This window comes from Oreochromis aureus, linkage group 8 (genome assembly GCF_013358895.1).
Source record: "Oreochromis aureus strain Israel breed Guangdong linkage group 8, ZZ_aureus, whole genome shotgun sequence".
NCBI lineage: Eukaryota > Metazoa > Chordata > Actinopteri > Cichliformes > Cichlidae > Oreochromis > Oreochromis aureus.
The window spans coordinates 1,710,020-1,854,198 of NC_052949.1; the positions used below are offsets into that span (position 1 = coordinate 1,710,020).

Sequence of the window (144,179 nt, forward strand, 5' to 3'; positions counted from 1 at the left end):
ACTGAAAACTAGGGGTGATAGAGCTTTTGCTACTGTGGCCGCCAGACTCTGGAATTCCCTTCCTCAGGACTTACGATCCGCTGACTCATTGATTACTTTTAAAAAACAGCTGAAAACACATCTTTTTAAAATTGCTTTTTGCTAACTTTGTTTGTATTTTGTCTTTTTAATCTGTTATATCTTGTAAAGCACTTTGTGATTTCTATCTAGAAATGTGCTATATAAATAAAATTTTACTTACTTTACTTACTTTACTTACTTAAAGCTAACGGCTAGTTGTTACTCCTGCTGCACGAGTAACACACGCGAAACAAACATCTTATTTGTTATGTGTCTTTATTTATGAGTTCTTTCTAATGAAATATGCCAATGCAGCTTAAAACAGCAAAGAACGCCCTCTGATGGATAAACTGCATCATCAGTGCTAACATGAAGCGTGTCTCTTCTTCACTTTCTTGCAGTTTAAATGTTGACACGAGCTCGCCGACGAGCCCGCTGGGCTCTTGTTAGTAACTCTGAAATGACTTTTGCTCGCAGACATACATTTACACTTTGAATTGCTAACAGCTATAAATGTATATAAATATAAGTGTCACATGACTGCAGTAATAATGGAGGAGGGGACGGATGGAGGATCTGCTCCTACATCTTCGTCTCTGTGGTCGGGTTCTGTCTCTGCTCCGCTGCCTCTCCATCACGCTCTTCCTCCACCTCTAAGGTCTCCTGAGGCGGAGGCGGAGGCGTCAGCTCTGGGGCGCCGCTGCTCAACCCGGGAGGGCTCCACGAGGTCGTCTGGGTCACGTGACTGTCGAAACAGAGGAAAAGCAGCTTGTTCAGCGATATCGATCACCTGAAACTGACTCCTCCTACAGGAGCTGTTTTATGAAGTGAAAACTACGAAGTGTCTTCTGGGAGCAAAATGAGATTTAAAGTTTGACTAATGTGAACTTCCTGTTTCACTGCGAGCTCTGCAGGTACGCCATAACTCCTCTGAAACCTTACAGTGGATTCAACACTGTAACTCAAAAAATATCTACAGTGAAGTATTTGTAGGTAAATATAATTATATTGTAATTTCCATTTAATTCCATGATCCGTATTATAAATTGTAACCGTTCAGTGTCAGTATCATCTTTGTGCTCCGCTCTGATGTTCAGGTCATTACAGACTGTACTCTGTAATTATCCCATAAATCCAGATTTGGACAGCTGAATTTTCAGGGACCGTGGGGAATCTTTATCCACCGCCTCTTCTCGTTCTGTTAATCCCATCTGAAAGAGGCTTACAGCAGATCCATCATTATCATCCAGCGTTATAGCCCTGGATATAGTTTTGGACAAAATGTAATATTTGAATATTTTAACTTGTAATTAGGAGCCCAACAATAAAATCCCTGTATGAGGTTATTCAGCCCATGAAGGTGTGAAAACACTCTCACTTGATGTAGTATTTCACTCCGTCTGCAGTGTAAGCTTCCTCCGAGCCGTAGGGAAGACCTGCAGGAAAAATGAAATCTTATTTAGAGCTCGTCATGTTTAATGTGGTTTGTTCTTCCTGGATGTGGCTGGGATCGTGTGTAGTTCCACTTTATTCAGACGTAACGAGGCCAGCAGCTTACCAAGCACACAAATATCCAGTTTCTATTCAGCCTGAGAAGCTCCGCTGTTCCATAAACCCCGTCACCCTGAGACTCCACACTGATCTCTGCTCTCACCGTATGGACAAGGAGACAATAAGTCGCTTCACCTCGTTTCAGAGAACAAAACAGGGCAAAGTTTCAAATGCTGCCCAGAGGACAACAGAGCAGAAACTGACACCAAACATCTCGATCAGAGAGTGGAGGGTCTGTGGTGATTCAGGTGTCACTGATGTGTTTGAGCGGCTTTACAACATTCCCCTGTCCTCCTTCTGTCCATACCCAGCTATCTGTCCTCAATACTTTTTCAATTCAATTTTATTTATATAGCGCCAAATCACAACAAAAGTCGCCTCAAGGCGCTTTATATTGTACAGTAGATCGCACAATAATACATACAGAGAAAAACCCAACAATCATATGACCCCTATGAGCAAGCACTTTGGCGACAGTGGGAAGGAAAAACTCCCTTTAACAGGAAGAAACCTCCGGCAGAACCAGGCTCAGGGAGGGCGGGGCCATCTGCTGTGATTGGTTGGGGTGAGAGAAGGAAGACAGGATAAAGACATGCTGTGGAAGAGAGACAGAGATTAATAACAGATATGATTCGATGCAGAGAGGTCTATTAACACATAGTGAGTGAGAAAGGTGACTGGAAGGGAAAAACTCAATGCATCATGGGAATCCCCGGCAGCCTACGTCTATTGTAGCATAACTAAGGGAGGATTCAGGGTCACCTGGTCCAGCCCTAACTATATGCTTTAGCAAAAAGGAAAGTTTGAAGCCTAATCTTGAAAGTAGAGATAGTGTCTGTCTCCTGAATCCAAACTGGAAGCTGGTTCCACAGAAGAGGGGCCTGAAAACTGAAGGCTCTGCCTCCCATTCTACTTTTAAATACTCTAGGAACAACAAGTAAGCCTGCAGAGCGAGAGCGAAGTGCTCTAATAGGGTGATATGGTACTACAAGGTCATTAAGATAAGATGGGGCCTGATTATTTAAGCCCTTGTATGTGAGGAGCAGGATTTTGAATTCTGGATTTAACAGGAAGCCAATGAAGGGAAGCCAAAACAGGAGAAATCTGCTCTCTCTTTCTAGTCCCTGTCAGGACTCTTGCTGCAGCATTTTGGCGCCACGTCTCTCTTTTCCAATATTTGCTAAATTTACAATATTCTGTTGAGCCAGCTGGAGGATAAAGTGACTGTAATCGTACCTTTGCAGATATATTATTTCTCCATCTACCTTCTCATCCTCACTAATGTGCACAAGCGCTGGTTATTGATTCAGCAGTAACCTCTGAAGAAATCAATGACAGCAATGTAGAAATGCCAAAAGCTGCAGTTCCTCTAACGTCCACTGGAGGCTCCAAACATGAGTCAGTCCTCAGAGACGGACGTAACACCCGTGATGTCACCCGCTGGTTCCTGCAGTCTGTTCTGAGATGAACATCATCGTCACATTGGTTCCTAAAACTCTGACGTGGCCAGGAGGATCTTTCTCATTGGTTAATTACTTACCAATTACAACTTTTCACCGCTTCACTGCAGCTGGGCGGTGTTTAAGTTCATCACTTCCATTCAAACTACGACCGGAGCAGCATGCTAGCAATCAACGCAATCACATGGAAGTTGTTGCCAATCAGTTGAGGAATACTGGGGAATATCAGTGGTTCCCAGGGGCTCGCTGATCAATCTGTAGACCTGGAAGACTTTAGCAATAATTTTCCCACCAACTGCCATCAACCTCCAGCAACCACTCGCAATCAGCCAGGAAATACAGATTTTTCTCCCATGTCCGGAGGTCACCAGACGGTTGCAGACGGGTCTCTAGACCTGTGTGACTGAGGCTTTACTCACTCGATCTTACAGGATTGTCACACATCCAAAACTGCAGATATGTTAACATCACGTACGCCTCAAGAGGACCAGAAATCTTTTTGCAACCACAGCTATCGCCATCTGGTGGCCTTCAGATAGAAGACAATTTTCCTCCTTTCAGAACAACAGTAACTGCAGCTGGATAGTAAAAGATGCTTCACACACTGCAGCTAGCAGGCAGTGCTAGCCCCTGTCCACATCACCATGTGCAAACAGGCTACAGTTTTGTAAAAAGGCCCAAACTCTAACCCTACCCACCATCGATTAGTGCCATGTGTGCGATGTCTGTGTAAACGAGTGTGGCGTCTTGTCCGTATGACGCTGTTACCTCAGGCATGGACCAGTGCTACTACAACTACTACAGAACGCACTGAAAGACGACATTAGCAGGAAAATCCTCCCAACCCCAGAGGACGAGCTTGAAAACGCTGCTGGGGAAACATTTGTCTTACAGCCTGCGGTCACCACAAACGTCGGGCTGCAGCATCCCATAATAAACAGAATGTCCGTGTTATTGTTTCATATAAAACAAATGCACATTTTGGCACGTGGTCTCACAGACATGAATTAGACGACACAGGTGTCGTCACTGGATGTAATAAAACGTTCCCACAGAGCCGTGTCAGCCTGTTTCTGCCTCTGTGCTTCCTCTGCAGGCCGTCACATAATCACAGTAATCTGCATGCGTGTGCACGGAGACGACTCAGCGCTGGAACAGAGACACCTGACCTGTGGGTTTCACCCCGGCGGCCTGAGCGCTGCAGGGAGGCCCGGCGGCTCGAGCAGCTCCTGGAAACAAACGCTCTGCAGTCGCAGTTACATGTTTTTCTGCTCGACCTCCACGTGACCTCAGTAAAAACACGCAGACAGGAAGTGAGAGCGCATGACGGCTACAGGAGGAGATAATCATGTTTTTATCATGCAGCCGAGTGTGTGTGTCTGTGTGTGTGTGTGTGTGTGTGTGTGTGTGTGTGTGCAGCTGACTCAGAGTGTGTGCATCCATGTGGGTTGTGGTGGGAACTCAGTGCAATCATGAAGTTCATCAAACAGCTAAATCCTTACATTTAGAAATAAAAACTAAAAAGCTTTTAAAAAACTGGGAGCGTGCTCCTGACTCGTCCACTGAAAAAAGAATTCCCGTCTGAAGCATTTTGGGATGGATGGTGGATCTGCTCCCACATCTTCGTCTCTGCGCTCGGGTTCTGTCTCTGCTCCGCTGCTGCTCCATCATGCTCTTCCTCCGCCCATTTGAAGCATTGAGGGTTCCTGGAGCTGGTTCAAGAACCCGGTTTGGAAAGTCTCATGGAATCAAAGTCCCGCTGAACTCTGAGACAAAGTCAACATGCAAAGTCTGACCACAAGAAGGAGGAGACAGACATGTTCTGAGCGTGGCGGCCTTCTTGTTTCACACCAATCAGCTCCAGCCTGTATGCTAAAAAAAGAGGAGGAGCTACGGAAGCTACCCGACCCCATGACGACAACGTCTGATACAAAAGAACATTTTGGTCCCCATTTACACACTTACACATCCCGAGCTTTCACACACTTCCTGCAATAATAACAAAGTCTTGTCTTCAAACTCCCCGAACGCCTCAGGGCCTCACCTCAAACTGGAGCACGGAGCTAACAGCTCGGTTTCTGCTTCAAACCAAAGGCATGGGGAGCATCATTGCTTGGGGTCACCACGTCAGCTGGTGCTCCCTGCAGTCCTGAGTGACGTGCGCTGCAGCTCAAAGAGCCTCACGGCCCTGCTGATGAAGTCTCAACAGGAAATAAAGCAGTTACAGATGTTTCTCTATCAGTGCCGCCTGATCAGACACATTCATGAGACGCTGTGAGAGCGTGAGAGGGCCTCATGTACCAAGTTCTGGCTCCATTCGAGAGGCTCACGCTGCAGATTCTGACTTACAGGAAACATCTGAACTGTGGGGCCAGCCTCTCTGCTCAAGCATTGTGTTTTAGATCACCTGGAGGTCCAGGACCAATCACAGTGGAGCGAGCACAAGGTAACGTCACAGGGCAGGAGACCTCAAAGCTGCACTAACCAATCTCAGGAGCTCCAGCTGTGGTCCAGCTGCTGGTGCCTCTTTAAAACATGAAGGTGAGATGAACCGAGAACTTAAACGTTTGTGTGGAAGCTGTTTTGGCCTCGTGTTTCGTGAACTTTGGGAGACTTGAAGATCGAGGATACAATGGTTAAAAGACGTTAAACAGTTAAATTGTTGGTGTTTGTTAATTTCATTGTATTTAAAAGGCCTGAAAAGAGAATATAAACCACAGGAAGACCTGCAGAAACCCTGGACGAGAAAATGATCGGGTCGATGATGACTGCTGAGGTTTTTGCCATCACTCATTTCACACTCCGTGGGAACGGTTCCCTTTCATTTTATTCATTTTTAATGTCCACAGCAGAGTTCAGCAGGTTCATTCAGACCAAGCTGGGTCCATCCAGTCTTTAACGATAATCCTGAGGTTTAAAGCTCCAGAGCATCGCCTTCTGAGCGCACGATGGATCTCTAACGCTGCGAGTCTGAAGCTTCAGACAGATCCGTTTCAAACACGTCGATGTCTTCTGCAGCCCACCAATCACATGGGCCGGAGGTGAAGATGACCAGCTTCCCTGCAGATCTTTCCCGCTCCAGTTCAGGAATAACTTCTATAAAACGCTTCTTGTGCACCTTCATGGCCTATTGTGTCTTCAGAGCCACGATCTGGGATTTATTGAATATCCTGTATTCTCCTGATCCCACCTGTGTGAGCACCTGTGAGGATGACCTCACGCAGACAGGAAGCTGAGGCGGTGCAGGCCAAGACTTGGTCAGACACACAGAGGAACTTCACACAGATGCATTTTGGGAGGCGAGCTGAATGAGCACGAGTGTAAGCCATAGGAGGCATGTTGTCATGGTAACAGTGTCCGAGTCGTCACAAACGAGGAATGAATGAAGCGGACGAGCCTGCTGATTGTTTCTCAGGCAGGGAGCGTGGGTGTGTGTGTGTGTGTGTGTGTGTGTGTGTGTGTGTGTGTGTGTGTGTGTGTGTGTGTGTGTGTGCGTCTGTGTGCCAGGTTTAGACAGCTTTGTGAGGACAGAAATGTGGTACCCTACTACACTTATAGGGACCAAATCCAGGTTCCAACAAGTCTGAAGACATGTTTGAGACTCACAATGTGATTTTAGTGTCAGGGTTACAGTTGGGTTATGGTTAGGTTTAGGGGGAATGTTAGCGTAAGCGGCTAGGGAAAGCATTATGTCCCCACAAAGATATGAAAATGAGTGAGTGAGTGTGTGAGTGTGTGTGTGTGTGAGGTCTGATCCTGAAGGTCTGCGGTGGTCAGATTCTCTGGAGCGATAAAACTGAACGAGAGGCAGCGTTATGATTTTAAAGCCGAGCAGGTTTCCAGGCAACCAGCGGTGTGATGAACAAGAGCTACAGGTGAGCGTGATGAAGCTCCGGATCAGACTGACCTACTTTCTCTGCTTATTATCTCTAACAGGACGTCTGTGTCCCGAGCCGTGGCTGTTAATTATGTAACGGCGCCCACGCACTGATGGAGGGAAATTAGGTGACTGTGTCACAAACCTGCTGAATGCAAACCAAAGAGCTTTCTGCAGCAAATATACAGAGCCCAAAGAAGGACTCCATCAGATATATGAATCTCAGTGAAAGCTCCAGTTAACAGCTGCCACCGCCTCTGAGATGAGCGCAAAGTAAAAATAACATTTTTTCAGCAGCTTCACATTTAAAAAATATGATAATTTCTGTGAATTGACACAAAATGTTTATTTTTATTAATTTTGCTTGACTTTTTACTGGTGTTAAAGTAATTATAGATGCTTATCTATTGAACTTGCAGTTAAAGAGCCAAAATATTCTGATTTTCAAGGTTCTAAGGAAATAGGAGAGTATAAATGAAGATGAGTTTGTCTGTGCTGGTTTATGTGATGTCAGAGTTTAGGTTAATTTAGTGAGATGGTCGTTTTCCTTCTTCTTCCTGAAAGCAAAGAGGCTGCAGAGTTGTTGTAGCTGTTTGTGCTTCTCCTGCTGCGCCCACTTTCCACCAATCAGCTGTTGACCTGCACAGACAGCAGCACTGCCGCCGTCGTGCTCGTAGTTTGTTTCACAGATTCCTGCGCTCTGCGTAGCCAACGACCAACACAAACACAGAGCGGTAACTAAAAAACGCTCAAAGACCCCAAAACAAATGTTCAGTTGACTTCAAGGCTCCACAGCATGTCTTTATCCTGTCTTCCTTCTCTCAGCCCAACCAATCACAGCAGATGGCCCCGCCCCTCCCTGAGCCTGGTTCTGCCGGAGGTTTCTTCCTGTTAAAAGGGAGTTTTTCCTTCCCACTGTCGCCAAAGTGCTTGCTCATAGGGGGTCATATGATTGTTGGGTTTTTCTCTGTATGTATTATTGTAGGGTCTACCTTACAATGTAAAGCACCTTGAGGTGACTGTTGTTGTGCTTTGGTGTATAAATAAAACTGAATTGAACTAAAGGTCTGAACAAAAAAACTGAAACCTCCAAATGCAGAGCCACAGATCTCATAGCAAACTGAAGCCTCGTCCTGTTTCTGAAGTGCTTCTTAAATGGACTCAAAGACAGAACTGACTCTCACTGTGATGGGCTCATTAAGTATGGATGGTCCCCAGTGGCCCCGCCCCGGTCTGTTAGGGCCAGGAAACCAATCAGAGTCCGACCTGCTTTGTTGTGGCTGCTGGAGGAAATAAAGAGCTCGGGATAGGAGTTTAATTGTTCCATGGCTCTGTGTATTTGCTGGAAATGGTATGCTCACCTTGCTTTTGCCTGAATGACCAAAATTTAATCTTCCTACTGAGCTGCGTCCTGGCTCTGTGTATTTGCTGGGATTAAGAACTATACAACTAAATATCGGCTTGTGTATTTTCTGGAAATAGCTCAGCGCTTCTCCTGAACTGTTAGTGTTTGTTTGGACAGCTACAGCGCTGTGAAGGTTCTCAGTCATCCAGGTCATCGTAGTCTAAGGAGCTTGGAAAGAAAAGTGTCTGGACTCTGCTTCTTGGATGAGAGGTGAAACGTCTTCAAGCAACTTAAAGAAGTCCAGATGCTTTTCTTTCTAAGCTCCTGTGAATCTCACAGCTCTGTAGCCACACACTCCACCCACTTCAGTTTCTCACCTCGGTGTTTTTCCTGAATACCTTTCATTCTCCTCGGCACCACAGCATACCTGATGGCTTCTCCTTCCTTCTCCACGAGTATCACCTGTAAACACCTGTGGGAACTACATCCTTGTTCCAGTGACAAACACTTCCTGGTGGTGCATTCAAGGATGCTTGGAGAGTTGCCTGACAGACTGTTCTGGGTTTGTTTCCTCCAAATAGATTCAGTGAATCAAAGTCCTCGGGTCATTAGAGTCTCTTAGTCTTTGATTTTCATGTATTTGTGATCATTTTGAGTCTCCTGTGGTCTTTCTGTCCCTCTGTGGTTTACTGCATCAGCGTGGTGGCCGGCCTGAGTGAAGAGGATTTGCATCCACGATGAAGAAGAATTAAAATATTGTTGGAAATATTTGAGATAAATGAAGCACAAAATATTCAACAACAGTTCGGTCATTTTCACAAATTTTAATGTGGGATTTTTTTTTTTACATCTTTTACCTTTAAACTAAAACTTGTGACAGTCTTTACGTCTCAGACACTTTCACATCAAAAATAACCCTTTTTAAAAATCTCAGTCGCAGCCCAGCTGTTCAGAGAAAAGTCACGACCGTACGTTTGAGAGTGGCTGATCCTTTTTCCCAGAGAACGCCGCGGGATCTGCAGCTTGTTCCGAAAACACAAACAGCAAAACCTCCAAACACGTTTGAAGCCTGAAGGCCTCTTTAATCAAGAGTTCCCGTTTTAACGTGGCCTTCGTCCTTCCTGACGTGGCGTTCGCGTGCGGGGCGGTGTGCAGGTTTCTCCTCCTGTACTGTTCGATGATGCTTTGCTGGCTAATCTACTGCACAAACACGAGCGTTCAGCCACTCAGACACTAAACACTGAGCAATGAGACAGAAACTACAGTTATCTAAGCTGTATGAGCTCGCTCGTGGCGGAGCGGCAGCTACTGAACATGGCAACCTTATGATACTGTAATGTGTACGTTTATATTGTTTATACTGTTTGTTAAATGAAGATATTTATTGATACAGAGACAGAGGCAGGGCAGGAGTCAAAGGACTACATGAATGTTTTATCCACCTGCCAGGTTAATCGTGAGTTTTGGCGCCATTATAACAGGAAATGATGGAAAGATAAGACTCAGAGGATTTAAGCAAAAAGAAATAACGTCCAACTGACCAATAATAAAGCAGCTGTGTGTCTGTATGTCGCCTGGCTCCTCCTTAATGGATGGACCAATCTGAACTTTGCATCATCATCATCATCATCATCATCGTACAGTGATTATTAACACCTATATGTTTGAAAAACATTTATTCTAAATTTTAATTCTGTGGATTTTCGTATTCGTCCACCTGAAAATGTGATGTGATGTTGAACATGCGTCACCTGCACGATAATTATCGCTCACGGTTTGTTTATGCGTTAAAATACTGTGAAGAATCAGAAAAAGCGCCGCAGAGCCGACCTTTAAATGTTGGTTTTTGAAATTCTGGGCTTTTATTTCGATGTTCCTCAGCGCTAATTAGCTGCTAATGCTAACACTGAGGGCTGAAAATGGTTAAAAACATCAAGTTAATTAGCATTTTGACAAAGAAAAGTAATGATATTTAAATAAAGTTGATTCTATTAAGAATATGAACAATATGAAAACTTTCTCTTCAGCTAATTAACAACATTTGTTTGTGAATGTTGAGCTGTGGGTTTCGGTGCCGTTTCTGTCGTCGATGGGCCAAACTTGAAAACATTCATGTAGTCGCTCAGCTTCACAGACGCCTTCATCGAGTGAGTTAACCTGCAGCAAACTCTCTCCTGTCGTGTTTCCAGGTGAAACACCTGACCCGTCCTGCAGTGAACGCAGGTTAAAACGCTGGAATAAAGCCGCTGTTCTGTGTGCAGACGCTTTCATGCAGACTTCTGACATGGCGAGTCCTTCAGCAGGAGCTGAGGAGGTGTCGGGGAGAGAGCGGTGGGGATCACGGCTGGCTGCTGAAGTCCGGCCGACGTCTCGCTGACTTTGTTCTCCTACAGTCGGGCCGTCTAGAAGGTCAGCACTGAAACGGGGAGGACAGTCGCTCACAGCGGCGGGTGGACGGGATCGGTTTGTTTCGGCTTCATGCGGGGCGGCACACACAGACAGGAAGAGCGGGAGGAGGAGGACATGCAGACCGGCGTGCGTGGAGCTGAGATCACTTACAGTCAACCTCCAGGATAGCTCTGACAGTCCGAGTGAGCTCCTGCGCCTCCTGGGCGAGTGTGGCCGCCGTCCACGGGCTTTTCTTGTAGCGGGGAGCGAGGCCTTGAGTTGACGCCCCGACTTTGACGTCTCCGGAGCTGCAAACAGAGACAAAGACGAATCAGAGGTGAGGTAACACAGTGATAACTAACTCGGTCTGAGTGGACCTTCGTGGAGGTCGTAGAGCAGAGTCGCAGAAGTCCTTTAATAACAAAATCTCTTTTTCTGCCAAGACAGAAAAGCCCACAGAGTGTCCCAAAGCAGACAACGAACCATGATTCATTCTTTCACAGGTGAGGGTCGGCAGGTCCTCCTCGCTGAGAGGACTGTGTGTTGTTTCAGGCTTCGAATACTCGATTAGTTGAGTTGAGGGTGAAATGATTGGTTGTGTGATTGGCTGATCGGAGACCCGGCATGGACCAAAACACAAAGCAGCTGCTACCTTCTTCTTTTTCTCTGGCTAATTTCAGATTTTGCAGACTCTGATTTTCTAAACCAAACTCAGTTTTACTTCACTGCAAAACGTTTTGATTGTAAAAGAAAAGATTAAAGTTCACAAACTGCAGGTTGTTTTCTCCCTGAGATTGCTGATAATGAAGAGCTCTGCTGCTGGAAACAGGTAGAAATCATGAACTCGAGCGGCTGTACACACCTTTACCTGACAGATCTGACCAAACAAAAGAAGCTGCAACGGACTTTATATAAAACAAATTTCAGGTATTTTCATTATTTTCTGGCACATTTAGGATTTCAGCAGATAGCAGGACATCCATCCGTGTTTTCCCTCCCAACTGCTCATACCGAGGCTGCTAGCTTGTAGCTGGCTCTCAGCTCTACTTTAGCATTAGCGACTTTACCTTCGTTAGCTTCTTTTGAATGTCTATGTCAGCTGTGTGAGGGTGATTTAAGCGCCTCATCGAGTTTGTTGTTATGAATGTTTTCATGGCGTTTCCTCCCGTTTAGCGGACGTCAGTGAGGAGCTTCCACGCTAACAGCATGTTAGCGTGTGGTTGTTAGTGTGTGCATGTGACTTTTTACCTGCGCTGCTGTGTGTGTGCTTGTAATTAGACGTACGTGAGGCTGACTGAGCGGTGACCAATCAGGACTGATTCTAGTCCCAGTCGGTTGCTTCAAACCCTGCAGACGCCGCGTGGACCAAACCTTCAGGTCACTTCCTGCCATTTCACAGCACTCTACTGTCTTCCCCGCCAGTATGAACCTGCTCCGCCTTCCTCAGGGACATTTTTCTTTCTGTCTGTATTGCGGCGCTGATGACTAACGACCTTAATAAGACAGATGTTCATGATTCAGAAAGTCAGCATCAATGAGCCTTTATTTCTGACAAAGAGGACCAAAACTCACGCCTGCGTCTCTGAACGCAGTCACGGAGGCACCGGCTGACATTTCAGCTGCCGGGTGGCCCAGAAACAACCAGACAGGTGAATAAAAGGAAAGGAGGGACCCGGGGGGGGGGGGGAGCCCACGGTTATGAAAGACGAGTGGAGATGTCCCACTGACCTGGACTGAAATAAAAGGAAGCTGGCAGGAGGTGTCCGAGCCGATAACCTGACCGAGTGACCCGATTCATTGAATCACAGTTACACAAGCAGCCAGGAGGAGCAGAGGAAACTACGATGAGGAGGCGATAAGAGGAAAACAGAGAGAGGAGGCAGGAGAACCTCCCTGAAATCAAATAAACACTGAAGAAGAAGAAGATGAAGAAGAAGAAGAGCTGGGGGGGGAGTTAGTGCTGAGAGGAGAAGAAAAGGAAAGATGACAGGAATAGAAGGCACAAGGAAAGAAGGAAAGACAAATGGAACAAAGCAGAAAGACACAAAGGAAAGACAGATATTAAGGAAAAGACTTAAGGAAAGTCAGAAACAAGGAAAATGGAAAGAAAGGAAAGAAAAGATGGACAGGAAGGAAGGAAAGAGAAACGTAAGGATCAGAGGAAGTGAACAGGTAAATGTAAAGGAAGGAAGGATGGAGTGAGGGGGGAAAATCTACAGGAAGGAAAGGTGGCGAGGAAGGACAGTTAAAATAGAAAAGACACACACAATGAAAAAGGAAAGAACAAAAAAGATTTTATAAAAGGAATAATTAAAAAAAGGAAAGTAAATAAAATCATAGAGGAAAAGGAAGCATAAAAGGATGGAAAGGATGATGTGAAGAAGGAGAGAGGAAACAAGGATGAGAGTTAGAAAAAAAGAGAAAACAGGACAAGATGAGGAAAAACGAGGAAATGAGATCAGGAAGTGCTGTAACATGTGACCTACTCTTCTTTGTTGGTGTCTGTGTAGAAGTTGATCAGATGATTGTTGATAACGAGCACAGAGTGATCTCACACACGCTCCTCATTTCATAACGCCACCGCTGCCTCACCGCCACTCACTGCGGGCGACCATTAACAGGAAGTAACTGCTGTCCTACCTGCACTGAAGTGGGTCAAGCTGGACCGCTGAGTGTCTCTGTGTGTGTGTGTGCAACCTGGACTAATGGGCTCTGCTCTCAGCTGGATCATTACGTGACAGACTGAGGTGTCGGGGTCGCAGTCACAGTCTATTCACACACACACACACACACACACACACACACACACACACACACTGTAACCTGTAAACACAGATTATTACATATACTGTGCACCAGTGATGGGAATAACGGCGTTACAAGTAACGGCGTTACTAACGGCGTTACTTTTTTCAGTAACGAGTAATCTAACTAATTACTATTCCTATCGTTACAACGGCGTTACAGTTACTAACAAGGAAACGCGGTCCGTTACTATTTTTCAACAAACAGACGGTTGAAACTGTGTTCAGCTTACAGCATCTTATATCAGCTGCAGGAAGTAGCTGTAAGTAATCTGGACGCTACAGCTTTAAGCAGCTGCGCGGACAGTAATCACTTTCTGGCACAACACCTGGAGCTCAGGGGGCAAAACAATCGAGTGCTGCTGTTTGACTGAGGAAGAATAAAGTAGTCGTGGTAAGTCAATCACGTGACCACTTAAAGACAAAGCAACACGGTGCCAGTTTTTAAACTGTGTTGATAGGCCACGTAAAACCAGAGTCATGATAAACAAGATATACGCGGCGTTTTTTCCTCAATAGTTTCGTCACATTTACAGCCTAAGGACAGCGCCAGCAAGCACTCTCTGCTTATGACCAAAAAAACCCAAAACGGGAAGCTTTAGGAGTGACGGAGAGAGAGAGAGAGAGAGAGAGGGAGTAAGACAGCAGAAAAAGAGAGAGCGAGTTTTGAGATGTGAGATTTGTGACGTTTAGCGTGTTTGGAGTGTGTAGTTAATGTGTTGTCTTGTGTAGTTAGTGTGCAGTGTTGTGGATAGTTTTGTGTTGTGTGTTAGAACAATGAGGCGGCTGCTGTCTCCAGGTAGAAACAGCAGTGATACACCTGCTGCTGTCAGACCTGCAGGTATCAGGCTGTGATGTTCTCCTTCATAGTGGACACAAAATATGTTTTTGGAGTGGCACAAATAATTTGTGTGGCATCTTATTGAAGAACAGCTGATTGTTCTGTAAATAGTTTGAAATGGTTATTTTAAAAAAGGGTAAAAGCTAAATGGATGCAAATAAATTTGTTGTTTGCAAAACTTGTGCATCTCATGTAACGCAATAGTTACTTTTCAAGTAATTAATTACTTTTCGAATATTGTAACTCACTTACTTTTTTGAAGAAGTAACTAGTAACTATAATTAATTACTTTTTCAAAGTAACTTGCCCAACACTGCTGTGCACACACACGTGACCTCACACACGTGACCTCACACACGTGACCTCACACACATGAGCTGTCCTGATGGGTCAGACTGAGCCGTGTGTTTGATTCAGACGTAAACACTAAACTCACAGAGTTCACCAAGTTTCTCTTTCCACTGAACCACCCTGTTCAGGTAAGGACACACACACACACACACACACACACTGATGTCAATTCACACACACAGTAATGAAACATACAGATGAAGGCTGCTTGTTTCTATAGCGACCGCTTTACCAGCTCACACTGAGCAGATTGACTCGTTAGGATGGCCACAGTGTCGCTAACGAACAGCAGGCTCTCAATTATCATCAAACACACAGGTTTGTGCTTCATCTGTCTTTGTGGGGACCCTGAGGACCATAATAATAATAATAATAATAATGATAATAATAATAATGATAACAGTAGGAACGTGTTACCTTCACCCCAAAATCCCTCACCCTGGACCTAAACATGCACCTAAATCCTGAAATAAAACCTTCAGCCTGCATATTTGACATCCGAACACCTGAACATGTTTGTTTTTCCACTGTGGAACAGAAAACCTCACAGGTCGTCACAGCCTGTGGACCTCGCAGCTGGCACATCTGGAAAAGCTCCATCAGTGCTGAAAGGTATGAGCAGGTTTGATGCAACATGTGCTCCATGCACACGTGTTCTTCAGGAACACCTTCATGTTTCAGGAGACCACGCTGCATCTGTTCCAACAGCATGACTTTACAGTAGAATTCAAATTCAAAATGAGCTCATATTTTTTTAAAAATGCTTCATTTTCTTAGTTTAAACACTCAAAGTTGTACTGTGAAGAGAATATGAGTTTGTGACATTTGTAAATCAGTAAACAGTCCCATCGTCTTTGGAATCAGGTCCTTATCATCCTTATCAGGACACTGATGAACCACAATAATAATAGTAATAATCATGATGATGATGATGATGATGCACTCCCAGGCTCTGTATAAGCCCCATCTCAACCAGTGTTATTACTGGATTAAGAGGCGTCGGCACAAGAAGCAATGGGAAACAACAGAAAGTCAATAAGATTCAGCGACTTCAAGGTCAAAATAACCGATGAGAGAAACCAGGTGAGCAGAGGAAGTGATCAGCTGGTCCCTCATCGTTGCTGGACTTGCCAGGATGTGGTTGCCTAGGTAACCCTCTAACCTATTTAACACCTCCTCATATGTCTGTCAACAGCTTCTTAATCGCTCGCCACCCGTTAACTTCACATTGCCATCATTCACTCGTCACTGACTCTCTGTGCTCTGGTCAGCACGTCACTGTAAACCTGCTGCACATTTACAGCATTACATTTAGTACTGCACGTACTGCACTACATTAACCTACAGTACTCTTTTACACATAGAGTTTACTGCAGTACTTTTGCTGTAGTACATTTACTGAATACTAACAGTGAAGTCCTGTAACACAGTGAGGACCTCACAAGGTAAAACTTTTACAATGGTTCTCAAAAGGATATATTTACAAGAACACACACACACACACACAGACACGCACACACACACACATGCACACACACACACACACACACACACACACAGTCTACCTGTAGCTCTTTGGGGGTCCGTGACCTTCGAGCAGGAACTCCTGAACGTTCTGCAGAAACAAACAAACAAACAAGAAGAAGGTTGTTCGTTTTTCTTCTTCTTTGTCTTTTATTTTGGATTCCAGCTGCACCAAAATTTTATTTCATAAACTGAAATAATCCTGCTGAAAACATCTTTTCATGTAAAACGTCTCCTCGGTATGAGAGTTATCTGAAGGCCATGTTTTTCTCTGTCGTCCTCACAGCAGAGATTAAAACCTCGTCAACGATGATGAAAGGATCTGATTTCAAACCCACACCAGCAGCGAGCGCATCTCTTACTTCTTACTCTGTGATCTCCACTCAAAGCTCATTGGTTCCTGCTTTTAAAGATGAGCTTTGCCATTCGGGCCGATGTGATTCCTTCTCCTACAAACAATGACTGTGAATGAAACTATTTTCTAAAGTGTGGTTGTATCGTGACGTCTGAAAGCTGAAAAGTTTTACCTCCACAAAGCTCAGCAGTTTTCCCGTTGACATCTCGAAACCCTTTTTGGCCGCCTCGCTCTTCCGTAGCTGACACTCCAGGATGGCCGCTCTCTTCTTCAGCTCGTCCGACTCCTCCTGACATCAAAGCAAAAACATTCTTGTATTTATGATCTTCGCCTCCAGCGTCCAGCTATTTATTCCTCACGTTTGCATCTCCACATTTTTTATGCTAAACTCTAATGGAGTTTATTTATCTCGCGTTGGCCTGCGTTCATCCTCTGCATGTCTCTTTGCTCTGATTGGTCGATTTCTGGAAGTCGGTAGAGCACCATCTTTTCCGAAGTGACCCGTGTAGAGGACTGATTCCATTTGGGGACACGTCATGTCTCGCACACTTCCTGTTTCACATCTCGTCTTTTAAAGAAAGTCGTCCTCACTTCCTGCCCACAGTTTTTCCCACTGTGATTACCTGCTGAGTTATCCTCACCCCCCCTCAGGTGTCACTGCTTCCTCTCTGTCTGTTTAAATACTTTTGCATCAAGCTTTGCTTCAGTAAAAGAAAAAGCTCATTTTTGTTTCTGCTTTTCTGAGTAAAACCGGCAGTTACACGTCCAACCTTTTCAGTTTCCTTTCTCTGTGCTTTTAAAACAATCATTTAAATATGTTAAATTAAAAGCAGTGGAGCTGGCGACCCTGTAACAGGTCATTTAACTGTAAATTAGTGTTCGATGAACTGGTTCACGGAGACTAAAGCAGAGACCACAAACACTGACAGGAGCCAAAGAGGCCAAACATCTTACAAAAGGCTCGTTTCCTGTGCTTGTCTTTGGTGTGTGAGGAGTAAAAGCTGTTAATGAAAAGGAGGAGTGTTTGCATGCAGTCGAGCTCTGGGAGGCTTGGCGTTTGGACAAAAGCTCTTTGTTTCCAGCGTGAGCGCTTTTGTTTCTTTCTGCAGATTTTTGTTTTGTGGCTCAGAGAAACAATGCTGAGCGGATTTCAGCAAAACCTACGTCTGTCACCAAATACACCTGACCCACATTCAGGCCTGAAGACGAAACCAGGACCTGGAGGGGGAGCAGCAACAACCAGGCAACAAAAAGCCTGTATTTTTAATATTCCCCCTTCATTGTTCCCGTGTTGAGAGACAGAAGCTCAGGCTGCAAACATGCTGCACCAAAGTAATTTAAAAACCATTACATGACAGAACGGTTGCTGTTTTTTCACTATCACCATAGAAATGTTTGATTTTATGATGACTACGACGATCTTTGTAGTCTTGGGTCGATGGGTTTGATTGGTGGATGGTTGGACGGTGCAGTCAGCTGCCTTCCTGCTTCCTCATCCGTCCTGTTTTATAACTGTCACAAATAACTGAAGCTGAAAAAAGTTTCACACATATTCTAGAGAAATGAAAGCACCAAGCTGACCGGGACTCTGCAGTAATCGGACTGTCAGAGAGCGGCTCTGCTTGGTTCCTACCATGAACTGATCCATGTGGTGTGTCACCTTGTTGGCTGATGCCTGGTGCTCCATCCTCTGAGTCTTCAGCTCTGCGATCTCAGCCTCCAGCAGGTGGATCACCTCCTCGTAGTCCATCTCCATCCCTCTGGCCTGCTTCTGGGCCGCCTCGGCCAGCTGGATTCGAGTCCTCAGAGCTCGGCTCTCCTCCGCGCCGTGTTTCACTTCCTGTCAGAGAGGTGGCAGAGGGTGGAGGAAGAGGAGAGGGGCAGGATGGAGTACAAGAGACGGAGAAGATGAGGGATTACTCGGCAGAGTTTCAGTGATGCTTTCTGCTCAGTGCTTTGAGACCCTCACGAAGCTTCCCAGGTGCTCGTGTCATGATTTGGATGGTGTCAGGATGAGTTAGCGTGATGAGGCTCTTTGCTGTGGCCTCGGGGACGTTTCTCTGAATCAGCAGGCTGTGCAGTCGAGTCCCAGCAGGCCTGTCAGCGCTCAGCATACTTCTGTCTGTGATAAGGTTACCTACGGTTGGAGAGCAGCATTATCATCTAAAAAATAAAATAAACCTCCGTCTGGTGACAAAGATCGATCAAACTGTCGATGAACGCTCACAGGACTAAACCTTTATCTTGATTTTTACTAGCAGCTGACACCATGAACTGATCAGGAAAATGTGAAAGAGGTGAGCAGGGAGTTTCTCATAGACTTTAACCCCATCGTTAGAAATAATGCAGGTTTGAGGCACGTGATCATCAGCTTCACTTTGAGATCTGTAGGCTGCACCCAACATCCAAAACCCATGAAATCCAAGTAAACTAGCAGTGAACAGGAGAACGACGGAAACTCTGAAACAGGAAAGACGTCTCAGAAAGTCGGACTAAAGGACCAGATGAAGTCGAGACAGAATGAGGAGCAGAAAAATGGTTTTAATTGACTTTAATGTGCACTCATTTGTATAAAAGTGACTCATTTGTATAAAACCTCTAATCATTTAAAACAACACTGACACTTATAAATTTTCCATATATGCAGTTTATGAGATGCTAATGTTAGTTTTGCTTAATAAGAAACAGACGAGCAAAGGAACATGTTAAACACGAGTGGTTTAAAATAATGAACTGATCATAGAAAGTTCAATTCATTTTATTTATTTCACAACAACAGTCGGCTCAGGGCGCTCTTTAATGTAAAGACCCTACAGTAATACAGACAATCAGACAACCCCTGTGAACAAGCACTTGGCGATAGTGGGAAGGAAAAACTCCCTTTGAACAGGAAGAATCCTCCAGCAGAACCAGGCAAGAAAGCAGTCCTACATATTTGTTTAGTAAGTGCCCTGAAGGACATATCCTGGTCACGGTCCCTCTCAGTGTTACCGGAGGCCGAGGTCATACTCCCCAGAGTCAGCAAAGTCTGCCAGCCGTCAGCATCAGTAGACGTCATCCTCTGAGGACCTGAGGACCACCTCTGAGGAATACTATTATAAAATTTCATGACTGTGCGTTGATCAGGTGATATCTCAGTGAGCACTGCAGTCGCTGTTAAGACTCAGACGTCTCTGCAGTCACACCGTCAGCATGAGATGAGTAATGCTTGAGCTAAAAATAAAAAGTAAGTCAGGTCATCGTCGCTTTTTGGCAGGTTGTTTTTGTTGGTGGTGTTTTTCTTGGAATGAGCTCTTACTGTTTGGTTGTGTGCTTTAAGAGCGAGGTTGGGCTCGACTGACTGGCTGGCGCTCTCTTACATAACAACGCTGGAACAAAAACAAGACACAGGGCTTACTTCATGTCCTCGTGTCACTCCTGGCTGATTATTTTTCAGCTGAACTACAGAACGTAGGCACTGTGCCCGATCTGAACTCTGCAAAAACCACAAAGCCAGATTCAGTCAGGTGAAAGTGAAGAAGGCTGGGCTCTGTGGACCAGCGGCACTTTACACACAACACACACCTTTCACCAGCTCAGAGTGAGGCCGACATGCTGCGCTGCAAACAAACATTTTTACTTCTGTGTCAATCAGAGTGTGAACGACAGCCGTGCAACAATGAGTCACCGATGTTTCTAAACCTGTTTGTTTCTCCACAGAGGCGAAGCACAACGAATGCTGCCTCCATTTTAGTCATATTTCAGCTGCACCTGGCAGCTTTTCATTCACAGTGACGCCTTCTATGAAGTGCAGCAGCCTGAACTCTTCTTCCACTTATCCATCTGCAAGGGAGATCACCTCCTGCAGCTCTAAGAGGAAGATACGAGGAAGAGCTCCCAGACCAGCTAAAGGACATCATTTCCTGCCCCAAGGCCTCAGAACAGTTGGACATGTCCCAAACACCACACCAACGAGGCACCCGGGAGGAACCCTGGTCTTTACAAGAAGGGTGAGTCCCAGAAATCCAAGCTAATCTCCCTTTGTAGAGTCCGGACATCCTTCAGAGGAAGCTTGTATGTCACTGCTCTCAGCTCGTTGCTATAGGTGCAGAGTCAGCAGACGTCACCCCAACACTCTCCCAAGACCCCGAGACACTTAAACTCCTTTAGTTTAAGCAGGAACCGTTGCCAGAGTGAGCGCTCCACCTCTTCATTCTGACCACTGTGGCCTCAGACTTGGATGAAAACCATGAGAAATTTGGAGCTCCTTGTTCGATAAAGCCAACGAGAACACGTCACTACGTCACTACTCAAACTATGTAGATGCACAAAAGCACTACAGGTCAGAGGGAAATATGTGCTGGTATAAAGGCCCAGCTGGGCTTTGACCCCATGTGATCTTAATGCAGAGGGAGAGCCAGTCTGTACCGTGGAGGTTATGTAACTCTCAGGGCAGTGAAACAGACACCAGCAATAATTAGACACTCATAACTGGAAGCAACCACTCCCAGTACAGTTGGCACACTGGCAGCCAGTAACTGTAAACCCTATTTGTGATGAAATAAACATCACACGGTAAACTGATCTTTGGTGGCACTAACAGATCGGAGTGAACGCTGAGCTTTGTCACAACACTGCACGATTTCAACGGGGAGCATGCAGGACACCACGGGGGGCCCAAAACTCCCCCTGATGTAAAGATACTGATGCAGGCAAGAAAGAAATATATTCATCTGCTATAATGAGAACAAATTACCTGTAACTGAGGGTTTTTACTCAGCTCTGAGCCACTGACATTACACACACACACACACACACACACACACACACACTCGAGGCAAAGAGGAAGCAGACTGGGGAGAATTTGGCAGCTCTCATCCTCCTGCTGCGACATCATATGCAGTGGAAGCTAACAGAACACACATGGAGCAAACGCAAAATACGATGATTTATGAACAAGATTCGGAAATGCTGGAGACACACACACACACACACACACACACACACACACACACACACACACACACACACACACACACACACACACACACACACACACACACACACACACACACACACGCACATGCACACACAGAGTGAGTGTCATCCATCTGTTACCTCCATTTTTCCTCGAGGGCATGCATGCACTAACAATCTACAAACCACCGTTTTAAAAATGAGGTTTTATGTTCATGTCCAGCACCCCAGCTCTGTGGGGACCAATCTCAGGTTTTAACCTTTGGAGTGAGGACATTTATGGAAAGTAGGGACATTAAACAAATGTAATAATTTGGTTTTTTGAGTTGAATGGGGAAAGTTTTGGGAAAAAAACATTTTTTGGAAACTTTGAAAAAATGTCTTACTGGGAGACTTCAATGCTTATGTGGGCAACAACAGACCTGGAGGGGCGTGATTGGGAGGAATGGCCTCCCAGATCTGAAACCGAGTGGTGTTCTGTTACTGGACTTCTGTGCAAACCACAGTTTGTCCATACAAAACACCATGTTCAAACATAAAGGTGTCCAGAAGTGCACGTGGCACCAGGACACTCTAGGCAGCAGGTCAATTTTGTGATCATATCATCAGATCTGATTGCTATGCAAGGTGCCTAAACACATAAGCACCTTTCCCATAAGTACCGACTCGGATCGACTCACCATGACTCGACTCAGATCGAGTGATTTTCCATTGTGTGCAAAACGAATGCTACAACAAAGGTGGCCACTGAGGCAAGAATATACCTGCTGCTCAGCCTGTGGCTTTTCGCCAGACTTGGGGACCACAGCGTCGTTTCTTGGAGCCGTTTCCCTTGCCAGGTTTCAAAAATGGCAGTTTTGATTTTCATGAACGAGATGCTCTCATGACATATTGAGTGACCCCACTGGTACATGCAGGGCTGGGTTACCTTGTTGGACTTTGGAGGCAGCCAATAGGTGCCGGCATGGCTCTGGATGTTTTAGGGCTGTACTGGTTGACACGCCTCTACAATGTTGCGTGGAGATCAGGAGCAGTACCTCTGAATTGGCAGACTGGGATGGTCTTTAAGAAGTGGGACTGGATTGTGTGTTCCAGCTATAGGGGGATCATACTCCTCAGCTTCCCTGGGAGAGTCTATGCCAGGATGCTGGATAGTCTGACTCTCCGAGGTGCTTCGGGAGTACGGGGTGTCCTTATACAGCTGTTGTAAGAGCTGGATCTGCATAGCCGGCAATAACTCGAACTCGTTCCTGGTGGGTGTTGAACTCCACCAGGCCTTCCCTTTGTCACCGATTCTGTTCATAATTTGTATGGACAGAATTTTTAGCCGTAGCCATGTGGAGGAAGGCTTCCACTTGGTCGGTGTCAGAATCTCGTCTCTGCTTTTCGCAGATAATGTGGTTCTGTTGCCTTCATCAGGTGGTGGCCTCCAGCTTGCACTGGAGCGGATCGCAGCCGAGTGTAAAGCTGTGGGAATGAGAATCAGCACCTCCAAGTCTGAGGCCCCGGGCAGACCCAGGGCAGGAGAGATTAAATCTCGGCTGGCCTGGAAATGCCTTGGTGTTGGAGGAGGAGGTTGCCTGATGAGAGGGTTGTCTGGGCCTCGTGAACCGGCTCCGGACAAGAGGAAAAAATTGGATAGATGGATGGAATGATGGAAACAACTTGAGGAAAGATCTTTTTTTGCAAAATAGCAGTTTTTGGACACAGGACTTTCACTCAGTTTCACCAACGATTGTTATTATTTCTGCATTTAAACTGATTGAGGAGCTTTAGGAGGTTTTGAGGTTCAAGTCCACCTTTTTGCAATCTTAAGTACATTACAAGGGAGACTTCTTCCACCTGCCACTCCTTCTATGCAGTATATGAATAGTTGCCTAAAATGTTACGAGAGTGATGACTTTAAACTTTCTCACGACTGCAAAGGTCATGTACATCGACTTAATTTAGCACATTACCTTTACACAGGAGCTTCCAGGACTGAAATATAAACCCAACATGGAATTACCCAGAAAACTGCAGTTCCTTGGATGGCCAATTGAGTCTCCAACAACCCAGAGAGCAAGTGTCGGTCCACACTCACCTCTAAATATGGTCCAGATAACAACACTATGACAGCCAAAATGCTAACGAGACCAAAACCAGTGGGTGATGTCATGGTGAATAAATCCATCTTTTATATACAGGCCATGCTTCACTCGCTGCCCTCATCATAAAGAACATAATTACTGGGTTTTCTTTAACTAGGTTTTCTTTAAATGACACCAGGGTCCATCCGAAGTATAATAACGTCGCTGTGCATGAATTTACTTGTTTAATAATGGAGTCCAACATTAATGCAAGTCTTTACTTTGTGCCTCTGGAGGACATCATTTACTGTAATTTGTGCTGCACAGTAGCGCGACACGCTGTCCAACAACAGGACATTAAAGTCTGACCATCAGAGCAGAGTGGCTCAGAACTGGGACACACTCACGGGTAAAATTAGACTCCTGGATGATTTCCAGTGTAGAGTGTCCACTGAGTGTGGAGATGAGGTGTGTGTGTGTGTGTGTGTGTGTGTGTGTGTGTGTGTGTGTGTGTGTGTGTGTGGTTCTGTGTGTGTTTGCGTGTGTTTGTGTGTGTGTGTCTGTGTGTGTGTGTGTGGCTCTGTGTGTGTTTGCGTGTGTTTGCGTGTGTGTGCCTGTGTGTGTTTGCGTGTGTTTGTGTGTGTGTGGTGTATGGTTGGGTAACTAATGGATCCCAGCGTGAGCTCTCTTCCCTCCAGCTGTGGCTTCAGGGGGGCCCGAGGGGCTCTGAGAGGCCCCCTGTCTTAAAGGCTGACTTCCATCTCTAATGAAGGAGCATGTCAGCCCGCTCTCCTGCGCCCGCCTGCTCGCTCTCCAGAAAAGGCAGCATAATGGAAGAAAAATCCCTCGCTGTGCACAAGCTGTACAGCCTGGCAGTGCGAGGCGGAACAAAAGAGCAGCGGCCGGTCCCGCTTCTGCCCAGACGAAAGGTTTTTGTGCTCCCTGACAAACGACACTCACATTTGCACCGACGGCTGCTTCCTGCTTTGTTTGACGGTTATGTAATAATAACATAACGTCTCCATCTCGAAGCTGGAGGCTGCACTGAAAGCTGCGGCAGAGCCGGTAAAATGCCAAAGACAAAGGATATTAAAAGCACTTCAGCTTATTCAGGAGCACCAACGACTCACACCTCCAACGACTTTTACTGAAAAGCAAACACAGTGTCCGAAACAGGCTGAACCTGGATCAGATTATAATAATGCAAACACAGTGTGAGTGTGGAAGGCTAAGTGACTCCAGCCTGAAAACTTGATCAAATCCTCCGTCAGAGGATTAAAGGCTGTCAGCTTAACTCACCTGTGCAGGTTTGTTAAATATGCAGGCAGCGCTGAAGCTGACAGTCGGCCGGCTGTGATCTGCGCCCTGATGTGACTCAGGACATGTCTGAGCAGCTAATGTTGCTTAAACCCTGTTTTTATACCAGGACAGATGACAGAGACGTAAAGTAGACTTTAGAATATTTTAATGTGTTTTTAGAGTTTGTGAGTCGATACAGTGCCTCTGAACCTGAGTGCCTGGTTTTGAGGCTGAGGTGCACACTGAAGGGGCTCAAATGGATATTTTGAAAATATGTTGATAAAAGTTAATACTTTAGTCCTGCATTCCTTGTGATGGTCAGCAGGGGGCGTTTCCAATGGTGGATATTCATTAGCATGGCCAAAGTTTCTAATAATGAAGCCACTGGATGAACAGCCTGCTCTGACACTCAGTTCCACACAGTTTTTTCTACTCTTTAACTGTATGATGTCATAGATGGGAGATATACCGAGATCCGCCTTTTGGTTGCAATGGGCGGAACTAAAACAACCTGTTTCAGACACAGGATGAACTGAGGGACCAAGGCCCAGAATCACATAAAGAAGGATTATTCTGAACTGTGAGTCATGCAAAGCTGCTCTGGCAAAATCCAAGAAAAACAAGATTTCACTATGAAAAAGCAAAGAATAGAAAAAGTCCAATGTCTGCAAACCTGCACTCTGCAAGAAGCTAAAGGAGCGACTTCAGAGCAGGAAGTGAACACTTGGGTCTGCGTCCTCCTCATTTCTGCTCCTCGGGTCTGAGACTCAGGAAGGAAACGCCCCGTCGGCCTTTGTTGTTATGGTGAACTTGTCGGCTAAATGTAGATATTGATCGATTTATGCAACCGAGCGGGAGCGAGAGAGGCCGAGACCCTTCAGCTCTGAATCACAACAAACACAACGCAGGGAGGAGGAGGAGGAGGAGGAGGAGGCGGAGCTATTCTAGAGCCCAAAATAAAAAAAGGTTCAACACGGGGCTCATGGTCCTCCCACACACACACACACACACACACACACACACACACACACACACAGTTTGGTTTGAAGCTCTTTATAATCACACCTGCAGGTCTGTGTGTGTGTATGAAGGCCTCCACCTGCTGATCTCTTTTAAAAGAAGCACCTCATCTCACACACACTCCTGACTCCAGCATCCATCACAGTTTTCCTGTGGAGGCTAAGCCCCCCCCCCACAGCCACTGACCAACACATGACCTGTGTATCACTTCCTGTTTTCACACATGTGCACAGGTTGGATGAGTGCAGCAGGTGCGACTCACCTGTTTGACCTTGCTGAGCTCCTCCTCCATCTGATGGTGGACTCTCTGAGACTCGACCAGCTGCTCCTGCAGATCAGGATGAACACGTTACAATATTTAATGAAGCCGACTTTTCTTTGGACATGACTGAATTCTACAAAATGACTCAGGTGTGAGTTTACCTGCAGCCTCTTGATTTCCCTCAGAGCCTCGATGTGCTCCTTCCTCAGCCGCTCCATCTCCTCCAGGTCCTCCGAGTCCGACAGTGACGGCTGTACGAACACACAAACACATCAGAAACATCTGGGACAGAAAATGTCTCGTTAGCATCTCGTTAGCGTCTCGTTAGCGTCCCTCAGGTGAGTGTCAGGCTGAAAGTGCCATAAATGATGAAGAGTAAGTGAAAGCAGCACGTGGAGGCTCGTGTGATGATGACATGAACATGTATCACGCCTGTATCCTCTCAGAGACGCAGCTGCTGCTGCTCTCAAGTCCATCGACCCTGTGTGACCCCATGTGACCCTGTGTGACCAGCACAGCACACGCTCTGCTGATAGGACCCTCCTGTTCAATGACAGCGTCCACAGTGGAGCGGACGTGGAGTCATTACGTGCTCCTGTTCACTTAAACCTGGATGATCCTCAGTCTGATTCATTCACTTTACTAAGATTCCACCTGCTGATTCCAGGTGATCTCAGAAAACCACACGCAGCAGCCTCATCATCACAGACTGGGCTGAAGGTCCCAGCATGCTCGGGCTGGTAGTTCAGCTCCACATCTGTGTGCTGAGCATCAAAAACATCTGGAACAAGCAGCAGAGCGGGACACTGGGAGCTGTTCTTAACTTCACTGTGGCTGTTAAAACAAGCCTGTGGTTCCTCTGACGTCCACCAGAGGCAGCAGCGAGTCAGTCCCCATAGACTCCCATATTAAAACTTTACAGCAGTGTTTGTTCTGTTGGAGACTTTTGGAGGAGCATTTTTAATGACATCATCTGATGACATCATCAATCATACTGTACTAACAGACTTATAAATATAGTGACTGCTCACCATGTCTGCGTTTTTTATTAGGGCCCGAGCACAAAAGTGCGAAGGCCCTATTGTATCTGCTCTGTTTCTTATTATTAGGGCCCGAGCACAAAAGTGCGAAGGCCCTATTGTATCTGCTCTGTTTCTTATTATTATTATTATTATTATTATTATTATTATTATTATTAGGGCCCGAGCACCGAGAGTGCGAAGGCCCTATTGTATCTGCTCTGTTTCTTATTATTATTATTATTATTATTATTATTATTATTATTATTATTATTATTATTATTATTATTTCGGCAAATGAATCGCCTTTTGAGGGCCTAAACATGCTCAAAAACTCATGAAATTTTGCACACGCATCAGGTCTGGTGAAAATTTACGTATTTTAATGTCCGTGAGACATGTCCAGGGAAAATTGGCTCAGTAGCGCCACCTAGAAAAATGAGAAACGCGAGCCCCGAGATGGGTATGACCTACATGTATAAAACTCGGAACACATATCTAACGTTCGGAGACGCACAAAAAGTCTATTATGGCCATGTCCTAAACCCAACAGGAAGTCCGCCATTTGGAAGTGAAGGTGACATTTTGGCTCTAATTTTGCCATTTCCATGCCTCGAACTTTTTCGAACTCCTCATTGGAATTTCATTGTACAAGCTTCATATTTGGTCAGTGTCAACTACACACCTGGGCCATGTTAAATTGCGGAGCTTTTGAGTTTTCGGGATACGGTGAGGCCGTGGCGCCACGGCGAATTTCGATGACTCGCCATGAAAATCTTATTGCCTCTCGTTCTGTCATACATTGTCCGACCTTGACCAAAGTGGACACATATGATAAGGCTCCACCCCTGAACATATTTCAACTGCCATATTTGACATCAGGGACAGCGCCACCTAGTGGGAACAGGAAATGTCATGTTTTACACTTTGGGGTACAGTATTGTAATGGGTGACATCTGCAGCCTCAAATTTCTCCAGGAAAGCCTTAAGGAGTTGGTCTTGGGTTACAGAGAAAACTGTGAGTTTTTGCTGAAGGGTGTGACCCCAGCAGCATGGCGAACATTGAGGTCTCGCCATGAAGAAACAAATTAGTGTAACTCAATGAAATCCAATGTGATCAGTACCAGATTTTACAGGGATGATGTCAGACCCGCCCTGAACAGATTGATATGCCCATTGTCAGGAATACGTAGAGCGCCACCTAGTGGCAACAGGAAATGTCATGTCTTTCATTTTGTTGTACTGATTTTCACAGGTTCATCGTGGCCACCTCAAAAGCGGTGAATATCACCATCAGTCCCTCTTGATGCTTCAGTGAGAAAATTGTGACTATAAACTGAACGGCGCACCCTGGTGGCAACGCAGTTCACCATGAAAGATGAAGTGGCTTTTGAGGGGCTTGAAAAGTTTAAAAGTCTTGAAATTTGGCGCACACCTCTAATGTGATGAGGGTTTTCTTTTATATGTTCATTTTCCTTGAACAGCGTTTAATGGCTCCACAGCGCCCCTACAAAATTTCAAAACAACAGCCCCTGCTCTGTGTTTTATGTATGAGTTTGAAACCTGGCAAGCTTATTGGAGATATCAAGATGTACAAAAAGTCTCTTGGAGCAATATCCCAAATCCAACAGGAAGTCAGCCATTTTAAAATTAATGTGTAAATTTGGCGACATTTTCCCCTCTTTTCAGGCCTCATACTTTGACGAACTCCTCCAAGGGATTTCATTAGATTTACGCGATCTCCTGTGTGTGGAATCTAAAGACCTTTGTGATGTTAAATTGCGAAGCTTTTACGCTCAGGGAAACGGGTGGTCATGGCGGCACGTGGAGTTTCAATCACCGCCAAAAGCAGTAACCTGCTGTCGCTCAAAAACACAATGTCCAATCTCTCCCAAAGGTCGCAGGCGTGATGGGACTCGAGCTCGGAAATGTTTGTTATGCCATTTGTCAGTAATGGTTAGAGCGCCACCTAGTGGGACGACTATATAATGGTTGAATGAGATGAAATTTTAGCTGGTGGTTAAATGCATGAATTCCATCAATGTGACATCAGATCGGAAGCGCTGGTTTTAGGTGTTGGGCTTGGCTCGACGCCGCTGGGGTGTGAGGGCCCTCATATCGCTGCTTGCAGCTTTAAGGGGCCCGAGCACAAAAGTGCGAAGGCCCTATTGTATCTGCTCTGTTTCTTATTATTATTATTATTATTATTATTATTATTATTATTATTATTATTATTATTATTATTATTATTATTATTATTATTTCGGCAAATGAATCGGCCTTTTGAGGGCCTAAACATGCTCGAAAACTCATGAAATTTTTTGCAGACTCGTCAGGTCTGGTGAAAATTTACGTATTTTAATGTCCGTAGACATGTCCAGGGAAAATTGGCTCAGTAGCGCCACCTAGAAAAATGAGAAACGCGAGCCCCGAGATGGGTATGACCTACATGTATAAAACTCGAACACATATCTAACGTTCGGAGACGCACATAAAAGTCTATTATGGCCATGTCCTAAACCCAACAGGAAGTCCGCCATTTGGAAGTGAAGGTGACATTTTGGCTCTAATTTTGCCATTTCCATGCCTCGAACTTTTGCGAACTCCTCATTGGAATTTCATCGCACAAGCTTCATATTTGGTCAGTCTCAACTACACACCTGGGCCATGTTAAATTGCGGAGCTTTTGAGTTTTCGGGTTACTGTGAGGTCGTGGCGCCACGGCTAATTTCGATGACTCGCCATGAAAATCTTATTGCCTCTCGTTCTGTCATACATTGTCCGACCTTGACCAAAGTGGACACATATGATAAGGCTCCACCCCTGAACATATTTCAACTGCCATATTTGACACCAGGGACAGCGCCACCTAGTGGGAACAGGAAATGTCATGTTTTACACTTTGGGGTACAGTATTGTAATGGGTGACATCTGCAGCCTCAAATTTCTCCAGGAAAGCCTTAAGGAGTTGGTCTTGGGTTACAGAGAAAACTGTGAGTTTTCGCTGAAGGGTGTGACCCCAGCAGCATGGCGAACATTGAGGTCTCGCCATGAAGAAACAAATTAGTGTAACTCAATGAAATCCAATCTGATCAGTACCAGATTTTACAGGGATGATGTCAGACCCGCCCTGAACAGATTGATATGCCCATTGTCAGGAATACGTAGAGCGCCACCTAGTGGCACCAGGAAATGTCATGTCTTTCATTTTGTTGTACTGATTTTCACAGGTTCATCGTGGCCACCTCAAAAGCGGTGAATATCACCATCAGTCCCTCTTGATGCTTCAGTGAGAAAATTGTGACTATAAACTGAACGGCGCACCCTGGTGGCAACGCAGTTCACCATGAAAGATGAAGTGGCTTTTGAGGGGCTTGAAAAGTTTAAAAAGTCTTGAAATTTGGCGCACACCTCTAATGTGATGAGGATTTCTTTTATATGTTCATTTTCCTTGAACAGCGCAAAATGGCTCCACAGCGCCCCCTACAAAATTTCAAAACAACAGCCCCTGCTCTGTGTTTTATGTATGAGTTTGAAACCTGGCAAGCTTATTGGAGATATGAAGATGTACAAAAAGTCTCTTGGAGCAATATCCCAAATCCAACAGGAAGTCAGCCATTTTAAAATTAATGTGTAAATTTGGCGACATTTTCCCTCTTTTCAGGCCTCATACTTTGACGAACTCCTCCAAGGGATTTCATTAGATTTACACGATCTCCTGTGTGTGGAATCTAAAGACCTTTGTGATGTTAAATTGCGAAGCTTTTTACGTTCAGGGAAACGGGTGGTCATGGCGGCACGTGGAGTTTCAATCACCGCCAAAAGCAGTAACCTGCTGTCGCTCAAAAACACAATGTCCAATCTCTCCCAAAGGTCGCAGGCGTGATGAGACTCGAGCTCGGAAATGTTTGTTATGCCATTTGTCAGTAATGGTTAGAGCGCCACCTAGTGGGACGACTATAATAATGGTTGAATGAGATGAAATTTTAGCTGGTGGTTAAATGCATGAATTCCATCAATGTGACATCAGATCGGAAGCGCTGGTTTTAGGTGTTGGGCTTGGCTCGACGCCGGGGTGCGAGGGCCCTCATATCGCTGCTTGCAGCTTTATTATTATTATTATTATTATTATTATTTCGGCATTATTATGAATCGGCAAATGAATCGGCCTTTGAGGGCCTAAACATGCTCGAAAACTCATGAAATTTTGCAGACGCGTCAGGTCTGGTGAAAATTTACGTATTTTAATGTCCGTGAGACATGTCCAGGGAAAATTGGCTCAGTAGCGCCACCTAGAAAATGAGAAACGCGAGCCCCCGAGATGGGTATGACCTACATGTATAAAACTCGAACACATATCTAACGTTCGGAGACGCACAAAAAAGTCTATTATGGCCATGTCCTAAACCCAACAGGAAGTCCGCCATTTGGAAGTGAAGGTGACATTTGGCTCTAATTTTGCCATTTCCATGCCTCGAACTTTTGCGAACTCCTCATTGGAATTTCATCGTACAAGCTTCATATTTGGTCAGTCTCAACTACACACCTGGGCCATGTTAAATTGCGGAGCTTTTGAGTTTTCGGGTTACTGTGAGGCCGTGGCGCCACGGCGAATTTCGATGACTCGCCATGAAAATCTTATTGCCTCTCGTTCTGTCATACATTGTCCGACCTTGACCAAAGTGGACACATATGATAAGGCTCCACCCCTGAACATATTTCAACTGCCATATTTGACATCAGGGACAGCGCCACCTAGTGGGAACAGGAAATGTCATGTTTTACACTTTGGGGTACAGTATTGTAATGGGTGACATCTGCAGCCTCAAATTTCTCCAGGAAAGCCTTAAGGAGTTGGTCTTGGGTTACAGAGAAAACTGTGAGTTTTTCGCTGAAGGGTGTGACCCCAGCTGCATGGCTTAACATTGAGGTCTCGCCATGAAGAAACAAATTAGTGTAACTCAATGAAATCCAATCTGATCAGTACCAGATTTTACAGGGATGATGTCAGACCCGCCCTGAACAGATTGATATGCCCATTGTCAGGAATACGTAGAGCGCCACCTAGTGGCAACAGGAAATGTCATGTCTTTCATTTTGTTGTACTGATTTTCACAGGTTCATCATGGCCACCTCAAAAGCGGTGAATATTAACATCAGTCCCTCGTGATGCTTCAGTGAGAAAATTGTGACTTTAAACTGAACGGCGCACCCTGGTGGCATCGCGGTTCACCATGACCAATGAAGTGGCTTTTGAGGGGCTTGGAAAGTTTAAAAGTCTTGAAAATTGGCGCACACCTCTAATGTGATGAGGATTTCTTTTTATATGTTCATTTTCCTTGAACAGCGCAAAATGGCTCCACAGCGCCCCCTACAAAATTTCAAAACAACAGCCCCTGCTCTGTGTTTTATGTATGAGGTTGAAACCTGGCAAGCTTATTGGAGATATCAAGATGTACAAAAAGTCTCTTGGAGCAATATCCCAAATCCAACAGGAAGTCAGCCATTTTAAAATCAATGTGTAAATTTGGCGACATTTTCCCTCTTTTCAGGCCTCATACTTTGACGAACTCCTCCAAGGGATTTCATTAGATTTACGCGATCTCCTGTGTGTGGAATCTAAAGACCTTGGTGATGTTAAATTGCGAAGCTTTTACGTTCAGGGAAACGGGTGGTCATGGCGGCACGTGGAGTTTCAATCACCGCCAAAAGCAGTAACCTGCTGTCGCTCAAAAAACACAATGTCCAATCTCTCCCAAAGGTCGCAGGCGTGATGAGACTCGAGCTCGGAAATGTTTGTTATGCCATTTGTCAGTAATGGTTAGAGCGCCACCTAGTGGGACGACTATAATAATGGTTGAATGAGATGAAATTTTAGCTGGTGGTTAAATGCATGAATTCCATCAATGTGACATGAGATCGGAAGCGCTGGTTTTAGGTGTTGGGCTTGGCTCGACGCCAAAAAGCGAGGGCCCTCATATCGCTGCTTGCAGCTTTAATTAGGGCCCGAGCACAAAAGTGCGAAGGCCCTATTGTATCTGCTCTGTTTCTTATTATTATTATTATTATTATTATTATTATTATTATTATTATTATTATTATTATTATTTCGGCAAATGAATCGGCCTTTTGAGGGCCTAAACATGCTCGAAAACTCATGAAATTTTGCAGACGCGCCAGGTCTGGTGAAAATTTACGTATTTTAATGTCCGTAGACATGTCCAGGGAAAATTGGCTCAGTAGCGCCACCTAGAAAAATGAGAAACGCGAGCCCCGAGATGGGTATGACCTACATGTATAAAACTCGAACACATATCTAGCGTTCGAGACGCACATAAAAGTCTATTATGGCCATGTCCTAAACCCAACAGGAAGTCCGCCATTTGGAAGTGAAGTTGACATTTTGGCTCTAATTTTGCCATTTCCATGCCTCGAACTTTTGCGAACTCCTCATTGGAATTTCATCGTCCAAGCTTCATATTTGGTCAGTGTCAACTACACACCTGGGCCATGTTAAATTGCGGAGGTTTTGAGTTTTCGGGTTACTGTGAGGCCGTGGCGCCACGGCGAATTTCGATGACTCGCCATGAAAATCTTATTGCCTCTCGTTCTGTCATACATTGTCCGACCTTGACCAAAGTGGACACATATGATAAGGCTCCACCCCTGAACATATTTCAACTGCCATATTTGACACCAGGGACAGCGCCACCTAGTGGGAACAGGAAATGTCATGTTTTACACTTTGGGGTACAGTATTGTAATGGGTGACATCTGCAGCCTCAAATTTCTCCAGGAAAGCCTTAAGGAGTTGGTCTTGGGTTACAGAAAACTGTGAGTTTTCGCTGAAGGGTGTGACCCCAGCAGCATGGCGAACATTGAGGTCTCGCCATGAAGAAACAAATTAGTGTAACTCAATGAAATCCAATCTGATCAGTACCAGATTTTACAGGGATGATGTCAGACCCGCCCTGAACAGATTGATATGCCCATTGTCAGGAATACGTAGAGCGCCACCTAGTGGCACCAGGAAATGTCATGTCTTTCATTTTGTTGTACTGATTTTCACAGGTTCATCGTGGCCACCTCAAAAGCGGTGAATATCACCATCAGTCCCTCTTGATGCTTCAGTGAGAAAATTGTGACTATAAACTGAACGGCGCACCCTGGTGGCAGCGCAGTTCACCATGAAAGATGAAGTGGCTTTTGAGGGACTTGAAAAGTTTAAAAAGTCTTGAAATTTGGCGCACACCTCTAATGTGATGAGGATTTCTTTTATATGTTCATTTTCCTTGAACAGCGCAAAATGGCTCCACAGCGCCCCCTACAAAATTTCAAAACAACAGCCCCTGCTCTGTGTTTTATGTATGAGTTTGAAACCTGGCAAGCTTATTGGAGATATCAAGATGTACAAAAAGTCTCTTGGAGCAATATCCCAAATCCAACAGGAAGTCAGCCATTTTAAAATTAATGTGTAAATTTGGCGACATTTTCCCTCTTTTCAGGCCTCATACTTTGACGAACTCCTCCAAGGGATTTCATTAGATTTACGCGATCTCCTGTGTGTGGAATCTAAAGACCTTTGTGATGTTAAATTGCGAAGCTTTTACGTTCAGGGAAACGGGGTGGTCATGGCGGCACGTGGAGTTTCACTCACTCGCCAAAAAGCAGTAACCTGCTGTCGCTCAAAAACACAATGTCCAATCTCTCCCAAAGTTCGCAGGCGTGATGAGACTCGAGCTCGGAAATGTTTGTTATGCCATTTGTCAGCAATGGTTAGAGCGCCACCTAGTGGGACGACTATAATAATGGTTGAATGAGATGAAATTTTAGCTGGTGGTTAAATGCATGAATTCCATCAATGTGACATCAGATCGGAAGCGCTGGTTTTAGGTGTTGGGCTTGGCTCGACGCGGCCAAAAGCGAGAGGGCCCTCATATCGCTGCTTGCAGCTTTAATTAGGGCCCGAGCACAAAAGTGCGAAGGCCCTATTGTATCTGCTCCGTTTCTTATTATTATTATTATTATTATTATTATTCAGGCAAAACAAGGGCCTTTTGAGGGCCTAAACATGCTCAAAAACTCTTGAAATTTTGCACACATGCCAGGTCTGGTGAAAATTTTGTATTTTAATGGTTTTACATATGCCAATGGGCAATGGCTCTAGAGCGCCACCTATGCCTTGTTAAATGCAGCCCTACGAACACATCGTTTGAGCTACATGTATGAAATTTGGCACACATGTGTATCATGACAAGACGAACAAAAAGTCTGTTATGGCCATTGACGCTAAACCCAACAGGAAGTCCGCAATTTAGAAGTGAATGTGACATTTTGGCTCTAATTTTGCCATTTCCATGCCTCGAACTTTTTCGAACTCCTCATTGGAATTTCATTGTACAAGCTTCATATTTGGTCAGTGTCAACTACACACCTGGGCCATGTTAAATTGCGGAGCTTTTGAGTTTTCGGGATACGGTGTGCCTGGCCGTGGCGCCGTGGCGAATTTCGATGACTCGCCATGAAAATCTTGTTGCCTCTCGTTCTGTCATACATTGTCCGACCTTGACCAAAGTGGACACATATGATAAGGCTCCACCCCTGAACATATTTCAACTGCCATATTTGACATCAGGTACAGCGCCACCTAGTGGGAACAGGAAATGTCATGTTTTACACTTTGGGGTACAGTATTGTAATGGGTGACATCTGCAGCCTCAAATTTCTCCAGGAAAGCCTTAAGGAGTTGGTCTTGGGTTACAGTGAAAACTGTGAGTTTTCGCTGAAAGGGTGTGACCCCAGCAGCATGGCGAACATTGATGTCTCGCCATGAAGAAACAAATTAGTATAACTCAATGAACTCTAGTCTGATCAGTACCAGACTTTACAGGGATGATGTCAGATCCGCCCTGAACAGAATGATATGCCCATTGTCAGGAATAGGTAGAGCGCCTCCTAGTGGCACCAGGAAATGCCATGGCTTTCATTTTCTTCTACTGATTTTCACAGGTTCATCGTGGCCACCTCAAAAGCGGTGAATATCACCATCAGTCCCTCATGATGCTTCAGTGAGAAAATTGTGAGTTTAAACTGAACGGCGCACCCTGGTGGCAACGCAGTTCACCATGAACACTGAAGTGGCTTTTAACGGGCTTGGAAACTTTAAAAAGTCTTGAAATTTGGCGCACACCTCCAATGTGATGAAGGCTTTGTTGTTATGTGATCATTTTCCTTGAATAGCGCAAAATGGCTCCACAGCGCCCCCTACAAAATTTCAAAACAACAGCCCCTGCTCTGTGTTTTATGTATGAGTTTGAAACCTGGCAAGCTTATTGGAGATATCAAGATGTACAAAAAAGTCTCTTGGAGCAATATCCCAAATCCAACAGGAAGTCAGCCATTTTAAAATTAATGTGTAAATTTGGCGACATTTTCCCTGTTTTCAGGCCTCATACTTTGACGAACTCCTCCAAGGGATTTCATTAGATTTACACGATCTCCTGTGTGTGGAATCTAAAGACCTTTGTGATGTTAAATTATGAAGCTTTTTACGTTCAGGGAAAGCGGGGTGGTCATGGCGGCACACGTGATTTCAATCACCGCCAAAAGCAGTAATCTGCTGTCGCTCAAAAACACAATGTCCAATCTCTCCCAAAGGTCGCAGGCGTGATGAGACTCGAGCTCGGAAATGTTTGTTATGCCTTTTGTCAGTAATGGTTACAGCGCCACCTAGTGGGACGACTATAATAATGGTTGAATGAGATGAAATTTTAGCTGGTGGTTAAATGCATGAATTCCATCAATGTGACATCAGATCGGAAGCGCTGGTTTTAGGTGTTGGGCTTGGCTCGACGCGTACCAAAAGTGCGAGGGCCCTCATATCGCTGCTTGCAGCTTTAATTATTATTATTATTATTATTATTTCGGCAAATGAATCGGCCTTTTGAGGGCCTAAACATGCTCGAAAACTCATGAAATTTTGCAGACGCGTCAGGTCTGGTGAAAATTTACGTATTTTAATGTCCGTGAGACATGTCCAGGGAAAATTGGCTCAGTAGCGCCACCTAGAAAAATGAGAAACGCGAGCCCCGAGATGGGTATGACCTACATGTATAAAACTCGAACACATATCTAACGTTCGGAGACGCACGTAAAAGTCTATTATGGCCATGTCCTAAACCCAACAGGAAGTCCGCCATTTGGAAGTGAAGGTGACATTTTGGCTCTAATTTTGCCATTTCCATGCCTCGAACTTTTGCGAACTCCTCATTGGAATTTCATCGTACAAGCTTCATATTTGGTCAGTGTCAACTACACCCCTGGGCCATGTTAAATTGCGGAGCTTTTGAGTTTTCGGGTTACTGTGAGGCCGTGGCGCCACGGCGAATTTCGATGACTCGCCATGAAAATCTTATTGCCTCTCGTTCTGTCATACATTGTCCGACCTTGACCAAAGTGGACACATATGATAAGGCTCCACCCCTGAACATATTTCAACTGCCATATTTGACACCAGGGACAGCGCCACCTAGTGGGAACAGGAAATGTCATGTTTTACACTTTGGGGTACAGTATTGTAATGGGTGACATCTGCAGCCTCAAATTTCTCCAGGAAAGCCTTAAGGAGTTGGTCTTGGGTTACAGAGAAAACTGTGAGTTTTCGCTGAAGGTGTGACCCCAGCAGCATGGCGAACATTGAGGTCTCGCCATGAAGAAACAAATTAGTGTAACTCAATGAAATCCAATCTGATCAGTACCAGATTTTACAGGGATGATGTCAGACCCGCCCTGAACAGATTGATATGCCCATTGTCAGGAATACGTAGAGCGCCACCTAGTGGCACCAGGAAATGTCATGTCTTTCATTTTGTTGTACTGATTTTCACAGGTTCATCGTGGCCACCTCAAAAGCGGTGAATATCACCATCAGTCCCTCTTCATGCTTCAGTGAGAAAATTGTGACTATAAACTGAACGGCGCACCCTGGTGGCAGCGCAGTTCACCATGAAAGATGAAGTGGCTTTTGAGGGGCTTGAAAAGTTTAAAAGTCTTGAAATTTGGCGCACACCTCTAATGTGATGAGGATTTCTTTTTATATGTTCATTTTCCTTGAACAGCGCAAAATGGCTCCACAGCGCCCCTACAAAATTTCAAAACAACAGCCCCTGCTCTGTGTTTTATGTATGAGTTTGAAACCTGGCAAGCTTATTGGAGATATCAAGATGTACAAAAAGTCTCTTGGAGCAATATCCCAAATCCAACAGGAAGTCAGCCATTTTAAAATTAAGGTGTAAATTTGGCGACATTTTCCCTCTTTTCAGGCCTCATGCTTTGACGAACTCCTCCAAGGGATTTCATTAGATTTACGCGATCTCCTGTGTGTGGAATCTAAAGACCTTTGTGATGTTAAATTGCGAAGCTTTTTACGTTCAGGGAAACGGGGTGGTCATGGCGGCACGTGGAGTTTCAATCACTCGCCAAAAAGCAGTAACCTGCTGTCGCTCAAAAACACAATGTCCAATCTCTCCCAAAGGTCGCAGGCGTGATGAGACTCGAGCTCGGAAATGTTTGTTATGCCATTTGTCAGTAATGGTTAGAGCGCCACCTAGTGGGACGACTATAATAATGGTTGAATGAGATGAAATTTTAGCTGGTGGTTAAATGCATGAATTCCATCAATGTGACATCAGATCGAAGCGCTGGTTTTAGGTGTTGGGCTTGGCTCGACGCGCCGGGGGTGCGAGGGCCCTCATATCGCTGCTTGCAGCTTTAATTATTATTATTATTATTATTATTATTATTATTATTATTATTATTAGGGCCCGAGCACCGAGAGTGCGAAGGCCCTATTGTATCTGCTCTGTTTCTTATTATTGGGGCCCGAGCACAAAAGTGCGAAAGGCCTATTGTATCTGCTCTGTTTCTTATTATTATTATTATTATTATTATTATTATTATTATTATTATTATTATTATTATTATTATTTTCGGCAAATGAATCGGCCTTTTGAGGGCCTAAACATGCTCGAAAACTCATGAAATTTTGCAGACGCAGCGTCAGGTCTGGTGAAAATTTACGTATTTTAATGTCCGTAGACATGTCCAGGGAAAATTGGCTCAGTAGCGCCACCTAGAAAAATGAGAAACGCGAGCCCCGAGATGGGTATGACCTACATGTATAAAACTCGGAACACATATCTAACGTTCGGAGACGCACACAAAAAGTCTATTATGGCCATGTCCTAAACCCAACAGGAAGTCCGCCATTTGGAAGTGAAGGTGACATTTTGGCTCTAATTTTGCCATTTCCATGCCTCGAACTTTTGCGAACTCCTCATTGGAATTTCATCGTACAAGCTTCATATTTGGTCAGTGTCAACTACACACCTGGGCCATGTTAAATTGCGGAGCTTTTGAGTTTTCGGGTTACTGTGAGGCCGTGGCGCCACGGCGAATTTCGATGACTCGCCATGAAAATCTTATTGCCGCTCGTTCTGTCATACATTGTCCGACCTTGACCAAAGTGGACACATATGATAAGGCTCACACCCTGAACATATTTCAACTGCCATATTTGACATCAGGGACAGCGCCACCTAGTGGGAACAGGAAATGTCATGTTTTACACTTTGGGGTACAGTATTGTAATGGGTGACATCTGCAGCCTCAAATTTCTCCAGGAAAGCCTTAAGGAGTTGGTCTTGGGTTACAGAGAAAACTGTGAGTTTTCGCTGAAGGGTGTGACCCCAGCAGCATGGCGAACATTGAGGTCTCGCCATGAAGAAACAAATTAGTGTAACTCAATGAAATCCAATCTGATCAGTACCAGATTTTACAGGGATGATGTCAGACCCGCCCTGAACAGATTGATATGCCCATTGTCAGGAATACGTAGAGCGCCACCTAGTGGCACCAGGAAATGTCATGTCTTTCATTTTGTTGTACTGATTTTCACAGGTTCATCGTGGCCACCTCAAAAGCGGTGAATATCACCATCAGTCCCTCTTGATGCTTCAGTGAGAAAATTGTGACTTTAAACTGAACGGCGCACCCTGGTGGCAACGCAGTTCACCATGAAAGATGAAGTGGCTTTTGAGGGGCTTGAAAAGTTTAAAAGTCTTGAAATTTGGCGCACACCTCTAATGTGATGAGGGATTTCTTTTTATATGTTCAGTTTCCTTGAACAGCGCAAAATGGCTCCACAGCGCCCCTACAAAATTTCAAAACAACAGCCCCTGCTCTGTGTTTTATGTATGAGTTTGAAACCTGGCAAGCTTATTGGAGATATCAAGATGTACAAAAAAGTCTCTTGGAGCAATATCCCAAATCCAACAGGAAGTCAGCCATTTTAAAATTAATGTGTAAATTTGGCGACATTTTCCCTCTTTTCAGGCCTCATGCTTTGACGAACTCCTCCAAGGGATTTCATTAGATTTACGCGATCTCCTGTGTGTGGAATCTAAAGACCTTTGTGATGTTAAATTGCGAAGCTTTTACGTTCAGGGAAGCGGGGTGGTCATGGCGGCACGTGGAGTTTCAATCACCGCCAAAAGCAGTAACCTGCTGTCGCTCAAAAACACAATGTCCAATCTCTCCCAAAGGTTGCAGGCGTGATGAGACTCGAGCTCGGAAATGTTTGTTATGCCATTTGTCAGTAATGGTTAGAGCGCCACCTAGTGGGACGACTATAATAATGGTTGAATGAGATGAAATTTTAGCTGGTGGTTAAATGCATGAATTCCATCAATGTGACATCAGATCAGAAGCGCTGGTTTTAGGTGTTGGGCTTGGCTCGACGTGCGGGGTCGCGAGGGCCCTCATATCGCTGCTTGCAGCTTTAATTATTATTATTATTATTATTATTATTATTATTATTATTATTATTATTATTATTATTATTATTATTTCGGCAAATGAATCGGCCTTTTGAGGGCCTAAACATGCTCGAAAACTCATGAAATTTTGCAGACGCGTCAGGTCTGGTGAAAATTACGTATTTTAATGTCCGTAGACATGTCCAGGGAAAATTGGCTCAGTAGCGCCACCTAGAAAAATGAGAAACTTGAGCCCCGAGATGGGTATGAGCTACATGTATAAAACTCGGAACACATATCTAACGTTTGGAGACGCACAAAAAGTCTATTATGGCCATGTCCTAAACCCAACAGGAAGTCCGCCATTTGGAAGTGAAGGTGACATTTTGGCTCTAATTTTGCCATTTCCATGCCTCGAACTTTGCGAACTCCTCATTGGAATTTCATCGTACAAGCTTCATATTTGGTCAGTGTCAACTACACACCTGGGCCATGTTAAATTGCGGAGCTTTGAGTTTTCGGGATACGGTGAGGCCGTGGCGCCACGGCGAATTTCGATGACTCGCCATGAAAATCTTATTGCCTCTCGTTCTGTCATACATTGTCCGACCTTGACCAAAGTGGACACATATGATAAGGCTCCACCCCTGAACATATTTCAACTGCCATATTTTACATCAGGGACAGCGCCACCTAGTGGGAACAGGAAATGTCATGTTTTACACTTTGGGGTACAGTATTGTAATGGGTGACATCTGCAGCCTCAAATTTCTCCAGGAAAGCCTTAAGGAGTTGGTCTTGGGTTACAGAGAAAACTGTGAGTTTTCGCTGAAGGGTGTGACCCCAGCAGCATGGCGAACATTGAGGTCTCGCCATGAAGAAACAAATTAGTGTAACTCAATGAAATCCAATCTGATCAGTACCAGATTTTACAGGGATGATGTCAGACCCGCCCTGAACAGATTGATATGCCCATTGTCAGGAATACGTAGAGCGCCACCTAGTGGCACCAGGAAATGTCATGTCTTTCATTTTGTTGTACTGATTTTCACAGGTTCATCGTGGCCACCTCAAAAGCGGTGAATATCACCATCAGTCCCTCTTGATGCTTCAGTGAGAAAATTGTGACTATAAACTGAACGGCGCACCCTGGTGGCAACGCAGTTCACCATGAAAAATGAAGTAGCTTTTAAGGGGCTTGGAAATTTTAAAAAGTCTTGGAATTTGGCCCAAACCTCCAATGTGATGAGGGCTTTGTTTTTATGTGATTATTTTCCTTGAATAGTGCAAAATGGCTCCACAGCGCCCCCTACAAAATTTCAAAACATCAGCCCCTGCTCTGTGTTTTATTTATAAGTCTGAAACCTGGTAAGCTTATGGAGGATATCAAGATGTACAAAAAAGTCTCTTGGAGCAATATCCCAAATCCAACAGGAAGTCAGCCATTTTAAAATTAAGGTGTAATTTTAGCCACTTTTTCGACTCTTTTCAGGCCTCATACTTTGACGAACTCCTCCAAGGGATTTCATCAGATTAACCCGATCTCCTGTGTGTGGAATCTAAAGACCTTTGTGATGTTAAATTGCGAAGCTTTTTACGTTCAGGGAAACGGGGTGGCCATGGCGGCACGTGGAGTTTCAATCACTCGCCAAAAAGCTGTAATCTGCTGTCACTCAAAAACACAATGTCCAATCTCTCCCAAAGATCGCAGGCATGATGAGACTCAAGGTCGGAAATGTTTGTTATCCCATTTGTCAATAATGGTTAGAGCGCCACCTAGTGGGACGACTATAATAATGGTTGAATGAGATGAAATTTTAGGTGGTGGTTCTAGGCATGATTTCCATCAATGTGACATCAGATCGGACGTGCTGGTTTGTAGGTGTTGGGCGTGGCCCGACGTGCCGGGGTGCGAGGGCCCTCATAACGCTGCTTGCAGCTTTAATTATTATTATTATTATTATTATTATTATTTCGGCAAATGAATCGGCCTTTTGAGGGCCTAAACATGCTCGAAAACTCATGAAATTTTGCAGACGCGTCAGGTCTGGTGAAAATTACGTATTTTAATATCCGTGAGACATGTCCAGGGAAAATTGGCTCAGTAGCGCCACCTAGAAAAATGAGAAAGCACGCAAGCCCCGAGATGGGTATGACCTACATGTATAAAACTCGGAACACATATCTAACGTTCGGAGACGCACATAAAAGTCTATTATGGCCATGTCCTAAACCCAACAGGAAGTCCGCCATTTGGAAGTGAAGGTGACATTTTGGCTCTAATTTTGCCATTTCCATGCCTCGAACTTTTGCGAACTCCTCATTGGAATTTCATCGTACAAGCTTCATATTTGGTCAGTGTCAACTACACACCTGGGCCATGTTAAATTGCGGAGCTTTTGAGTTTTCGGGTTACTGTGAGGCCGTGGCACCACGGCGAATTTCAATGACTCGCCATGAAAATCTTATTGCCTCTCGTTCTGTCATACATTGTCCGACCTTGACCAAAGTGGACACATATGATAAGGCTCCACCCTGAACATATTTCAACTGCCATATTTGACACCAGGGACAGCGCCACCTAGTGGGAACAGGAAATGTCATGTTTTACACTTTGGGGTACAGTATTGTAATGGGTGACATCTGCAGCCTCAAATTTCTCCAGGAAAGCCTTAAGGAGTTGGTCTTGGGTTACAGACAAAACTGTGAGTTTTCGCTGAAGGGTGTGACCCCAGCAGCATGGCGAACATTGAGGTCTCGCCATGAAGAAACAAATTAGTGTAACTCAATGAAATCCAATCTGATCAGTACCAGATTTTACAGGGATGATGTCAGACCCGCCCTGAACAGATTGATATGCCCATTGTCAGGAATACGTAGAGCGCCACCTAGTGGCACCAGGAAATGTCATGTCTTTCATTTTGTTGTACTGATTTTCACAGGTTCATCGTGGCCACCTCAAAAGCGGTGAATATCACCATCAGTCCCTCTTGATGCTTCAGTGAGAAAATTGTGACTATAAACTGAACGGCGCACCCTGGTGGCAACGCAGTTCACCATGAAAGATGAAGTGGCTTTTGAGGGGCTTGAAAAGTTTAAAAAGTCTTGAAATTTGGCGCACACCTCTAATGTGATGAGCGATTACTTTTTATATGTTCATTTTCCTTGAAGAGCGCAAAATGGCTCCACAGCGCCCCCTACAAAATTTCAAAACAACAGCCCCTGCTCTGTGTTTTATGTATGAGTTTGAAACCTGGCAAGCTTATTGGAGATATCAAGATGTACAAAAAGTCTCTTGGAGCAATATCCCAAATCCAACAGGAAGTCAGCCATTTTAAAATTAATGTGTAAATTTGGCGACATTTTCCCTCTTTTCAGGCCTCATACTTTGACGAACTCCTCCAAGGGATTTCATTAGATTTACGCGATCTCCTGTGTGTGGAATCTAAAGACCTTTGCGATGTTAAATTGCGAAGCTTTTTACGTTCAGGGAAACGGGGTGGTCATGGCGGCACGTGGAGTTTCAATCACTCGCCAAAAAGCAGTAACCTGCTGTCGCTCAAAAACACAATGTCCAATCTCTCCCAAAGTTCGCAGGCGTGATGAGACTCGAGCTCGGAAATGTTTGTTATGCCATTTGTCAGTAATGGTTACAGCGCCACCTAGTGGGACGACTATAATAATGGTTGAATGAGATGAAATTTTAGCTGGTGGTTAAATGCATGAATTCCATCAATGTGACATCAGATCGGAAGCGCTGGTTTTAGGTGTTGGGCTTGGCTCGACGCGCCGGGGGTGCGAGGGCCCTCATATCGCTGCTTGCAGCTTTAATTTTGTTTATAATCAACAAAGTAAAACTGGACTTTTAAATGCGACAGCTTTAAGGTCACTTTTTTTATTCTAATAACGAATAAAATGCCATCCATCCATTCGCTTCCGCTTATCCTTTTCAGGGTCGCGGGGGGCGCTGGAGCCTATCCCAGCTGTCATAGGGCGAGAGGCGGGGTACACCCTGGACAGGCCGCCAGTCTGTCGCAGGGCCAACACACAGGGACAAACAACCATTCACTCGCACATTCACACCTAGTGGCAATTTGGATTTTCCAATTAACCTATCCCCACAAGTTGCATGTCTTTGGACGGTGGGAGGAAGCCGGAGTACCCGGAGAGAACCCACGCAAACACGGGGAGAACATGCAAACTCCACACAGAAAGACCCCGGCCTGATGTCGGAATTGAACTCAGGACCTTCTTGCTGTGCGGCAACAGTGCTAACCACCGTGCCACCGTGCTGCCCAACGAATAAAATGAAATTATAAAAATAAACAGAAGCTTAGAAACGAGACTATAACATACTGTAATATTCGACATATCACTGTTTGCACTGCTGCATATACCTGCAGACATCCAGGAGGAGTCACTCCTCCTCTTTTCTATGAGTTTAAAGTAATCTACAGTAAAAAGGTGTTTTATAAAGCTCAGTAACTGTGTGACATCAGACGTGTGCGTTGTGCTGCACGCTCCTACCCTCGGGTCGCTGGGCGACTCCAGCAAGCTGAACAGGTCGTCGGACGTGAAGCGAGACCCGGGCTGGGTGACGCCCAGCTCCTCCAGCTGAGGCTTGAACAGCTCCTGGATCAGGCTCTCGAAGTCTGGGAACAGAAAACAGACACGAGCGCTCAGCAGGAGGCAGAACGCCGACCCGAGCCTGAATCTGCAACCACACCTTCTGTTTTTTAACAGTGAGATTAATGGATCGCCTCTTTGTGTGATGGTGGCGACCTGGCGGCTGCACAGAAGAAAAACCTGCTCAGAAGAACTTCACAGTCACATCCAGGACTTTTAACTGGACTCGTTCAGCTCGAGCACCGTCTGCACGGATGACTCGATCTCAGGTCACATCGGGAAACGCTCTGATTCTGAATCATTTCATGGAGGCTGTTTAACCTCAGTTCAAACAGCTTTTCTACGTTTCTACTCTGTCAGGCAGCAGACGAAGACATTTTATTTACTCTACTGAAGCTCTCTGCTTTCCTTCACTTTTTCAAACAAAGCAGAATAAAAGCTCTAAGTTAACACAAGTGAGCAGATAGTCTGCAAAGCTCGAGTCAAGTGAAGGGAAACTGGGAACAACACAGGTGAAACCGCCAAGGGTACAAAGGAGGAAAGGAGGCGAGTAAAGCTGAACGCAGGAGAAACAGAACTCCAGATAAAAACCTCAGAGCTGCGTTTAAAACCTTCAACTATGAAAAGAAACACGAGCTAAATACAAATAAAAGAAGATCAAGTACTTCAGTAAGTACTGCAAGTACGTTTAACTTTCACTCCACATGATGTACTGCACAGGTGTGAGGATGAGGGACACCTGCAGGCGGACAGCCACAGGTGAGCTGAGCGATGATGTCTTACCTGTGAAGGCCACCGTCCCGGCCGGATCAGCTCGCAGTCTGGACCGGAGCGCCTGCCGCTGAGCGTCGGAGGGCTTCAGGCCAATCAGCTCCAGAGCCTGACACACACACACACACACACACACACACACACACACACACACACACACACACACACACACACACGCTCGGATCGATACACAGCTCACATGGGGCAAACACACACTGACAAACAGCCACTGACCAATGAGAAGAGAGTGTCGGCTCATGAATTTGATTGGTTCATGAAGGTCAGCTGATGTGACCTGGGCGATGTGATGTGATGAAGTGCAGAAACACATTTTGTGTTCTGGTTGGATTTGGAACAAAAAGTTTTTTCCTCTGATCCCATGAAGCTGAATGATGTTGGTGGCATTCCCGTCAGCGTGCAGGTAAATCATCACCTGATTCTGTCACACTGAATAAAACCTCAGAGGGTCTCGATGGTTTCTGTGCAGATTTACATGTTTGGCTGTTTTCTTGCCTCCTGGTTGGTTCATCCTGCTGACTCTGCTGGTTCAAAGGTACGAATCACAAACACTCACCTGCTCCAACCTTTCTATCTTGAGGCGGCAGCTGTCGCTGAGGGAGCTCTTCCTCTGAGGAGGCTGACTGCTCGGAGACTCTGGAAGCAGAGGAACACACACGGCTTTTTCTCTTTAGTCGATGACAATGAAGGTGTGCAATGATTGCAAAGAAACAGATGACAACTACACACTAAACAACTACAAGGACCCAACAAATGCTGATGAAACGGTAGCACACACAGAAAACAGGCAGAGAAGGACAGGAAAGACGTCAAAGTCCACAAAGGCACAAAAAAACCTCCAAAACAGAATAAAAATACACAAAATATCCACAAATCAACTACACAATGATGCGAAATGACCACAAACTGTGACAGAGAGACACAACAATCACAAAATGTTCAAAAATAATTACAAAAAATATTTAAATAAACAACACGAGTGAACATGAGGAGCCAACGAGTATAAGAATCACATGTTTGCTACCACATAACCACAAAAACAGGAAATCTGAATTTGAAACAATTGTGTAATATTATTTATCTACACATATTTAAGCACTTAAATGAGGAGGTAACAATCACAAAGAAATCATGAAGTCATGTTAAATATTGAAAGAAACAATTAGATTGCAAGAAAATGTAAGTTCTGCCTAAATTCTGTGTATTTTACAGGAAAGCAGACACGAATTATACTTTAAATAACTGTAATCTCTGTGCAGTGTCATGATAATTTTGCAGAAACCAATCTTGTGCTCTCTGCGACTGTTTTATGGAGGTTTTATTTTTCCTTTTATGTTCTGTTGTCCTTTTATTTTAGTCTTACTCACTACTTACATTTGTTACAGTTTCATTATTATTATCATGAATTATTTCTTGTATAAACCTGATTGTGCCAACCTTTAAACATTTGTAGGTAAATATAATTTGTAATTTTAAATAAAATACATTTAAATGCTGTTCATTACAGGGGAGTTATGCCTCAGTAATCGCAGATAAATAACAGAACACAACCTTCCTGTTTCTCTGCAGGTGGTGTTACAGGTGTGTTAGCTCTGTGACCCTAACAGCGTCTTCTTCAGCCTCAGACATCACCATGGAGACGCCACAGGTCAGACTGGTTTGCTGGGACAGCTGGAGCCTCAGGTCGTCCATCTGTCCTGCCTTCAGGCTTTAAAGGTGACGACGAACAGAATGATTTCCCACATGGACAAAGACCTCAGCCCTCCTTAAATACAGGAACCCAGCGATGCTCCGCACCTCTTCAGCCAGTCACAGGCCACACCTCCACTTACCTCACTTCCTCCTGTGACAGGAGAACATGAACGCGCCATCTGCCCCCCAACCCGCCTTCCAGACATTTATTAACAGCTCACGGCGGCTCGTCTGTGCACACACATTTGCCTGCATATGTTCACATTCTCCTGATGCTGCTGTACGATTTCCTGACATCGCAATTAGAAATGATGTCACAGATGTTTTGCACCACACAGCTGGATTTTTGAGGTTAAACTGTTACTGCATGAACTTCAGGTCTGAGCTACTTTATGCAATCGACACTGTCGAGTGTCTGGAAACTCCTCCAATGTTACCTTCAGTTCCTAAAACTACTGAAAACCTCTGATGGTCTCCATCCTGCGTGGTGTTAAACGCTGTCACAAGGCTGCAGCTGAACAAAGCAAATAAACCAGACGTCTGTCGTTTGAGGCTTTTGTGTTTCCTGAGCGGTGGATACGTACCGGGGTTCGTCTCAGGCAGGCTGTGACTCTCTGGCGGCGAGGACACACGTGTCTGCTCTGCTCTGCTCGGAGACACTCGCACCTGCATTCACACATTAACACAGCATGTTAATGACTGTGTGTGTGTGTGTGTGTGTGTGTGTGAGATATGCTGCTATATGATCAATGAAAAGTTTTCTGTGTTTTTAACGTGTTGTCTGTAAATCTGTGCTCTCAGCTGTAGAGACGACACGCTTCTCCAGGCCACGCTGAAACACCTGCACAGACAGGTGAGGGGTTATCATCAACTATGTAACAGACTCTTGTTAGTGTCTGACTTTACGCTCAGCGCCACCATGAGGCTGAACTGATACGGTTCTTTTGTTAAAGCGGTCTGAGACGTCCTGCTTCCTCTTTAATCTAACCTAACTTTAGAGAAGGGAGAGCTCAAATCCGAGTTCTGTGTTTGAAAGAACTTTTATTTGGCGCTCCGAGTCGAAGCTCTGACCTGTGTGACGTTGACCGACGGCAGGGTCTCGCTGGCGGGGTTTCGGCTGGAGGTGATCTTGGTAACCACGGCCGGCTGCTGAGGCACGGTGCCCAGTGCCGGGGCCCTCATCTGGGGTCCACCCCCACCACCGGACCCCTGCAGGGAGATGGGGCTGTGGGGCCCGCTGCTGGAGCTGGAGGATGACCTCCGCCTGATGAAGGCAATTTCCACGGTCGGGTCGGGTCTAGAACACAAGACTGGTTCTGAGTTAAACGTCTGGATTTCAGTGATCAGAGACGACCTCCAGTTTATGTTTCTATTCAGTTTTCATCTTATGGTTTCTGAATATTAAACAATGCTGCATCTTTGAAAAGCACCTGAAACAACAGCTGCGCTGTGTCTTTATGTCCTTGCTGTGTGCTATCCTGTCATTGGCATAATGTATGTTTGGTATCAGGTGTGCCGTACCTGAGTTTGGTACGTGTCAGGATGCCCCTGGCCTCCTCGTATGTCACTCCGATCAGCGACTCTTTGTTAATGGACACCAGCTGGTCCCCAACCTGCAGCCTGCCGTCCTGAAGCAGCACAGTCAGACAGGAGCAGTGAGGCCGCGTGCTCAGCAGCATCCTCACATAAGCATTATTAATATAAGTGGGTATGATTATTATTAGATGAGCATAAAACGAGTGACGTATTCTGGCCTTTTATTGGCATGAAGCTGAGTCTGCTGAGGACTGACATGTCACCTTATCTGTTATCAACCCATTGAATCACCAGAGGATCAGTTAATATCAGATACATTTAGTATCTGCTGTAGGCACAGCAGGCTGCCCAGTGGGGTTCTCACTGAATCCAGAATGATCGGAATCAAACCGCCGGACCACAAAGATGCTGACCTTCTGGCAGTCTCCTCCAGGCACGATTTCCTGAATGAACACCATTGGTCCTTCGGCACGGTTGGCTCCGCCCTTGATGATGAGCCCCAGGCCTGTTCCCTTGGCGACACATATCAACTGAATGACACTGTCACTGAGGACACAGAGAGAGAGGCGCTATGACACTGAGCGTGATTAAAAAGCACGCTGTCATAATCTCTAACCCTCCTCCAGCTTCGAACTGCTGAAGAGGCTTTTCACTATTTTTAGTGGCTGCTGGTGTTTCCATGCAGCTGAATCATAGTTTATTATGTAACCGCCGTCCAATAACAAACTGCCTGGAACCACTGAATGTACTCGTAGTTAAAGTACTGCAGTACAGCAGTATGGATGTCAGTACTGCGCTCTGCTAACATGTTATAACTACAGCAGGCTGCCTGTATACTCAGGCTGGAACATTAAACTGATATATACCATCATTAATCAATAATATGATCCAGTTCCATCGTGGACAGGCTCCATCATCGCGAGCACTTTTACTTTCAGGACTCTGCTGTCCTGTTATTTAGTTTGGATCAGTTTCACTTTTACATACTTTTTTATTTGTCTCTCCTTCTTTAAAAGATCCTGTTTTAAACATGGCTGATGTCTCCTTCAGAGAAAACAAAAGTCCTTCTAACTGGACGATGTTGTCACGGTCCTGCGACGGTGACCCTGGATTTCAGCGTTGTTTCTAGTTTCTAGTCTCTGTGTTCCTGCTGTCGTGTCTCTAGTGAAGGTTTAGTTCTGTGTTCTCGTTCTCCTTATTTGTCTCTGTGATCGTTCCTCTGTGCTCCATGTTCATGCATCTCCTCTCTCCTCCGTCAAGTCTGCGTCTTTATGAATGTCATGCTTCCTGTTTTATTTTGATAGTCCCTTTCCTGTGTGCAGTGTATCTAGTTTTGCTCCCCCTTGTCTCGTTAGGTCTCATTTGTCCCACCTGTTCACGTCCTCTCATTGTTCTGCTTGTCTTTCCTCGTTAACCCTCATGTTCCCTCTCCGCTGTGTACGTTTCCTCGTGGTCCCAGGTTTCCTGGCTCCACGTTCCTTGTCCCTAGTTTCTTAGTGTTGTCTAGTTTTGTTTTTGTATTCAACGTTTTTCTCCAGTGAATAAAGCGTTTTCAGTTTAACCTTTCGTCCTCGTCCTGCTGCCACACAGCACTACATGACAGATGTGACGCAGGGGCAGCATGTAAAGAAGGAGACGCTCTAAAACACCAACAAGTGGCAAAGAAAGGACTTCACAGATTAACAGTCGTGTTGGTTTCTTTAAAAACTCTGAATAAATCAGCTGGAAAGTAGAAATTACTCATGAAAACTCACTGCAGGATGGGTTTAGCTCTCTATGTGTTTTTATGTCTCTGAGACTTTTTGAAAATGCATTTTAATAATAAATATAAAACAGCCAATCAGAATCTGTGTTGAATGTTTTGTGGTTTACAGGAAAGTGAAGGCATCACTGTGAGAGGGAGTTATTTCTGTTCTTTAGATCCTACCTGAAGGCGTGCGCAGGTGTGTGCACGGCGTAGGCGGGGTTGGCGGGGTAAGGGGCGGTGTGGGTGTAGGCCGTGACCCCCTCTTTAGGACTGAGGAGCTGGGGGCTCTCGGACCGGGAGGAGGAGGAGGAGGAGGCCGTGTCCGTCAGCTTCCCTTTAAAGAAACAAGAGAAGAAGAATGAAGAGAGGTGAGCAGGAAGACGTGGGAGAGAGAGAAGAAAAGGAATGAGAGCGGGAGACGGGGGGAGGCGGCGGGCCGGAGAAAAACTGGAACACGGGATCAATTTAGTGACTCAGGACTGAAACTCGGATTTGCACTTTGTGAGGACGAGACTGACGTGAGGAGACTTTATTTTGGAAAGTGAGAAGATGTTTAGAGCGTGAAGATATTTTTGGAAAATTTGGACATTTTTGAGAAGTGTTGATGTTTTGGAAAGTCGGAACACCTTTGTGAAATTATGATTTTTACTTTGTTGGAACTTGGGCACATTTTTGGGTCAGAACATATTTAGTGAGGATGTTTGGAAAGTTGGGACATTTTGGGAGGTGGGAACATCTTTTAGAAACTGGAGACATCTTTGGATTTTTTAGGAACACAGTTCTGGGAAACGCAGACACGGAAGTGGAAAGGTAAACTTTAGTAATGGAGGACTTTTTTTGAAAAGTACTGTCAGTTTTGGAAAGTGACCATAAAGCGATTTTGTAACATGCTGTGAATTTTAAGGCATTTAAGCCGTTGGAGTAAAGTCGGGACGTCTCCTATCTGAGGGTTCGGTTTGTTCTGGGTCGAACGTTCATGTCCAACGTGATGGGGGGGGGGTGGGGGGTGGGGGGGGGTTACCTGTGGAGAGCTGCGTGGGAGAGACTCGTCCTGACGCTGTGATGTGGTTGGAGCTGTACTTCTCCATCAGCTCAGCGAACTCCCTCCTGAAGGACACATGAACACATCACAGCGCCCTGTTTCAGATTCACTTCTCAAAGATCCTCGTCCTAACCTCAAACCCAGTCCTTGTGGTGAAACTGAAGGAATTAAGGACATTTCTGTCTTCTCCAAGACTTTAATTCACATGTAATAAGCATAAAATAACTGCTAATAACTGTTAAACCAGCATGGATGTCTATGCAGTTTATTTCACAGGCCTGGATTTAAAATATCTGTTTGTCATTAGTTCATGAACACGAGCTTTTCTTAAGCTGCAGATTCCAGGAAAAAAAATGGGTTCCAAGAATGTCTTGATTGGACGATAAGTGAGAACTCGGACAGAGTCGGGCTTTCCTGGAGATATGAAGAAAAGCACTTAATGATGATTGTTGGAGGCTGTGAGCTGACATACATTAAAGATGTGCTTCATTTAAATGATGGTCCTGCTGCGTGCTGAATGAGCTGCAGTTCAAAGACATCGTTTTTTGTGTCTTTCACTTTGGAAACACGGCGGCCTGCGCTGGACGGCGTTCAGCACTGAGGCGTTTGAGGTTTGAGGCGAGCGAGCTGTGAGATCTGTGAGAGTTTGTCTCCCTCACATGGACGCCGAGGAAACCGGACGTCAGTCTCACTCAAACCATCAGCCATCACGGTCTGATCCGAGCCTCATCCGATCAGCTGTTAATGCCTTTTTAATGGGATCTGCACGATCATTGAGAAAAACCATTCAGAGATCAGACGTCTGTGGTTCCATCCAACCTCAGCTTTCATTCAAACAGCTGTTGGAAAAACTGGAATTCTTTAAGTATGTTAAAAACACACAGAAAATGTTAAAGCCAGAAGTCTAAACTGCAGCCAACCATTTCCTTTTACACCACTAACCAATCACATGAGAGATCACCTCGAGGCAAACCTGGAATAAAAAGACAGAAAGTATGTTCTGAATCAGCAGGTCATATGACTCTTCACCCCGACGGGACGACGGAGCACGTAACACTGTTTGTATCTGTGAGAGCTTCAGTGGAGACCAGGATAAAGTCCAAAATCAAATGTATTTGAAGGATGGGGTCAAACGTGGAGCGTCAGGCAAAGCAACCAGGAAGTATCGCGTAACGGTCAGAGACCAGGACGCCGTCCTGAAGACCTGAAGGTCATAACCTCAGAAAAACGATTCTTCACCCTCAATAAACACAAATCAATCATTCAGAGTGAAACTGTGCTTGGAATAAACTTAATGTATCAAATTTCATTTGACCAGATTCCATTAAATGTAACAGTTTACTCTGCAGTTATAAATATGTAGTTACTACAATATGGAAAATATTGAAATAATATAATAGTAAGTTAGTCACAGTCAGCGTTTTAGGGCAGTTTTATTTTGAGTGTAAAGGCGGAGACGAAACAGGAATACAGACGCTGGAATGAAACATGAAAAGAAACAGTGACAGGGAAATGTCACGTGTGTGGAGGAAAACTGGAGGGAAACTAAGAAAATGAGGCGGTCGAGGATCAACGGAAACGTGAAACCCAGAAGCTGAGAGTTCCCATCAGGATTGGAACCAGCTCCAGGATGAGCTCGTGAACAGCCAGCCTGCAGTGGGACAGCTTAAAGACCTCGAACAGGAAGCCAAGTGAACGACTCGGAGCTAACATTTAGCTTCTTCTGTGGGGGGGGGGTGGGTTGGTGATGGGGTGGTCATAGACTGCAAAAACCAGAGACCTAAATGAACTCAAAACATGAAAGAAAGAGAAAAACTCATCAGATCAGTGATCGATTTTTAAACGTGTCCTCGAACCACCCGAGGATCCGCCCCCCGACCGTCTGCACAACAGCTTAAAAATAATCTTCCACAATATTCCCTCCAATTCAAGCCTCCGTCAATGAGCTTAAACGCCACGCTTGTTTTTCTGGTTTTCTCCACTGAACCTGCGAGGACACCAAATCCACCCGCCCCTCCCTCCTCCCGCCTGATTGCATCACGGCGTCCTCAGCAGCGACCCGCCGTGCAGCTGCAGATAATCATCATCATTAGTTTTAGGTGTGAAACAAAAGGCGGCAACAATGGAGCTCGAGCTGTGAGGCGAGTATACACACACACACACACGCACACACACACACACACACACACACACACACACACACACACACACACACACACACACACACACACACACACACACACACACACACACACACACAGACACAGACACACACACAGGTTTCGTAACAATAGGGATGAAAATGAAAGGACTCTGTGCCAGAGGTGGGACGACCTTTCGTCTGCAGTCACAACAACGCGTCACTTCCTGTCAGCGGCTGTAAGCTGCTGATCTCTTTGTTGTCTTTAAATCAGCTTCTGTTCCTCCGCGGGCTCTGAGCCTCGCCGAGGACACCGTGATGACTCCTGACCCGTCCCCATGGCCTCTCTGCTCATTTAAAATGAACGTGTGGTGATCCGAGACTGAGGTCAGAGTTATGTTAAGGTTAGCAGTGTGTATTTATAGTTGTATAGATGTTGCTGTTAATTTGTGAAATACAAATAAAATCATTTATAGTTTTATTTTAACACCGATCTGTCCCCATAGATTAGCTGCACTCAGCCAATCGTACACAGCAGAGGTGTCCAACTGGCTGTGAGGAGGCGGAGCCTGCAACATCGTCGACCTCTGAGCTCAACCTCAACACTGATGATTTCAAAGTGACTGCACAGGTCGTCCAGAGTGACTGCAAACTCAAACAGATCAGCAAAGGTCTGCAAATACCTGCAATCAGTCTGAGTCAGTCTGCAACAGGAGACGCAGCTCACCTGTGTTCTGGTTGTGATGTGGAACACCTGTTAAAGTGTTCCAGTTAAATCCTGCAGCACTACGCCACTATTTCTGTTTGACCTTTGAACATTTGTTTCAAACCTGCGAGCTTCTGGCTGGACTCAGAACGTAAGGAGTTAATATGGTGCTTTTCAAATCAAACACACATTAATACAAGTGCTGTTTTAAACACAGTGATGCAGACACACACTCTGATGGATGCAACTCAGGGTTCAGTATCTCAGCTGAGGATCAACAACATGCAGGCTGGAGTTTTGTTAAAAAAAGTCGTCAGTACGTCAAAGAACCACCTTACCATCACCTACTGGATTTACAAGGCTCCTTTTTGGAGTCCTGATATTAACATTTTCCATTTTGGTTAATTTAATATAAAATGCTTATGCAGCTAACATTAGCAGGCTTGGCTGGAAAACTGTGTAATAAACTATACTACTGCTCCACAAAGCAACAGCACCTGTCAGTCAAATAGGCCACACCCCTAATGATGCAACTTTAAACCTATAAACAGGCGAGCTATTAAACATGTTATAACTATGTTTATTTCTTCTGTAGAGCTTTAACATGGGCGTCTATGAGGACTGACTCGCTGCTGGAGCCTCTGCTGGATGTCAGAGGAACTGCAGTGTTAATGACATTTTTCATGTTTGACCCTTGAAGTGAATCCAGTTCATGAAAACAAATAAAACCTGTATCTTGCTTTCACAGACTGACGGTACAGTTTCATGACGTAACTGTCTCCCCACAGAGAAAGGCGGCGGTCTGCTGAGCACCCGGCGAGCCAGCAGGATGTCACCGAGGCGGTCTGATTCCCGGTCATGTCTCTGTGCTGAGCAGCTGCAGCTCTTTCCCAGAGCAGAGACCCTGTGGACAGACAGCCCCGTGTCCCTATTGTGTCAGGCTGTGTTTGAGCTGACGTGGAAAAGCACAGGGGCCAGCAGAGTGCCAGGTCAGTTTACCTCACAGCTCGCTGCAAGGGCGAATCAAACCACTGACGAGCCTCGTTTCCAGGAGCACAGAAAGCTAAAAGCCCGTCCTCAGAGCTGCAGAACATCAGCGTCGTCTCAGTGGGAATAAAAGCAGATTCCATCTTTATGAAGAGCCACTTTAGAAAAAGCTTAAAACCCGACTTTTCCTCCACTCACACTGAACGAGGGAGCGTAAGAAGCTTAAATGCTCCATTCAGTCATTAAAAATGTGACTGGAGAAGTGTCTGCACACCTGAACTTGTGACCCTGAACACTTTAACGCTCCCTTGTCTGTCCACCCTCTGCAGGAATATAACCCTGACTGTCAGCATCTAACCCCCGCCCTGGCAGTCACCCCTGCAGCTCAGCTCAGATGTTCTGTTTTTAGATGACTTTCAATCAGCTGCTCTGCTGATCACAGATCATCACGGTCAGACAAACCAAGTTTGTCCTCAGATAACCTCAGAAAACTTTAAAACATGCTCAGCTGAGCCAAAGAGAGAAAAAGCAGAAAAATCAGAGGGATAATTTCAGAATAAAAGCACCTCCTTACCTGGATTCCTCATCTCTGGCGATCAGCAGGGACATGTGATTGGAGAGCGAGGCCGTCCTTAAGATCTCCACCGCCCTATCAGGAAGCAGAATTGAGCAGTAAACATTAACAGCGTGTGATGGAAGAGAAAGAGTACATGTGTGAAACTCAAGGACATCTCTGCCCGGTGGAAACGTCCTCTGTGGAGCTGTTGGACAAGTAGACTGCAGTACCACTGACAGCCACTAGATGCTGACAGCAACTGACTCCAGCCCAAAAGTTAACAGTAAGCTAGTCATCATGAACTAACCTCAGTCCTGCAATAAGTGTGCTGGTTGTTATTTTAGACATTTTTTGGGCCTGTTAACAGACCTCTCTGCATCGAATCATATCTGTTATTAATCTCTGTCTCTCTTCCACAGCATGTCTTTATCCTGTCTTCCTTCTCTCACCCCAACCGGTCGCAGCAGATGGCCCCGCCCCTCCCTGAGCCTGGTTCTGCCGGAGGTTTCTTCCTGTTAAAAGGGAGTTTTTCCTTCCCACTGTCGCCAAAGTGCTTGCTCATAGGGGGTCATATGACTGTTGAGTTTTTCTCTTTATGTATTATTGTAGGATCTACTGTACAATATAAAGCGCCTTGAGGCGACTGTTGTTGTGATTTGGCGCTATATAAATAAAGTTGAATTGAATTGAACTATTTAAAAGTTCGAAAGGACTTTAGTATCTGTCGTGTGGCCGATGATCGATAGCTGTAATTGTCGTTACATCTACGACTTTCTGAGCTTCTGTTTAAAGAATAAAACAGTTTAACCGGAACTGTGATACTTGGTTATCATCAGTGTTTATGACATTGGTGTCTTCAGCTAATAAAAACCATACTCCAGCAGGTAGGCCGACTACCATCCAGTGTCAGTTTTGACCAGTAAGTTTCATCAATGAGACTTTTTCTGATGAAAACAAGATGATAACAAAATAAAATCTAATCACAAGGACACAAACTGTGATGAAATGCATCAACCATTGTCAACGAATAAAAACGAGATGAAAATATTGTGGAGAAACGAGATCCAATCAAAACTAAATAAGCTGAGCAGAAAGGCGGGACGAGTTTGGAAGTTATCCAATGAGAAGTAATCTCCTGGTGCAACAAGGTTAGACGTGCCTTTGGACTTTAGTCAGCTGAAACAATTTTAGATTTAGTCTGCTATAAACAAAGTTTGCACTCTGAATGAACACTCGGGCTGCAGTTTAAATTACCTGCAGTGCTTTTAAAGTGAAGGTGAGATTATTGTCTGTCATAGACAAAAATCGGGATCAGGAAACTGCTGCGTTTAGCGGTCGATGCTAAACATGACATAAAAAACATAAAATAGAAAACTTTCTGTTTTCCTTGTTTCCTGCACATTAACTGCAGTTTCTCCCTTTATAAAAACACTACGGAGGAGAATGTTTCTACAGATCACCTGTTTAAATTGCACTAAGGCTTGTAGTTTGCATCATTAGGGGTGTGGCCTCTTTGAGTGGCAGGTGGATGGTGACACTGGCGGCCGTAGCTGCTAGCCATCTGCTAGCTTCACCTGAACTGGACCGTGTTTGTGCTGTTGGAGCCTTTTTAATGACATCATGTGACCAATAACGTGGCTGCTGTGAGGTCACTGTACTAACAGCTTTGGTGCAGTACGAGTTTATTTTGATGTTAGCAAGATTAGCAAGTATCTGTGTCTGTGCTCCCGTACACTAACTTAGGTTCAAAGGGGAGTTTTTCCTTCCCACTGTCTCCAAGCGCTTGCTAATAGGAATTCACGTGATTGTTGGTGTTGTTTTCTCTGTATTATAGTAGAGTCTTAGCTTTATAAACTAAAGAGCCTAGAAAAGACTGTTGTGATTTGTAGCTATATGAATAAAACTGAACTGAATTAGCTAAAGTAGCTGATAACACTCCACGCTCTTGTCCAAATATGGTCACTTTTACTCAAAAATGCCAACATGTTGAAGACCTTAAAGCAGATGTTGAGGCTGCAAAAGTTCACGTGCAGCATTCACATAAAGTGTGATGGAAACCAACACTCTACAGTCCGTGCAGCTTCACAATTCAAACAGTGCAAATAAACAAGTGATGTCAGACCGCCGTGCTGCATTTTCCAAAATACCTCAACTGTCAGACTCACCTCTCATTGGTCACCCCTATCAGGCTGATGTTATTGACATCCAAAATCAGGTCACCTGACTTAAGCCGACCTGGAACAGAGTGACAGACAGACGGACTGAGAGAAGGCAAAGTGAAGGAGGATAACAGCTTCTGTAATAACCGATCCACAAAAAATACCAGAAGAATAGCTACCATCCAGAGCGGCGAGCCCACCAGCGATCACTCGCTTTATGTAGATGCCAAACTCCTCTCCTGTCAGCTCTCTGTAGCCCCCAATTATTTTAACACCTGTGAACGGACACAGATGAGCTCCAGTTAAAAAAGAGCCTGGCTTTGGAGTCGATCGCAGCATTTTCAGACGCTGAGCTGCTGCTGAAGGAGGAGTGGTTAATAAGGATTCAGAGGTCAGTAAGGTCGAGGGAAAGATGCTCACCGAGTCCCTTCTTGCAGTCGCAGAACTCCAGCCTCTGTACGGCTCGGCTGATGCCGTGCGGGCCCATGATCGTCCTGGCAACAAGCAAAAACACAACAGATTTAAACACATATCAACATCCTCCCTCAGCCAAAGCCCCTCTCGCTCTGTTTCCTCAGAGCGCCGCTGCACAAAATAATCAAATCATCACAGGATTTTGGCATTGTCTCCCTCCCTCCCTCCCACCTCCACCCGGCTACATTCAACCAATAAAATCTGTCGCCTCCTAAACGACGAGGCGGTTGAACCATGTGGTGACCTGGATGTTTGGAGGCTCGGGCGAACACAAACAGTGATTAGAAATAATCAAAGGAACATTACGGAGCAGTTGTTTTGTGCTCCTGCCGAGAGATTTGTGTGTGAGAAGGTTTCAGATTAAAGCTGAAGAGAGTCCTCGGACGTGGTGAACATGATCCTGCTGTCTGCTGGTCGTTCTTGAGTCTCAGCTCAGAGGCAGCGCAGAGTCGGTCTGAGCGGCAGTTTGAGTCACATGCTGATGTCTGAGCGTTTCAAAGGTTCGTGTAGAGGCAGCAAAGCCTGTCACAGACAGACTGACATGAATACTTGAAGCTGGGCGCAGAGGCTTTTTTAAAAATCTTTGGGCTCTAAGCTCAGTTTGATGCCTCCCTCAAACGCCCACCAAAGACATCGAAACAGATGCTGTGTCAGTTTTATGGGAGTAGCAACAAGAAAGAGCTGATCCTTTAATTTTTGTTCACCTACACTCAAAATAATCATGCTGACCACTTCCAAAAATAGCGAATCAAAGGTCACACCGTGCATCTGCTGTTCTCTCTCTCTCTCTCTCTCTCTCTCTCTTTAGTGACACACATCTCTGCACAGATGACATGTTTTTTCATACAGCAGACATGAAAATGATCCAGTTAGTTCTTTGTGTATTATATTGCCCCCTTGAGGACTGACAATGATCACTTCCACCTAAAAGTCTCTGCAACTTTACCTATAAGCCCTTTCTTTAGGTTAGGAAAGGTTTAGGACACCGTGCTTCGACCAGCTGCGATAGAAAGCTTTTCATATATATGTTGATTTAACAGTCATGTTTGCAGTTCAGATGGTTAGGTTAGGATGGATGGTTGGTTCGATGGATAGTTGCATGGTTGGATGGTTAGGTGGATGGTTGAATGGATGAATGGATGGTTGGATGGATAGTTGGACAGTTGGATGGTTAGGTGGACGGTTGGATGGTTGGTTGGATAGTTGGATGGTTAGGTGGATGGTTGGATGGTTAGGTGGATGGTTGGTTGGATAGTTAGGTGGATGGTTAGGTGGACAGTTGGATGGTTGGTTGGATAGTTGGATGGTTAGGTGGATGGTTGGTTGGATAGTTAGGTGGATGGTTAGGTGGACGGTTGGATGGTTGGTTGGATAGTTGGATGGATAGTTGGATGGTTGGATGGAAAGTTGCATGGTTGGATGGTTAAGTGGATGGTTGGTTGGATAGTTGCATGGTTGGATGGTTAGGTGGATGGTTGGTTGGTTGGTTGGATGGTTGGTTGGATAGTTTCATGGTTGGATGGTTAGTTGGATGGTTGGTTGGATAGTTTCATGGTTGGATGGTTAGTTGGATGGTTGGTTGGATAGTTTCATGGTTGGATGGTTAGGTGGATGGTTGGATGGTTGGTTGGATAGTTGGATGGTTGGATGGTTAGTTGGATGGTTGGATGGAAAGTTGCATGGTTGGATGGTTGGTTGGATAGTTTCATGGTTGGATGGTTAGGTGGATGGTTGGATGGTTGGTTGGATAGTTGGATGGTTGGATGGATGGTTAGATAGTTAGTTGGATGGTTAGTTGGATGGTTGGATGGATGGTTGGATGGTTGGCTAGATGAATTGATGCTTGGAGATAAAACAAACAACAAAGATCCAAAGCAGCGTTTGCTTTTGGAAGCTGTTGCTGTGAACCTACAAGCTGCAGGTAAAGAAGCTCCCAGAGCAAGAGGAACAGGCAACACTGAAACTGTGCAACCAGAATGAGGTTCCTACAACTTGGAACTAAAGAACACATGGTTAATATCATTGATGGAAACAGGCCTCAGAAGCAAGACCCAACCAAGTGAAGCCTACTCTCCAGGAAGTAGACATATCATTATCCTAGTGTAAAGAGAAGACTTCCTGAAAGAAGAGTGTCCCACAGTTTGACAGATGAAAGTAAAACCATCCAGCAGAATAAATAGAATAAAGCAAAACAACTTTAAGGTTTTGAGTGGCTCATGATCAGAGTTACAGAAAATCAGTCCAATGACACTGAGTCACTGCTGTTTATAGATGAAAGGAGTGAGTGTAGTTAGAGTGCATTCAGATTACCTTTGAACGTAGCTGCTCTGATACAGCGCAGGGAATAATAATTTCATCTCCTGCTGAATCTGTTTTTTTCTCTAATTTTTACGGTAGTTTTATTTTAACGATGTGATACAGATACAATCAAAAATCCAGAAAAAACCCCCACATCACATAAAAGTTATAAATTGCTTTTAATGTCATTGAGTCAAAGATGTATTTGATCTCCAAGCAAAACATGAGTACTTGGTGGAGAAACAGCTGCTTCTGCACAGCGGTGTGATGTTTCTTGTAGTGGGTCTCCAGATTTGCTCACATCTCGGGGGGGGAGACAGGGTCAACTTGTCTTTATAGAAACTGTCTGAATCCTTTAGGTTTCTTGGCTGCTGCTTGGAAACTTGAAGCTTCAGCTCCAGATCTTCTTTAGGACTGAGCTCTGGGGACTGGGTTAGTGGTAATATTCTTCTTTAGCCACTCCTTTGTTCCCTTAGTCGTATGTTTGTGTCATTTTTATGCTGGTGAATAAAACCAACCTCTATCCATCTTCAGTGTTCTGGCTGATGGTACATGGCCTTGTCAATTGGCTCCTCAATGTGGTGAAGTCACCCTGCAACCTTACCATGTCTCTTCATCCAAACTCAGCGGGTAGAGTTGATGCCAAAGAGCTCGATTTTGGTTTCATCTGACCGCAGCACTTTCTCCGAAGCCTTCTCTGAATCGTTTAGATGGTCACTGATAGACGTAAGATAGGCCTGTACATGTGCCGTCTTAAGTGTGGGTACTGCAAGACTTTAGTCAATTATGGTGCAGTGTGTTATCAATGATGTTCTTGGCCTTCAGATCATTACCAGATCCTCCTGTGTAGTTTTGGGCAGATCCACCACCCATAAGATGAGATCTTGGATGGAGCTCCAGAGTATGATGCTCATTTTATATTTATTCCACATCTTCACATGTTGGCACCACTGCACATATAAATATAAATTTGCTGCACATGTTGTTATTGTCAGTACTGCATGTTGTCTATTCTGTAACATACGCTGAGAGCAAAGACATGCTCAGAGCCCAGTTCCTTGGTCAATAATAAACTCTCATTTCTACATTTCTCAATAATCCATCAACAGCTGTCACCTTCTCACTGGGTTTCGTCTGCAATCTTCTCCCTGATGTCCTTTAACAGCTCTTTGGTCTTCTCCGTGGCTCCGAGGTTAGAATGGATGAAACTGATTCTGTGGACAAGTGTGTGTTATACACACCAATAGTGATTTGGGATCAGGAGTATCTGTAAGTGACTGATTGATTGAAGTCTGTGTGCCACATGGGTTAACAGGCAGTCTGTAGGAACCTGAGTTCTGGTTGGTTTATTTCACTCACTGTTCATTTTTCTGCAAGTGAGCAAACGTACAAACTCAGCAGGGATTAAATACTTATTTCCTCCACTGTATGTGCTGAGAAGCATTTGAGGATGTCTACCAGGTGCTGAGACGTTGTGTGAGGGCGGTTTCAAAGCTGTGATATTATCTCAGTTCTTCAGAAGCTTTGAGCAGCGCGGCTTTCAGGGCGACCCCACATATACTGTGTTATGTAAGGGATAATGTACAGTGAAGTCAAGGTCACACTGTGAAGAGGATTAGTTTGAAATCATAATCCATCTTAAGGAACCAAATATATTGTAAGAAGACCCGATGCACGCACATCATACAGCCGGACAGTTTTCTAAGCAGCAAACGTCAGTCGAGCAACCAGTGACTAATAATCACTTCTACATACGCTAACCAGTCTCCACCTTTCTCACAGGTCATCATTTTCTTTTTCCAGACTTCACAAAAGTTAGAACAAAGCCACAGAAAACATGGAAACCTCTTCAATATGACAGCTAAACAGAAACAGAGGTCATTTCTCAGCAGCTGTTTCATAAACTGAAATAAACTTGGTGTGTGTGGCACTCTATCGAGAGGCTGTAAACGATGAAGCGTGAGTTGAGCACATTTTTCCAATCAGTGCTTAGATCAGGTGACCAGCAGGCTTCGTTAAAAAATTAAGCCAGCGTGAACGTGCCCAAGCCTGCAGCTCCTTTAAAGGCCACTCAGTCATGTTAAAATGTCCAATCATTTGGCTGCTGTATGGCTAACAGCTCCAGTTTTGGTGCACAGTGAAATTCTGTGTCCTAAAGATGGTGTGGAGTCTCCTTTTATTCAGGTTATAGGTTTCCATTATAGTTCATTTATAGTTTGATTTTTCTTTTGGCCAATGAGAATCTCTCCTGGCTAATACATCAGTGCACAAATGAACTCAGATCTAAATGCTCGGACTCACTCGGGTACTTGATGCATTCACTGTAAGCCTGGATCAGTACAGCGAGACGCTGCCAGAGCTGATCACTCTGTGTAACCTTTGGCTTCCGCCTGCCCCCGGCTCAGCGATGAAGAGTCATTATCGTGAGTTTATCTACTGCACGTAAAACAAACGTACCTTTCCACATCCGTAACCTGACAGCAGCAGCTCCCCCAGCCCCACAAACAGACAACAGCAGCTGACAATGTGCAGCAAGCCAACTGCTGGGACACAAGGGAGCAATTAAACTGATCACTTAATACCTGATAATCTGCACGACCTGTCGCAAATGATTAACATCGCACAGAGGCCGGGCGCCAGCGAGGACACGCTAACACTGCTGCAGAGCCTCCGGACCACCATCGCCTGCACCTACGCACCTCATCTGTAGCTTTAGCTGCAGAAGAAAAAACTTTCCACTTAAACCTGCAGTTTAGTTTAGTGGCTGCATCACTGAAACTGAAAGAGATGTCCCCGAGGATTTGTGCTGTTATGTAGATTATAACAGATCCATGTTTCACAGTTTCACACGACCTTTTTCTACTTTTAGTAACTGGTCATTAATGAAATAATGGAACTTTCACCAGTTTAATGTTGTTGGTTTAAAGGGATCCATTCAAAGCTGACAAAGTTTTACCTTAACTGAGCCCACCTCAGGGCCTTTGTCCACAGGCAGCTAGGTTAAAGTCTTCTAGCACTTCCTTCACAGTCTTCATCAGCTCTTTGTCCACTTGGGAAAAATGTGTGTTCCTGGAGTGGTTGTGGATGGTTTCAGGAGGCTGTTGGGTGAGATCGGTTGCACCAAAAACCTGGTTGCAACTGCTCTGATCAGAGGCAGACTGCTGCGAGCAGCTGAAGTTTTTAATGGACGATGCAGACCTTTCTGCAAAATATTACCATTTACACTCTGAGGAAAAGTGTAACTTGAAAACATGCAGTGGTGGAAAGGTGGAACTTTTACTTTGAAGGTGAAAGGTCTCCAGTTTGCGTCAGCATTTTCACAGTGTCACTAGCGCTTGGTGAATCATTCTTCCACGTGAGCAACAGGTGATGCTGATTCTGCTAGAGACCAAAGCAGCACCGTGCACCTCTTTGCAACCAGCTGGAGAGTTACACCAACTTGTATCTGACACCTTAAATCCAAAACCCAATGAGGACTGAGAACTGAAAGGTAAAAACAGCCGAATTCTTATTTGTCTTCTTCTTGATTAGCTGCATCCTTGGACTGCATGATTTCATCACACAGACTAATTCCACTTAGTGAAGTCTCCTCCAAAGTTTGGGGAAATGACCTCAGCTGGTTTAAGTTTAGATGTTATTGCTGCTGTGAAGTCGGACATTTAAACTGAACATCCTTTATGTGGACATTAACAGAATTGCAGTTTCTGGCTCACTTCATTTTTCAGCCCTTGAAGTTGCTGCTTGAGCGTAACCCCACCAACAGCTTTGAATGCCAGGATTTAATTTCATTCAAATGTTCCAGCAAAGAGAGGATAACATGAAAATGAAGGAAGGTAGCTCAGGTTTGAATATTTGCTTTCAGTGTTGTGTTAAATATCTGTGCAGCCAAATGAACTTCTTTTATTGAGTCCAAACTGATGAAAATGCACGCTGATCCGTGAGCTATGCAAATCTGCAGAGAGCTGCACAGCGTGAGGATTACTGTTTGGTGTTTGCATATTTAATCTGTTCCTGTCTGTTTGCCGTCTTTCTCTGTATGTTCAAGTATCAAATAAAAGCACGAGAGGGGGAACACAAAGAGGAGACTCCCTGCGGTGAAGCGCAGCACATGTGTTCACCGGCATGAGTGATGGGGATGGATCCATACGCTGACAGATTATTACCAGACACAGGAAGCTGTGCAGGAAACCGGAGCTGCTGGTTCACGTTTCACTTTCATGTCTCATTCACAGCCAGTACACAAAAGGAAGTAATGGATGTTTTTTCGTGGAGTTTGTTTGTTTGATTTCCAGGAGTCATGCTGTTTAATACAGTCAAGCTGAATACTTCATAACACTTGGAAAACTGCAGTTCCTGTTTTGTTTTGTCCAACATTCATATCGCTGAATCAGGATACGGGGAGACACCAAAACAGTGAACACGTCAATATGTTTCCAGCACCTTGTTGAATCTGTGCCATGGAGAGTTAATGCAGTTCTGTAGCCCTAAAACTGGACCTAACATGGTGTGTATAATAACGGTGAGTCTACATTAGAGCTGCTTAAAGGTGCTCAGATGACTGAAGCAGAAAGTTTACATTTGTAAAGCTGCGTCTGAACAAAGCAAGCATCTGCGTCTGCAGCAAACAAGACCAGAGTGGAGATGTTTGTCCTTAATGCACAGCAGCATGTTTGGATGAAACCAAACCTCATACCGACCGTGAGCACGGTGGTGGAGGGATGATGATCTGAGTGCACCGTAAACTTCTCTGTATACCAAAATATTCTAGAGCCAGTGTGAGGCCGTCTGTCCCACAGCTGAAACTTGGACCAAACTGGGTCATCAACAGCACAGCAGCAGATTTCCAACAGAACAACTGAAAAAGAAAAGAATGGAGCTGCTGCAGAGCTCAGAGAGCTGTGCATGAATGAATGCTGCAAACCTCAATGAAATGAAGCAACACTGCAAAGAAGAGTGGACCAAAACTCCTCCACAACCCCCTGATATACTGATGAGATCACACAGAAACTATCACTGCAACGTGTTGCTGTTGAATCATGGGATGGACTCAGTTTTTCACAGGACGGCAGACTGTGAAGAGTTTCTTTCTCTGAAGAATGTAGTTCCTCTCTGTGGAGACCTGGTGTTGTACTGTCATTGTTCTCTCAAATACTGTAATATACTATCAGTCGATCTGAGCTAACCAGGTGATATCCATGTGTTTACACCTAACCTGGCTAGTCTGTCCATCAGCAGCAGCTCCCTTTACAGCCGTGCATTTTTATTTCTTTCTAAACCCAGAACGTGTTTGTTGTTTACTTCAGTTCCAGCTAAAATAATGGAGGTTAACAACGTTCATCCAGAGGAGGCAAACCGAAGCTTTCTGTAGGTGAAAACGTGGAACGACTGTCACTGGATGTCTTTTCATCAGGGTCACTCAGGGTTTGGTGGTTTGATCCCTCGATGTTCCACTCTGCATGCCAAAGTGTCCTTGGGCCAGACACTGAACCCTGATGGACTCATCGCAGTGTGACTGTGAATGTGTGCCTGCATGTTTTAGACAAGACATCGATTCAAATGTGCGTGAGAGAAGTACTGAGGATCAGTTAGAGTAGAAAAACATTACATAAGGACCGATCCTGAGGCACGTGAGCGTGCTGATCCCTGGACCTCTCTTCACCCCACTGCGGAGGTAGACCGGCAGGAGGTCCGGACTAATTCCTGACCCTATGTCAACTTTTAATGCCTTTAATTTAAATTATCCTTCCACAACTACAGCTGATATGATTGTTTTCCTATAATCAAGCAGCTGTCGTGTTGGAGGGGTGATGACGCGTTAAGTTGTAGGTCTGCGACCTGAGGGATGGTCGTCAGAGATGGACCATTTTATGGTAGCAGCCCATAATCTCAGAGTCCGTGCAGGTATTCGTTTGTTCATTTTAGAATAAATTCTCTGGTTTGAGCTTCTCGGCTGTTATTAACACACGTTTTGTTAAACTGTGCAGTTCTAACTTGGCCTATCGAAAGCTTTCACGCATGCAAAGAGATGCAAAGACGAGTAACAACAACAGAGAAAATTCACAGGATTAAAACATCATCTGTACTTGCAGCCAAACTTAGGTTCTCATAAGCTAAGAGTTCATTCTGCTCGCTCTTTCACCCGATGACAGCAGCACTGTTTTATCTGAAATGTGTGACCTTCAGGTGCAACATGAGTAAATCAGAGCACTGGGTTAAAAAAGTATGTGCCACTAAAATCTGGTGGAAGGCAAAACATTAGAATAAGAATGGAAATCTGTGCGGAGCAGCGAGCGCTGCATTGTCCTTTAAAGCGTCTCTGACCCAGAACTGCGTACAAGCATGTGGACTTAAACTCCGCGGCATCTGGCGCCAAGCAGCCTGTAAACCTGCTTCACCTCTGAAGTCTGCGACCCACATGAGCAGAGAGCGAGAACGAGGCAGAAAAACAAAAGCACTGAAGCATGTACAGGAGACAAGTTTCTCTATTAAAACAAAAAAAAGAGAGAGGATGGAGGAGGAGGAGGAGGAGCAGAGGAAGAATTAGCTTACCAGTAGAGTAGAGACAGCCCATCGAATCGCTCAGCGTCCTGGGGGAGGAATGGCATCGCACGATGGCCTCAGACAAACAAATAAAGAGCTCTCACACAAACACACACACAAAGAAAAAAAACAGGAGTGAGACGGGCGGCTGAGAGGAGGAGACGATGAGATGAGAAGAGACGGCGGCGGCGGTTCAAACCGGGACGGTGTGTGTGTGACCGCACAGAGAGGAGAGGAATGGAAATCCGCCTAGACAGGGAGAGACACGCTTACCTTTACTCACTAATCCGCGCTGATACCCGTCCTCACACACACACACACACACACACACACACACACACACACACACACACACACACACTAACCAAACTTTAAAGTTTCCTTCAGCTGCAGGATGAGAGCATTAAACAGGAGATTAAATGTGTTGAAATGTAGCCTCTGTGGGTGAAGATCACCTGTAAGCAGAGACAGGAAGTTCAGTTCAGGCTCACATTTAACCTCCAGACAAATGCTGGAGACTAAGAGACCCGGTAGGATGCTCTCCTGGTTCATACGTCATCACAAAGTTTGATCTCTTTAAACCACTGCAGCTGAAATCTATGCAGCTGCTTACATCAAACTAAAGTGTCAGACGTGCTTACTGTCTCATTCTGCTGCTGAACAGCGACTCTGCTGAGCCTGATACTCAGATCATGACTTTAAAGCAAAGACTGGACTTGCTTTCTCCTTTTAAATGTACGTAGTTTGTTACCCAAGATGGACTTTTTTCATATTTGGGTATAATCTATGGCTCAACACATTTATCACTGACAAAGAACTTAGCATTGAAGCCAGGACACCCTGGAGAGATTATATCTCTCGGCTGGCCTGGGAACGGCTTGGTGTTCCCCCAGACAAGCTGGAGGAGGTGGCTGGGCAGAGGGAGGTCTGGGCTTCTCCGCTTAGGCTGCTGGCCCTGCGACCCGACCCCAGATAAGCGGAAGAAGATGGATGGATGGATGGATGGATGGATGGGTATAATGTATATAACACACTGTGTCATTGCTACAAATATAAAGATAAAAATTTAAAAACCAACCCCTGAATTATTATTACATTTTAATTGCTCATGATCTACATCTTTTTGAGGTTTGATCATTTTCTGATCTTTCTTCCTTGACGTGATTAAAGGTGTTCCCCAGGGTTCAGTCCTGGAGCCAATATTATCCATCGGATATGTTAATAATCTTGATCAAGGAGTATTGAACACTAATTTCCATTTTTATGCCGATGACACTGTGATGTATTCCACAGCTCAGCAGGCACTTCATCAGCTCCAACAATCCTTTAATACTGTTCAGCAAACTTTGTGCTAAAAAAAAAAAATCATGTTGTTTCCAACACTAAATTAAATTCTTTGAATTTTCCATCTATCACAGCTCTTCACACGTATCTCTCCTCTCTCCAAGTCTCATATTGAACAGTTGGTGTCATGAACGGCTGCTGCAGGCAGGACCCAAATGCAGACTCAGAGGAGGGGTGTGGACTCAAAACACAGCTTTATCTCCTGGGAAAAAGGCGATACAGAACTAAACTGGAAGACCATGAGGGAGATCGCGACATAAATACACAGCTGACATGAATAAACATAACGAGACAGGGGAACCAAAACTGAACAGAATGCACATGGAAACACGGGACCTTCACAATAAAACAGGAAACAGAAGAACATGACGCAGGAGTGGAGGAGAGGCAAACGAGAGGGAGCGAGGGAACACGAGGGACAGAGAGCAGACATGACTGGGAAACATGGATAAACATGTCGGAGTAAAACACAAGGAGGGGAAACAAGGCACAAGAACTCACATAAGCACAAACAGACAGTCCGAGGACAAAGACACGAGGAGGAGAAGCTAAACAGAACAACTTAGGTACTATAGAATAACACGGTGGACTTAAGCTGTCCGTGCCCCTCTCCCCTTATACTTACATTAAATCCAGAAAAGGCCGAGGGTTCGTCTGCGTGGAGTCAACTCCAGGACGAGCTTCCTGCATTTGAAGGATCTTGTTTCTCTGAGTGAGTTTAAACAAATGCTTAAAATTTTAAACACTCAAAGATCTGGATTCAAATGTTCTGTTTGTTGAATTATTTGATGACACTGTTGAACTTTTTATTTATATTTTTGTGATCATTGATGTTTCATAATTTGTAAATTTTATATGTGTTGTATTTTTTGTGCTGTTTTTTTCCAGGTCACCTTGTAAATGAGATTTTAAATCTCAGTTGGTCTTTCCTGGTTAAATAAAGTAGTAATGATATAATAAAACATTTATGACATGCTTACATTTCAGATTTGTTATGAACTCTTTAACATCCAGCATCTTTGTTTTCACTGAGACTGAAAGCTTGGAGTGATTTTTAATGCTGCTCTTTACAGACGACAGAAAAGGACACGAGTGTTTTACAGCTTCACCATCTTTCCTTTATGATTTTACAGCTTTATTATCAGTTTCTGTTTGAGCAGCAGCTGAGTCGTCTTTTATTTTCAGCTCTTATTCTGAATCTTATTTCCTCTGGTCTGGGTGAGTAACTGAACAGTTTTTAGTTCCTTCCTTAATGCAATATGAAATATTTCCAGTTCTGAGCTGTCAGGGTTCAAAGTTTAGCTGATATTTATACAATCAAACACTCATCTGTGCGAGTCACAGGAAATCTAAAGCAGGAGAAAACTCCACACCTCTGTGGAGCCGGCCAACCCACAGCTCAACAGAAACACCAGTAAACCCGAGATTTCGACACTTCCTCATTCTTCATCGTGTTTGTCCCCACAGAAGGAAACAAGTTTCCCCCTCAGGTCATCAGCAATGACGCATCAAAGACGACGGCTGGCGAGAATATCAGTAAATGTGACGACCTCTGACCCAGAAACACGCAAGCTAAAACCACAAAGGTCTGTTCGTTACCTGGTTCCATGGTAACCAAGCAAACTATTAACAAACCTGGACTGTTTATGAGCGCAGATTCACGGGTCAGGGAAGTGTTCGCTGTCTTAAACACTGATAAAGCTCACGTATAAACAAAGCTTTTTTTTTAATATATCTAACTTTATAACAACATCATGAGGTCAGAATTACGGAGAGCAGCTCTGATGGAGTCCCAGAGAATAATAAAGAGCAGTAAAGCAGTAAAAAGCAGAACAGGCTGTAAAGTTTTCAGTAACTTGGACGCCTGGAAAGGATTCACTGAAAAATCTAAATATTTGTATAACCAGTTAAATGCTGCTGTTAAAGTATGTCATGTTACTGGCAGCACTCTTGGCTGAGTAGGTTTCCTCGGCCCCCTCAGTTTGTGAAATGTGTTGTGAAATGTTTTTGACTCTGTTCACACTCTGTACCAGCCTCTGTGGGGCAACGGGCTGACGAGGAAGATCCTCCCGCGGGAGACATAAATACCCGACAAAGATCATTCCTCCTCGGACACTTTATGAATGAAGGTCTCGCGTCGGGACTGGTGAGTACTGGATTAATCTAATCTCCTCTGATTCTCTGGATCAGATGTGGAAACAAACACTGTCCTGTTTAATCTGCGTGCGCTGACATATATTCTCAGTGTAAACTCTTTAAATGTGCCACATGCAAACTAAAAATAAAAATCCTTCCATGCATGTTTTTAAAAGTGTTTTTAGCCAAAAACATTTTTAAAATGTTTATTTTTCCTGATACAGCTGTGATGATATGATTGAGCTGTCTGTGTTTATTGTAGTTTAATAACTGAATCCTGTAGCTGGGAACTTCAGGCCATTAAAACTTCATGTTGATTGAATATTATATGGCACGATAACACAGTAATGGCACACTCCTTCATTAAATCAGAATCAGAATACTTTATTAATCTCTGAGGAAACTGTGGGTTACAGTTGCTCCAAGACAGTAACAGTAACAGACTCAGCTGTTTAAATATGTTACAGAGTTTACAAATGTAAGAAATAGCACTAATATAAACAAATCACTCAATTATAAATATCAAGAATATTACAGATGTGAGAATGTATGTGACTGACATTTGACTCTAACTTGTGAACTTTGTCATTTGCTGTTTCACTGTAAATGGAAGTATTTTGATTTCATTAAACATTTTTTAGGTCTTTCTTCTGTTTGTTTAATATTTTGGATCCCAGCATGTCTAAGACTTGTGAAAGAGTGGAAGTGATTCATGTCATCTTTGATAAAAATCTAAATATCTGCTGTTTTAAAACAGACCTGTCTGCAGAAAAAAAGGAAGAACGTGAAAAGAGGAAGTTTCAAACTTCAAGAGTTTGGAAACTTTCCACGGTGTGGTCACACAGACTTCCCCCCTCACTCTGATTTAACCACCAAACCCACAGATATTTTTAACAGTCAAATTTAAGAATAATCCTCAATAAACTTCAAGGTTTTTCTGACCGAGTCACCAAAATGACCTCAGAGCCAAACTTCACCACCCCCACTGCCGGTGGTGGCTGCCCACCTGTCGGTATTGGGCTGGAAGGTAAGATCATGCCACCCGTCCTCATCATCGACGTCATTCTGGGGCTGCTGGGAAACCTGGTCGCTCTGTGGATCTTCTGCTTCAAACTGAAGGCATGGAACCCCAACAGCATCTTCCTCTTCAACCTGGTTATCGCAGACTTCCTCGCTCTAGTGAGTCTACCTCTGAGGATCGACGCCTTGCTCAGGAGTCACTGGGTGTTTGGAGACGGCATGTGCCGGATCAACCTCTTCCTGATGTTTTCCAACCGCTCGGCGAGCATCGCACTCATGACCGTGGTGGCAATTTATCGCTACTTTAAGGTGAGAGAGTCCTCGTGGTGATGGAGTTGTAAGAATGCTTAAAAGTTTTTTGTTACACCTCGTTGGGCCATATTCCTGGTAAACTGAACAACCCCTGACTGCATTTCTAATATTTTTGAAGCTGTGAGTCCCAAGTAGTAGTAAGAAAAGTAAAAATGGAACAAAAACAAAAGAAACCACGCCCTCCTCAAAGCAACCCTTCTCTTGGTGCATCAAGATACCGACACCAAAAGACACCTTGTGCAAAAAGAAATTGTTGTCTTAGTAACCAATAAGCTCACAGCTTCCACCTGGCCTAGCTTGGTGACATAACTGGGTAAAACTAAAGGAGATGTAAGCCAACAGTGATGGTTAGGTAATGGTATAAACAGTAGCCTCTTCAGCTAAATTAATTGATAAATAGCTGTAATCATATTCTGCAAGTCGTTTATAAATGGAGTTGAAGGAAGGAAGACTGAAATCGTTTTAAGAAGTTAGCAACTTTACCTGATCGAGATCTTTGAATCCATCCATCACCTTGATACTGTGACACCGAAACTGTTTAAAAATGGTCCGATGATGCAGAGGGAACCATAATGATTGACCAAAAAATGCCATGGGCACAATTAATTTCACCATCAAACATTTAAGATTCAAAAGATGATTCAAACAAACTTCAGCTTTAGTTTTGGCACTAGCCAGACATACCAAAAAGAGGAACATGTTTTGATGTTCTTCTGCCCCTAAAACCCAGGAAACACCATCAGGTGACGGTGCAGGCTGTGCCAAAATAACTTCAGGTGCTGGTCTACCAACTAGCTAGAGAAATGTTGGGCTAGTTTATAATTTAGTGTCACAGGGTTTGAAACGGACTCAGGCGCAGACCAGTAATCCTTTGCAGGGAAGACAGTGAGTTTATTTACAGTGAAAGCACCAGGTGATAATATATACACAATGTGGCAGGGGAAAAGGGGATTAGTCCAACACACGCTCCTCTCCTCAGCAGTTTCTTCACACACACTCGTCTGGGTTCACAGGGAAACAGGTCCAGGGGAGATCTACACACACGCAGGAAATTCCATTTAGTAAATAATCTCACAAAGACTCACGGATTCAGACTTGCAGGTTTCAGAGGGACTGACACTGATGCCACAACAATCCAGCGAAGAATAGCACAGGTCCGCCATCTTAAATAGAGCTTCAATCTGTTGGAAGCAGCCGCAGGTGTGAGGGTGAGCGCAGGGGTGTGGGCCAGGGGCGAGAGCCCGTAATGAGCACCGCCCTGGCAAGGTGGAGAGAGAGAGAGGGAGAGCAAAAATAAAAACAAAACATGTTGCGTAACACAGAGTTAGCCAGCGAGGCACGGGGACCATGACATTTAGTCCCAAATCTGATTTTTTTGTGTGTCTACTGGAGGAGACACCAAACTAGATGATGGAGAACAGAAACAGAAACAACAGTTCCTACTTGTTTATCCAGATTAATGTATTCAGGTGGAAGTTTCAGAACCAGTATCATCAATGTTGTTTTCTTCCAGGTGGTCCATCCTCACCACCGCTTCAACCGCATGACCAAGCGACAGGCGGTGTTCGTGTCGCTGTTTGTCTGGCTGCTGGTCATCACCCCCCGGGTTCCTATGCTGGCTTACAACCACATCAAGGGCAGCGGCAACACAACCCAGTGCTTCTTCTTCACGTCTTACAAAGAGGCGTCGCGGGCCATCATCATCCTGGTCGCCATGCATCGCATCCTCACCGTGCTGGAGTTCATCTTCCCGATGGCCATGCTGCTGTTCTGCTCCATCCGGATCTCCAGCTTCCTGAAGGAACGACGTGTGGGCAAACCCGACAAGGTGCGCAAGGCGATGCGAGTGTGCGTCGCCATCGTTGCAGTATTCATGGTATGCTTTCTGCCCACCACGGTGACAACCATCGGAGTGTGGATCATCCGCTCGTACCGCCCGTGGGACTGCACCAGCTTCTACAGATTCACCCAGCTCAGCATCGTGTCTCTGGGGCTGAACTTCCTGAACTCAGCCCTGGACCCCATCATCTATGTCTTCTCCAGCTCCATGTTCAGGACGGCCCTGGTGGGTGCACTGCCCCGGGCACTGCGCTGTGGGCAGGAAGCCGAGGACAACGCGACGTCTTCTTCTGGAACTCAGACGACAACCCAGGAGGAGATGAAATCCATGAGGACTGATAGAGGAAGCGAGGCGAAATAGTAAACTGCTCCTTGCTAATAAAGACTAAACCAAGCAGTGAAAACTTTTCCCTGCTCTGATTTCCTTTATTTTTGTATAATTTTGCATAAAGTTATATCTTTGGCTTGTTTTCTGATGAATCTGAAAATCTGTCGCATAACCATGTAAACATATATTCAGTCAAGTTTGAAATATTTTTCCTGTTGAACTCTTTAAATGTAAGTGTCTGGTGCTATATTTTTTATATGTTTTTTTAAAATTTTGATAAAATAAATTACATTAAAAACAGAAATAAAAAAACATCACTGAGGTCTCAAAACCTGCAGTTCCTCTGACGTCCAGCAGAGGCTCCAGTAGTGAGCCAGTCTCCATACAGCAGAAGAAAACATGTTTACAGCTTGACACTGAAACTGTTTTGGTCTCTGTGCATAAGTCAGCTTAAAATGTTTTTATAATTTACGTGTTTGAATTGAATTAAGTATATTCAGTAATTTTTTTTAGGTTATTTAATAGAAAAAAGGATTCTGCACTCCTAAATATACAGAATCCTGTTGTTCTGATTTGCTGCTATATAAATAAAGCTGAACTGAAATCCTGCAGCTTTCAAAGGCAAACAAACACTGAGGCTTAAACATCACCAGAAGTTTGCATTTTTCCTGTTTGGATTTTACATACAATTTATTCCCACCACATAATGGAAACCAGTGATCATTTTGAAAGAACACATAGCAGGACATAGTGCCTGCAGACAACCTTTTCTCATCAGCAGTTCTAAAATATCAGAGTTCTGCAGAGGCCTCGTATCACCCCATATCGCAGCCTTCAGGTCCTCTTCTTTGGAACCAGTTTGGATTCAGGACACAGACACACTCTCAACTTTGATATTAGCCTTAAAACTTTCCTTTTTAAGAAAGCATATAGCTGCTGTCAGCATAACTGACAAGTCATGATTTACTCAGCTGCAGTCAAAAATCATATGACAGTAAATCAGTAACTCTTCAGTGAGCTCAGTAAACGGTTAAAAACTGCATCAAAGATTCATTCATGCATTTTGTTATAAAGGCAATAATTTTCAATATTAAATCTGTATCTGTTATCATTATGGTGTGCTATAATATTAATATCTGCCATAAACTATCATCCAGCATTCAGATATTTTATGCAGAATCCCAGCAGATCGCAGCCAGCAGCCAATTATATTTGTTCCTCATTCTGAACTTCAGCAGGTCGCCATGACCGTGTCTACAAGTTTAAATGCACTGAGCTGCTGCCATGTGATTGGCTGATTAAATATCTGCATTCATAAATAAAGTAAAAATGAACCCTTTCATGCATAGTGGTCACTACAGTGGACAGCTATTCAAAGGCTGCTTGTATTTCTATCAATGTTAATGGTATACTCAGGATTTTTTTTCTTAAGTATTTTTATTCATCTTTTAAAAAATACTTAATAAATAATAAGAAAAAAAATCCTGATTGAGGTTGTCATAATTCATGCATGAAAGGGTTAATAAATAAAGAGTCTGGCGATTGGTCTACAGCAGCGACATCAACATGTAGTTTGTGTTTCTGCCTCCTTCTAGTGTCTGACTGTGAAAAGTGTTCACACATGGAGGCAGTGAGTGTTAGTCCTGTGCTGCAGGTGTAAAGTGACCAAATTACAAAATGTTTAAAAAATATTAAATATAATCCTCTTCAATATAATATATGGAAACTGGATATTATTAAAAGTGTGATTCACCCTGAGCTATCATTAAATGTTTGGTAGTAAAGCCTAACATCTACTGTGACATCGTTTTATAAAGGACATGCAACAGTTGTGAGTTTTGCATATGTGGTCTCTGCAGTCGTGACTGGTAGAGAGACAGAGACGTACTCGTACACTGTAAAACATAACTGAGCTTCATTAAAAATTAAAAAAGTTAGCACTCAGTTTAAGCAAGTTATCAGTAATTTTAGTTCAAAAAGCTGATCCGCTCAGTTTAGTCGCCTTAAAATAATAAAACTAAGTAAGCTGGTGGAATGTAAATAAGTACATTTACTTAGTTACATTCTATTGGATTCCATCCACAATCTGACACGTATCATAGGGTTGCGACAAATTGTTGGTATGTTACGTGTCGGGAATAACAACGTGAACCTCCGCCCCAGTCTCAAGTCTTTTGCAGACTCCAAGAGGTTTTCTTCCAAGATTGCCCTGTATTTGGCTCCACCCATCTTCCCATCAACTCTGACCAGCTTCCCTGTCCCTGCTGAAGAGAAGCACCCCCAGAGCATGATGCTGCCACCACCATATGTGACAGTGGGGATGGTGTGTTCAGAGTGATGTGCAGTGTTAGTTTTCCACCACACATAGCGTTTTGCATTTTGGTCTCATCTGACCAGAGCACCTTCTTCCACATGTTTGCTGTGTCCCCCACATGGCTTGTGGCAAACTGCAAATGGGACTTCTTATGGTTTTCTGTTAACAATGGCTTTCTTCTTGCCACTCTTCCATAAAGGCCAACTTTGTGCAGTGCACGACTAATAGTTGTCCTATGGACAGATTCCCCCACCTGAGCTGTAGATCTCTGCAGCTCGTCCAGAGTCACCATGGGCCTCTTGGCTGCATTTCTGATCAGCGCTCTCCTTGTTCGGCCTGTGAGTTTAGGTGGACGGCCTTGTCTTGGTAGGTTTACAGTTGTGCCATACTCCTTCCATTTCTGAATGATGGCTTGAACAGTGCTCCGTGGGATGTTCAAGGCTTGGGAAATCTTTTTGTAGCCTAAGCCTGCTTTAAATTTCTCAGTAACTTTATCCCTGAGCTGTCTGGTGTGTTCTTTGGACTTCATGGTGTTGTTGCTCCCAATATTCTCTTAGACAACCTCTGAGGCCGTCACAGAGCAGCTGTATTTGTACTGACATTAGATTACACACAGGTGCACTCTGTTTAGTCAGTAGCACTCATCAGGCAATGTCTATGGGCAACTGACTGCACTCAGACCAAAGGGGGCTGAATAATTACGCACATAGTAATTCTCTTCACTCTGCTGACCCATGACAAGAGATTCAAGCCCCATTATGAGCACCTTCTACAGAGGCACCATTGAGAGTATCCTCACCAGCTGCACCACTGTGTTGTATGACTCCTGCACTGGGTCTTGCAGGAAAAAAATGAGAACAGGTAGTGAGAGCAGTGGAGAGGATTGTGGGGACCTCTCTTGCCTCCCTCCCCAGGAGATCTACTGCGCCTGCCTCATCTGGAAGGTCCTCTCCATTACAGGTGACAGCTTCTTCAGTTTGCTGCCATCAGGAAGGATACTGAAGAGCCTCCGGACCAGAACCCACAGACTGAGAGACAGCTTCGTCCATATGGCTGTCAGGATGCTGACCATCTCTGAATCGAGAAGGGGGGCCCAAGGGTACATCTTTTGCCATCTTTCAACTCTCTGTGAATGGTACTCATTGCCATTCGAGAATCTGTGTCTTTGATTAGTTGTCATTGATCAATGGTCATAAGAATTTGCATACTAACAATCATGGAACTAACCCCCCAGCACATTGTTCATTCAGTGGTGCTAGTTTCCTTTGCTGTGCAAATATACTGTTTATAAGGTTGGAAACCTGCAGTCAGCTGAGACTGAAGAAGTCACTTGGATGACGAAACGTTTCTCCCACTGAAAATGTCCAGATGAACAGAATCAACCTTTTGGGATTTACTTACCTGGATGATTGAGCACGCATCATTATTTTATTAATATTTTTGAAATGATAGCAACACAAACGAAGATTTTGGCAGCACAAACCAGCACAAATGTAGCACAAATGTTTGACAGCATTTTTATTTGATTTGGGTAATATGGGGGGGGCTGGTTGACCTTTTGACCTTTACATTTTCGTTAATATCTTTAAAACAGAAGCAGCACAAACGACAATTTTAGCAGCACAAACATAGCACAGTTGAATGACACCAGTTTTGTTTGATTCCATTAATGTGGGGGGGCTGGTTGACCTCTGATGACCTCTAGAAATTTTCTTGAATATCTTTAAATGATAGCAGCACAAACGTAGCACAAACAATTGATACCACTTTTGTTGGATTTGAAGAAGGTGGGGGGGCAACTTCACTCACATGACAGTGAGTGTCTGTTGTAATGGGGGAGGAGAAGAGAACGGGATGGAGAGATGCACGAGGATTAGCATAATAGTGATGGGAATTCCGGCTCTTTTTAGAGAACCGGCTCTTTTGGCTCCCAACCGACTCTTCAGGTTGTTTTGTTGCTTTAATTTATTTATTATCAACAACAATATAAAATTATTGCCAAAATGAATTACTAATGTTAAAAAAACCACGTTTTTTATTTATATGTTTATATATAAATATGCTTTTATTTATCCCTTTGAGACCTACCATAGAGCCAAGTCCACCAGAGCTTATCTTTATATTTGTATATGCTGTAGTGCCATATTTTAATAATATTTATGCAATAAGTCCATAGTAACTACATAAATTTCACATAAAAGACATTTCAGAGGTTTACCCTCAAAACTGTAAATACAAAAAAGTTGCACAAAATAGTTAGAAATTTATTTGGAGTGTTTTCAAAGTTTTATTTTTGAGATATACCAATTTTTATATACTGCAGGAAAACCGAAAATAAATATTATAATGCAAATTTGCAAACCCCCCCCCCAAAAAAAACCCAGCATGTGCATCAAAATAAACTATTTCCAGCATTGCAATTTGAGTTCTAAGCATCCCAGAAACTATTCAGCAAAGCATAAAGTCAAACATGACTTTTAAAAACACCAGTATAGGCTCATAAGGCCCTGAAGGTAAAAAACCCCAAAAACTCTACATTTTCCGTGAAAATGACGTCACTTCCGGTTTGGGGCAGACAACATGCGCTAGTTCACACTGATGTCTATTTAAACGTAGAAAGTGTTATGAACAGCTCATCGGATCGGCAAAGCGCGTTTCTGGAATATTATGTTTTTGTTGCTGCAAGTGGCTTTTACAAAATCTTTGCAAGGCCATATTTGGAAGGAAATCGTGACTTAGGATAAGCTGATGGCATAAAATGTAAGTACATTTCCTCCGGTTTCATATGCAAAAAAAATTATTGCGCTTGCTTATGTGGTTGCAGTTCTACAGGGATTTAAAAATCTGTGTCTGTATACGTGTGTGTGCATCCTGTGTCCTTTCATCCAGTTAAGCAACAGTCCTCCAGCCAATGCAGGTGTGCTTGAAGGACAGGGTCGGAGAGACAAACCACAGTCCTGTTATCAGGGAGAAGAATTTGTTGTTCTGGAGCTGAATGAATGAAGGAGATGGTTGTTTGGGTTAATGCTTCTCCAAGGTCTTATCCATATGGCGTTCATTTAACACAGTCTGAGTACTCACAGCCCTGCCCATCGTCAATCATGTTGACCAGCCTTGTGGAGTTTGAACAGCTTTAACTGCTTTCTTTGTTCTTCGATAAGCCAGGTTCAAGCCTTCTCCAATCAGCCAGAACTCTGTTATCGTGGTTCCAAATGGGTAGATGTCGTTCAGTGTCCTCCATCCAGAGTGTCTGCCCTATAGATGTTTGGCACTTAGGTGCTCAGAAAACCACGCGACGGCGCATCTGCCATTACATTCTCCGTTCCTTTTTTGTGATGGATCTCCAAATTAAAGTCCTGCACTAAGAGGGACCATCTCATGAGCCTCTGGTTAGAATTTTGCATCCTAGTCAAAAACACGAGGGGGTTGTGATCGGTGCATGACATCGCGTATCCGGCAGCAAACGTCTCTGCAGGACAATCGGGCTCTCCAAACCCAGGCTTCTCAATAGGGTGTCAGTTTCATTTAGCGACCAGTTGATCAAATCCATAATACTTTAATTTTTAGAGAACAAGACTGAGAGACTCTCTGAGGGTTAGAAAGTCACAGGAGACTAGACAAGGACATGAGGAACAAGATAGGGAAAAGATGTGACCGCCTTCATCAAGAGCAAAGAAAAAGACCATGTCTATTAGATTTATCACTGAATATATTTATTAAGTAACTCTAGAAACTCAGTATTTGTATTTTTGCCCCTGAAGAAGGTGAAGCTGTAGGTTATGACTGTAAACACTAGAGGGCAGTAGAGAAAGACTGAGGAAGCACAGAGAGCACATCAGCTGATTGCTTCTCCTTTAATATCAGGATGCATCAACCATTGGATTTCGTGAGGCTTTTCCACACAGCTGCTCGATCAGACTCTGACTGCTGTTCTGAAATATTCATGTCATCTACTGATTTTGAAATTATTACACAATAGAGGAGAGAAAAGAGAGAGACCAACATGTGATGTTCTGCTGTGTTTGTCCTGCAGATTTACTGCACAGGACGGATCTTCATGCTGATGGTCTTCAGGGAGTAGTTATGACCTTTCCACAGTGCCCACTCCACTCCGACAGCATATAAAGTGCTGTCAGCTCCCCAGCGATAAGCTCCATTGGGGTTTGCTAGGTGACAGCTGTTGTACCAGAACGCTCCCTGGAAACTTTTGGCACAGTTTCCTGGCCAGCTGTCCTGGTCTTTGTCAAACGTAGTGAACTTCTGTCCGTTGTGATAACTCAGTCCGTCTGCTACAGAAACACAGATGTACAATCACAACATTACCATTTATCCCAGTCAGACTGATCAGCAGGGACTGGGAGTGTTTTAAGTGGATTATCTTTGGACCAGCCTTCTCTATTTGAGCTCCTTTCCCCAGGCACTGATTCATCACCCACTGTTCCTACAGACTCTCCACAAGAATCCAGCACAAAATGTCACTTCAAACTTATATATTCACCCACCTGCCCCTCCATCAGTGAATCCAGACACATTCAGCCTGTAGCCGTCAGACTCTCCGTCGATGGAGAACGAGGAGTAACGAGCAAACACTTTGTTTCCATCAAAATCTTCCATGTTGACCATCAGCTCGTACCTTTTTCTCTGCGTCAGGTAGAAAACATTTTCCAAGCCTGGAGAGAATCAAAAACATTTTAAACTTGTTGATCAAGTCTTTATGCTTATACCACTACCCCTGAAGGTTCTACTTTATGAACAGAGAACTTAATGACTGATAAACAGGACCCATTCCTCACCGAGCCAGTACTCTCCAGCAGCGTTACCAAAGCCCGTCTTGTACTGATCCCAGGGTCTGTAGAAGTTCACCGAGCCGTCCAACCTCCTCTGGAACACCTGGGGGAGGAGGCAGGAAGGTGCTTACTACACTCTAAAGAATGATCCATGAGGTTAGTAAGGAACTGTGGGTTTCTACAGATGTTGTTGTGGTTTTAAATTGATGCATGTTGATGTTTAAACCAAAGGGCCAGTTCACTTTGAGGATAAAACTGTTTAACTAGCTAAAGGATGTTCTGTAGACGTGGGCACATTGATCCAAATATCGACAGTATTGATTTGGTATCTACACTTTGTTTCTATTCTCTTAGTTCAGTGTGTAGCCCAATGAATTGTGTTAAATCAAAAAGTCAAATTACTTAACATTAGCATATGAAAGCTCAGCTACTGTTGCCACTGTTTGTGCACCATTTCTGTCTATTGATGTTTGGGTTTAGAAAGTTGGGCCATCTTAAAACAGTTTAGATGCTTATTTAGTTTTGTTTGCTTGTTTTTTTAACACTATAGTTTAAAAGGTTTGAAATGTTCTTGCAGTGTAGTTTGCCTTAAAAGTTTGCATTCTGAAAAGAGACAGATAAAAGAAAAAGTACATTAAATACATAAATACATAAAAAAGAAATACATTACAAAATGATTGTGTGCACTTTAGTTCTGAATTACCCAAAATTCAAGCTTGTGTAATTTAGACCAAACTTTGGCTAGTTTTAAAAAATGTGAGTCGTAAAAGCTGCAAATTTGAAACACAAAGAGTGACTGATGTCTTACTACATTATACATTATGTTACATTACAAATTTAGGCATGGCCATGGAGAGGAATATCTCCCTTGTCTTTATTAGGGGTGTTACTGCTCATTTAAAATTTAAGGTTCTCTGTGAACAAAAGAAGTCTGTAAAACAGTGACATATGGACAAGTTCATGTTGCTGTTTAAATAATAAATTTATGTAACAATGTGCATGGACAGTTTTTAGCAGGAAAAAAATTAGAATCTAGAATAACTTAAATTTAAATAATTTGATCACTTAATATCACCAAAACTTTTCACTGAAATTAAGTTGTTTGACCTTAATTAAGCCTTTAGAAGAAAAAGTAAATCATGTTGTTTGCAGCAGAGTAATTATGTTAGGCTAACTAAAATTGTCTAATTGGATTTACTCAGTAGTGGCTGAGGTGGAATTACTTAAAAACATCAATGAAAACTGCTACCTGTTTTTTTTTTTTTTTTTAAGTTTAGCCAGCGTATTATTTTTTTAGAGTGTAGTTAAAAACACAACAATAAAAAAATAAATCAGTAAATATTTAGTATGAAATGAGAGACTGAAGGTGGCATGATGGCGTGGTCATTATGGGACTGTCGCCTCACAGCAAGACGGTCCTGGTTTTAATCCATGTTCTTCACTTTCTCTCCAGGTCCTCCAGCTTCATCCAGTCCAAAGACATGCAAGTAAGGATGGGAAGTAATACAAACCGATCGTTTTGATTCTCTTATTAATCTTTCTGAGTTAACTTCAATAATTAATTCCTCCAAACCATCAACGTGTCTTTTAGACCCCATTCCTACAAAACTGCTCAAAGAAGTCCTGCCATTAATTAATTCTTCGATCTTAAATATGATCAACCTATCTCTAATAATCGGCTATGTACCACAGGCCTTCAAGCTGGCTGTAGTTAAACCTTTACTCAAAAAGCATCTCTAGACCCAGCTGTCTTAGCTAATTATAGGCCAATCTCCAACCTTCCTTTCATATCAAACATCCTTGAAAGAGTAGTTGTCAAACAGCTAACAGATCATCTGCAGAGGAATGGCTTATTTGAAGCGTTTCAGTCAGGTTTCAGAGCTCATCACAGCACAGAAACAGCTTTAGTGAAGGTTACAAATGATCTTCTTATGGCCTCTGACAGTGGACTCATCTCTGTGCTTGTCCTGCTAGACCTCAGTGCTGCGTTCGATACTGTTGACCATAATATCCTATTAGAGCGATTAGAACATGCTGTAGGTATTACAGGTACTGCACTGCAGTGGTTTGTATCATATCTATCTAATAGACTCCAATTTGTACATGTAAATGGAGAGTCCTCTTCACACACTGAGGTCAATTATGGAGTTCCACAGGGTTCAGTGCTAGGACCAATTCTATTTACATTATACATGCTTCCCTAGGCAGCATCATTAGAAGACATAGCATAAATTTTCACTGCTATGAAGATGACACGCAGCTCTATCTATCCATGAAGCCAGGTAACACACACCAATTAGTTAAACTGCAGGAATGTCTTAAAGACATAAAGACCTGGATGGCCGCTAACTTTCTGCTTCTTAATTCAGATCAAACTGAGGTTATTGTACTCGGCCCTGAGAATCTTAGAAATATGGTATCTAAGCAGATTCTTACTCTGGATGGCATTACCTTGGCCTCCAGTAACACTGTGAGAAACCTTGAGTCATTTTGACCAGGACATGTCCTTCAATGCACATATTAAACAAATATGTAAGACTGCTTTCTTCCATTTGCACAATGTCTCTAAAATTAGAAATATCCTGTCTCAGAGTGATGCTGAAAAACTAGTTCATGCATTCATTACTTCCAGGCTGGACTACTGTAATTCTTTATTATCAGGATGTCCTAAAAACTCTCTGAAAAGCCTTCAGCTGATCCAAAATGCTGCAGCAAGAGTCCTGACAGGGACTAGAAACAGAGAGCAGATTTCTCCTGTTTTGGCTTCCTTCATTGGCTTCCTGTTAAATCCAGAATTGAATTCAAAATCCTGCTCCTCACATACAAGGTCTTAAATAATCAGGCCCCATCTTATCTTAATGACCTTGTAGTACCATATCACCCTATTAGAGCACTTCGCCTCACACTGCAGGCCTACTTGTTGTTCCTAGAGTATTTAAAAGTAGAATGGGAGGCAGAGCCTTCAGTTTTCAGGCCCCTCTTCTGTGGAACCAGCTTCCAGTTTGGATTCAGGAGACAGACACTATCTCTACTTTCAAGATTAGGCTTCAAACTTTCCTTTTGCTAAAGCATATAGTTAGGGCTGGACCAGGTGACCCTGAATCCTCCCTTAGTTATGCTGCAATAGACGTGGCTGCCGGGGATTCCCATGATGCATTGAGTTTTTCCTTTCCAGTCACCTTTCTCACTCACTATGTGTTAATAGACCTCTCTGCATCGAATCATATCTGTTATTAATCTCTGTCTCTCTTCCACAGCATGTCTTTATCCTGTTTTCCTTCTCTCAGCCCAACCAATCACAGCAGATGGCCCGCCCTCCCTGAGCCTGGTTCTGCCGGAGGTTTCTTCCTGTTAAAGGGAGTTTTTCCTTCCCACTGTCGCCAAAGTGCTTGCTCATACGGGGTCATATGATTGTTTGGTTTTTCTCTGTATCTACTGTACAATATAAAGCGCCTTGAAGCAACTTTTGTTGTGTTTTGGTGCTATGTAAAGAAAATTGAATTGAACTGAATTAATTATCATTTTGCTGTCATACCATCACTAAGCAGTTTAAGCACTTCAGACAACCAGACATGAAGCTGGGAGTTCAGATACTCACCGTCCACTGTCCTTGTGAGTCCATGTCACAGTATACCTACACACACACACACACACACACACACACACACACACACACACACACACACACACACACAATGATTACAAAAAGTGAAAGATAAATACATCAATAATACACATGTGATAATACATTATAACATGTGATACACTAAATCAAAGTGCCCCCTTGTGGTGAGTGAATGTGCTGCATGTTGGCTGGAGGAGGTTTGGTCTGGAGAATGAAATGTAATGATTTTGGTGCATTTTTGGCCTGAAGACCAAATGAATCAATGAAAACACAAAGGAAATGAATCTTCTGCATCTTTGGATGGGTCATGATGGTCTGGAGTTTAAAAATGACAACACTAAAGAATCAGCTTATCATTAGAGTAAATAACTCCAGTCTACCAGGACAGCAGACGTTGCTCCAATGGGATAGATGGTGTACACTCCACTGGTTCGACTGGTGTCTTGGTTATAGACATCGCTGCAGTCCAGTGGAAGGATGGAAGGTTCACAGCAGGTCAGCAGAGGAAGCAGGAGGAGGATGAAGGCTGACAGCAGCTGGAACAGAGGAGGTGTTCTTATTTTACTTCAGTCAAAGCTTCATGTAGAGCTGTAACGTTTGTGACTGTCAGACTGTGGTGGTGCCACACAGACACGAACTATAGAGGTTCTGCACGTGACATCATACACATGTCGCTCAAGCGCTGTCCACCATATTGGACTTAATAAGTGGTATTGATCGCGTCCGAACTTTCATACCAGGTTTACATAGAAATGATCACTATTGTCCCCCTCACAACGCTGATATTCTGCCGCGGGGTCGAGTGCAACAACCATAAAGGACAGAAAGAGGATCTTTTTTAATCACTTTCCTGTTTCAGAAGAATCCAAAACAATAACTGATACAGGCATCAAATACTATTACAGTATAACAGTTATAAGTTACTTAACTTTTTAAAATCAACTACTGTTTCAAACAATATTTGAACATTTTACATTTTTACATTTTCATTTTCTCTTTCTATTTTTTTCCTCCTCACCTGAAGTCTCACTCCTGAACTGAAGTTAGTGTTCTAACATAAGAAAGCCTACATGAACATCTCGATATCGTCACAATTATTTATCAGCAGCAGATCAGACATGTGACCCTCTGCTCACGTTAGATTCATTTCAAAAAAAGTTTCAGTAACAGCCCCGAATAACAGGAGCTAACAGCAATGCTTACTGATGGAAAATTACAGATATCCTCAACAATTCACTTTAGTATCCCTTTAATTAATCACGAATGAGCTATGCTGACTCATTGACAGTCTAATGGATAATGCAAAGAGATGTGTCAATGTCAAAATGTGATTAAAATCAGGTAAATACCTGAGCAGGGACCGAGTCACAACTTGATTCAGTTTGATACCCATCTTAGCATAAAATCAGGGAGACATTGTTAATCCCAGAGGGAAATTGAGTGAAAATACTGATAAGCATTCAAACTTTTGTAGCCCTCCAGATCTTGTCCATTATCATTTGAGAGGTTGTTGATAAGATAATGATATTAATTATATGGTGTGACATCAGAGAGAGTGCCAGGTTTACTCTTCACAACAGTAAACACACTCTGAGGGTGTGTTAACAACCATCTTCACCCCTCCCACATAACAAGCAAGATGCTAGTCAGGAAAGTGTTTTGCTTCCTCTGAGAGTGTATATACACTAGTTTGTTCAGTCATAGTTTATCTCATCTACATAATGTTTAGCAGGTTTTTCATTATGTTTTGGGATTATTACATGTTCAAAGTGGCTGACAAGTTGTAAGTGGTCACATGTCTGCAAAACCTCTATAGGACTGATATATATTCAGTCAGAAATGTAAAGAGTTCACTTACCTTCATCATTGCAATTCTGTTGAATTGATGTGATGAAAATCTGATGACTCTGAGCTGTAGTTATAAGCAGAAATCAATAATTACTGATACAATACAAAAGTGTGGTTTAAAGTAGTTGCATTAGAGCATAGAGACAGATCTCTATAACAAAGCCACAGATCCCATCTCTTCTTTTTGCAGATGATGCGGTTCTCTTGGCTTCATCAGGTGATGGCTTCCAGCTCGCACTGGACGGGTTTGCCACTGAGTGTGAAGTGGTAGGAATGAGAAATCCTCCAAATCTGAGGCCATGGTTCTCAGTCGGAAAAGGGTGGAGTGCCCACTCCGGGTTAGGGTTGAGGTCTTGCCCCAAGTGGAGGAGATCAATTATCTCAGGGTTTTGTTCATGAGTGACGGGAGAAGGGAGCGGGAGATCGACAGACGGACCGGTACAGCGGCCGAAGCGATGTGGACACTGTACCGGTCCGTCGTGGTGAAGAGAGAGCTGAATGTAAAAGCGAAGCTTTCAATTTACCGGTCGATCTACGTCCCGACCCTCACCTATGGTCACGAGCTGTGGGTAGTGACCGAAAGAACGAGATCGCGAATACAAGCGGCGGAAATGGGCTTCCTCCGAAGGGTAGCTGACCTCTGGCTTAGAGATAGGGTGAGAAGTTCGGCCATTCGGGAGGGGCTCAGAGTAGAGCCGCTGCTCCTCCAAATCAAACGGAGCCAGATGAGGTGGTTCGGGCATCTGATAATAATGCCTACTGGGGTCCTCCGGGGTGAGGTGTTGCAGGCATGTCCCACCAGGAGGAGGCCCAGGGGCAGACCCAGGACACACTGGACAGATTATATCTCTCGTCTGGCCTGTGAACGCCTTGGTGTTCCTCTGAGCAGGAGGAGGAGGTGGCCGGGGAGAGGGAGGTCTGGGCTTCTCTGCTTGGGCAGCTCCTCCTGATCTCCACATGAGTCTCAGTCCTCAGGACCTCACACAGCCCCAGAAGTTTCTAATTTAAGTTCAACCTTAAAGGAAACTGATTCTCTTTCAACCTCCTCCAATTCAGCTTAACTGCCACAATGTTTTCAGAGAGAGACATTTAAAACCTGCAAAACGGCTGTTGTACTACTTTTGTTGACATAACTCGCTCCCTCATCTGGTGTGCTCCTCTCTGGGCTACTAATCTGTGCTGCTCTTGGTCGGTACTTATTGAGATGAAATGACTCCATCTTTGTCTATAGATTAGTGCACTGATAACTCACCCAAAGACTTTCCACTGCTGTGGGCACATTTCTGCCAGTGCATTATCAGGCTAATTTGTCCTCTGGTTTTCAGTCACTGTGCCTCTTCAGTAAACCCCAACAGCAGCGTTTTGATGCCAAAAGGTTTTATGCTGCTGTAGACAGTTACTACATGTGGCCCTGAATATAACGACAGCTTTGGCTGAACTTTCTAGCATGAAATGATCCTGTAGCAACTCTTTGTTTTCTAGCAGGAATACATACTCTGAGGATGAGTAAGGCTTTAAGGCAACACACACACACACACACACACACACACACACACACACACACACACACACACACACACACACACACACACACACACACACACACACAACACAAACATTTTCTAGAGTCATCAAGACAAACTAAACTTGCTGTGATAGCGACTGAAGCCTTCTAAGACTAAAAATAGATTTAAATACTTTGTCAAACAGCTGTTGGAAAAGTTTCAAATGAGAAAAGGAAAAAGGAAGCAATCCCTTTTTTTCAGTTTACTCTTACTTTGACAGGTTTCTTCTCAGCTCCACACCAGGATTCCACCTGCAGCACAGACTCAAACAGGGCGAGGAAGGCAGAGGCCACATTTACTGGAAAAACAACAAGAGTGACTCCAGGATCTTCACTGTTCAAGGCTAGTGGGTTCAAGGGTCTGTTTACATTTGACCACAGGGAGATAACATGACTACGAAATATCCAGTTTTATTTATACAGCACCAAATGACAACAACAGTCACCTAAAGGCATGTTATGTTGTAAGGTCGACCCTACAATACAGTTTTTTACAGACGCTAGGACACATTTCTCAATACTTAGGTCACTTTTGCAAAACTCCTCACACAGTGAGCACAACAGAAGTCTATGTGGGCTAAACTGAGGATCAGTTATCATAGTTTTGGCACAAAATGCATTCAATGACTACATCTCTCAAATTTCATGAATTATTTTCTCACTCAGACACAACAACTGCCAAAAATCTTTGTACGTACAGGACATTTTGCATATACTTACATAATGTTTTCAAAACTGTTAAACTTATGGTCAAAACAATAACATAATGCAAAACTGAATAAGACAGCAAAATTCAACAGCAATATGTCATTGAAACATATTTTAGATCTAAAAATGCAGTTTAACCAGCCACAGCTGATTCTCATTGTAGATGAACATCTACACAGGTGTTACTCCTTCAATTTCATTACAAAAGGAGACAACTGCTGAATAGGTTTGTTTTGTGATGTAAACATGGAGCCAGCCAGAAATGGAGAAGTGGCTGAAAGAGGAAGAAGAGTGGCTGGGAGGGGGCGAGGAATACGTATGCGTGGTGGAAGAAGAATAAGAGGAAGATCAAGAGCTGTAGTCGCAGATGAGATCAGAGCTACTGTAATTGATCATGTAGTAAATCATGGTCACTCGATGAGAGAGGCTGGTCAGAGAGTGCAGCCAAATCTGCAACGCTCTACAGTGGCATCTATTGTTAGAGTTTTCCGGCAAACCAACAGGTAACTTGTATTCTGCAAGGGCATTTGCACATTTCAGAAGTAAATAAGCTTTTGTGTAATTGTTGTTGGATTTCTGCTTAGGACTCAACGGTTACCTCACACAGGAGGGAGAGGACGGATGTTCACTGATGTGCAGGAAACTGCCATTGTTGATATGGTCATCAGAAACAATGGGATAAAACCCACTGAAATTAGACACAGAGTCTTGGCAGACAACGTTACTTTCGCAAATATTCACAGTGTAAGCATAACAACAATTTCTAGAGTCCTGAAAAAACATCAGGTCAGGATGAAACAGTTGTACACTGTGCCTTTTGAGAGGAACTCTGAACATGTCAAGCAACTCAGGAACCAGTATGTCCAGGTAAGATCACAATAAAATACAGATCTGTGTTTGAACAAAACCAAACACACACAGAGACAATTTTTACAAATTTACTACTGTAACAGCTTATGTTGCCTTGTGGATTTATGTTAGAGAGTCATGGAGATTGAAGGCAGGCAAACACACCACATTTTCATCTTTGTGGATGAGGCAGGTTTCAACTTGGCCAAAGCACGGTGACGAGGGAGGAATGTGATTGGGAAGAGAGCCACAGTGAATGTCCCGGGCCAGAGGGGTGCCAACATCACAATGTGCGCAGCAATATCCACTGATGGACTGCTGTCACACAGACCACTAATTGGGCCATACAACACTGAACGGCTCCTTGCGTTCCTGCATGATCTCTATGGAAGGGTTGTGCTAGGTGAGGAAAGGGATGCGGAGAGAAGGAATCAGCCAACATTTATAATTGTATGGGACAATGTGGCATTTCATCACTCCCGTGCAGTCACCGAGTGGTTTGCAGCCCATCCCAGAATGGAGTCTCTTTTCCTCCCACCTTACTCTCCATTCCTCAACCCCATAGAGGAATTCTTTTCCTCATGGCGGTGGAAGGTTTACGACCATCATCCACATGATCAAATGCCCCTCCTGGATGCAATGAATGCTGGATGCCTGGAGATATCAGCAGAAGATTGCCAGGGATGGATCAGGCATGCCAGAAGATTCTTTCCTAGGTGTATTACCCTAGATGACATAAGATGTGATGTGGATGAGAACCTGTGCCCAAATGGAGAAGACCGAGTAGATTAGCATTACTATTGTATGTGTATCAGTGGATGGTGTGTATACAAATCCTTGTATTTTGGGATTACTTAGTGCAAAAAAATAATAATACATAAACAAATATTAACGAATTCTGCATGATGTCTGATTCATTCCAGTAACATATATTGAAATTATAAACGGAGATGTGTCCTTGTTTTACACAAGAAAACACTGTAATGCTACATGTTGTTAGTGTTTTTTAGGTCATTGTTTTGCGGGTGACAAAGTGTGTTTGTCGGCTGTCAACCTTTGCTAGTGTTCTGGAAGAATGAGTTTATTTGAGACCTGAATAAAGTGTTTTGGTAGTTGTAGTGCATTTTGAATGTGAAATGAACTGCTTTGCCAAGCTGAAGGTCAGTTAGGAGAATTGTGTGAAGAGTTTTGCAAAAGTGACCTAAGTATTGAGAAATGTGTCCTAGCGTCTGTGAAAAACTGTAATAAACTCGGCCGTCTGCTCCTTGCTATCTAAAATATAACAGGACACTGGCGTAAATTCTCGACCGTCTCACACTTCTGTTTAATCAGTTTTCTGTTTGACGTTTATTCAGCTGTGTGAAAACTATAACTTTACAGTTTTTTCTGATTGCTTAAGCACATTTTTTGTAACTATTGGCTATTTTTGCAAAACTCTACACACAAATAAGAAAACCTGTCACCCAATTATCAAAACATTGTAGTTCTCTTGCAAAGCGAACACAGCTAGATTAACTCTTCACACCTTCATAAAAATGGTGTTTTCGTATCAAACAGTTAACACAAGCCATCATCTACTAAGCACACAATGCGCCACCTGCACACTGATGGTATGAATACAAAACACATCTGGCTTTTGCTTTCTCTGTGTACAGATGTCAATTTGAGGTCACACTTTTGTCATAGTGTCATGTAAACATACAAGGATCCAAACTTCAAGTATTGGTGTTTATTCACACTCATCAAAACCAAGACAAAGTCAGAAACAAAATAGAATTTCACAAAAAGGAAAAAAAAAGACAATCAGCCTACATCATGTCGTCTTTCTGGGTCCGCCACAAAATTTCGTCCACATCGCATGCGATATCCTCCAGTCCAAGGCGCCGGGGAAAATATCTCCTTGAATGCCGTATCCAGGCCTGACATGATGCCTGGTCAGTATCTCCACATGCCTCCTCCATTGCCTGTTAAAGGGCTACCTGTTGATGAGGATGACGGTCGTACACTTTCCAGCGCCAGGCAGAGAAGAACTCCTCGATGGGATTTAAGAATGGAGAGTATGGAGGGAGGTTGAGTGCCATGAAGGATGGGTGGTCTGTAAACCAGTTGCGGACCAAAGCAGCCCTATGGAAACTAACATTGTCCCATATGATGACATATCGGGTCTGCTCTGGTCTCTGAACAGTGAGCATGTCATGCAAGGTGTCCAGGAATGCAATAATGTGTGCAGTGTTGTATGGGCCTATGGTTGCATGATGGTGAACAACACCATTTTGGCTTATAGCTGCACACATGGTTATGTTACCACCACGTTGTCCTGGGACATTGATGATGGCACGGTGTCCAATAATGTTCCTGCCACGTCTCCTGGTTTTACTGAGGTTAAACCGGCCTCATCCACAAAAAGTAGCTCATGTCCCATTGCATCGGCTTCTAGTTCCATCACTCTCTGGACAAGACAAAACAAATGCAACACATCAGGCCCATGCACAGCACTACAGTATGCACTTCCACATTCAGAACCAATGACACTAGCTTACCTGCACATAGTCATATCGCAGTTGCTTTACACGTTCTGTGTTTCTCTCGAAAGGAACTCTGTAAATTTGCTTCATTCTTATTCTGTGGCGCGCAAGTACATGACTTAGTGCAGAAATGCTTGCACTGTGTATATTTTGAAAGATGGTGTCATTATCAATTATGCGCTGCTGTATTTCGCGCAGTCTTATTGCATTATTGGCAATCACCATGTTCACTATATGGGTCTCTTGCTCTGGAGTGAACATTCTGCCTCTGCCCCCAACAGCTGGATGTGTATCAATTCTGTGAAGTAACAATTTCAGTATTTTTGCATGTATGGTACTGTTGTGTGTCTCATTAGAGTATGGCAGTGCTACAAAGTACTTACCGATTCTCATTTCGAAATGTCCTAATGATGCCTGCCACAGTGTAGCGGCTCAGTTTAGGCTGAACCCGTTGGCCGGATATGGTGGGCCACGAAGGACACACCCGACCCATCCTTCAAATCTGGGGAAATGAAGGACGCATTTGTCGGCTGCATTCGGAGGAGTCTACGAATTTGGACAGCCTTAGTTGCGTCGCTGTGACGTAAACGGCCGTCAAATGCGTCCTCAGGAGGATGCAGCCTCTGAATTTGGACACCACCCTGGATTGCATTAACAAATCATGAAGTATTTAAAGACGTTAATCAGGATTAAACTGCAGGATCAAAGAAAGCATAAATGGCAAAAACAGAGAAAAGGATCACTTTAATCAATCTGAGGGTCAAACAACACAACACTGCTTCATGCAGGAAACCATGGAAACCGTGGAAGTGTGCAGGTGGGGCCTTAATGTGAGGCCCCATTTATGTGAACACAACTCCAAATATGTCTAGCAAAAACAATCTTCTAATTTCAGGAAAAGATGCTCTAAGTGTCTGTAAGCTGTGATCATACAGGCTGATTGGTTGTCATATATTAAATAACTACATGTGACCGACATGATGGCACATTAATACAGCACTGGTGTAAAAAGCTGAACTGAATTAAAACTGAATTATGTTTCATCAAGTTTACAGACAGAGCAACATGGAGCTGTTTTTAGTCCATAACTTGAAGGCTGGAAAAACAGACTCAGAGAAATTGGTCCTGAAGGTGTGAATGTGACTCAGTTTATTAAATGAGACTGTGTAGTAGGACAGAGTCCCTGCAGGCCAATCCAGAAACACTCCCAGTCGGGGGCAGCCAGAAGGTGGAAGTGGGTGATAAGTGGTCTTCCCATCATGCTCTGCATAGAAAGTTGGGTCTGGGTCCCATTTAAAGCCCAAAGACCAGGAGATGTTATTCCAACCGAACCCAGTGTAGAGAGTAAAAGGATATTTTGCTGCTATTATTTGCTGCTATTAGTATAATCATCATTACCATTTCATTATTAATAGTGATGTTGCATTCAGATGTTCAAATATATGGGTATTATATTAGTCTTTATTACAGGTCCAAGAAGAACCACTTTAAACTGTGGAGTTGAATCTATAATTTTAAATGTTTTTCAATGCTCCTATATAATAATCTTAAATGTTTCTGTGCAGACTGCAGGGACAGGAAATACACTCTGTGCCAAAATGAGACAGGAAACACTTCTGCAAGGCTTGCAAAAGTGAAACTGAAAGCAGAGTCTGAGTGCAAGCCAAGAGCATTTTAGAGTGTTTTATTATGCATTTATATTTGCTTTGATTATGCTTCAAGTAGTTGTGTTAGATTGAAACATTTGTTTTATATATTTTACATATAAGTCAAGATCATTACACACAGGATGGCCTTAGCCTGGTTGCCTAAGTTGAGGTCAACTAAGGTTCAGAGAGCACATGCAAACTCTGCATGCACAGACATATACATACACACCATAGTAGATTCACTTTAGTAGGTAAGAAGTTGGGGTGCGTACGTGTTAGTCTGTTCCAGGAAGTACACCAGATGTCCCAGAGATAAGCGACAGCGGAGACGAGCGCAGAGGAAGCACCTGCCTTCGACGCGAAGATGATGTTCTGTTTAAAACTATGTCAAAGTTAACTGAACGTTTGTGGTTTTGAGTTGACGTATGCTGTATTGTGTCTCTGAGAGGGGGGGGAAGCAGTATCACCCCCAACCCTATAAAACCTTGGTTTGACTATTGTAAGGTAGTTCGACGCTGAAATCTGTACAGCGGTCGGACTCACACATGTGTTCATTAAAAGGCCGTCTAATTGCACCAGGCTGGATCTGTGGTTATTTTTAGATTCCCCCTCAATATTTTTGAACCTTAACACCAGTCAATCTACCTTGTCCCTTTCTCTCTAATTTTCCGTAGCAAACAGCAGCAGCAGCATCTGCACCTTTGTTCATATTCAGCTCCACCTCCCAGTAATGGCGCCCAGTCAGAGCCTCTCTGCACAGAATGTGAGGCCAAACATCAAATCTCTCAGGATGGTCGGGATACGACTGCGACTCTCCGTTTATCACCTTCTTGTTTCCTTCAGACAGGATGAGGTTGTTGTTTGCTGTGTTTGGATCCAGGATGAGCTTGCAGGCATCTGATGGAGAGAACGAGACCATTATTCATGATGATGTCACTGACTCCTCCCTCATCTGTCCACTGCAGATCTACAGTCTGTTTTTAACACGTCAGATCTCTGTCCTCAAACCTCAGCTTGTCTGAGTTTGATTATGATGATGGATTTTATCTGCATGTTTCTCTGATTCTGTGTTTCACACTGTGCTGCCTTTGAGACCTGATCAGAATCACAGTTCAGCCTAAACATTAAAAGACTTTATTAACAGAAAGTTACTGTTGTTAATAAATGCAACATGTTTAAGAACCTAAACCAATCGGACTGATCCACTGACAGCACTGCTTTAATAGCTCCTGTCCATGCTGCTCCATACAGTGACATGGACACATGAAACATGCTGGACCCATATTTTTACTCAAAGACAAATTTAACCTAAAGAAGAGAAATTTGAGACATTTGAATTATTTTCAGAATGCAAATCTTTTTGGGCAGTTTTGAGAGGAACAATTACAGCAACCAGTATGATTTTATGAAGGAGGTCATACTGGTATCGATTCTGCAGTGTATTTAAAGAAATGACAATAATTTCATGTTAAACAGTTCAACTAATCTTAACAAAATAATACTCTTTATTCCTAAGTACTTACACCACATCAGGACTCCTCTGTTAGTTATGTTTTCCACATCAGTGACATCAGGTCCTGAGAAATCATCAGTGACCAGGTTTGTGTTCCTGTAGTGGTAGATAGTTGCTCCTTTGTATTTGTCATTTTCTATGGCTGTTATAAACAGTCTGCTGCAGTTCTTCACAGCTTCTGCCTTTTCTTTCATTTTGGCTCTAACTTCATCTGAGCGATACCATTGGTCCTGGGCAGGTGGAGTGTTACCATCAGTACCTTCCAGCTTCTTTTTCTCCAAGTAGTCAGACATGTTCTGCAGATATGGGTCAGTGGATTTCAGGGAGGTGAAAACAAAGCAGAGAACTTCCTCTACTCCTGGATTAAACACCTCTCTGTCCAGCTCAGACTGATCTGAGATGATCTTTGTTCCCTCCATCATGTCTACAAAGTACCTGATGATGGTGACTTCTCTCTCTTCATCTTCGATCCACTTGGTTAATCTCTCCTGACTGAACGGGGACTTGTCTCTGTCATCAAACACTTTCACTAATTCCTGCTCATCTTCCTCACCTGCCCTGATGGAGGGAAGTTTCTTGGCCATTGTTTTCTGGAGTGAAGATCTGAAATACTCACAGAGCTTCTTGAATCTGCTCAGTTTTTCTTGTATCTGTGGAAAGCTTCTCCCCACTCTGTCCTCCAGCAGATCATTGCAGCGTATGTCCAGATTATAGAGGTCCTTCAGAGCATCTTGAGCCTTTATAACAAGTCCAATCCTGATCTCAGTCACTGCCTCAGCAGCTTCTGGATCTAATTTCTTCAGAGGCATCAGTGTGACCTTCAGTGGAACACAGTTTTCTTTGTTTTCTCTCAGTAGTTTTGGAAGTTGGATGTATGTCTTCACTGCATCTTCAAATGTTCCAGGGTTGCTTTCAAGAATGAAGTCTCCATAGAATTTGCAGGTAAATTTATCAGTCACAGCTTTTTCTTCATCACTCAGCTTGATGTCAACTTTCCCGTCAACATTAAATGAGGGGATCTTCTTTATCACTGCTTGCATGCTGCCCTGGATGTTCTCAATGCTGCTACCATCTAACTTCTCACTGTCAAACACAAAGAAAGCGTTTGCTCCATAAAGGATTCCTGTGACTACATGTGTCGCCAAATTCTTCACATTTACTGCTTCTTGAGTGTTCTTGGTTTCATCAGGAGTCAACATCAGCTGTTTGAATTTGGTGGTAGCTTTGTACTGAAGGGTGACTCGACTCTGATGGTGAGATTTCTTCTTATCATTCAGATATTTGGCTGATCCTCCAACTTCAATGAGTCCACCAAAGAAACTGGCCTTCAGTGAACCATTAACATCCAGCTGAGAGGATTTGTTTTCAATGGAATCAGACGTCAAACTTACTGCTGTGATGATTTTTCTCCACTGACTTCTCCTGCAGCGTTTTAGCATCCCACAGTGTGACACCTTTAAGACATGAGATCAACAAAACGGTTGTAAAATTTAACAAAGAATAATATCAGCAGTTTCAGGTTAATCAGGATTTTATTTCATGTTACACAGTTTATTTACACATACAAATCTAAATTTCTTAGTTAAGACACATCTGAAGTAATTCAATAAGTTTCATAAATGTTTTATAAGCTAAGTAGTTGCCACACAGCAACATATCATAGTCATAAATATATGGCCTGTAAAGGAGCCGGAAATTTTAAACATTTCTAAACACTTAATCCTGAGAACGTTACACATGTTATTTCATTTAATAAAGGTGATAATCGCAGAGTGCTGAAAGAGTGCAACTTTAAAAAAAAAAGTGTTTCTGTGATTATCTGTTTTTCAACCTGTGTTTTGCAGTTATGATCTGAATATTGTGCCAAGCTTTTCTCTATAGGCTCCTCTTCTTTGTGTGTTTCTTCTTTTCATGTTTATTCATTAACTTCTATTAGTTTTATTTCTGTTATTGCAGTGCATGTGTATTATAACAATGTCAAGCTCAAAGGGAGGATATAAAAAGCAAAGAGAAGAATGACAGAAAGACAAAATGAAGGGAAGAAAATAGAAAAAACATAATAAAAGGGTACTGCATAAAAAGAATGGATGGTTAACTGCTGCACATGTAAGAAACAACAGAAACAAGCACAGAAACATAAATGAATATTTTTCTTGTTTTTATCTGTGTGTCTTTGTTTAGAATACATTTTTGCTGCTATGCAGATAACACCTGACTCTAACTATCTGAGCACATTCTCATTCCCGACTCGTAACATACCGACGATTTGTCCCATCCCGAGGCATCCCATGGGAACGCGAAAGGTGACCTTCCGCATTCCAATGATTCGAGCCGGATTGTGGATGAAATCAAATAACACTCCCACGGTAACACACATTCCAGCTGTGTATTGCATCCCTAACTCTAACCTTAATCCTAACCCTAAGCATAACTTTATCCCTAACATTAACCACAAACTTAATCATGTTAGTGTTTTCCAAAGTGATTCATGATGAGAAAGTAAAATGAATGTACATGTGTAGATTTAGTCCAGACAGTTCTCATATTTCCTCCTGTTTCCAAACACGTAACATAGAGACGATTTGTCACATAGCGTAACATATTATGCTTTGGGATTGAGAACGTGTTGTCTGTCCATGAAGCCAGGTAACACACACCAATGAGTTAAACTGCAGGAATGTCTTAAAGACATAAAGACCTGGATGGCCGCTAACTTTCTGCTTCTTAATTCAGATCAAACTGAGGTTATTGTACTCGGCCCTGAAAATCTTAGAAATATGGTATCTAACCAGATTCTTACTCTGGATGGCATTACCTTGGCCTCCAGTAACACTGTGAGGAACCTTGGAGTCATTTTTGACCAGTTACATTTGTGCAACATCTCTAAAATTAGAAATATCCTGTCTCAGAGTGATGCCGAAAAACTAGTTCATGCATTTATTACTTCCAGGCTGGACTACTGTAATTCATTATTATCAGGATGTCCTAAAGACTCCCTGAAAAGCCTTCAGCTGATCCAAAATGCTGCAGCAAGAGTCCTGACAGGGACTAGAAAGAGAGAGCAGATTTCTCCTGTTTTGGCTTCCTTCATTGGCTTCCTGTTAAATCCATTGAATTCAAAATCCTGCTCCTCACATACAAGGTCTTAAATAATCAGGCCCCATCTTATCTTAATGACCTTGTAGTACCATATCACCCTATTAGAGCACTTCGCTCTCACACTGCAGGCCTACTTGTTGTTCCTAGAGTATTTAAAAGTAGAATGGGAGGCAGAGCCTTCAGTTTTCAGGCCCCTCTTCTGTGGAACCAGCTTCCAGTTTGGATTCAGGAGACCGACTGTGATGGTTCTGGGACATTTGGACCCAGTACTTTTGAGTTCTTGTGTTTTGGTGTCATTTTGTATTATGGTTTACATTGAAGGTTCATTAGCAATCTTCAGGTTAGTCTGCCTTGAGTTTCTTATATTCCTTTTTGGTTCCTTGTGCTTTAGGTTCCCCTTGTGCCTCTGCCCTCTGTATCCCTCTCTGTGTGTTTGTGTGTGTCCTTGTGTCTTCTTTCCCACCTTCTCGTCATGTTTATTCTGTGTCTCCCCAGCCCGTCATGTCTCTTTGGTAAATGGTAAATGGCCTGTATTTGTATAGCGCTTTACACAACCAGTCATCCACCCATTCACACACTGGTGATGGCAAGCTATATTGTAGCCACAGCCACCCTGGGGCGCACTGACAGAGGCAAGCTGTGTTTTTTGAGTGTGTGTCCTGACTGTGAGTCTGTGCACAGCCAGTCCGTGACACAGACACAATCTCTGATTTTAAAATTAGGCTTCAAACTTTCCCTTTTGCTATGATAATCACATGAGCTTGTCACGGTTCTGGGTCATTTTGACCCAGCATTTTGAGTTTCTTATGTTTTGGTTTATTTTTGCATTATGGATTATTTTCTGTTTCTCTGGTGCTTTGTTGATTTTTATGTTAAATCTATGTTTCAGTTATTCTTGGTGAGGGATTAGTTCTTTGGTTGTGTCTCATGTTTAGTATAGGTTTAATTCAGTGTAAAGTCTGCGTCTCTGTTTCATGTTTCCTGTTTTATTGTGAAGGTTTGTCTCATGTCAGTAGCTGTGTCCCAAAACGTCGGCTGCATCCTCCGGAGGCCGCATTTGAAGGCCGATTACGTCACAGTCAGGTGACGAAGGCTGTCCCAATTCGTCGACTCCTTCAAATGCAGCCGACAAATGCGTCCTTCATTTCCCCGAATTTGAAGGATGGGTCGGGTGTGTCCTTCGTGGCCCACCATATCCCAGAATTCATAGCCAGCCAAACTTCAGCTGCCAACAATGGCGGCCGCTGCTAAGTTTTAAAATTAGTCTTATTACTCTTTCTGGGTCACAAAATAAACTTTTAACATATTTTCAGGCGAGAAAGTAGCTGTGTAAACTTCAAATATCTGCTCGGTTTATCAAGACATCGCATATTTGCAAAAGTGTGCCGACGTTTTTGGAGATGTCTGTTACCCACCAGCTCGATAGCAAGCCTCCTTCGGAGGACCGAGGTCGGGTCCTCCGAAGGATGCAGCCGACGTTTTGGGACACAGCTAGTGTATCTAGCTTTGCTCCCCCTGTGTCGTTAGCCCTAATCGCTCCCAGCTGTGCTCCCCTTCTGTGTCTCATGCCCTCGTTATCCCAGTGTGTATTTAAGCCCTGCGTTTTCCCTACTCTGTGTTGGGTCGTTGACGTCCACGTCCTCCCTGTGCTGTTTTTGAAATTCATTCGTGCTCTTAGTTCTTGGCTCTGTTCCTGTGCGTTCTCTTGTTTTAGGTTCCAGTGTCCAGTCTAGTTTCGTGTTGACCATTTATTGGTTGTGTTTGGGTAATCTTTATTTCTCTGATGAGTCATCCCAGTGAATAAACTGCACTTTAAGTTAACCTCTTGGTTTTGAGTGCTGCGTGTGGGCCCTCCATCCTACCTGCATCACAGCACACTACGACTGCTCCGTGACAGAGCTCATCCAAAGCTCACCTGAGACCTTGGCTGATTTTGACCTACACCCATTTTTACGCCTTGGCCTGTGTGATTAGGTAGAGGACCATTAGGGGGTCCATGTCCCTCTTGGGGAGGACAATCCAACAGGGCTTAAATCTGGGACTCTCCACCATTTGTCCCTTGAACTGAAGAAGTTTCTCGGATGAGAGGTGAAACGTCTTCAAGCAACTTAAAGAAGTCCAGAAGCTTTTCTTTCCGAGCTCCTTAGAATACCAGAGTTTTCTTACTATTGTGCCTGGATGGCTGCCCCAGAACACACATTACAAACTACAACCACAAGAGTTTTCTGGCTCTTCTGATTTGTCGAGGTCCAGTTTCAAAGGTTGGAGTCCGTACACTCATATAACTCTGGGTCAAAATGGAGTGGGGCTGCTTTGACCTGTTTGTACTGGTGTGATATTATAGTTATTATTATTAAAATAATTATTTTTAAATTGTTGTTAAAGTACATGTGGAGGCTGTTTGTTCCCCTTTATGATTAGCTCCAATTCTAGTTTTGTTTTGCTCCTGTTGTTGCAGTTTATCATGTATGAAAACATTTAGTTTTACTTTAGTTTTGAATCGTTTCACTAATTAACCTTTGGTTTAATCCTGGTTAACTGCTCGCCTTGTTAGAGGAGAAATATACCAAGCTAAAAGTGGCTGAGTCACAGTGAAGGAATGAAAGCAAGACATTTCCTGTTTATTCTTTCAAGATTTTAGTTTAGGGGTTTTTTTTGGTTTGTTTGTTTTAATTTTATTTAGGACAGTGCATGTTAATGAACATACATGTAAAAAAATTACATGAATGTAAACATACCAGATTATAGCCAAGGGCTAATTTCCATCTGTTGTCCATAAAACATAAAAAAATAGACATAATAATTCATAATTCATTCATAATAAAAACTCCATCACCAAACTCACACATACACACCATTCTGTTCACAAATAAAACATTAAAACTATACAACTTATACATGATCACACACTTGATTTGTCCATAACCAGTTTTTAACCTTTGCCTTAAACAAGTTGAATGTCGAGCATTTTCTAATGGGTTGAGGAAGACTGTTCCACAGACGGCCACCCTGGACAGAGAGGACGTTCTGCCCACATGCTGTCCGTCTGTGGGGTATAAACAAGTCTCCTCGGGTTGTAGCTCGAGTGGTCCTGTCTGAGCTTTCGGGTTTCTATGAAATCTGAATACAATCTGAATCTGTCAGAAAAACAAAGACTGGTTTGGTAAGTTTGGACATTTGACATTTACCTGGGATCAGTTTGTCTCTCCGAGCATCGTAGAGCATCCCTAAGGTGAAAGGTCGACCCAGAGCAGCCACTTGTATGATATCTGAGGCCATGGCTCCTAAACCCAAACACACAAGTTAAAGATGAGATTCAACTTTTTTTCTATTCAAACAAAATGCAAAAATAGAAAAGTATTTCCGTTTTCTTCTGTCTGTTACTTTGATGACAGTACAAATGTATGTATTAGTCCTGATCTTGGTATCAGTTACTTCCTGTTTTATTTTGATAGTCCCTCGTCTCATGTACACCATGTTTACTTTTGCTAAACATGCTACAGCCAACGGTGTAGATTTGAGTCCAGGACCTTCTTACTATGATGCAGTATCACTACTCCCCACATCACTGTGCTGCAGTTTGGATTAGGTGATATTTTGACTTCCACACTTTTCTGTTTTAGAGAATTATGGATACTTGCCAACAATGTAGCCAGCAATTTTATGAAAAGTGAATAATTCAATGACCACAAACGTCAGACCCAACCTTTCTCTATAGTAGTTCATATAAAACTGGTCACAGTCGCTACTTTCACACAATTTGCTGACACAAAGCAAAACTGCATTAATTCTTAACTGCATTACTGAATGTGCAAGTTAAAGTCCCTCATGTGTAGTTGATGCACTGCAATGTAAAATCTCCACAGAGGTTCACAAAAAAAGAAAGGGGACGCCTGAGTATAAGCTAGACCACAGAATGCCTGACTCTAATTCACTAACCTTTGCTCAGTGCTGGAAAGAAAACTGGCCTGTATGTATGTTTCAGGAATTGTTTTATTTTTGCACAGGTTAAGAACATTTCCACTGAAATATCAGAGAATGAGACTGAATGAGAGCTGTGAGACTGAACCATTCAATGGGCACAAGAGGATCAAACCACCAACTTGCCGATTGGTAGGTAACCTGCTCCACCTCCTGCGCTCCACCAGGTACTTGTACTGCATTTGCTCCTACATTTTTAACCAAATATCTGTACTTTCTACTCTGAGAGACCAAACAGACTAGAACTTAAGAAAACACCAGCAAACAGAAAAACATGGCAAAAGCACAGAAAACACAATGGAAATAGAAACGAAAAGAAAAGAAAATAGAAAAAAAGAAAATGGAAATAGAAAGCATGCTGCAAAAACTAAAAGCAAATAAATTATACAAGATAAAATCAGAAAGAAAACAGAAGTGTTTCTGGGGACACAATAACTTAACGGACCAATGTGGAAGTGTGGTGGTGGATCATTTTTTAATGGTGGAAGGCCCAAGTGGGACGACTGAAAAGGAAACCTCTGAAAATAAGTACTGAGTTTTATCCCAATGATTTATGTAGTGATACAAATGTTCCATAACAAAGAACATGAAAACTTTACTTTTGGCCAAAGGTTGGCAAAGTTACGTGACATTAGTGACCATGACACTCAGCTGCAGTGGCAGCCCTAGCCTGTTTGGTGCCCTGGGAGAATCCCCCTCTGGAGGCCCCCCCCCTTACCTCTAGTCCTAAAGTGTATATTTATTTTCTTACTCTTTTCATATTTATTGTTTGTTTACTTGCACTGCAGTAACTGGAGCCTCGTTGTCTCGTCTCTCTATATACTGGACTGTAGAGATGACAATAACTTTGACTTCAGCAGCAGCAGGTGCACCAAGGGCTCTCGCGCTCACTTTATAGAATTTCTAAAAAACATCGGTGCAAATTATAAGTCTGTATCATACTATCTGGTTTTCGTGTTTGTTGGTTTGTTTTTATTTTGCGAGTTGGTTATTAGATGCTGCTCCAGCCAGCCAGAGAATCCCTCGCCACCCCGCCCTCTCCTCGCTGTGCACAGGCAGCAGGTGCACCTCGCAAACGGAGGGCGCCCTTTCTCCCAGCAAATGGGTGATAGGAAACCAATCGGTGTCTATGACATATCCAAAATGTGCTGGCTGATGTCGGGGCAGCATGAGTACGAGCAACTTTTTTTTTTGGGAGATGCCCGTGATGCCGCCCTGGGCAACTGCCCATGTCGCCCCTATCAAAAACCGCTACTGCTTGCATCCATCCATTGACAGCCATTTCATTTCGTACACATCCGGCCAGCTCTTCCAGGTTTGTGTGTTTTACTTACCTTTCTGCACCATCTCTTCAGTGTCCTCATACTGATCACCACACTGTGTTTACAGTGGCTTGCAAAAGTATTCGGCCCCCTTGAACTTTCCCACATTTTGTCACATTACAGCCACAAACATGAATCAATGTCATTGGAGTTCCACGTGAAAGACCAATACAAAGTGGTGTACACGTGAGAAGAGGAACGAAAATCATACATGATTCCAAACATTTTTTACAAATAAATAACTGCAAAGTGGGGTGTGCGTAATTATTCAGCCCCCTGAGTCAATACTTTGTAGAACCACCTTTTGCTGCAGTTACAGCTGCCAGTCTTTTAGGGTATGTCTCTACCAGCTTTGCACATCTACAGACTGAAATCTTTGCCCATTCTTCTTTGCAAAACAGCTCCAGCTCAGTCAGATTAGATGGACAGCGTTTGTGAACAGCAGTTTTCAGATCTTGCCACAGATTCTGGATTGGATTTAGATCTGGACTTTGACTGGGCCATTCTAACACATGGATATGTTTTGTTTTAAACCATTCCATTGTTGCCCTGGCTTTATGTTTAGGGTGGTTGTCCTGCTGGAAGGTGAACCTCCGCCCCAGTCTCAAGTCTTTGCAGACTCCAAGAGGTTTTCTTCCAAGATTGCCCTGTATTTGGCTCCATCCATCTTCCCATCAACTCTGACCAGCTTCCCTGTCCCTGCTGAAGAGAAGCACCCCAGAGCATGATGCTGCCACCACCATATTTGACAGTGGAGATGGTGTGTTCAGAGTGATGTGCAGTGGTAGTTTTCCGCCACACATAGCGTTTTGCATTTTGGCCAAAAGTTCCATTTTGGTCTCATCTGACCAGAGCACCTTCTTCCACATGTTTGCTGTGTCCCCACATGGCTTGTGGCAAACTGCAAACGGGACTTCTTATGGTTTTCTGTTAACAATGGCTTTCTTCTTGCCACTCTTCCATAAAGGCCAACTTTGTGCAGTGCACGACTAATAGTTGTCCTATGGACAGATTCCCCCACCTGAGCTGTAGATCTCTGCAGCTCGTCCAGAGTCACCATGGGCCTCTTGGCTGCATTTCTGATCAGCGCTCTCCTTGTTCGGCCTGTGAGTTTAGGTGGACGGCCTTGTCTTGGTAGGTTTACAGTTGTGCCATACTCCTTCCATTTCTGAATGATGGCTTGAACAGTGCTCCGTGGGATGTTCAAGGCTTGGGAAATCCTTTTGTAGCTTTAAATTTCTCAATAGCTTTATCCCTGACCTGTCTGGTGTCTAAATCCAATCGAGAATCTGTGGCAAGATTTGAAAACTGCTGTTCACAAACGCTGTCCATCTAATCTGACTGAGCTGGAGCTGTTCTGCAAAGAAGAATGGGCAAGGATTTCAGTCTGTAGATGTGCAAAGCTGGTAGAGACAGACCCTAAAAGACTGGCAGCTGTAACTGCAGCAAAAGGTGGTTCTACAAAGTATTGACTCAGGGGGCTGAATAATTACGCACACCCCACTCTTCAGTTATTTATTTGTAAAAAATGTTTGGAATCATGTATGATTTTCGTTCCACTTCTCACGTGTACACCACTTTGTATTGGTCTTTCACGTGGAATTCCAATAAAATTGATTCATGTTTGTGGCTGTAATGTGACAAAATGTGGGAAAGTTCAAGGGGGCCAAATACTTTTGCAAGCCACTGTAATTGCTAACAGAGAAATAATTGCCTTCTAACTAAAACTGATTCTGAAGTTTGATTTCACTAACTCATGTATTCATGGCATTTTGAGCGCACATTTTAACTTTATTCTCAAAATCATCATAATTTTTCTTACTGTGTCCCTAATAGTCGTATATTGCATGCCTCTACCTACCCAGATAGATGCACCCGTGTAGCGTGCTGGCTAGACCCAGCACGCTACACGGGTGCATCTATTCAATAATCTGTGTGTTTCTCCTCACCACTGACAGGAACAGCTGACAGTGTGAGTTTTAAGGGGAGCCAGAGTGCTGAATGGACACGAGTCATGAGTTATGGGGATTTACCAGGTCAGCAGTGGAAGAGGAAGGGTACATGTACAGAATGGTGTACGTCAGTTTAATGCTGGGCGGTACTGCAATAGTAACTATCCTCGGTCAGAAGGAGAGGCTGACATCCAGGGATTAGATTACCACAGGTGGAGTTTATTGGCGGTCAGATGGATGATACAGGGAGGTATGGCATACAGTAGGAGGATGTGGAGGGGTGATATGGTGTGGTTTCTATGATTAAGAACAGGGCATACATTACAACATGAATACGCAGGGCTCGCAAAAATTCAAAATCCCTGGTAGCCCTTCGGGCAGGCACTCTTCAGTGTTTGGTAGCCCCAAAAAAATTTAACTAGCCCGAAAAAAAACATGAGAACAATTTTTTGATGGATGTTTTGTTTCCTTTACAGTAATATACATTAAAGTATAATATTGTAAAGGAAACAAAACATCCATCAAAAAATTGTTAAAACACAAATTACAACAATTGTATAAAAATTACAATCAACTCAAATATTTGGAACTGTGTAGAACATGAATCAGTCTGTGTCAGATCCTGAATCTGAAATTTCCACTGAAATCACGGGTAAGAGGCAAGTGGAACCAAGATCGAGGCCATTTGCTTTTTGAAGTTTGCAAATACGGCTACATTTTGCCAATGGTATACTCTTTGGAACATAGTACACTGTTCTAAACAGCTTTTTCAGGACTTCTTGTTGTGCTTGGTTTATTTTTAGTATGTTTTTGCAACTGCTGTTTGTTCTGGGACAGATACTGCAGACTGAGCAACAATGCATTTCTCATGGGTTCTGATGGGGTCTTTCTTAAAATTACTGGTCCCAGTAACAAAGGCGCTTGTCGACTCAGATATCGAGGGAAACTCACGACACACCCGGCAGAACATCATGGTATTTATGTTGTCATATTTCAGCCACAGAAATTCTTTTGTCCATGAAACCAAAAAAGCTGAGCTTTCTTTTTGCCTCAGTCTGATTTGTCATAAGTTTTCCGTTTTGTGGTCGGCTTTTATTTGGCTGCCCCTTCTTCACCCTGACCTGTCTTATTTGGCTCAGCAGAACTAAAATACCAGCGTAAATCCTGCTGCTTTTACACACGTACTTACATAACGGTCAGCGATTCTCTGCGCAATCAACCTCTCACATGTTTAAGCTTGCTGTGGGAGATTTCACTTGTCACGTTTGAATAGTAGCTAATGAGTGATAAGACGATGTCAGAGGAATTGGTGCGCAATTAATCTGTCACTCACCAATCAGTACTGCCGCTCACTATACACAGTTCGCACGATCGCAAAGTGAAAGTGAAAGCCAAAAAAAAAAGAAGCGCAAATTCAAACTCGATTTCACATATTGACAGTGGCTCGTCGATGTCAATGACATAATTACTCAGCTACATTTGAGAAAGAATGGAACAGCATTGACATATATTTTTCCTTCCTATGATAGCGACGGGCAGGGCTGAGATAGATTTTGGTAGCCCGACTGGAAAAATCGCTAGCCCCGGGACGTCGGGCTAGCGATTTTGCGAGCCCTGATACGGATTAAAGATTAAGAAAACTGGTAACAAATTCCTTCACCACAAATCAGTCTGATACCACTTCTTACGGTGTTCACATTTACTGAGGCACTACCCAAAAGGCGCCACAAGAGGGCACTCCAACACAAGAGATGACCTATTTACACTGACGCACTTAGTAACAGTCAGCCTTCTACTTAGCCACTACGTAATACAGCGATATTACAGTGTACAAATTCACATAAATTGGCAGGGGGAACAAACAAAGCAGGAACAAGCCCAAAACAATCAAATAACGGGCTGTCATAGCTATCGCTAACTAGCACATATGCTAAAGGTAACTAAAACCAACACACACAAGTAGCAGGGTAAACATCTTAAGCACGGAACATTAACTCACGTTTATGTGACACACACCATCCCCAACAAATACAGGATGGGCTATTTGCTTCCCTTCCCAGCAGCTCTCTCCTCAATCGTTAGTCCAGGAACGAACTAAGACCATATAGCTCAGAAATCCCATGAATCCCATCACTGCCCAGAGGCTGCTGGGTAATGTAGTTCACACTAACACAGGCTTTTCTACAGTACATGATGCTAACAGACGAGTTTGAGGTTCTAGAAGGAAACAGATGCTGTAGGTGAGATTTTGACAATTCCAGTATAATGTTAAATAACAAAAGCTTATGAGCTGGGAAACTCCACAGCATTAAAATTCAAAGATGAAACAGCACTGAATCCAGGATGTGGCCTTTACTGAAGGTGAGAAAGTCATAAAATAAGAACGATCAAATATATCCAGGAGGGAAAGAAAATCCTGAGTAAGAATATCAACAGTTTTGTCCTGATGGATATTAAAACTCTTAATTAAAATTACATTTAGGAATATTGCACAAAGATCATCTAAAATCAATATGAGCTCTCTCTATATTTATCTAGACAAATAGCTAGCTGACACCTGCCTTTGAGAATAGAATAGAATAGAATAGAATGCCTTTATTGTCACTATACAGTTGTATAATGAGATACAGAGCATCTCCTACTCAGTGTAAACATGCTGGGGGTACAGTTCTGCAGTGCTATGTACATATGGACAGTATTAACATAGGGGAAAAAGATATATATATATATATAGATATATATATATATATAAAATGTACAATATACAGGCCGTATTTTTAAGGGAAAAAAAGTAATATGTAATAAATAGTGTTATGTATATACAGTTGAGTTATTGCACATAGAATTGGTATTGCACAGTGGTGGTCCATAGAGGAAGTGGGAAGTGGGGGGCTGTGTTATCGGTGCATGTGTGAGTTCAGGGTGGTTATGGCTTTGGGGAAGAAACTGTTTTTGAGTCTGTGGGTTTTTGTGCTGATGCACCTGTAGCGCTTCCCTGAGGGAAGCAGGCTGAACATGTTGAAGCCAGGGTGGGAGCTGTCCTTGATGATGTTTGCTGCTCTGCTGAGGCTGCGGGAGGAATAAATGTCCAACAGGGAGGGGAGAGGGCAGCCAATGATCTTTAGTGCTGTCTTGACCACACTCTGAAGCCTCACTCTATCCGCCTTGGTGCAGCTGCCGTACCATACCGTGATGCAGTAGGTTAGCAGGCTCTCAATGGACGAGCGGTAGAAGGTCAGCAGCAGGTTGGAGTTCAGCTTGTACTTCCTGAGGACTCTCAGGAAGTGCAGCCGCTGTTGGGCCTTCTTGACGACCGCTGAGATGTTGTCTGTCCAGGAGATGTCAGCAGAGATGAGGACACCAAGGAACCGGAAGGTGTGGACCCTCTCCACACACTCCCCGTTGATGTAGAGGGGGGCCAAGTCGGTGCTGTGTCTCCTGAAGTCAACAATGAGCTCTTTGGTTTTCTTAGTGTTCAGTGCCAGGTTGTTTTCTGAACACCAGGCTGCTTCAGGACTTCCTCTCTGTAGTCTGCCTCGTCTCCCTTTGAGATGAGTCCGACTACCGTGGTGTCATCAGCAAACTTGATGATGAGAGTGTTGTTGTGGGCCGGACTGCAGTCGTGGGTGTAGAGAGAATACAGGAGGGGGCTCAGCACACAGCCCTGTGGGGAGCCGGTGCTCAGTGTGCGAGTGGAGGAGAGATGAGGGCGGAGCCTCACAGTCTGGGGCCGGTTTGTGAGAAAGTCCTTTATCCAGGCACATGTGAGAGGAGGGAGGCCAAGAGTGACCAGTTTGGTGATGAGGATGTCCGGGATGATAGTATTAAAGGCTGAGCTGTAGTCCACGAAGAGCATTCGGACGTAGCTCTGCCGCTGCTCTAGGTGACTCAGCACAGCGTGGAGGGCTGTGGCGATGGCGTCTTCTGTGGATCTGTTTGCGCGGTATGCAAACTGGTGGGGGTTGAATTCTGGGGGGAGGTAATCCTTGATGTGCTGAAGGACTAGTCTCTCAAAGCATTTCATGATTACCGGTGTGAGGGCCACAGGGCGGTAATCATTCAGGCTGGAGATGGGAGACTTCTTCGGCACTGGGATGATTGTGGCTGATTTTAGACAGGATGGGATGGCTGCCTGATCCAGTGAGAGGTTGAAGATGAGGGTGAAGATGAGGGTGAGCTGGTGTGCACATGCTCTTAGCACCTTGCCAGGTACTCCGTCTGGACCGGCCGCCTTCCTGGGGTTCACTGCTAGGAGCACACGTCTGACATCGTGCTCCGTTACAGTGAGTGGAGCAGGAACCAGGTGAGGATGAGGATGGGAGCAGGGCTGAGGCAGATGAGTGTTGCTGTTGTGGTGTTTCAAAGTGGGCGAAGAAGCTGTTTATTTCCTCTGCCAGCTGCACACTCGGGTTTTCTGTTTTCGCAGTGCTGCCTCTGTGGTTGATGATGTCTTGCATTCTCTGCCACACCTCCCGTGTGTTGTTGCTGGACAGGTGGGACTCAATGTTTCTTTTGTGGTCTGACTTGGCTTTTTTAATCCCCCTTTTCAGGAATCACCTGCTAATAAGAATTTGCTTCTTAAATCACTAATTAGTATTTTAACAGCAGCATGTTAGGAAAGTGTCCAGTTACATTGATACCAAATTAGATTTCTCTAATTTGTGTGCCTCTTCATCTCTTTCATTGTCTTACCTGTGACCTGAAAATCATTTTTCCTGCTCCATATTGAAGGATTTATCAGTAACCAAAGATCACCAGTTAACATAATGACATAATTATGCAGCAGTGCTACATCCACATAGAATCTGTAATATATGTGTCTGTCCTGCAGTGAGTCTTCTATGGAGACACATGATATAAGTGCTGAGTGTCTTTATATCATGTTACTCTGAGCCCACTCTGTGCTGCAGAGCCACACCCTGTTTAATGACTCAGCCTTCCCATAAACACTATGTCCTCACATTAGGAACCATCAATTCACTCTCTAATGCTGCTATTCCAAAGATTTCTTACCTTCAGGCAGCGAGGAACAGCAGCTGGTTCAGTCTTTGAGCAGAAACAAAGAGATTATTTCAGTCTTGTAATAAAGCTCGAGTACAGCTGATGGTAGGAAAACAGATCCTGCTTCTTCCTGAGTGTCTGCTGGGATGGAGTGGTGGAAAAGCTCAGAGAGAGAGGAGGGGCTTAAGAAAGAGAAAGTCAAATTTTTTGGTGCAGCTTTATTGATGAGAACATTTCAGAGGAGATCACATCATGTAACATTACAGGACATAAACAGGTTTAAAGAAAAAGAAAAAGATCACTAATCTTTCTCTCTCTCGTAATCAAAGTTTAGCCATCCTTTGCTTTGATTGCTGCTTTGCACACTTTTTGACTGCTGTTGTTAAATATTCATGTCACAGATTTGTTTGTCCTGCAGATTTACTGCAGATGGCGCATCTTCATGCTGATGGTCTTCAGAGAGTAATCATGACCCTTCCACTGGTACCAGGCCACACCAACAGCATAGATAGTGCCATCAGCCCCCCAACGATAAACCCCGTTAGGATTTGCATGGTGACAGCTGCTGTACCAGAACGCCCCCAGATATGTTTTTGCACAGTTCACTGATGAGCTGTCCTGGTCTCTGTCAAACGTAGAGAACTTTTGTCGATTGTGAGAATTCAGGGCATCTCCTGCAGAGACACAGATGAACAATCCCAACATTACCTTTAATCCCAGTCAGACTGATCAGCAGGTGTACTGGGAGTGTTCTCAGTGGACTACTTTTGGACCAACCTCCTGTATTTGAGCTCCTTTCCCCAGGCACTGATTCATGACCTGCTGTTCCCGCAGACTCTCCACAAGAATCCAGCACAAAATGTCACTTCAAACTTACTTAAATATGTATTCACCCACCTGCCCCTCCATCAGTGAATCCAGACACATTCAGCCTGTAGCCGTCAGACTCTCCGTTGATGGAGAACGAGGAGTAACGAGCAAACACTTTGTTTCCATCAAAATCTTCCATGTTGACCATCAGCTCGTACCTTTTTCTCTGCGTCAGGTAGAAAACATTTTCCAAGCCTGGAGAGAATCACAAACATTTTAAACTCGTTGATCAAGTCTTTATGCTTATACCACTACCCCTGAAGGTTCTACTTTATGAAGAGAGAACTTAATGACTGATAAACAGCACCCATTCCTCACCGAGCCAGTACTCTCCTGCAGCGTTACCAAAGCCCGTCTTGTACTGATCCCAGGGTCTGTAGAAGTTCACCGAGCCGTCCAACCTCCTCTGGAACACCTGGGGAGGAGGCAGGAAGGTGGTTAGTAAACTCTAAAGAATGATCCATGAGGTTAGTAAGGAAAATATTAAGTGTGTTTTTAACATTAAAACTGTGGTTTTCTACAGGTTTTAAATTGGTGGATGTTGATGTTTAAGCCAAAGGGCGAGTTCACTTTGAGGATACAATTGCTTAACTAATCAAAGGTAATTCTGTAGAGGTGGGCGGATCGATCCAAATACCGACAGTATTGATACCAATACAGGTGTTAGTATCGGATTGATACCAGTGCAACAGAACCGATGGTTTGTTTCTATTCTCTTAGTTCAGTTTGTAGCCCAATGTACTCTGTTAAATTAATAATTTTTTTGGTGGCGGGGGGGAGAAAATATTTGTCAAACATGGGCTATGAAAATTGTCACGCACAGCACATGTAAACATCAGCTGTTTACCCAAAGTTCTTCAGAGACGGGCACATCCTGGGTCTGTGTTTGGGTTTAGACGGTTGGGCCATCTGAAAACAATTTAGCTGCAGTTCTAACAACGGCTTATTTATGCGCATGCTTACTTATTTCTTGTTTGCTTGCTTGTTTTTTTTAAACACCATAGTTAAGAAGGTTTGAAATTTTCTTTCAGTGTTGTTTGCCTAAAAATTTTGCATTGTGAAAAAAGAAAAACAAAAGAAAAAGCCACGACTGTGCAGTTTTTCTGGTAGCATTTATTTTCTTACACATAATAAAAAAACCAAGTCCTGTCTTTTAAATGTCCATGTTGCTCTTTACATAAATAAATCTCCACAGGAGCAAAATAATTTGAGCACATTGTCATTAAATACAAACAAACAAACAAGGAACTGTGTTGTTTTTTAAAACTGTCTTTTAAAATATAATATTTATGGGACATGTGCCTCTCACAAATGATCAGTTTATTATTTGGTTAAAGATGTGAACGTACCCAGAGCCTGTGTGTTGCTAATGGGGCTAATATACGTACTCGACCTCAGCTACGCCAAAGAACTGAAGAACATATTTGAGGTGTTTCAAAACATATTTCTGGAGTTTGATGGTCTAAAGCCGGCCCAAAGCTAATGTCACTCAGAACTAAACAATGTGAAGCTGGAATCAAGTTCAAGAGCAAGTTTGTCCTGTTATGTATTTGTAAAGTTGTGTTGTGTATTGTTGATAGTTTAAAACTAACTAGAATACATGAAGCCATCAGTGTGCTTTTGCTTAACAGCAGCTTTTCAGAGTGTGAACTTCTTTCTGTCCTCTGCATTAATAATGTTTTAGTTTCTGGCTCAAGGACAACGTGTTGGTAAAAGCCTGCAAGTATTTGTGTCACGGTCCTGGGTCGGTGACCCAATTCTGTCTGTCCGTGGTGTTATTTTGTCTGCTCATGAGTCTGCGTCTGTTTGTTCCGTGTCTCGTCTGGATCTCTCTGTCTGTCGTGTACTTCCTGTTTTACTTTGTAGGTCTGTGCGTTCAGCTTTGTGCTCTCCCTGTCTCGTCAGTGTAATCAGCGTCAGCCGTGTCTCCCAGCTGTTTCCTCTTAGCTCTGTTCACCTGACGTCCGAGCTCCATAAATCGGTTGTTAAGCGTAACGTGGGAACGCTTTACAAACATTCAGAGATGAACTTACACACCTGCTTTACTTCTCTGGGATCGCTTGCTCGTAGATGAAATGCCTGTTTGGCAGCACGTAGTGAGGATTTCAGTGTGAACTCCAGACCGCCGAGAGGTCTCGCACACAACAGCTGCTCTATCACGTGACGCATACTGCCCTGACGTGCTAAGGTCATGAGCTGGGTTACTCCATGTCGCAGGTTTGTTGAGGTGCTTTCCTGATATTTAATGGATCGGGTTACATTTTTTATTTCTCCCTGATATCCGATCCAGTAATTTAGCTCAGGATCGGACCCATACTGATACTTTATATCGGATCGTCCATCCCTAGTAAGCAGTGTTGGGTAAGTTACTTTAAATTAGTAACTTAGTTACATTACTAGTTACTTCTCTAAAAATAACTCAGTTACTTCAAGTTACTCGTTACTTTCAAAGTAACTAGTTACTAGGGAAAGTAACTTTGGTTTTACTCAGAATTCTCTTGTTAATGTGTTGCTTCCGTAACTGGATACCCAGCCAGACTGCCAGTCTTCTAGCTTGCTTACTTGCCACATGTGCACTGTGCCACCTACCAATAGAAAGGAAAAATAATGTGCACATTTCCACGAGAGAAATCACGCCTGGACCGTTGTTGACCGCCGCCATGATTCTAGCCTGCTTTTTACATCCAACACAAAAACTGCAGTCGTGGTGCTTTTGATTGTACTCAGAACTTGGAAATTCTGCCTTCTGAATAGGAAGATGTAGGTAACACCAGACTGCAGATGAGCTGCATACAGAGCTGGACTGGGGAAAAAAAATCGTCCCGGCATTTTGACTAGAGACCGCCCACCATTATAGGAAAAATCATAAAGCCTTTGAATGAAAATAAACACTGTTGTGACAGTGATGTACACTGTTCTGATGGTATATATGTATCAATCTATCAATTGTTTGTTGTAAGACTCAGATAATTATTTTTTTAAAAGCGAGACATTTTAAATGAGAATAATAAAGAAAAGTATTTCCTTGTGCCCCCTTTCCCTGTTAATGCCCTACCTGGCCCCCTGGCAACACTTTGCTAGACCCGCCCCTGCACAGTTACCAGCTGTCAGCTACGTAGAAAAGGATCCTGGTGTTATTTGTCTCTCAGAAACAGTTCATAACTTCCTTCAACTCATTCATGTCACCTAAAAGGTAAACCTGTTTCTCCATCACCTGTTCAGCTCTGATGATTCAGTAAGGACATCTCCTGGTTTCATCTGCATGTTTCCCTCTCACCAGATAACCAAACCGATATCATGACCAGCAGCTTTACAGCTGTGGCTCCAGCAAACATCAGCTGATACTAGAAATTAATATTAAATAAATTCTAACAACAGCTGATCAAGCTTAAACGTGCTGATGTTGTTTAACGCGACATCCGCTGGTTTCCTCTTTCTGGCGCAAAGTGGGCGATAAATAAACAAGAGAGAAAAGCCGATCAGCTGATCATTGATCAGTTTCGTGATTGAAGTAGAAACAGGAGAGAATGAGAGAAGAAGAGGCAGCTGTGCAGCTTCAGCTTTGTGTCTTTTTCATTGTAGCTGCAGTCCGGGACAAACTGTGTTCCTTTTCACCTCAGTACGAAACGCGTAATATTTTCTCTGAATACCAGACGATTCTGTTTTTTACGGGACGGTTGGAAACTCTAATAATTAACCGTATGAACAAAATAAAGTTCAACATCAGTAACATAGCACCCACCCAGCTGTATAGAAACTCCGTCATGCTAGCTAGCACGCAGTACGAAAATGTCAGCATACCGAAAATAAACTCCACCTAAACTTGGTTTATATCTGACTCAGATAGACTGCAGGTCATAACTTCTTACCTGAAGTTCAGTTCACCTGACACGCGGACCGGCGGCCGCTTCGGTCTCTCCTCTTGCCTCCTTTTCCTTCATCCACCTGCTGGCCTCCACCACTTGCTAATGTTACTGAATCTGCGGAAGCTCCGATAGCCACCACACGAAGTAACGAGTAACGAGCCTATCTAAATCCCAGTAACGAGTAACGCGTTCCTGGTTTTGGCATAATAACTAAAGTTACCGTGCTCGTTACCACAATAATAACATAGTTACTGTAACGCGTTACTTAATAACGCGTTAGTCCCAACACTGCTAGTAAGTAGGGATGGGAATTTATAAGAATTGATCATTTTGACTCTCTTATCGATTCTCATTGGGCTCTCACACCATCACTAAGCAGTCTAAGCACTTCAGACAACCAGACATGAAGCTGGGAGTTCAGATACTCACCGTCCACTGTCCTTGTGAGTTCATGTCACAGTACACCTACGCGCACACACACACACACACACACACACACACACACAAAATCATTCGAAAATAGAGAAAGATAAATACAATAATAATACACATATGAAAATACATATTAACATGTGATACACTATATCAAAGTGCCCCCTGGTGGTGAGTGAACATGCTGCAGGTTGGCTGGAGGAGGTCTTGTCCAGAGCAGTGGTTCTCAAAGTGGTGAGCGTGCCACCTGGGAGCAGGTTTTTGACGGGGCTCCCACACAAAAGCAAAGCAGAAGATAAACCATCGCCAAATATGCTTCCAAACCAACTTCCTCCCAGCCAAAGACTAGAACACATGATGAAGCATATCTTGGGGAGCACGCGGTCCGCTGTCCAAATTAAAATCAACAAACAAACAGCCTCCCACAGTTGTTATGTTTTTAAACTCATTTTGCACAGAGAGACATTTTTTGAAAAATGTGTTGATAACAATGTTGAATATTATTACACAGTAAAAAAAAAAACTACACCTAAAATAATTACACCGTAAAGATGTTTTGTTGTTCTGTTATTTAAAAGAGGTAGTAGTTTATTTTATTGCTACCTGTAATTTATTGCAGTTTACTTTTATTTGTTTCATTGTTTACATTGTTTGAGGTGTGAAATGATCTGCAATGAAGTTTGAAAACAAAATATGGTGGGTGTGCGTGGTTGGAGGATGTGTTTGTGCCGGTGGGGGGGCAGGGAGGGGCCTAACAAAAAAAGTTTGGGAACCACTGGTCTGGAGAATGAAATGTAATGATTTTGGTGCATTTTTGGCCTGAAGACCAAATGAATCAATGAAAACACAAAGGAAATGAATCTTCTGCATCTTTGGATGGGTCATGATGGTCTGAAGTTTGAAAATGGCAACAATAAAAAATCAGCTTATCATTAGAGTAAATAACTCCAGTCTACCAGGACAGCAGACGTGGCTCCAATGGGATAGATGGTGTACACTCCACTGGTTCGACTGGTGTCTTGGTTATAGACATCGCTGCAGTCCAGTGGAAGGATGGAAGGTTCACAGCAGGTCAGCAGAGGAAGCAGGAGGAGGATGAAGGCTGACAGCAGCTGGAACAGAGGAGGTGTTCTTATTTAACTTCAGTCAAAGCTTCATGTAGAGCTGTAACGTTTGTGACTGTCAGACTGTGGTGGTGCCACACAGACACGAACTATAGAGGTTCTGCACGTGACATCATACACATGTCGCTCAAGCGCTGTCCACCATATTGAACATGATCAGTGGTAGCGATCACTCCTGAACTGACGTTAGGCTTCTAACATAAGAAAGCTTACATGAACATCTTGAAATTGTCACAGTTAGTTACAGTCAGCAGATCAGACATGCTGGACCGCCGACAAGAGCTGGGGCTAAAAAATTTCAATTTTCAATTCAATTCAGTTTTATTTATACAGCACCAAACCACAACAACAGTCGCCTCAAGGTACGAGCGAGATGCTAGTCAGGAAAGTGTTTTTGTCATGAAACGGCTGTCTGCAGCCAGGCGAGGACCCAAATGCAAACTCACAGGAAACAAAACTTAAGCTCAAAATGACGCTTCATTTACAGAACGGCAAAACAAAAACTAAACTGGGAAATATTAAAGCTAACTCACAAGGAAACACAGGGAGACGCACACAAGGAAGGATAACGAGGGCGTGGGAGCACACGGGAACACTGATAATCGTAAGACAGGGCAGGAGCAAATACAGCATGACGTACACCGACGGGAGACTATCAAAGTAAAACAGGAAGTACACAGAGACGCGGACTGGAGGAGGAGAGAACATGGGGCGAATACAGACATAATGGGCTGGGAAGGCACGGAATAAAATACAAGCAGGGAGAAACAAGGCATAAGAACTCAGATACACAGAGGGAGACACAGGAGGAAAAGACACGAGGGGAAATCTAATAAATGACATCTAAACAGAATAACCTGGGAACCTTTAGAAGAAACAATGGACCTAAAACGTAACACCAAATGACAAAAATACAAGAGAACACAAAACACTGGTTAGAAGTCTTAGAAGTCCCAGGACCATGACAGCTTTGCTCCTCTGAGAGTGTATATACACTAGTTTGTTCACTCATAGTTTATCTCATCTACATAATGTTTAGCAGGTTTTTCATTATGTTTTGGGATTATTACATGTTCAAAATGGCTGACAAGTTGTAAGTGGTCACGTGTCTGCAAAACCTCTATAGGACTGATATATATTCAGTCAGAAATGTAAAGAGTTCACTTACCTTCATCATTGCAATTCTGTTGAATTGATGTGATGAAAATCTGATGACTCTGAGCTGTAGTTATAAGCAGAAATCAATAATTACTGATTCAATACAAAAATGTGGTTTAATGTAGTTTCATTAGAGCATGGAGACAGATCTCTATAACAAAGCCACAAATGAAGGCTGCAAAACAGAACACCTCTTACTCAGCAGCTCTACTCAGTGGTATGTTGTTAAATTTGTAGTCAGTCCAGACTCATTCTGGTCTCTTTGTTTTACTTCATTTCTAAAGTATTTTCTGTCAACTCTGGACCTGATTTGCTGAGGTGACTACACGGATGTCGCAACAGGATTGTTTTGGTTGTAATCACTGAAGCAGATTGTGGACACTGCAGGTGAAGGAAGCTGTTAAGTTGAAAAAGTCCAGTCAAGGTTGGTTAGCCTGTGGGACTGCAGAGTTAGCTAACAGCTAATGGCACACCAAGTGGAATGTAGCTCTTGCAGTGGCTGAAGCAACAACTCGGGTGTGGGAGGAGTTTGGTGAAGCCATGGAAAAAGAATTTAGCCTCAAATCAATTCTGGCAAACTGTCAGGTGACTCAGGAGAGCAAAGCGGGGCTCTACTCACTGTTTAGTGGGGGTGGGGTGCTGGTGACTTCAAAGGAGGTTACAGTCGGGCAGTGGAAGGAATACATCTAAGCACCTCTTTAATCCCACGCACATGTTTTCTGTAGAGGAAGCGGAGTCTGGGAAATAAAGTTATGACTCGCCCATCACTCTCCTCAGTGATGGGCGAGTCAGCACTGAGGTAGTTAAACACATCCTTGATTTCCGGTGGGTATTGGACTCCAGCACAGCTGCCCATTGTTACTGATTCAGTTTGTAGATTTTATGCACAAAATTTCTAGAGGTAGAGGAAGCAGAAGTGTCAGAAGGTTTTGTGGAATGCTGGGCCGCCTTTTCACGGTGGCCTCAGAATCCCATTGCTTCTTTTTGCAGATGATGTGGTTCACTTGGCTTCATCAGGGGATGGCCTCCAGCTCGCACTGGACCGATTTGCAGTTGAGTGTGAAGTGGTAGGAATGAGAAATCCTCTGAAACTGAGGCCATTGTCCTCAGTCGGAAAAGGGTGGAGTGCCCACTCTGGGTTAGGGTTTGGGTTAGGTCTTGCCCCAAGTGGAGGAGTTCAAGAATCTCAGGGTCTTGTTCACAAAGGAGGGGAGAATGGAGCGGGAGATCCACAGATGGATTGGTGTTGCAGCTGCAGTGATGCGGACGCTGTAGTGGTCCACCGTGGTGAAGAGAGAGCTGAGTGTAAAAGCGAAGCTCTCAATTTACCAGTCAATCTACATCACTACCCTCACCTGTGGTCACGAGCTGTGGGTAGTGACCGAAAGAACGAGATCGCAAATACAAGTAAAAAAGCTTTCTATGAAGGGTAGCTGACCTCTTCCTTAGAGACATATTGAGGAGTTCAGCCATTCGGGAGGGGCTCAGAGTAGAGCCGCAGCTCCTCCACATCCAAAGGAGCCAGCTGAGTGGTTCGGGAATCTGATAATAATGCCTCCTGGACGCCTCCTGGGTGAGGTGTTGCAGGCATGTCCCACCAGGAGGAGGCCCAGGGGCAGACCCAGGACACACTGGACAGATTATGTCTCTCGTCTGGCCTGTGAACGCCTTGGTGTTCTTCTGAGCAGGAGGAGGAGGTGGCCGGGGAGAGGGAGGTCTGGGCTTCTCTGCTTGGGCAGCTCCTCCTGATCTCCACATGAGTCTCAGTCCTCAGGACCTCACACAGCCCCAGAAGTTTCTAATTTAAGTTCAACCTTAAAGGAAACTGATTCTCTTTCAACCTCCTCCAATTCAGCTTAACTGCCACAATGTTTTCAGAGAGAGACATTTAAAACCTGCAAAACAGCTGTTGTACTACTTTTGCTGACATAACTCGCTCCCTCATCTGGTGTGCTCCTCTCTGGGCTACTAATCTGTGCTGCTCTTGGTCGGTACTTATTGAGATGAAATGACTCCATCTTTGTCTATAGATTAGTGCACTGATAACTCACCCAAAGACTTTCCACTGCTGTGGGCACATTTCTGCCAGTGCATTATCAGGCTAATTTGTCCTCTGGTTTTCAGTCACTGTGCCTCTTCAGTAAACCCCAACAGCAGCGTTTTGATGCCAAAAGGTTTTATGCTGCTGTAGACAGTTACTACATGTGGCCCTGAATATAACGACAGCTTTGGCTGAACTTTCTAGCATGAAATGATCCTGTAGCAACTCCTTTGTTTTCTAGCAGGAATACATACTCTGAGGATGAGTAAGGCTTTAAGGCAACACACACACACACACACACACACACACACACACACACACACACACACACACACACACACACACACACACACACACACACACACACACACACACACACAAACAAACATTTTCTAGAGTCATCAAGACAAACTAAACTTGCTGTGATAGCGACTGAAGCCTTCTAAGACTAAAAATAGATTTAAATACTTTGTCAAACAGCTGTTGGAAAAGTTTCAAATGAGAAAAGGAAAAAGGAAGCAATCCCTTTTTTTCAGTTTACTCTTACTTTGACAGGTTTCTTCTCAGCTCCACACCAGGATTCCACCTGCAGCACAGACTCAAACAGGGCGAGGAAGGCAGAGGCCACATTTACTGGAAAAACAACAAGAGTGACTCCAGGATCTTCACTGTTCAAGGCTAGTGGGTTCAAGGGTCTGTTTACATTTGACCACAGGGAGATAACATGACTACGAAATATCCAGTTTTATTTATACAGCACCAAATGACAACAACAGTCGCCTAAAGGCTCTTTATATTGTAAGGTAGATCCTACAATAATACATACAGAGAAAAACCCAACAACCATATGACCCCCTATGAGCAAGCACTTTGGTGACAGTGGGAAGGAAAAACTCCCTTTTAACAGGAAGAAACCTCCGGCAGAACCAGGCTCAGGGAGGGGCGGGGCCATCTGCTGTGATTGGTTGGGGTGAAGGAAGGAAGACAGGATAAAGACATGCTGTGGAAGAGAGACAGAGATTAATAACAGATATGATTCGATGCAGAGAGGTCTGTTAACACACAGTGAGTGAAGAAGAAACACCCAGTGCATCATGGGAATCCCCGGCAGCCTACACCTATTGCAGCATAACTAAGGGAGGATTCAGGGTCACCTGGTCCAGCCCTAACTATATGCTTTAGCAAAAAGGAAAGTTTGAAGCCTAATCTTAAAAGTAGAGATAGTGTCTGTTTCCTGAATCCAAACTGGAAGCTGGTTCCACAGAAGAGGGGCCTGAAAACTGAAGGCTCTGCCTCCCATTCTACTTTTAAATACTCTAGGAACAACAAGTAAGCCTGCAGTGTGAGAGCGAAGTGCTCTAATAGGGTGATATGGTACTACAAGGTCATTAAGATAAGATGGGGCCTGATTATTTAAGACCTTGTATGTGAGGAGCAGGATTTTGAATTCTGGATTTAACAGGAAGCCCTACATGTCAGCTATGCTTCGGTCACCTGAGCTTGGTTCAATGCTTGCTTCAAATGTTATATGATAAGTGATAATTCAGTGTTAAATGTTTGTTCCTGGAATGTAGGAGGTATACATAGCCCTATCAAAAGGAAACAAATATTGAGTTTTCTTAAGAGGGAGAATGTCCATGTTGCCTTGTTGCAGGAAACTCACCTGTCTCCTCAGGAGCACCTAAAATTAATACGCGATTGGGTCGGTCAAGTTTTTAGTTCCTCCTTTATGAGTAAGAGCCATTGCCATTTCTGGTCCCGGTGCAGCCATTTTAATATATAAACACCTACCGCTGACAGTTGACCAAACAATTTGTGATAAGTCTGGTAGATATGTTTCCTTAAAGGGCACCCTAAGTGGTCAGGCAGTGTCATTTCTGAATATTTATTTTCCACCAGTACAGTCTAATGACTTTATAGCTCATGCTTTCTCTTCCTTTTCTCACTGGGTTTGTGATAATTCTATGATAGCTGGAGATTTTAACTGTTATTTTTCTACAACTAAGGACAGATCCCCTCCCAAACAAATTCAAATGTCTACAAGGGCCAAAGCACTTTTAGATACTTGTAACGAACCTGATTTGGTTGACAGCTGGCAGACTCTTCACCCCAACGATAAAGAATTTACTTTTTTTCTGGTGTTAATAGAACAAGTAGTCGAATTGATCTCGTTTTCAACCTCAAACAACCACTGGGAAACATTTTGAGATGTACAATAGGCGATATTATTATATCAGACCATGCGCCGGTTTTTGTTCTGCTAAGTGATCTAAATCCTGCCCCTCGGTCTCATAACTGGAGATTTAATAATTTTTTGATTCACGACCCAAAATTCAAAATATTTTTAACTGATCAGCTCGAACATTTTTTAAAGGTTAATGCAACCCCTGAAGTTTCTCCAGGCCTGCTTTGGGACACCCTGAAGGCTTACACCTGTGGGCTGATTATATCATATTCAGCGGGCCTGAAGAAGAAAAATCAGATGGAGCCACAAAAATTAGTACTAGAATTGCACGAACTGCAGGCTAAACACAATGAATCACTTTCTGAGCAACTAAGGAATGAAATTCAGGTGGTTAACTAGATTTACCAAACCTGCGCAAATTTGCGTAACTTCCCTAAACCCAACACCTGCTAGAATTACTGGGTTTTTTATTTTCTGGTGCAAGTCCCGAGGTGTTAAGCACCCCTGCTGAGATTTTCACAGGTCGTCAGCTCGTTTCTCCTCCAGCTTTTGTTGGAGGATAAACCACCCATTATCCTTGAGGCCTGGCACATTTGCATTTGTTCACTCAGAGTTGCTCAGATCCAAGTCAGGCCAAACCTCTGTGTTACAACTTTCAGAAATGCCTGCCGTACCTATACAAAATATCCCACACATTGACTGACCTGCAAATATAAAAGACACATTCACACCTTCCTTGACTCTCAGCACAGATCTTCCATTGTTCCATCGTCACTGTGTATGTGAGGGAGTGGCATTGCTTGACTACAGCACAGTGCTGTGCATAAAAGCAGACCGACCCAGGCGGGAGAATCATTTCTTGTTCACATTTCTGAGAACGCACATCAGGATGGCCTCCATATCACTCCCACGCAGGAAGAACCTCTCTGCGCAACAGGCTTTGGCCTTGCTTCAGGAAATGGACCAAGCAGATTCTGATGGAGGAGAGGTTTAATTTGTCCAGCAGGCCACTGATACCTCATCAGAAGAATCTGAAAAGGAGACAGAACAAGAACCCAACATGCCTCCACGGAAGAGGCCCCGTGGTACTTGGAAGCCCAGCCAGAGCCACACGGCTAAAGACGGCACTGTGTGGGTTGAGGAGGACATTGGAATGCCCACTGCAGTAGCAAATCGTTCGTGCTTCACTGCGCAAGCTGGACCCACAGAGTCTGCTAATGTTTGACACTGCCATAGTAGATATGATATTTATATAAACCCATTTAGAGTGAGGTTCATGTAAATTTACCATTCTCTATTTGTTTATCCTCCGACACCATAAGATTACAAGTGTGTTCCAAAGCTTCCTTTGCCTGTTAGATGTGGGAATGCTGCAGACCATCAGAGAGTGCACGGTACATCAAGCCCGCAGAACAGAGCCGGACTGGAATTTGTCAGTTCATGAACTGATGGCATTCATTTCAATCCTGTTTGTAAGAGCAATCATGTGTCCTGTTGGTGCCATTCTGGATTGCTGGTCAGAAAGATTTCTGGTGCCAGTAATCAAAGAGACAATGCCCCGAGATAGATTCATTTCAATTATGCAACACCTTCGATTTGATGACAGGGACACGCGGGCAGAACGGGTGAAAACAGACAAATTTGCTGCGATCTCCGACATCTGGACACGCTTCAACGAGAACTGTGCTAAGAGTTTCACTCCAGGAGAACACATGACCATAGATGAACAGCTGTTCCCTACCAAGGTTCGTTGTCCATTCACACAGTATATTGCAACCAAGCAGCACAAGGAAATATTAGCACAGAGGCAGGCTGCTGAAGCTGCTGCAGCTGCTGTGCCAGGAACTGTAAAGACAACGCAGTGCCAGGTGCAAGAGAGCTGCAACAGGAATCACAGCAGGTTTACCTGTGCAACATGTAAGAAATTCACCTGTGCCAAATGCAGGGATGATGGACACTGGGTCTGCAAACGCTGTAAAGTTTGAAACACTTTGGAATAAAACAGACTTGTGTACCCATATATTGTGAATGTGTGTCTTTTGTATTGATACAGCAGGAATTTCTGAAGGTTGTAACACAGAGGTTTGGCCTGCCTTGGATCTGAGTAAACAAATGCCAATGTTGCACACACACACACACACACACACACACACACACACACACACACACACACACACACACACACACACACACACACACACATCTATCTATCTATCTATCTATCTATCTGTGTGTGTGTGTGTGTGTGTGTGTGCATGTATGTATATATATATATATGTATGTGTGTATATGTGTATGTATGTATACACATATACACACATATATATATATATATGTAGGTGTGTGTGTGTGTGTATAACTAGACTTTATGCATATTATATAAGGTGTGGCTATATAAATATATGTACAACTCTGTGTATATATGTTTATGGACAGGCATGCTATGTAGTGACAAGGATTGACAAGAACTAATATTGCATATGAGAAGAGAAATATTGCACATAGAAACTACCATGGTGTATAGTACGCTGCAGGTAAGGAAGGAAAGTAGCCTTGCAGGGAAGGAAAGACCTGAATCTCTCATGGTTAGGGGTTAGGGGAGGGTGTGTTTGCACAACAAAAGCAGGAGAACAATAGGGCTTTGGAGTGTGATGTCACGGGGGTGGGCGTGGAAAGGATTTTGGCCCGATCCGCCATTTTGGGGGTCTAGCGCAAGTGAAAAGGGAGCGAAGGCACACACAACAGCCATGGTTCGTATTTGCTGTGTGGTCGGCTGTAATGTTCGATCGCACGACCGGCAAGAGAATAAGGTTGAAAATGGTTTATCTTTTCATTCTTTCCCAACCTGGAAGCAACATGAGGCAGCTCGTGTATCGATGTTACCAAACGAAGGCGTCTAGCCTGGATAGCAGCTGTGAGACGAGCTGATATCCGGTTCTCTTCCATCTCCAAATATCTGTTGGTGCTCCAGACATTTTCATTCCGGTAAGTTCTAAATCTGTTCATATCACTCTTTATAGCCTATTAGTTTTATTTTCGATGTGCTCTGAGTTCATAGCAAATTAGAACAAACATCCTACTGAGTGATTCTGCAGAACTACCTTCTATTTATAGAGTTGCTAATTATTTGGCATTATTGCAGCAAACCAGCCTATGAAATGGATGAAACACATCGTGACTGGGTTCCAGCGCTACATAAGGGATCTGCTTCAAACATACCACCCTGCCAATCAGATTACTTCTTCCATGTGAGGGAGAAGAGGTGACCCTTCAGGATAAGATGGTGAAGGTTTGCTGCGTTTGTTGAACAGTGTGGTAGTAAAACCAGGGAACAATGAAACTTGCTCCTGTTAAATATTCTTAAGTCTTTTGCTGTATAAATAGTGGTATTTTTTTTTTTCAAAAGATACAGTAAATAATGTTAGTGGGTGATATCATGTAAACACTGTCATGACTTTGTGTAAACATTTTGTCTTTTATAAACTATAAATGACATGGATTCTATCTATTAGATCCGCACTGTTCCTTCTACATTAAACAGAAGAGCAGCGACATGGATGCAGGTCTCCACGACTCCGGCCATACAGGTGCAGTGGGCGGCTTCAACCTTCTGTCAGGCTCAGGAGAGACTCAAAGGCAGACCGTCTCAAAAGGTTCACAATTTATTAACAACAGACACCAGGTGCGAATATATACAAGTGGGGGGAAGGTCACGGGAAGGAGGGTCTCCAGGGACACAGGCACAGGGAAGGAACACACGGGCTATGTACAATCTCTCCCGGACGCTCAGGCTAGCTCGTACTCCGGCTTTAGCTCACCAAATGGCGATCCTCAGGCTGGCGAGAAGTCTGACACAGAAAAGGAGAACAGGTAAGCAGCGGCACGAGTGAAACTAAGAGAAAGCTTGGTTTGTTATGACACTAACGAGTGTTACACAATAATCCAGCGACGAAGCACCTCCAGCCTCCTCCTTAAGTACCGAGCCAGAGTGAGCGCTGATCACAGGAGATTGTTTGCAGGTGCGGGAGCCAGGGGCGGGAGCTCACAGAGAACTCCGCCCCGGTGGTGCGCAGAGCGCGAGAGGGAAGAGAGAAGGGACAATAGAGGCAAAAACACTTGTAGCCAGACTGGGCTAGCCGGGGAGGCACAGGGCCATGACACCTTCCCTGTGATGCTCACAGTGACCCATGGCTGCAATGCTGGTTCATTCAGTCTCTGAGAGTGCAGCACCTGAAACACACACAGACAAAGTTCATTTAAAGACAAGAACTATGCGCCAAGGCTGACATAAATGTGTTTTATCTACTTTATCATAAATGTAACAAAGTGTTTAGAAAGTTAGCACATACATGTAATTTTTCATTTCTTTATGTGTCCATCTATAAAACGCTGCATGTCATAGTGTAAATCAGCCTGTTCTCTGTCAGAAACCTGCCTGCAGAAAATGAACCTAAAGTATGTAATGCAAGGATGTAATCGCTTTAGAGATGGAGAAAGCATAAAGTGACAATTCTGAATCACTTAATATGATAAGGAGTTCTGCAGGTCATTAATCAATGTATAAAATTAAAATAAAATGTATTTTTAGTGACACAGGATACAAATATTGAAGCAAGATGTATAATTAGAATTATTTATAATAAATATGAATAAATCAGTGCAATTTCTTTAACCATAGAGAATAACTAAATCCTTCAGGACAATGTCACATCAATGCACTGAACTCACTATGTTATCCCTCTAACAGCCTCCACATGTTCTCACTGTAATTTCCCCTCATGAATGAATTTATGCTGCACTAATCTGAATGTTTGCAGGGAAATCAAACGCATTTCACACGCAGTACTCGAGCTGACTTACCTTTGTTTGAATGACGACTTGTAGCGCTGATTCCACAGATAAGGTATGAAAATATATCAGGCTATGTCAGTAGCGGTTGGTCTTCAGGGTTTCTACTCCACGGCCGTATTTCATACGGGTCCACATTTCCAATGCACGCTATTTTCTGCAAGTACCGCCGCTTCGCCTCTGGACGCAATCGGTCTCTATAGTCCATTCTCTTTTGAGGTGCTTTTAAGCATCTTGTAATCGTCGTTCCAACACAGTGTGTTTGTTTTGATTCGTAGACCCCGAAAATGGTGCCGCGCTCCCACAATGCATTGCGGCATGATGTCAACTCCAAAGCCCTATGGAGCTGAAGACCTGTGAAACTCTCAGCGGGGTGCCAAGAGGTGTTAGGGTCGGGGGAATTTACGCAAATTTGCGCAGGGCTAGTAAATGTAGTAGTAGGGACTTGCACCAGGGGAAAAAAGGCTCAGTAATTTACGGTGGCCCTGAAGTGCAAACCACAAAAACAAATCACAAAACGCACAACAAATTGAAAAGCGCAACAACAAATTGAAAAGCGCAAAAACAAATTCACTAAACGCAAAAACAAATTGAAAAGTGCAAAAACAAATTCACAAAACGCACAACAAATTGAAAAGCGCAAAAACAAATTCACTAAAGCATAAAAACAAATTGAAAAGCGCAAAAACAAATTCACTAAGCATAAAAACAAATTGAAAAGCGCAAAAAACAAATTCACTAAACGCAAAAACAAATTGAAAAGCATAAAACAAATTGAAAAGCGCAAAACAAATTGAAAAGCGCAACAACAAATTGAAAAGCGCAAAAACAAATTGAAAAGCGCAAAAACAAATTCACTAAACGCAAAAAAACAAATTGAAAAGCGCAAAAACAAATTCACTAAGCGCAAAAACAAATTGAAAAGCGCAAAAACAAATTCACTAAAGCGCAAAAACAAATTGAAAAACGCAAAACAAATTGAAAAGCGCAAAAACAAATTCAAAAGCGCAAAAACAAATTGAAAAGCGCAACAACAAATTCACTAAACGCAACAACAAATTGAAAAGCGCAAAAACAAAAGAAGAATCACAAAAACAAATTGAGAAGCACAATTACATTAAGCAAACCGGAAAGGGTAGGTACCAGTCGGCAACAGGAGACATCACTGATTGGATGTCCGCGCTGTTCGTCTTTGGAACCGGAAGTTACTCTGCCTGTAGCGCATTTCGTTTGAAAAACGGCGGAATGTTTTGTCCTAGCTATGGGAAAAAGCTGGTTGAGGAGTCACCAAACTTTTGCAGCGGCTGTGGCGAGAGGCTTTATCACGCATCTTGCATCGGAGACACTTCACTCCCATTGAGTAAGTTAATAAGCATAATAAAATGTTTGTTATTTATTGATTTATTAGCCTAGCGTTAGCTGTTTCCAGACCATAGCAAACCAGAGGGCTGTTCCACTAAGCGAGCTCAGAAAATCGAGGCTCATTTGAAAATGCACGCAGCTGTCAAAATGACTGCTCAAGACCTTTCTAGTAGTGAAGGTTTGAGGGCAGTTCTAGTGTTAACAAACCTCGCAGCTAGGGTGCCACGGACCAGACTTGTCCACAAGCATATTGCATAATGAATGAGCAGAAAGACTGCAGGTTAGCCTCGTTCCTGGAACCGAATTTGGGGCAATCGAGCCTGGATTTTCAGAGTGAGCCTGGCTTTTGGGATTAGCTTGCTTCGTGGAACAGTCCTCTGAGCATTTCCACAACTGAAACGATAATAAATTAGTTCATTTATTATGTTTGGTTAACTTTAGGAACTAACACTATTATGTGTCTATACATTAAAACTTACTGGTGTAGAATTGTATTGGTCAATAGTATCAGTTACATTGTCATTCCTTGGTAGAAATTTTCTAGTGAGATTATTCAGTGTTGTCCTTATTTGCGTGTTGTGTGGACAATGGAATGTCACATGAATGAATGTCTTTAATGTGTGACATTGTAGTACATTTTCCTTTGTTTCCTTTAGCATCACAGACTACCTCAAACTGCCCAACTCCAACCTTCAGCACCTTCTTAGAATACAGAAAAAGAAAAAATGAAGAGAGGCAAAAGTTTTCTGAAGGAGGAAGGGCTTAAAGAAAAAGGAAAAAGAAAGGTTCAGGTAGTTTGGCTAGCTCTGTCTGAAAACAAGTTGAGGTTAATTTTCTAATAACATTCTTTTGTTATTCCTTAGGGGAGTTGTGTAAAAATGTTCAGTGTAGTAAAGCTATCCAGAATAAGAACAATTGTTTACTGAGTAATTGTACATTTAGGTTGTCAGGAAGATCCCTCTTTTGCAGTTAATAAATATTCAAGTTTGAATAGATCTGCTTAGAGTCATATTAGTATCTACTTGGCCCATTGTTCATGTCTTTTTCCTTACAGATAAATGTCGGCTTGATGACCATTAAAAGGGTGGTTTGAAGCCATACCGTGGAAAAACTATTTTCCTAACAACAGACCCTGACGCTACTGCCACAAGTCTGCTCAATCAAGCTGTTAAAAAAATGAAGGACTTTAACAAAGATCTAAAAGATGGACCTTCTTCTGTATCCGGATGGCACTGAGGTCATTACTGTCCCTGGAACACAAAGACCATTTACACTTGAGGCTTATAAGGCTGAAGTTGGCAAGCCTTATCAAAGAATCACTGTTTTCATCTGCTTGAAGAGTGACTTTGAAGATGGTAAGCTGCTAATGTTTGTTTGGATTTTGACACATTCCCTTAGTTTCAACAAATGCTAATTTTGAAATTGTGAAATGATAACATTACGCATAAAGCACCCAAGTCAATAGCATACCTACATTAAAATGGTGAATGGCCTGTATTTGATATAGCACCTTCTAGGGTTCTACAACCCCCAAGACACTTCACAACAAAACCAGTCATTCACCCACACACATTCACACACTGCTGGTGATTAGCTACAATGTGGACACAACTGTCCTGGGACTCACTGATTGACGCAAGGCTGCTGTACACAGATGCCACCTATCCCTCCCACTACCACCACCTGGCATGGAGGGTGAAGTGTCTTGCCCAAGGACACAACGACTGTGACAGACTGAGCAGGGCTAAAACCTTCAACCTTTTGATTACAGGGCGGGCTTTTAACTCCTCTGCCACCATTGCTCCCTAAATTAGCTTGTATATGTTATGTTTCTTCCTGGAAACATGAAATTCAGCCATTTTGGATCTACTGAGTCATGAGTTTTAAATGCTAACTTTATGCCTTTCGTATTAATCTATTATTGATGATCAAATAAAGTTTCATACATTAGTATGAATTTAGTTAGCTTAGCTTAATTTGTTTTCATGTTTTGTAGTTGGAGAAAACTCAGACTTGTCTGACTCTGACCCAGAGATTGTTATTAAAAGGCCCTCTGAGTTTGATCTTGCTGATACATTGGTAAGTACAATTTAAAATTTTTAATAGAGTTTTCTTGTTGTTTAGCCACCACCATTTGCCTCAGTTCAGTAAAACAGTTAATAGTTATATGTGAAATACATTTTGTGTGTGTGTGTGTGCGTCCTCGGCGTGCGTGTGTTTGTTTGTTTGTTTCAGCCATGGGAACTTCAACATGACAGCAGTCCTTTACAGAAAGCAGCAGAATATGAGTAAGTGATATTTGAAGAACATGTAATCTTTTACTGTTTTTGCCTACACTTTGTATTAATGAGATATACACTTTTGTCATTCATTCTGTATATGGTTTTGGAACATGGACTACATAATACTTGTATTGCTTGTTTGTTAATCAAGATGCTTAAATATTTTCAAAGTGTCAATTAATATTTTCACAGTACACAACAAAATGCTTTTCTTTGTTCTCTAAGGAAGGGTGCTGGGGATCTTGTGCTTGCTAATGAAGTACAACAGGTAAAAAACTATTTTATTAGTAAAACAGTGCAGCAGACAATCTCCACCGCCTTTACTTTGCAATTAGATAACGATTCACTGTTTGCTGAGCCCCAGAAGAACCTGTGTTAGTAATTTAAACATTTGAATCAATTAACTGCCATCTTGTTCTATACAAGACATCATGCAATCATGAGAGAAGTATATATACCTTTAAAAAAAAAAAAAGTTTCCCTTTTTTAGAGACACCAATTTGCAGGCACATGGAATTATTGCAAATTTGGGACTGGAACTTGACCACAAGAAGGTCAGCAGGTTCAATATATCAAGGTCAGCTGTATGGGATGGAGCTGTTAGAGGATTTCGACGCAGCACATACTCTGACAACTACGACATGTTCATCAAGTTTAATGATGATGCTGGCAGCTTTGAAGAAGGTTTGGATACAGGTGGCCAGGAGGTGAATTCCTCACACTTCTTATGGGCAGTCTGCGAAATCGCCCCATCTTTGATGGACCTCCAGAGAGCCGTTATCTTGTATATAATTCAAGAGGTGGATGTTTTCTCCGTAATTATTACAATGGAAATTTTAATAAAAATTGGCGTATTTTTTCATTAGCATATTTAATAGCAATTAACCATGATAATTATGTGCCCTGTATAACAGCTGCCAGGCAAGATGAGTACTTTTTAGCAGGAAAGATGATCGCTGTATCCATTGTGCATGGGGACCAGCACCACATTTCCTCTCCAAGAACCTGGTCAACCACATCACAGGGAATCAGAGTTTCAGCGCCACTGTAGAAGATGTGCAAGATGAGGAGATCACAAAAATTTTACATCAGGTAGAAAATTACCTAGGCTCAGGGAATGGGTTTACTTAGAAGACACTTGGGGCCAGTTTAAAAGATTTAATCGGGATAAAAGTTATCCGGGTTGGATCATATCTTGAAAGTAGGTTCAAGGTAGATTCTGTAATCTGAAAGGACGGATTTCCAACTCCCAACAACACAAGTGAAATAACAAATTGATTATTTTTTAATCCAATGTTTGAATGAATCGTAAAAGTAGTGAAAATTATATTTTTTTTTTTCTTACAGTAAACCTTTTTTTTTTTTTTTTTTTTTTTATAGGTCCTGAAAGCTGAATCAGAGGAGTCTTTGCATAATCTTATTTTGCAAAACAGCACAATCTTCAAACTGCTGGATGCCTCAGAAACGTCAAGCCTTTTGAGAAACAAGCATTTGTGGAGGAGTACCTCAGATGGTACATCCTTGAAAGAAACCAAAGTGTCATTCAACGGTAAACTCATTACTCCTTTTAAATTCAGGATGGCCAGTTGCTCATCACAGCAGCCACTGACATTTTCAGACCTTCAGATGTATATGAAAAAACTGATTCAGTAGCATCGGTGATCTGATGAACAACTAGTTAATTCCTGAGCCACTGTCGCACGCTATTAACCTTTTGACACTAGAACTCTAATTTAGTATACATTTATTGTTCACAATGACCCATAATAATCATAGTCATGCAACATGATTCATTTTTCAGTTATTTATAAAAGAGGTGATCCCTTGTTTGACACACTTGTTTATTCCAGTGTGAAAGCACTATTTTTTTTTTTTTAAATGCTAAAATCCCAATGAGCTCTTCTTTTTTTGCTGTCACAGTTAATTTCTGAGCGCTATGAATTGTTTTTGTGTATGAATGATTCTATGCATTTGAAATCTGTCCAAATTTATAATGAAAGATCTAGTAGGTAAAGACATTTAAACACAATTTAGAAGACTGCAATAGTTATAGCTATAAACCAATTATTACTTATTTGTCTATCCTTTGCAGATTTAAAGATGGACTGGAAAGTCTGAATTTTTAAGTGCACTGCAACAAAATTCCAGTGTGCTGGCCCCACTCCTATGCTTCTCTGCCAAGGCCCTGACTGCTTCAGAACTGGAGAGCATGTTCAGACCAGATCTCAGCCCAGCAGGAAGCAACAAGCGGCATAAGGAGGTCCTAACACTTGGCTTTTGGGCAGATTATCTCCTTGATTGTGAAGGTTTGAATGACCATTTTTATTTGTTTATAGTTTTATGAAAGGAGAGGTGAGGAAATAAATTTTCTGTAATGTACTACAGTGTTTACTTTCTTCTTTCAGAGAAGGCAACAGCAGTGTGTCTGGAAGATTTGATGATGTTTGCCACAGGGCTGACGGCAGTTCCACCGGCAGGAATGACACCACCACCACGCATCCAGTTTTTAAGTGTTTCGCCTTTTCCAGTTTCAAACACCTGTGCAAATACTCTGAAGCTACCCATCTGTGACTCATACAGCATCTTTAAGGCCAACATGGACTTTGGAATTCAAAATGCTCCAGGATTTGGATGTTCTTAAATCAGCAAGGTCATCAAGTTACAGTTACTGAGTTACCCTGATAGGTTCAGCTGCCGTTGGCATACTACTTAACACATTTATGTGACAAGCAACTTCCATATTGTTAAACATTTAGTTGTTTTTTCTGAATATTGTGTATGTTGGAAAAGTGACAGAAATGCTGGACACTATTTGTAAATGGTTTTATTAAAGAACATTTTAAATGTTTCCTTGTGGTTAAATGTTAATATTTAAATCCATGCCAGTTGCTGTATATTATGAACAATATTATATTCAATTTAGCAAGAGGAAAGGAAACACTACTAACATTAAAAATGAAGGAAAAACAGAAGGGCTGGAGCACTCAAGTAAGTCCAAAGGTTTTATTAGGTGCAAAAAAGGAAAGAAACTAACGTTTCGACACCGTGTGTGTCTTCATCAGAGTAACTCTGACAAATGTCATTACAAACTGAAGTTCAGTTGGTATCTAAAACCCAGCTATGTCCATCAGGGCCAAATACAGTTCTGTGGCCGATTCCCAGTCTTGTGGCTGCTGCAGTGTGTTTTGTTGTACAGCCTGTTGTAAATATTCCCCAATGTTTGGATCACCACACAATCCAACCAGTAGCCCCTCCTCGGGAAACACATCCAGTTCCTCTCCTCAACAGCAAATCCACAGTCTCTTGAACCATATCTGCAAAATGAAAATAGAACAGTGAAGGATTTTTGCTGACAATATGGAACTATATAAATCAACGCATGCAGTGACATGTTATAAACTGCTCTATCATACTTATGTGTAAAATTATGAATATATATTAACCAACTTAAGCAATAACAACACCTTGCATTTAGTTTGATGCAAAAGGTTAATTTTGTTAAGAACTCAAATACCTGTGAGGCAAGAGAGAGTTTGTTTGGAATCCCCCTGGACACGATGCAAGTCTGCTTGGCCGGATCCTGTGTTTGTTCCACAGGTCTTTGCATTCATCCAGGTCTTTCTGTAGAACCCCTGTGAAGCAGAATCTCAGCAAGCATTGGCGTCAGTGGCTTCCATTGAAGTTTCCAGAGTCTCTTAGGTCTCCAAAAAGTCCATCCAAAACTGAGACCTGGGTATATAATTAATATTTAAGAATCAATTTAGCTTTGTTCTTGGTCATTTTATAGGGTTTGTTACATTTTGGTCCCATTTAAAACATGCCACAAATGGATGTCAAACAAAGTAATGCATATTAGTTTTCCATAAATATTGTAGCGACCCTGCAGTAATGTTCTTGTTAAAAATGCTGTATTCTTTTCACTCTGTTCTGTGTGTTGATTGTGAGGAGTGGAGAGTTTGGTCTGAGTTTTTCATTTTGTATTGGCGTCGTTAAATCTAGGCAAGCATGCTCATTTCGGCACAACAGCTGACAATGACCATTTTGAGTTCCTGCAATAAAGTGACGGCTGTTAACGTCTATCTCATCCAACTTTTCAACACGTCCAGCAGGACGCTACTCTATTTTCTTAAATGCATGTAAAAAACAACAATCTGATCAGCTTTCACTGTAGCTTACACCTACCAGACACAAATGTACCCACCTTCCTCTTCTGAAATAAGACCACCATGACTCGATGCGCTGATTCCCAGTAGATGATCCGTAACTGTGGCTTGACGATCCAGCATAATAGTCCGTGTGTGCGTGACGGAGGGTACACTGTATTGCTGCCATAGTCCCATTCTCAGTCCCGAAGTCTGTTCGTATTCTCATTGGTATCACACCAAGACTCTTTACACAGTTTATATAATTGTGAGCTATAACAGCCGGGTTGTTGTTTGTTGCTCCACACACAAGCCACATCAGTCTTCTTGAAAAGCCATCTATAAATCCTGACAGGGTTTCAGTTTATCATAGCCATCTACATGCCATATGTAACTGGGCCCCATGGAGTGATACGTGCGTCTTGTGAACCTCCTTCGAGTTCTCAAAGCGATTCCTTGAGGATTTAGTTGTCTCAACAGCCTCATAACTACATCACGCTTGACACGCAGCTTGTGTTTTTGTTTGAGAACTTGCCACATGGTCCGATATCCAAACAATTGTCCTGGGCCCTGTTTCAGAAAGCCGGTTTAGAAAACTCAGAGTTAAAAATGATACTCAGGGTTGAGTAACCCCGAACTGTCCAACTCGGAATATTCGGTTTCAGAAAGGCTGATAACAATTAGTTCAATCAACGCGGAGTTGCTTTAACCCCAAGTTAAGCACGCGCATAAAGCCCTGATTAGTGGAGCACAGATTAAGCGAGTAGCCATGGAGACGGAGGGAAAGAAGGCGCGTGCCAATGTATTTACAGCGCTTGAGGCCGAAATTCTGATGGCAGCATATGCCGATAACATGCAAATTTTGTGGAAAAAAAGTAACACAGCCTCAGCTGCAAAAGAAAGGAGCATGCATGGCAATACATAGCCGACAGAGTCAATGCGTGAGTGTTAATTTAAAAATTGATCTAGGATTTCCACCCATTTAACACGTTATTTTATTATATTTCATTTTATTTTTATTTTATACATTTTATTTTGTGATGTGATGTGAGCGCATGTGCAACCCAACAGGCCCCAAACGTTCCTGGCAGCAAGTAAAATGAAATATAAAAATGTAGAGGAAGAGGGTCCAGCCACTTCTCCAACAAACCTTTCCTCAGTAAGATGTTCAGCACTGATTTACAACCAACCTAAGTAGGCATGTACTATGAATGTCAATGCTATTTTCTGTGTTTCAATAGCTCCCTGTAAAGCAGCTGTACAAGACCTGTTTGATCAAGAAAATAAAAAATGCTTTTTGGAAATGGAACACTTCAAGCAGCAGAATGGAATGTGAGTGCCATCTATACAGCCAATCACGCCTGGGAACCCTGAAAATAAATGTAAAATCTAAGTAGTAGTTCAAGTATCACCACATCATGAATTAAGTTTTGTTCATCCTGATACCTGCAATTTTGTGGAATCCTCTTTGATAAATCTCGTGGGTCTATGACCGGGGAACACCACAAACGAGTACAGGAGACGTTTCAGTGCAACTGTAACATTCCTGACTGCCCGACAGACGGTAGCCTTGGAAACGTGCTCAGCGTCACCAATATTATACAGAAAGCTCCCGTTTGCAAAAAAAAACGAAGTGCAATACAAATAATATGTACAGAACTGAGAGAATGTCCGCGATGTGTCACATGAGCAATATAAGGCCTGAGGATGTTATTCAAATAAATTATCGATTGTGTGCTGAAAAACGGTAACGTTCACACAGAAAATCATCAGGAAATGATAAAATGTCCAAACGCGCTCTAATCACTCTCCCGGCGGAGAGCTCTGCGGAGAATTTGGGCTTCAACATCTACTGGCTCTTCGAGGAAGGGGCACGCCATGTCTGACACTTCCTACAGTCAGGTTTCCGACAAAGAGGCGGAGAAGTTCAGGGTTAGTTGAAGTAAACCTGCTAGGGGGCAGGTTAGCTTCACGGAGTGTGTCGTCATAGTAACTCACTCAGAATTAATCTAAACTTGCTTTGTGAAACCGAAAACCCAGAGTTTTCGTTAACTCAGGGTATACTTACTCAGAGTTTGCACTAAACCGGCTTTCTGAAACAGGGCCCTGGTCCTCGAAGCTCGGACAAAATGGCACGCCTCACCTCAGGAAGTGGAGAATAGTTGCCTCGTCTGTACAGTCCAGATTCTTTTAAATGTAGTTTCAGTGTACGCATACTAATTGAAATGTCATGATTACACTTGAGCATATCCAGTATCACCTCGTATGTATGTCCTGAATCAAAAATATTCTCGAATAGTGACAGCTATGTTTGGGTCACCGCTAATGTTCATGTTTGAAAATAATGCGCTACAGGCAGAGTAACTTCCGGTTCCAAAGACGAACAGCGCGGACATCCAATCAGTGATGTCTCCTGTTGCCGACTGGTACCTACCCTTTCCGGTTTTCTTAATGTAATTGTGCTTCTCAATTTGTTTTTGTGATTCTTCTTTTGTTTTTGCGCTTTTCAATTTGTTGTTGCGTTTAGTGAATTTGTTGTTGCGCTTTTCAATTTGTTTTTGCGCTTTTCAATTTGTTTTTGCGCTTTTGAATTTGTTTTTGCGCTTTTCAATTTGTTTTGCGTTTTTCAATTTGTTTTTGCGTTTAGTGAATTTGTTTTTGCGCTTTTCAATTTGTTTTTGCGTTTAGTGAATTTGTTTTTTGCGCTTTTCAATTTGTTTTTTGCGCTTTTCAATTTGTTGTTGCGCTTTTCAATTTGTTTTGCGTTTTTCAATTTGTTTTTGCGCTTTTCAATTTGTTTTGCGTTTAGTGAATTTGTTTTTGCGCTTTTCAATTTGTTTTTGCGTTTAGTGAATTTGTTTTGCGCTTTTCAATTTGTTGTGCGTTTTGTGAATTTGTTTTTGCGCTTTTCAATTTGTTTTTGCGTTTAGTGAATTTGTTTTTGCGCTTTTCAATTTGTTTTTGCGTTTAGTGAATTTGTTTTTGCGCTTTTCAATTTGTTGTTGCGCTTTTCAATTTGTTGTGCGTTTTGTGATTTGTTTTTGTGGTTTGCACTTCAGGGCCACCGTAGTAATTCTAGTGTTAAAACAGCTTTGGAGGGACTGTTGACAATAAAGGCTGAGAAATCCATATTCTTCATGAGGCAGAGTTTACATGAGTTTGCTAAGAAACCTAACCGCTATTTGGCTAATCTTCTTCGTAATAAGGGAGCTGGTTGTAATATCCCATGTGTTAGAGACTCATCTGGTTTACTTAAATATGATAATTTAATTATTAATGACACTTTTAAAACTTTTTATAAGCAGTTATATACCTCCCAGTTTAAATCAACATACAAACAAGGTATGCAGCAAAGCGAAATTTTGAAGGTCATTCAGATGCTTCCAAATGACAAAGCTCCAGGTCCTGATGGGTTCACGGGGGAATTTTTTTTTAAAAATTCAGTAAGATTCTAACTTCCCCACTGTATAAGATGCTTCTGTCCTCTTTTGAGGCAGGCACTCTCCCCCCCTCCTTAATGGAGGCTAATATTTCGCTAATTTTGAATAAGGGGAAACCTCCTGAAGAATGCGCTTCCTATAGGCCTATATCTGTTTTAAGTCTTGATTTGAAGATACTTGCTAAGGTCCTAGCTATACGTCTTGAACCAATACTATCTTTGATTGTTAAGAATGATCAAACTGGTTTTATACGGGGGCGGTATTCCGCACATAGTGTGAGGCGCCTACTTAACATCATTCAGTACACATCCTTGTTTAACCCTGAGGCTCTAGTCATCTCACTTGATGCTGAAAAGGCCTGTGACCGTCTGGAATGGCCGTTTCTTTCTTTTTTTTTACACTTCAAGAATTTGGTTTAGGTGACAACTTTGTTAAATGGATCAAGATCCTTTATACGCCGCCTCTTTCAGCAGTAACTACCAATGGTTATAGGTCGGGTAATTTCAGTATTGAGTGTGGCAGTCGGCAGGGCTGTCCGCTGAGCCCTTTGTTATTCGCCCTAGCTATGGAACCCCTTGCCACAGCCATTAGGAAGGATGCTGCTATTGAAGGACTCTGCTTGAACAATTCTCAACATAAGATTTCACTTTATGCAGATGACGTTTTAATTTTTCTAAATTCTCCTGCTCACTCAATTGCTAGATTAGTTTCGTTAATTTCCCAATACGGCTCCTTCTTGGGCTACAAGATCAATTTTTCTAAAAGTGAGGCTATGCCCCTCTGTTCTAAATGAGGTTGATCCAAACAGTTCTCAGCCTTTTTGTTGGTCTCCCTCCAGTTTCACTTATTTAGGAGTGAAGATTTCACCAAATCTAAAAGATCTGTATAATCTGAACTACACCCCTTTAATTCAGACCATCAATCGCGATTTGGATGGGTGGTGCAGCCTCCCTCTGTCTCTTTTGGGTCGTATACATCTGGTCAAGATGAATATCCTTCCTGGCCTCTTGTATTTATTCCAGATGTTACCGCTTGAACAGACCTAGATTGAGATACAGTTTTCTCTGTTTACCTGTTCAGAAAGGCGGTCTTGCTGCTCCCCCCCTCCCACAATACCTCTTGGCTGCACAGTTTAAATTTCTTATAGAATGGTTTATGGACGATCCGGATTCCATTTACCTCAGCGCTGAGTCCACTCCTTTAAAGGGGATTCCGTTGCGGAACCTGCTATATATTTCCTCAGGTAAAGCCACAGTTCTTACACAAGATAATATGGTCTTAAAAAATATGCTAACTATTTGGCGCAAAGTCAGGCACCTGGAAGGATATTATAATTGTTTCTCCCTTCTTACTCCTATTCATGAAAACCCTGACTTCTTTCCTGGTCTTCGGGCTGGTTTTGCGGACTGGTCTCAAAAAGGGATTAATACAGTGGGTGATCTTGTTCATGAGAACTCTCTTCTTAGATTTAATCAACGGAAAAGCAAGTTTGGTCTGACCAATAAGGATTTTTTGAAGTATTTTCAGGTAAAGCACTATATTACTTCTAAATTGAAGGATTTTAATGGAGGGTTTGGTGTCTCTCCTACAGAATCACTTATGGTAAAAACTACCCAACTAAAATGTATAACTAAAAAGATTTATAACATTCTCTCTGATCTTAGAATGGATAACTCTAATAAAATCAAAAGCCAGTGGGAATCATATGTAGGCGTTATAGATGCTGAGGCTTGGGATGAGTTGTGTTGTCGACCTTTTAAAGCCTGGGCATCCAATTCTATTTGGGAGAGGCAGTTTAAACTTATACATAGGCTTTATATTACACCTGAGAAGAGGCACACAAGAGGCAACAAATGTCTGTCTGCTGCTGGTTCCTTTCTTCATTGTCTGTGGAGCTGTCCTGTTATCCTACAGTTTTGGAGATCACTCATAGACAAGCTATGCATTATATTTAATTGACGACTGCATCTGGGTCCGAGGATTTGCTTGTTAGAACTAAATGATAAGCTACCTGCCGATTTCCGCAGCAAAGATCTCCATATTGTTACACTACGCTCGAAAGTGCATTGTGGTACTGTGGATTTCTGATAAGGCTTGTTATAGAAAATCTTGAATAATACTGCAACCACCAGTCCTTTGAAAATGTGTCCGCAGAGGTGGCTCTCATAAGGATCAGCTTCCGCTCACCAAGCAATTCTTCTCACACAGTCATAGATATGTGTCTTTCAGTGCAAACTTCACTCATACATTCAAACAGGAACTCGAGTTTTCCTTTTTTGTCTCCACTCATTCAACTAATTTGCATATTGAATCATATCTCAAGAAGTTGCCACGACAACAGAAATGCATATTCAAAACATTACCACAAAATTAAATTATCTTTATTTTTTCTTTCTACAGTAATCACTTCTTTTGACCTCGTCAAACACCTCAGAGTAAATCATATCACAGAATATGACGAGCTTATGTTGAGACGAACTGAAGAGGAGGACAGGGACAGGTGCTGCTAGGGCGAGACAGACGTCTCTCACGGAGTCCTTTAGTGCTGCAGGCAGGCAAGGCGTTCAAATAGCGCACAACTTCAGGTTTTTCATTTCTATATGATAATTCTGCATTATTAAGTGATAAGAACAAGTAATCTGATGCCCTGTAATTAATGATGACGCTATAATTTGAGATACAATAAAAGATACAATAAATAAGTTTTTGTACAAAGTATCGGTATCGGATCAGTATCGTCGATGCCACCCTGAATTTTACTTGGTATCAGATCGGAAAGGAAATCAGTGGTATCGCACATCATTACTGTGAGGCTGTTGTAAATGTGTTGCCTTTAAACGCATGTGTGTGCGTGATCATGCAGACTGAGCATGTAGAAATAGAGGGTGTTGCGGGTTCTTATCTGGTGTGCGGTCAATACAGCCACAGAGTGGTGCCGGGGTCGCAATAGAGCTGTCCGTCCACGTAGAGCTGGTCCACGGCGTTGACAGCCTGGGAGCCTTTCTGGATAAAACTACGTCGGACTGGGAACAGGATCTTGCGTCCTTGAGTTAAATTCCGGGTTGCGTCGTTCCAGGATCTCTCTGGGGAACTGGTCATTCACGCTGAAATCCATTCCTTTCAGCTCTCTGCCACGACTCTTCACCTGCTCCTTCTGCTTGAAGTGGCCAAATTTGGCCACAATAGGCCGTGGTCTCCCGCTTCCTGTCTTTGGAGCCCCGATGCGATGCACTCTTTCACAACCTGTTTTTCACCGTGCCCTCCGGCAGCATCAAGTGGGTTTTAATGAAGCTTCTCACAGTCGTTTCCGCGTCCTATCCAGCAGACTCTGGAATACCAGAAAACACAAGGTTATCTTGCTACAGGCTTGTAGATCTATAACAGTCTCTTTTATTTTGTTATTTTCTATGTTTAACTGGGTCACATTTTCGGTTAGAGATTTGACCGAGTCCCGTAGCTTGGCGTTTTCCGCAGCAAGTGTTTCCACCTGCTGCTGGCTGAACTCCAAGGATTCCTTTAGAGAGTTAAATTCCGGGTGTAAGATCTCCACCAGGGACAGCCTCGCATCAAAACTGGACAATCGCTTATCGATTGACTCCAGGATGTCTACGATGTCTTTGCCGGCAGGCGATGTTGTGCCGGGGGAGTCTTCCGGGCGACATCTTTTAGATGATGTTGTCTCAACTTTGGCCGGGGAAGATGCACTCTGGGCCTTCTTCATTTGTAGGTCGTGGAAGCACAGGTCGATCAATCAATCAATCAAACAATCAATCAATCAATCAATCAAAGCTTTATTCGTCACATGCAGGTTGCCCTGCAGTGAAATGGGACCCCCCCGACCTTACGCATACAACACAGACATTACATGGGGATACAGGTTGGAGATTGGTAGCATTAGAGAAAAAAAACATTGAAATGTACATTACAATGGGAAAGTACAAGAGGGAAAAAAGAGACCCCTACTCATGCTGTGCTTCCATGGTAGGACAGCATGAGAACAGGAAACAAAAAAACTCCTCTGCACAAAAAAACACATGAATGTCCACAGCACAACATTATGAAGGACATGACAAGCCACGGGGTTGGGTGGGGGGTGAGGAGTCATCCGAAGCGAACACAGCAGCCGCCCTGCACAGCGCTATCATTCCAGCGTGGCACATAGACCCGCCGTGTTCCCCCGCAGGAAACAAGCATCGAAGGCGTTTGGAAAGGGAGAGGGATCAGTGTTTGCTTATCAGTGTAAGTGTATGTGTGTGCGTGTCCATAGTTCAGTAGATGAAATCTTGGAGAGCATCTAAACTCTCCTTGTTGTTCTCCAGCCTCCAGTGTGTTGGAGATAGTTGGACAGATGTGGTTAGTTAAATGACAGTTCATTAGTGTATTTGGAATACTTGAAGTTTAAGGCGTTTTTTAAATTCTATGCTAC

General features: G+C 43.3%; 6 protein-coding genes across 7 annotated transcripts; 1 reads left to right on the top strand and 5 right to left on the bottom strand.

The window, feature by feature from the left end:
• Positions 1 to 619: 619 nt before the first annotated feature.
• LOC120441412 (transcriptional coactivator yorkie-like) lies at positions 620 to 8,741 on the bottom strand. The gene is made up of 3 exons (XM_039616274.1): positions 8,671 to 8,741; positions 1,439 to 1,496; positions 620 to 805 (listed from the first exon to the last, which is right to left on the bottom strand). The coding sequence occupies exons 1-3, from the start codon at positions 8,696 to 8,698 to the stop codon at positions 643 to 645; spliced, it is 249 nt and encodes an 82-aa protein (XP_039472208.1). The 5' UTR covers positions 8,699 to 8,741; the 3' UTR covers positions 620 to 642.
• Positions 8,742 to 9,215: 474 nt separating this feature from the next.
• stxbp4 (syntaxin binding protein 4) lies at positions 9,216 to 68,559 on the bottom strand. The gene is made up of 21 exons (XM_039616235.1): positions 68,297 to 68,559; positions 59,396 to 59,469; positions 59,155 to 59,250; positions 58,982 to 59,051; positions 56,835 to 56,909; positions 52,407 to 52,492; positions 51,566 to 51,719; positions 50,052 to 50,184; positions 49,624 to 49,730; positions 49,174 to 49,399; positions 48,687 to 48,768; positions 46,967 to 47,046; positions 46,405 to 46,501; positions 45,523 to 45,647; positions 26,324 to 26,413; positions 26,163 to 26,228; positions 18,217 to 18,396; positions 16,729 to 16,845; positions 16,243 to 16,292; positions 10,853 to 10,989; positions 9,216 to 10,709 (listed from the first exon to the last, which is right to left on the bottom strand). Exons 1-21 carry the CDS (start codon positions 68,350 to 68,352, stop codon positions 10,696 to 10,698), a joined length of 2,115 nt encoding a protein of 704 aa, XP_039472169.1. The 5' UTR covers positions 68,353 to 68,559; the 3' UTR covers positions 9,216 to 10,695.
• A 3,021-nt stretch (positions 68,560 to 71,580) lies between these two features.
• Positions 71,581 to 76,582, top strand: LOC116335710 (hydroxycarboxylic acid receptor 2-like). 2 transcript variants are annotated; one of them, XM_031759462.2, is made up of 3 exons: positions 71,581 to 71,777; positions 72,525 to 73,096; positions 74,613 to 76,581. In XM_031759462.2, the coding sequence occupies exons 2-3, from the start codon at positions 72,722 to 72,724 to the stop codon at positions 75,297 to 75,299; spliced, it is 1,062 nt and encodes a 353-aa protein (XP_031615322.2). In that variant the 5' UTR covers positions 71,581 to 71,777; positions 72,525 to 72,721; the 3' UTR covers positions 75,300 to 76,581. The 2 variants fall into 2 exon arrangements, with proteins under 2 accessions (XP_031615322.2, XP_039471936.1); XM_039616002.1 differs by lacking the exon at positions 71,581 to 71,777 and having other exon boundaries at positions 72,662 to 73,096; positions 74,613 to 76,582.
• Positions 76,583 to 81,276: 4,694 nt separating this feature from the next.
• LOC116335709 (microfibril-associated glycoprotein 4-like) lies at positions 81,277 to 90,143 on the bottom strand. The gene is made up of 8 exons (XM_039616801.1): positions 90,125 to 90,143; positions 89,618 to 89,703; positions 87,851 to 87,904; positions 86,373 to 86,528; positions 85,966 to 86,001; positions 82,374 to 82,470; positions 82,083 to 82,250; positions 81,277 to 81,869 (listed from the first exon to the last, which is right to left on the bottom strand). The coding sequence occupies exons 3-8, from the start codon at positions 87,857 to 87,859 to the stop codon at positions 81,616 to 81,618; spliced, it is 720 nt and encodes a 239-aa protein (XP_039472735.1). The 5' UTR covers positions 87,860 to 87,904; positions 89,618 to 89,703; positions 90,125 to 90,143; the 3' UTR covers positions 81,277 to 81,615.
• Positions 90,144 to 94,084: 3,941 nt separating this feature from the next.
• On the bottom strand, positions 94,085 to 112,164 carry LOC116335707 (neoverrucotoxin subunit alpha-like). The gene is given in 6 exon segments (XM_031759460.2): positions 94,085 to 94,127; positions 95,835 to 96,032; positions 96,659 to 98,028; positions 98,030 to 98,102; positions 102,936 to 103,031; positions 112,016 to 112,164. Coding segments are annotated over 5 exon segments (1,767 nt in total). The 5' UTR covers positions 103,027 to 103,031; positions 112,016 to 112,164; the 3' UTR covers positions 94,085 to 94,092.
• Positions 112,165 to 112,204: 40 nt separating this feature from the next.
• LOC116335706 (microfibril-associated glycoprotein 4-like) lies at positions 112,205 to 122,188 on the bottom strand. The gene is made up of 7 exons (XM_039616093.1): positions 122,042 to 122,188; positions 119,464 to 119,517; positions 118,128 to 118,283; positions 117,169 to 117,204; positions 113,192 to 113,288; positions 112,901 to 113,068; positions 112,205 to 112,677 (listed from the first exon to the last, which is right to left on the bottom strand). The coding sequence occupies exons 2-7, from the start codon at positions 119,470 to 119,472 to the stop codon at positions 112,424 to 112,426; spliced, it is 720 nt and encodes a 239-aa protein (XP_039472027.1). The 5' UTR covers positions 119,473 to 119,517; positions 122,042 to 122,188; the 3' UTR covers positions 112,205 to 112,423.
• Positions 122,189 to 144,179: the final 21,991 nt, after the last annotated feature.

What these genes read in the sequence shown, in the direction of transcription:
- LOC116335709 (XM_039616801.1), bottom strand. An exon ending in GAGCAACGTCTGCTGTCCTG is followed by an intron (nt 86,002 to 86,372) that starts GTAGACTGGAGT and finishes GTGTGTGTGTAG; the next exon opens with GTATACTGTGACATGGACTC. An exon ending in TGCTGGAGAGTACTGGCTCG is followed by an intron (nt 82,251 to 82,373) that starts GTGAGGAATGGG and finishes GATTCTCTCCAG; the next exon opens with GCTTGGAAAATGTTTTCTAC.
- LOC116335710 (XM_031759462.2), top strand. Translation starts at nt 72,722, where the DNA reads ATGACCTCAGAGCCAAACTTCACCACCCCCACTGCCGGTGGTGGCTGC. An exon ending in CAATTTATCGCTACTTTAAG is followed by an intron (nt 73,097 to 74,612) that starts GTGAGAGAGTCC and finishes GTTTTCTTCCAG; the next exon opens with GTGGTCCATCCTCACCACCG.
- LOC116335706 (XM_039616093.1), bottom strand. An exon ending in GAGCCACGTCTGCTGTCCTG is followed by an intron (nt 117,205 to 118,127) that starts GTAGACTGGAGT and finishes GTGTGCGCGTAG; the next exon opens with GTGTACTGTGACATGAACTC. An exon ending in ATTCACTGATGGAGGGGCAG is followed by an intron (nt 112,678 to 112,900) that starts GTGGGTGAATAC and finishes GTGTCTCTGCAG; the next exon opens with GAGATGCCCTGAATTCTCAC.
- stxbp4 (XM_039616235.1), bottom strand. Translation starts at nt 68,352, where the DNA reads ATGCCATTCCTCCCCCAGGACGCTGAGCGATTCGATGGGCTGTCTCTA. An exon ending in CGACTGCAAGAAGGGACTCG is followed by an intron (nt 59,251 to 59,395) that starts GTGAGCATCTTT and finishes GTCCGTTCACAG; the next exon opens with GTGTTAAAATAATTGGGGGC. An exon ending in ACCAGGCATCAGCCAACAAG is followed by an intron (nt 16,846 to 18,216) that starts GTGACACACCAC and finishes CTTTGATGTCAG; the next exon opens with GAGGAGTCGGACGAGCTGAA.
- LOC120441412 (XM_039616274.1), bottom strand. Translation starts at nt 8,698, where the DNA reads ATGAAAGGTATTCAGGAAAAACACCGAG. An exon ending in TATTCAGGAAAAACACCGAG is followed by an intron (nt 1,497 to 8,670) that starts GTGAGAAACTGA and finishes TTTTTCCTGCAG; the next exon opens with GTCTTCCCTACGGCTCGGAG. An exon ending in GGAGTGAAATACTACATCAA is followed by an intron (nt 806 to 1,438) that starts GTGAGAGTGTTT and finishes CTGTTTCGACAG; the next exon opens with TCACGTGACCCAGACGACCT.